This window comes from Budorcas taxicolor, chromosome 1 (genome assembly GCF_023091745.1).
Source record: "Budorcas taxicolor isolate Tak-1 chromosome 1, Takin1.1, whole genome shotgun sequence".
Taxonomy (NCBI): Eukaryota; Metazoa; Chordata; class Mammalia; order Artiodactyla; family Bovidae; genus Budorcas; species Budorcas taxicolor.
Genome location: NC_068910.1, coordinates 199,307,719 through 199,451,377, shown reverse-complemented (window position 1 = coordinate 199,451,377; position 143,659 = coordinate 199,307,719). Strand labels below are relative to the sequence as shown.

Sequence of the window (143,659 nt, the reverse complement as noted above, 5' to 3'; positions counted from 1 at the left end):
AAGGAGATGATAGAGGATGAGATGGTTGGATGGCATCACCGACTAGATGGACATGAGTTTGAGCAAGATTCAGGAGTTGGTGATGGACAGGGAATCCTGGCATGCTGCAGTGTGTGGGGTCGCAAAGATTCGGAAACAACTGAGCGACTGAACTAACTCCTGCCAAGAAGCAATCATCTTCTGATTTCATGGCTGCAGTCACCATCACAGTGATTTTAGAGCCCAAGAAGAGGAATCTGTGACTGCTTCCACCTTTCCCCCTTCTATTTGCCATGAAGTAATGGGGCTGGATGCAGTACCTGGGTACAAAAATGACAGAATGATCTATTTGTTTCCAAGGCAAGCCATTCAACATCATAGTAATTCAAGTCTATGCCTCTTCCACCAATCCCAAAGAAGCTGAAGTTGATCAGTTTTATGAAGACCTAGAAGACCTCCTAGAACTAACACCAAAAAAAGATATTCTATTTATCATTGAGGATTGGAATGCAAAAGTAGAAAGTCAAGAGATAATTGGGGTAACAGGCAAGTTTGGCCTTGGTATTCTGGTTCTCCAGTTTGTGGGTCACTCACCTGGAGGGTATGGGACTTGATTTTATCATGATTGTGCCCCTCTTGCCATCTTGCTGAGGCTTCTTCTGTGTCTTTGGACATGGGGTATCTTTTTTTTTTTGATAGGTTCCAGCATTCTCCTGTCAATGGTTATTCAACAGCTAGTTGTGATTTTGCTGCTCTTATAGGAGGAGATGAGTGCACATCCTTCTACTCAGCCAGAAGCCCTCACTGTGGTTTTAGTCTGCTTTTCCTTAATGGTTAGTAGTGTTGAACATCCTTTCATGTGCTTATTTGCCATCTCTGTATCTTCTGAAATAACTGTTCTTGTCTTTTTCCCATTTTTAAATTGGATTGTTTGTTTTTTACTGTTGCATTTTGAGAGTTCTCCATATATTCTGGATATTAGTCCTCTGTCAGATATATGATCTGCAAGTATTTTCTCCCAGCCTGAAGCTTGTCTTTTCATCCTCTTAACAGGATGTTTTGCAGAGTAAACGTTTTCAGTTTTGATGAAGCCCACCTTATTGGTTTTTTTCTTCCAAGAACTGTGCTCTAGCCATCGTGACTAAGAACTCTTCACTAAGCTCAGAGTCCCAAAGATTTTCTATGTTTTCTTCTACAAATTTAAAAATAGAGACTTCTCTGGTAGTTCAGTGGCTAAGACTCTGGGCTCCCAATGCAGGGGTTGAGATTCAATCCCTGGTCTGGGAACTAGATCCTACATGCCCCAGTGAAGAGTTCGATGCTGTAACTAAAGATCCCACATGCCACAGCTAACACCCAATGCAGTCAAATAAAATAAAATGAATTTAAAAAATTTTAAGTTTAAAAATAGGTTTATGTTTTACATTTCAGTCCATGATTCAGTTTGAGTTAAATTTGTGTAAACTCTGAAAAGGAAATGGCAACACACTCCAGTATTCTTGCCTGGGAGAATCCCATGGACAAAGTAGTCTCACAGGCTACAGTCCATGAGGTCGCAAAGAGTTGGTCACGACTGAATGCCTGAGCACATGAGACTTAGCTTGGGGGCTTATTTGGGGGATTTTTTAAATCTATGATGTCCAGCTGATTCAGCACCTTTGTAGTTCCTCTATTGAAATTTTTGTCCCTTTTTCAAAGATCGGACGTCAGTTGGTAAAAAAAAAAGTCCACCTGCAATGCAGGAGACCCCAGTTCGATTCCTGGGTCCGGAAGATCCTCTGGAGAAGGACAGGCTACCCACTCCAGTGTTCTTGGCCTTCCCTTGTGGCTCAGCTGGTAAAGAATCCACCAGCAATGTGGGAGACCTGGGTTCAATCCCTGGGTTGGGAAGATCCCCTGGAGAGGGGAAAGGCTATCTGCTCCAGTATTCTGGCGTGGAGAATTCTATGGACTGTATAGTCCATTGGGTCACAAAGAGTTGGTCATGACTGAGTGACTTTCACTTTCCCATTGTCAAAAATCAGTTGGGCTTTGTTACTGTTGGAGAAGGGGTGAACATCTGGACTCCCCACATGGTCTTCACTGAGATTTCAGGCAGGAGGTACTCCCCCCACCCCACCCCTAGTGGGGACAACTAGCCCAGCTCCCACCTTGGCCTTGAACACCTCAGTCTAGCTTAGCGATGATAGAAGTCTATACTCACCACTTGGACTTTGCTGGGGCTGGTAGCTGGAAGTCAGAGGACCTCACAGTTTTCTCTGCAGTGTTTAACTACCAGTTTTCTATATTACTAGGCTTCTCCTTTCCTACTTTATTGACGAGAGAGCTAACTTTGGTTGGGATTTTATTTTTGTCTGTGCTCAGCGGCATTTCTGAGTCACTAGTTTCTTCAGCTGCAAATTCAGGACATAGGCAATAACAAGAAAGCCCAGGGAACGCATCACTGTGTCTTCCTCAGGTTCCAAGGCCCAAAGCTTGCCTGCCTTCTTCTACCTTTTACAGTTTTCTTATGTTTGGGTGTTTTGTAATTATCTAGTGTATTCAATTGTAATTATCTAGTGTATTTAGCAGAAGGAATATGGAAAATTACATTTACTCCATCTTTCTACAAACACATTTTAATGTAAAGTTTTGTTGAAATATATCATGCATGCATCAGTTCAGTAAGGTCGCTCAGTCATGGCTGACTCTTTGCAGCCCCATGAATTGCAGCATGCCAGGCCTCCCTGTCCATCACCAACTCCTGGAGTTCACTCAGACTCACGTCCATCGAGTCAGTAATGCCATCGAGCCATCTCATCCTCTGTCATCCCCTTCTCCTCCTGCCCCCAATCCCTCCCAGCATCAGAGTCTTTTCCAATAAGTCAACTCTTTGCATGAGGTGGCCAAAGTACTGGAGTTTCAGGTTTAGCATCATTCTTTCCAAAGAAATCCCAGGGCTGATCTCCTTCAGAATAGACTGGTTGGATCTTCTTGCAGCATGATTACTCATTTTTAATCTTTTGTACTTTCATGACAGTATGCCATTCATTCATTCATGGCGTACTGGCTGCATGGTGGTGAATAATCTTCTAGGCTGGATAGCCTCTCAGTTCAGTTCAGTCACTCAGTCGGGTCCAACACTTTGTGACCCCATGACTTGCAGCACGCCAGGCCTCCCTGTCCATCACCAACTCCTGGAGTTCACTCAAACTCACGTCCATCGAGTCCGTGATGCCATCCAGCCATCTCATCCTCGGTCGTCCCCTTCTTCTCCTGCCCCCAGTCCCTCCCAGCATCAGAGTCTTTTCCAATGAGTCAACTCTTCACATGAGGTGGCCAAAGTACTGGAGCTTCAGCTTTAGCATCTTCCTTCCAAAGAAATCCCAGGGTTGATCTCCTTCAGAATGGACTGGTTGGATCTCCTTGCAGTCCAAGGGACTCTCAAGAGTCTTCTCCAACACCACAGTTCAAAAGCATCAATTCTTTGGCACTCAGCTTTCTTCACAGTCCAACTCTCACATCCATACATGACCATAGGAAAAACCATAGCCTTGACTAGGCAGACCTTAGTTGGCAAAGTAATGTCTCTGCTTTTGAATATGCTATCTAAGTTGGTCATAGCTTTTCTTCCAAGGAGTAAGCGTCTTTTAATTTCCTGGCTGCAATCACCATCTGCAGTGATTTTGGAGCCCCCCAAAATAAAGTCTGACACTGTTTCTATTGTTTCCCCACCTATTTCCCATGAAGTGATGGGACCGGATGCCATGATCTTCATTTTCTGAATGTTGAGCTTTAAGCCAACTTTTTCACTCTCCTCTTTCCCTTTCATCAAAAGGATTTTTACCTCCTCTTCACTTTCTGCCATAAGGGTGGTGTCATCTGCATATCTGAGGTTATTGATACTTCTCCCGGCAATCTTGATTCCAGCTTGTGCTTCTTCCAGTCCAGCGTTGCTTATGATGTACTCTGCATAGAAGTTAAATAAGCAGGGTGACAATATACAGCCTTGACGTACTCCTTTTCCTATTTGGAACCAGTCTGTTGTTCCATGTCCAGTTCTAACTGTTGCTTCCTGACCTGCATACAGATTTCTCAAGAGGCAGGTCAGGTGGTCTGGTATTCCCATCTCTTTCAGAATTTTCCACAGTTTATTGTGATCCACACAGTCAGAGGCTTTGGCATAGTTGATAAAGCAAACGTAGATGTTTTTCTGGAACTCTCTTACTTTTTCCATGATCCAGCAGATGTTGGCAATTTGACCTCTGGTTCCTCTGCCTTTTCTAAAACCAGCTTGAACATCAGGGAGTTCACGGTTCACATATTGCTGAAGCCTGGCTTGGAGAATTTTGAGCATGACTTTACTAGCATGTGAGATGAGTGCAATTGTGCAGTAGTTTGAGCATTCTTTGGCATTGCCTTTCTTTGGTATTGGAATGAAAACTGACCTTTTCCAGTCCTGTGGCCACTGCTGAGTTTTCCAAATTTGCTGGCATATTGAGTGCAACACTTTCACAGCACCATCTTTCAGGATTTGAAATAGCTCAACTGGAATTCCATCATCTCCACTAGCTTTGTTCATAGTGATGCTTTCTAAGGCCCACTTGACTTCACATTCCAGGATTTCTGGCTCTAGATTAGTGATCACATCATCATGATTATCTGGGTCGTGAAGATCTTTTTTGTACAGTTCTTCCGTGTATTCTTGCCACCTCTTCTGAATATCTTCTGCTTCTGTTAGGTCCATACCTTTTCTGTCCTTTATCGAGCCCATCTTTGCATGAAATGTTCCCTTGGTATCTCTAATTTTCTTGAAGAGATCTCTAGTCTTTCCCATTCTGTTGTTTTCCTCTATTTCTTTGCATTGATCACTGAAGAAGGCTTTCTTATCTCTTCTTGCTATTCTTTGGAACTCTGCATTCAGATACTTATATCTTTCCTTTTCTCCTTTGCTTTTTTGCCTCTCTTCTTTTCACAGCTATTTGTAAGGCCTCCCCAGACAGCCATTTTGCTTTTTTGCATTTCTTTTCCATGGGGATGATCTTGATCCCTGTCTCCTGTACAATGTCACGAACCTCATTCCATAGTTCATCAGGCACTCTATCTATCAGATCTAGGCCCTTAAATCTATTTCTCACTTCCACTGTATAATCATAAGGGATTTGATTTAAGTCATACCTAAATGGTCTAGCGGTTTTCCCTGTTTTCTTCAATTTGAGTCTGAATTTGGTAATAAGGAGTTCATGATCTGAGCCACAGTCAGCTCCCGGTCTTGTTTTTGTTGACTGTATAGAGCTTCTCCATCTTTGATTGATATAATCAATCTGATTTTGGTGTTGACCATCTGGTGATGTCCATGTGTAGAGTCTTCTTTTGTGTTGTTGGAAGAGGGTGTTTGCTATGACCAGTGCATTTTCTTGGCAAAACTCTATTAGTCTTTGCCCTGCTTCATTCCGCATTCCAAGGCCAAATTTGCCTGTTACTCCAGGTGTTTCTTGACTTCCTACATTTGCATTCCAGTCCCCTCTAATGAAAAGGACATCTTTTTTGGGTGTTAGTTCTAAAAGGTCTTGTAGGTCTTCATAAAACCATTCAACTTCAGTTTCTTCAGCATTACTGGTTGGGGCATAGACTTGGATAACTGTGATATTGAATGGTTTGCCTTGAAGATGAACAGAGATTATTCTGTCGTTTTTGAGATTGCATCCAAGTACTGCATTTCAGACTTTTTTGTTGACCATGATGGCTACTCCATTTCTTCTGAGCGATTCCTGCCCTCAGTAGTAGATATAATGGTCATCTGAGTTAAATTCACCCATTCCAGTCCATTTTAGTTTGCTGATTCCTAGAATGTCGACGTTCACCCTTGCCATCTCTTGTTTGACCACTTCCAATTTGCCTTGATTCATGGACCTGACATTCCAGGTTCCTTTGCAATATTGCTCTTCACAAGTGTACAGCTTAATGAATTTTTGAAGAGTGAACATACCTTCCAAACCACCACTCAGATGAAGAAAAGGAATATTACATATATATGTATGTATATGTAACTGAATCACTTTGCTGTACACTTAACCCAAAATTGTGAATTAACTATACTTCAATCAAAAAAAAAAATACAGAAAGGAATCTGAGAGATTTCTGTAATGCCCCTTCCAGGCATTATTCTGCTCCCACAAAGGAAAGAACTAATCAGATATCTCAGCAGAGATTGGTTTTGCCCCTATGTAAAGTTTGGAGAAGTGGGCCCCATATGTACTCTTGCATCTCTGGCTTCTTTCATTAGATGTTGGGCTTTGGAGAGTCACCCATGGTGCTGCATGTAGTAGCAGTTGTTTCGTTTTCTAGGTTGTATAGTGTTCCAGGTTGTGAATATATCAATTTATCTATCCATCTACTGTAAAGGGACATTTCCATTGTTTCCAATGTTTAGTTATTACATATATCAGTGTTATGAAAATTCTTAGATGTGTTTTTTGATGCATATATGTGCCAAATACACATGTATATTTCCTCTGACTTAAAACTCAACATTCAAAAAACTAAGATTATGCCATCTGGTCCCATCACCTCATGGCAAATAGATGGATAAACAATGGAAACAGTGAGAGACTTTATTTTCTTGGGCTCCAAAATCACTGCAGATGGTGAGTGCAGCCATGAAATTAAAAGATGCTTGCTCCTTGGAAGAAAAGCTATGACAAGCCTAAACAGCATATTAAAAAGCAAAGACATTACTCTGCCAACAAAGGTCCATTTAAGTCAAAGCTATGGTTTTCCAGTAGTCATATATGGATGTGAGAGTTGGACTATAAAGAAAGAGAGTTAGGCAGTGGGAGGATTCATGAAAGATTTGCCCACCACAAAAATATCAAGCCAATGTCAGAGGAAATCTAAAGCATTCCAAATATGGGCAAAATTTCTGCCTCATGCTCTGTGGCTGTAATCTTTGTGATGATTCACCAATAAAGAAGAGATCTGGTACTGTAAGTTTAGAAGGTTCAGTTATTGGGGAGATAGTTAACAGGGGACTCCATGCTTAGCAGGGTATATCTTAAGATCCACAGGAGCTATTGTAAGAATTTTCATATGGCTGAGAGACAGAGTATGAGCTCACTGACCTCTTTATTGCTCTCATGGAATGCTGTGGTCTTCTCTTGACAATGGGAAAACAGAATGAGATCACAAGAGAATTTTAGGATACTACTCCCTGTTCTGTGGAAGGTATGGGTTACAGAGCTATCTGTGACTGGATAAATTGACACCCTGGTTGGATGAGTATTTGAATTAATAAAAAGGATGAGCAGATCCATGAGAGGTAGAATGGACTGATTTTTGAATGAGTGGCTTTGTGGGTGAATAGATGAATGTCTGAAAGAGTAGATATAATTATGTATGAATCTATGTACTTGGATGGATGTTGGAGTAAATAAATGTAGATAAATGGATAGATAGATGAATGGAAGGATGGTGGGTAAACTGACAGAGAAAACAGAGGGTTAGATAAATGGCTACATATATATGCATGTAAGTTTGAATCGTATATGTTACATATATATGCATATAAGTTGTGTGTGAATGGAGTGATGAAGAAGTAGATAGATGGGTGTTTGATGGATGGATGGGAATAACAGAACAGAGCTACATAGCTGGGAATGATGATAATGAGCAAGTGTATAAGTGGATGAGGGCAGCGGATAATGGATACATGACAAAATGGTGAGGTTTAAAATTAGGCCTGTATTTGCATCTTGACTTTGCATTGTAGTTGTGTGACACTAGGTGAAAAGTTTGTGTAAGCCTTGGGAAATTTTTAAATATTCAAGAAAAAATAAATCACAAGTGAAAAATTTAAGGGGAAGTATTATTGAAAATAAAATACTTTTGAGAATAAAACCACTCAAGAAATAAATATCAGGGAGGGATTAAGGTCTTATTTGAAGTTAAATGTCTATAAATCAAAATGGTTTCATGAGTGAAGAAACTGTGCTAAGATTTGGAAACATTTAACTATGAAATAATAGTAGTATAAAACATTTTACAAATTATAGTTACAAACTAAAATATCCACTAGCACCACCTGGAAAACCCACAACTAAAATATAAATACTATTTATATAATCATATAATATTAATATTACAACATGGGGGAGAAAAGGCTCTGGATCAGATGACCTCGTCTTTCACATCAGAGAGTCCAATGATAATGCCTACATTGAAGTATGGATTGTAAAAATTACCCTCATATCAATATTTTTTTCCTCCAAAATCTATTTTTGTAATTACAGAAGCATCTTGTATTTTGCAAAACTCTTTTTATTTTTATTTATTTATTTAATTTTTTGGCTGCGTTGGTCTTCCTTGCAGTGCCTGGGCTTATCATTACAGTGGCTTCTCTTGTTGCAGAGCATGGGTCTAGGCACGTGGGCTTCAGCAGTTGAGGCATGCATTCTCAGTAGGTGCAGCTCACAGGCTGTGGAGCTCTGGCTGAGTGGGTGTGGCACCCAGCCTGTGGGATCCTCCCAGACTAGGATCAAACCTTGCATTGCCAGGTAGATTCTTAACCACTGGACCACCAGAGGAGTCCCTACAAAATTCTCTTGAAGTGAATAAACACTTATTTGGAATTTTATCATTCTTTCATGTTCATTTTGATTTATTTTCCAAGTTTTAACTACAAATGAATTCAAATGCAATAACATTACAAAAACCTATTTTAAAAATCACATGTTTATCAAAATACTTCAATATATCTACATTTGATCTTAGCCAAAAGGTTGAGAAACAATAAAATATTTCAGTATATCTATTTAGCTTTTCTTGAACATACATGGAATGATGTCTAGAATGATACCCTCCTAATGTAAATACTAATTATTTATGAGTAGTGGCATTTAATTTTTTTAACCTCTATGCAGTGATTGAATAATTTATAATATGCATTCTTTCTACAAAACTCATACTGGTTTTCCTTCATATAAAAGAGAAAATTTTTAAAAAATTAATTCTCTGCTTATTCAAATCGTTTCATCATTACCTTAAGTAGTTTATTTGTAGGCACACCCTGCAACCTTCTAACTCTAGGTTTACTGTTAATTCTCTTTGGAATGTAACCTTTAATCTCAGGATGCAGAAATGCTATGCTGACTTTACTTTATATGTTTGTTAGGGAAAAGTGTTATTAAAATATTATAAAAAATATTGCAAACTGTATTTGTGGTAGGAAAATAAATTTGCTCACAATCCTTGAAAAATAATCATTGACTGTGTCTCCTCTGACCCTGTCACAATTAACCTGAGAGTATATAAACTAAGTAGAGTCTATGGAGAATAAGAAATTTAATGGTAAGCTTTCTCTTCTAAAAATACATATGCATATTCACTTTTAAATAAAACATAGAATCTGTTTTAGACAATCACGGATTCATGGGGAGTGGGGGTAAATGGCGCCAGCTCCCCAGCCTGGGGCTCCATCAGGTCTGGGTGCACAGCAAACCCCCTAACCAGCTCAAGGCTAAGAGGTGGCTCATTATGTTTTATAACCACTACGTTGTATATAGAAAGGAAATGCCTGCCAGCTAAATGGGTTGAGAACCAACATTTTCGAAACTGTCAAGAGGAAGTTTTCTGTAAGAATTTAGGCTTCTGGCTGAGATGTGGTACACTCACTCTCTTTGGCTGCTATAACAAATGACACAACTTTGGTCAGAATTTTTATATAACCAACAAAGAGTAAGAGAAATTTATTCTGACAGTTCTAGAGGCCAGAACTGGGCTGAAACTAAGAACTGGGCTGGGGTAGCCCCGGTTGGGGTTTAAAGAGGGGGTTGCATGGGGCAGTGCTCCCAGAGGCTGAGGGGAGAATTCACTCCCTGCCTCTTCCAGCTGCTGCTGGCTGCCTGCATCCCCTGACTTGTGGCCTCTGCATCACCGTCTCTACCTCCATGTTCCACTGCCTTCTCCTTTTCTGTGTGTAATCTTCTCTTCCCCTCTCTTAAAAGGACACTTGTGATTGCATTAGGGTCCACCCAGGTAATCCAGGATAATCTCCCGGTGTTAAGATCCTTAATTACAGATGCAAAGACTTTGCCATATAAAGTAACCTTCACAGGCTCAGGGGATTAGGACGAGGATGTGTGGGTCCATTTAGCATTCCACACGGCCTAAGATGGAGAAACAGCTAGCAAAGTTTTTTCTCTTCTCACACTGTATAAATTAAGGTCTCCATCTGAAAGCTGTAATGTGTGAATTTACTCTGATCTGAATTGTGAAACCCCCACCTGGTAGGTTTCCATCTCCGCCCTGGACCAAGGCAGAGCCCTGGCTCTTCTCAGCGCTCCCCTGGCACCCACTGGCCTCTCTTCCCTGAAGTTTCTCTGTGCAAGAGGATAAACCCTCACTCAGAGAAGACGCCTATGCTGGTGGTCTGAGGGTTTGCTCTTCGGGACCCTGGGTGAGGACAGGAAGGTAGAAAGCGGTGTATTGATCCAGAAATGGCCACCCTAGGGCTTGTCTCCACAGGAGTCCGTTCTGACCACGTGGGTGTCTCTTTCCTTTCCCAAACTGCCCTGGGGTGTTCCGGGGCAGCATCATTCACACGGAAACAATGGGGCCCACAATGAAAAGGGGACGGTTGCTGTGTGTGTCTCAGGATGTGTAGCGTCTCTCTGGATGTGTGTCCTCTGCTTTGCACCCCACGAAATACCCAAACTTGACGAAGTCCTGGCAGCACCATGCTGATTGGGAGGGTCTCCTGGTGCTCTCTGCCTGCACCGCGGTTATAGCTCTGTTCCTTTTTTAGGTGTGAATTATTTGTGCCATGAACGTCCCAGCACAGGGAGGTGGGAGGAGAGAGGAAGGTGCGTCTCCATGGATCCTTGCTCAGCACATATCATCATGGTCCTATGAGCTTACCCAACCAAAGACATGGAATAGGCTTCAAGGGGTATTCAGACAGACAGTACCCTGATTGGTAGATTCCTGACTCGTTGCCTTAAGGATCAATGAAACTTTCTGTTCGGTCCCCCTGCCCTCCCCCTTGCTCTCCTTTGCAATTTCATGCAAAGGCCAGTGGAAGAGCGTGATTTTCAAATTCTAAACTGTGTTGAAGCATATTAAATGAGTTAAGAAAATTCATGGTTAGAGAACTGAACTTTATAAAATAAAAACTTTGTTCTTGAAAAAGGTAGATTTTGAGAATAAAATTAAACGATGTATTAACAATTAAGATCCCTTACTAACTTGTAAAATTAATTAAGCTATTAGTTAATTATTAACAATTTAAATTGTTAAACATTCTAACAAGTAAGTATTGTGCTCTGAAAGAGAGAACAAATGTATGCATATATTTTAGGGTAAAAAGCTATTAATTAATTAGAACATCATAACTGCCAGATGAAGTTTGAACAATAAAGATTAAAATTTATTATAATTCACGCTGAATGTTAAAACTGATAATTCAATTTGTTTCCCACCTAATTTGTTTTCTCCCCAGTCAGACAGTACAGACTGAGAAAGCAGGGAATAAAAAAGTCACTTATTTTCTTCATCTTTTTAAGTTACAAAAAATAGCAGACTTTTGGCTTGAAACCTTCTCTGTCTAAAATAAGTTACAGAGCAGTTGGTGCTGTGTAACATGATAATACTGGCCTTCATTTAAAAAAATCATAAATACAAAGGTAAATTGGTGAAACTTTTATGGTTGGAAATGCTTTCCATTTGAAGCACATCAATACAAAGACTATCCATTTAAAATGATAGTAACATGTTCAGTTCAGTTCAGTCGCTCAGTCATGTCCGACTCTTTGCAGTGCTGTGGACTGCAGCATACCAGGCCTCCCTGTCCATCACCAACTCCCAGAGTCTACTCGAACCCATGTCCGTTGAGTCGGTGATGCCATCCAACCATCTCATCCTTTGTCGTCCCCTTCTCCTCCCACCTTCAATCTTTCCCAGCATCAGGGTCTTTTCAAATAAGTCAGTTCTTCACATCAGGTGGCCAAAGTATTGGAGTTTCAGTAACACGTTACTGTATAATAAAACCATGAGTGTTGATTTTAATACAAAATTTACCAAAAGGCCATAATTAAATAAACCTTTGGAAAATAAAATCTTAGGTATGAGTTTTATCCCAAGGATGATTCTGTGTCTCATCTCTGGATCAGCAGTACAGTTATGATGGATCCCAACAGAGACGCATGCCTGCCATTTTGACACTTTATACTGTGAGTGATGATACACAGATGTGCAAGAAGCATAACTGTATGGCTCGAGAATTATCACAAAAGAATATACCCACCAGGCATTCAAGAAGTAGAACATTGCTACAATCATGGCAGTTTTCCTCACTCCTTTCCCAGTTACTAAGCCTTCCTTTCCTCCCAAACATAAATGCTTTTCTGACTTACAACAGGCACTTTCATTCGAGTAGTTCTGGAAGCCCTGTGTGTGAATTCTTCTGTGTCTCAGTTTTTCCACTCAGTTAAATGCTTGTAAATTCATCCATGAGCTCTATTAGTTGCTGTATGTGTTGTATAGGTATGTGCTCCTATATATATGGCGGGGTTATTATGGATGATTTTGTTATGAAACAGCTTGCCTGTGTCTTCTGCACAAAGGTGGTGCATTTCTGTGGGTATATACCTAGGAGTGGGGCTTCTGGGTCAGATGATATGCATGTGTTCAACCTCAGTGGAAAATGCCAAAATGCATTCAAAACGATCATACCAATTTACACCCCCAGCAGCAATATATGAGAATTCCTATTCTTATCAATCCCAAAGAAAGGCAATGCCAAAGAATGCTCAAACTACTGCACAATTGTACTCATCTCACATGCTAGTAAGGTAATGCTCAAAATTCTCCAAACCAGGCTTCAGCAATACATGAACTGTGAACTTCCAGATGTGCAAGCTGGTTTTAGAAAAGGCAGAGGAACCAGAGATCAAATTGCCAACATCCGCTGGATCATCGAAAAAGCAAGAGAACTCCAGAAAACATCTATTTCTGCTTTATTGACTATGCCAAAGCCTTTGACTGTGTGGATCACAATAAACTGTGGGAAATTCTGAAAGAGATGAGAATACCAGACCACCTGACCTGCCTCTTGAGAAACCTGTATGCAGGTCAGGAAGCAACAGTGAGAACTGGACATGGAACAACAGACTGGTTCCAAATAGGAAAAGGAGTCCATCAAGTCTGTATATTGTCACCCTGCTTATTTAACATATATGCAGAGTACATCATGAGAAATGCTGGACTGGAAGAAGCACAAGCTGGAATCAAGATTGCCGGGAGAAATATCAATAACCTCAGATATGCAGATGACACCACCCTTATGGCAGAAAGTGAAGAAAACTAAAGAGCCTCTTGATGAAAGTGAAAGAAGAGAGTGAAAAAATTGGCTCAAAGTTCAACATTGAGAAAACAGATCATGGCATCAGGTCCCATCACTTCATGGGAAATAGATGGGGAAACAGGGAAACAGTGGCTGACTTTATTTTTCTGGGCTCCATAATCACTGCAGATGGTGATTGCAGCCATGAAATTAAAAGACGCTTACTCCTTGGAAGGAAAGTTATGACCAACCTAGATAGCGTATTAAAAAGCAGAGACATTACTTTGCCAACAAAAGTCTGTCTAGTCAAGGCTATGGTTTTTTTTCCAGTAGTCATGTGTGGATGTGAGAGTTGGACTATAAAAAAGGCTGAGCACTTTAGAATTGATGCTTTTGAACTGTGGAAGGACTGATGTTGAAGCTGAAACTCCAATACTTTGGCCACCTGATGCGAAGAGCTGACTCGTTGGAAAAGACCCTGATGCTGGGAAGGATTGAAGGCAGGAGGAGAAGGGGACACTAGAGGATGAGATGGTTGGATGGCATCACAGACTCATTGGACATGGGTTTGGGTAGACTCCTGGAGTTGGAATGGATAGGGAAGCCTGGCGTGCTGAGGTTCATGGGGTCGTGAAGAGTCAGACATGATTGAGAGACTGAACTGAACTAACACTTAGTATCATCAGTCTTTTTGACTATAGCCATCCTGGTGGAGATGAAGTAAAATCATGTTGGAGTTTTACTTTTTATTTCCTGAAATGACTAATGATATTCAGCTGAGTTTAGCTGCTCAGTCATGTCTGACTCTTTGTAACCCCATGGACTGCAGCATGCCAGGCTTACTTGTCCATCACAAACACCTTGACCTTGCTCAAACTCATGTCCATCAAGTCAGCGATGCCATCCAACTATCTCATTCTCTGTCATCCCTTCTCCTCCTGCCTTCAATCTTCCCCAGCATCAGGGTCTTTTCCAATGGGTCAGTTCTTCCCATCAGGTGGCCAAAATATTGGAGTTTCATCTTCAGCATCAGACCTTCCAATGAATATTCAAGGACTGGTTTCCTTTAGGATTGACTGTTTGGATCTCCTTGCAGTCCAAGGGACTCTCAAGAGTCTTCTCCAACACCACAGTTCAAAAGCATCAATTCTTTGGCACTCAACCTTCTTTATGGTCCAACTCTCACATTTATACATGACTACTGGAAAAAACATAGCTTTGATTAGACAGACCTTTGTCAGCAAAGTAGTGTCTCTGCTTTTTAATATGCTGTCTAGGTTGGTCATAGCTTTTCTTCCAAGGAGCAAGCGCCTTTTAATTTCAAGCCTGCCGTCACCATCTGCAGTAATTTTGGAGCCCAAGAAAATTAAGTCTCTCATAGATGTTTCAAATAGATGTTTCCCCATCTATTTGCTAAGAAGTGATGGACCCGGATGCTGTGATCCAGTTGCTGTGATGTCCAGTTGTAACTGTTGGTTCTTGACCTACATTACAGATTTCTCAGGAGACAGGTAAGGTGGTCTGGTATTGGTATTCCCATCTCTGAAAAATTTTCCACAGTTTGTTGTGATCCACACAGTCAAAGGCTTTGGCATAGTCAATAAAGCAAAAGTAGATGTTTTTCTGGAACTCTCTTGCTTTTTCTATGATAAAATGGATGTTGGCAATTTGATCTCTGGTTTCTCTGCCTTTTCTAAAACCAGCTTGAACATCTGGAAATTCTCAGTTCATGTACTGTTGAAGCCTGACTTGGAGAATTTTGAGCATTACTTTGCTCACATGTGAGAGGAGTGCAATTGTGTGGTAGTTTGAACATTATTTGGCATTGCCTTTCTTTGGGATTGGGATGAAAACTGACCTTTTCCAGTCCTGTGGCCACTGCTGAGTTTTCCAAATTTACTGGCATATTGAGTGCAGCACTTTCACAGCATCATCTTTTAGTATTTGAAATAGCTCAGCTGGAATTCCATCCCCTCCACTAGCTTTGTTCATAGTGATGCTTTCTAAGGCCCACTTGACTTCACATTCCAGGATGTCTGGCTCTGGTTATCTGGGTCCTGAAGATCTTTTTGTACAGTTTTTCTGTATTTTCTTGCCACCTCTTCTTAATATCTTCTGCTTCTGTTAGGTCCATACCATTTCTGTCCTTTATTGTGACCATCTTTGCACGAAATATTCCCTTGGTATCTCTAATTTTCTTGAAGAGATCTCTAGTCTTTTCCATTCTATTGTTTTCCTCTATTTCTTTGTACTGATCGCTGAGGAAGGCTTTCTTATCTCTCCTTGCTCTTCTTTGGAACTCTGCATTCAAATGGGTATATCTTTCTTTTTTTCCTTTGCCTTTTGCTCTCTTCTTTTCTCAGCTCTTTCAAGGCATCCTCAGACATTTTTGCGTTTCTTTTTCTTGGGGATGGTCTTGATCATTGCTTCCTGTACAATGTGACAAGCCTCTGCCCATAGTTCTTCAGGCACTCTATCAGATCGAATCCCTTGAATCTATTTGTCATTTCCACTGTATAATCATAAGGGATTTGATTTAGGTCATACCTGAATGGTCTAGTGGTTTTCCCCACTTTCTCCAATTTAAGTCTGAATTTGGCAATAAGGAGTTCATGATCTGAGCCACAGTCAGCTCCCAGTCTTGTTTTTGCTGACTATATAGTTTCTCCATCTTCAACTGCAAAGAATATAATCAATCTAATTTCGGTGTTGACCATCTGGTGATGTCCATGTGCAGAGTCTTCTCTCGTGTTGTTGGAAAAGCGTGTTTTCTATGACCAGTGTGTTCTTTTGGCAAAACTCTGTTAGCCTTTGTGCTGCTTCTTTTTGTACTCCAAGACCAAACTTCCCTGTTACTCCAGGTATCTCTTGACTTCCTATTTTTGCATTCCAGTCCCCTATGATGAAAAGGACATCTTTTTTTTTGGTGTTAGTTCTAGAAGGTCTTGTAGGTCATCATAGAACTTCAGCTTCTTTGGCATTAGTGGTTGGGGCATAGACTTGGATTACTGTGATACTGAATGGTTTGCCTTGGAACCGAACAGAGATCATTCTGTCATTTTTGAGATTGCACCCAAGTACTGCATTTCAGACTTTTGTTGACTCTGAGGGCTACTCCATTTCGTTTAAGGGATTCTTAAACAGATTCTTAAGGGATTCCACAGGAGTATATATAATGGTCATCTGAATTAAATTCACCCGTTTCAGTCCACTTTAATTAACTGATTTCTAAAATGTCAATGTTCACTCTTGCTATCTCCTGTTTGACCATTTCCAATTTGCCTTGATTCATGGACCTGACATTCCAGCTTCCTATGCAATATTGCTCTTTACAGCATCGGATCTTGCTTCTATCACCAGTCACATCCACAACTGGGTGGTGTTTTTGCTTTGGCTCCATCTCTTCATTGTTTCTGGAGTTTTTTCTCTACTCTTCTCTGGTAGGATATTGGGCACCTACTGACCTGTGGAGTTCATCTTTCAGTGTCAAATATTTTTGCCTTTTCATGCTGTTCATGACTAATGATATTAAGTACATTTTAATGTATTTGTTGGCATTCGGATATTCTTTTTTGAGAAGTATGTGTACAAGTACTTTGCCCATTTCTCTGTTGGGTGTATCTTTTTCTTATTTTCTGTATAGAATCTGGATACAGTGTTTTATCTAAATTGGAAATCTCTTTTCTCTGTGGCTTGTTGTTTTACTCTTAATGGTGTTTTTGATAAAAGAAAGTATTGAATTTTCATGTAGTTCAATTTATCAATCTTCTTTTATGGTTAGTGATACTTGTATTCTATGTAAGAGATCATTACTGTGTTTTTCCGCTTCCATTTCAACTTTGGAAACAGGTATTAATAGTTTCTTATGAAGTTATGCATAAACATACCCTTTGATCTAGCAATATTTACTCCTCGGCTTTTTCCCCAAAAGAAATGAAAACATAGATCCATAAAAAGATGTGTGCACAAATATTCATAACACTTTTACTCATGTTATTCTTGTTGGGTCACTAAGTCATGTCCAACTCTTGGCCATTCCATGCACACCAGTGCACCAAGGCTTCCCTTGTCCTTCACTATCTCCTGGAGTTTGCTCAAACTCACATCCATTGAGTTGGTGATGCTGTCTAACCATCTCATCCTCTGCAGCCCCCTTTCTCCTTTTGCCTTCAATCTTTCCCAGCATCAAAGTCTTTTCCAATGAGTCAGCTTTTTGCATCAGGCATCAGAGTATTGGAGCTTCAGCTTCAGTATCAGTCCTTCCAATGAATATTCAGTGTTGATTTCCTTTAGGATTGACTGGTTTGATCTCCTTGCAGTCCTAGGGACTCTCAAAGATCTTCTCCAGCACCACAATTCAAAAGCATCAGTTCTTCAGTGCTCAGGTTTCTTTATAGTCCAACTCTCACATCAGTATGTGACTAATGGAGAAACCACAGCTTGACTCTATGCACCTTTGTCAGAAAAATAATGTCTCTGCTTTTTAATATGCTGTTTAAGTTTGTCATGGGCTTCCTTGATAGCTCAGTTGGTAAAGAATCCACCTGCAATGCAGGAGACCCCGGTTCATTTCCCGGGTTGGGAAGATCCACTGGAGAAGGGAAAATCTACCCCCTCCACTTTTCTACAGCTTCCCTTGTGGCTCAGTTGGTAAAGAATCCGCCTGCAAAGTGGGAGACTTAGATTCGATCTCTGGATTGGGAAGATCCCCTGAAGAAGGGAAAGGCTACCCACTCTAGTACTCTGGCCTGGAGAATTCCATAGACTGTATAGTCCGTGGGGTCGCAAAGAATCAGACACGACTGAACAACTTTCATTTCCTCCTCCTCCTAGGTTTGTCATAGCTTTCCTTCCAAGGAGCAAACATCTTTTAATTTCAAGGCTGCCATCACTGTCCACAGTGATTTTGGAGCCCAAGAAAATGAATCTGTCACTGCTTCCACTTTTCCCCATTCTTTTTGCCATGAACTGATGGGAGTAGATACCATGATCTTAATTTTTTTGAATGTTGAGTTTGAAGCTAGCTTTTTCACTCTCCTCTTTCACCCTCATCATGAGACTCTTTAGTTCCTCTTTTCTTGCTGCCATTAGAGTGGTATCATCTGTGTATCTGAGGTTGTTGATATTTCCCCTAGCAATCTTGATTCCTGCTTGTGATTCATCCAGCCTGGCATTTCGCATGATATACTCTGCATATAAGTTAAATAAGCATGGTGAGAATATACAGGCTTGGCCTACTCCTTTCCCGTTTTTGACCTAGTCCAGGCTTCCCAGGTGGCGCTAGTGGCAAAGAACCTGCCTGCCAATACAGAAGATAAGAGACATAAGTTGATCCCTGGCTCAGGAAGATCCCCTGGAGAAGGAAATGGCAACCCACTCCAGTACTCTCGCCTGGTGAATCCCACAGACAGAGGAGTCTAGCGGGCTATAGTCCCTGGGGTCACAAAGAGCTGGACACGACTGAAGAGACTTGGCACACATGCGCGTGGTTTCATGTCTCATTCTAACTGCTGCTTCTTCACATGCACACAGGCTTCTCAGGAGGCAGGTCAGGTGGTCAGGTATACCCGTCTCCTTAAGAATTTTCTAGTGTGTTGTGATCCACACAGTCAAAGGCTTTAGCAAAGTCAGTGAAGCAGAAGTTGTTTTTCTGGAATTCCCTTGTTTTAACTATGATCCAATTGAAAGCCTTTGACTGTGTGGATCACAATAAACTGTGGAAAATTCTTCAAGAGATGGGAATACCAGACCACCTGACCTGCCTCTTGACAAACCTATATGCAGCTCAGAAAGCAACAGTTAGAACTGGACCTGGAACAACAGACTGGTTCCAAATAGGAAAAGGAGTCCATCAAGGCTGTATATTGTCACCCTGCCTATTTAACTTCTATGCAGAGTACATCATGAGAAACGCTGGACTGGAAGAAGCACAAGCTGGAATCAAGATTGCCGGGAGAAATATCAATAACCTCAGATATGCAAATGACACTACCCTTACGGCAGAAAGTGAAGAGGAACTGAAGAGCCTCTTGATGAAAGTAAAAGAGGAGAGCGAAAATGTTGGCTTAAAGCTCAACATTCAGAAAACGAAGATCATGGCATCTGGTCTCATCACTTCATAGGAAATAGATGGGGAAACAGTGGAAACAGTGTCAGACTTTATTTTTTGGGGCTCCAAAATCACTGCAGATGGTGATTGCAGCCATGAAATTAAAAGATGCATACTCTTTGGGAGGAAAGTTATGACCAACCTAGACAGCATATTGAAAAGCAGAGATTACTTTGCCAACAAAGGTCTGTCTAGTCAAGGCTATGGTTTTTCCAGTGGTCATGTATGGATGTGAGAGTTGGACTGTGAAGAAGGCTGAGCACTGAAGAATTGGTGCTTTTGAACTGTGGCGTTGGAGAAGACTCTTGAGAGTCCCTTGTACTGCAAGGAGATCCAACCAGTCCATCCTAAAGAAGATCAGTCCTGGGTGTTCATTGGAAGGACTGTTGTTGAAGCTGAAACTCCAATACTTTGGCCACCTGATGTGAAGAGCTGACTCATTTGAAAAGACCCTGATGCTGGTAAAGATTGAGGGCAGGAGGAGAAGGGGATGACAGAGGATGCGATGGTTTGGTGGCATTACCAACTCGATGGACATGGATTTGGGTGGACTCCGGGAGTTGGTGATGGACAGGGAGGCCTGACGTGCTGCGGTTCATGGGGTCGTGAAGAGTCGGACACGACTGAACAACTGAACTGAACTGAGTGCCATTTAGTGAGATGGGAAAGTCAGTGAAAGGATGTCTGGGGAGAAATATGGGTGTTCTTCATTCTCCAGTGGGCCCAATCAGGCACCTGCAGTCACTTGTCCCTCACAGTTTCTTCCAAACAGTCATTTATCCAGCTATTATTTCTGAAACACAACCTTTTGCTTCTGGACTGGCCCTTTCCAGCATTCACCCCGATTTCTGTGGCTTAGCTTGACTCTTTAAGGGTGTGGGTATGTGTGGAAACTTGAATACCCAAAGAGGCTGAGCAGGTGATGTGAGGAGCCTCAGTAACTCTGAGAATACAAGGACCACCTCACAAGGTGGTCTCCAATCAGCTGCAGTGCCTTGTTGTAAGACTTGAGTGCTGGTCCAAGTTTTTTCAAAGAAAAAATCCCAAGATTCAAACTCTCTCAATGTTTGAGGATAATTTAAAAACATAAGCGTCAAGTGGGCCAATTAGACCCCACGTGTTGGACCCACAGTTCCCAACATCTGGTCTTTAACAAGGCACATTCTGGTGCAACAATCTACTCCAGCACATCTCACACTAACTCCCAGTACTCTGAGCAGCTCTGCCTGGCTCCAGGGAGGCGCCTGGGAGGCTCCTGCTGTTCACTCTTCCTGCCCTCTGCTCTGATCTGTTGGAGCCCCTTGGCTCAGATCTCCTCCTGTGCCTGAGCTCCCCAGCAGCCACAAAGATAAGAAGGAGGCCATCTTCCTAAGAACCTACCTGTGCCAGCCAGGCTCCCTTTCCCAAGTACGAAGCAGCCCTAGTGGCTTTTGAAACTCAGAAACCGGGTGGCATCTTGCCTCTTAAAAACCTGTTGGTGGCTCCCCATTATCCATAGCAGCATCCAGCCACTAAAGGAGGTGTATACACAGTAACCCTCCCTCTAGAGCTTGCCTCCCACTACACTCCACCTCCAGCCATTTGTAACCGTGCTTCCTCCCTGCTGCCCTCCCTTGAGGCAAACACACCTCAAGCATCTCACCTGAGTCTCCAAGCCTGAAGTTGCCTCTGCCCAGGACACCTTCATTCTAAGGCCCCTGCACCATAAACTTGCTGCCATCTTTCATGATGCAGCTGGAGTTCACCTCCCTACTCCTGATCCTTACTGCACTAGTGAACTGGCCTCTATCACCTTTGTGATATCGCCACACATACCTCTCCCCCTTGCGTTCTGATGCAGGCATCTGTCTGCCTCTCTCCTCCATGGCACTGTTGCTTCTGGAATTATTAGCCAATCTCAACCACACAATTGGCGTGCCTTCTTGGTTGTCTTGGTTATGCCTTCCTTCCCCAACTGTAAATTCCCCCAGGGAATGGGTTCTATTTGTCTTGTTCACTGCCTCCCGCCGCCCCCCCACCCCCACCCTCCCCAGCACCTGCCCGATGCTAGAGTCTGCGACAGGATGGGCAATCGGCACTCCTTGAGATGGACACGGCCTGGATCTGCACACAGGTTTCTCTCTGATGCCCGCTTCTGTTTCAGGGCCAGGTCTCACGAGGTGCTCCAGGAGCCAGCTGGAGGAAGGAGGGATGGGAGGATAACTGAGCGCCCTGCAGCCACAGAACGGTGGTTCCCAGGCGGCGGCTCCTCGGGAAGGCTCTGACACCCTCCACTCCCCCTCCCCCGCCCACGGCACTTTGGAGGGCGTCGGGAAGCCTTGTGCGCTCCCGGACCCTCTCGGGCTTCCTGGTACTTTTTTCTCTACCTTCCTCGTTCTTGAATGTGTTTATTACACTCTCGTACTAAAAATACAAATAGACCAAACGGTGCTTTATCGCGCGGCGGGGGTGGGACATCTTCTCAAGGACACGCAAGGCTGGCGCAGGCGGGCTCAGACTGCGGATCGGCGGATGCACGCTGGGGTGGGGGGTGAGCGAGTGGACGCCAGGGCGGGTACGCTGGGCTGCTGGAAGCGGGGCTAGGCGGCGGCGGGGTCGGGAAGCGGAGGCGCGGGGGCGCTGCGGACGCGCGCAGTGGGGATGCGAATCCGGTCTCCCTCGCGCCCCTTTGCAGGGCCCGGCGTGGCGGGTGGCGCCCCCTGGTGGCGCACACGAGGTGCAGCTCTGCAGACCCCAGTGCCTGCCCCTGCCGCCTTCGGAGGAAAGGAGAGACAGGAGGCTCTGACCACAGTCGTTCAGATACTCAGATGACCCCACCCTTATGGCAGAAAGTGAAAAAGAACCAAAGAGCCTCTTGATGAAAGTGAAAGAGGAGAGTGAAAAAGTTGGCTTAAAACTCGACATTCAGAATACGAAGATCATGGCATCCGGTCCCATCACTTCATGGCAAATAGATGGAGAAACAAGGGAAACAGTGAGAGACTTTATTTTCTTGGGCTCCAAAATCACTGCAGATGGTGGCTGCAGCCATGAAATTAAAAGACACTTGCTCCTTGGAAGAAAAGCTATGCCCAACCGAGCCATCGTATTAAAAAGCAGAGACATTACTTTACCAACAAAGGTCCGTCTAGTCAAAGCTATGCTTTTTCCACTGGTCATGTATGGATGTGAGAGTTGGACTGTGAAGAAGGCTGACCGCCGAAGAATTGATGCTTTTGAGCTGTGGTGTTGGAAAAGACTCTTGAGAGTCCCTTGAACTGCAAGGAGATCAAACCAGTCAATCCTAAAGGAGATCAGTCCTAAATATTCATGGGAAGGATTGATGCTGAAGCCAAAAAAACTCCAGTACTTTGGCTACCTGATGTGAAGGACTGACTCATTGGAAAAGCCCCTGATGCTGGGAAAGATTGAAGGCAGGAGGAGAAGGGGATGACAGAGGTTGAGATGGTTGCATGGCATCACCGACTCAATGGACATGAATTTGAGCAAGATTCGGGAGCTGGTGATGGACAGGGAAGCCTGGCTTGTTGCAGTCCATTGGGTTGCAAAGAGTCAGATACGACTGAGTGACTGAACTGAACTGACCACAGTTGGCTATGCCTCAGGTTCTTCATGGGAAATGGCATGATAATTGCATCTCTTTGGTGATGAATAAAGGTGCAAACTTATGTGAAGCTCTTAGGGCAGAGTCTGGGTGCTCAACACCCTGAACTGCTGAATGCGGGGCTGCAGGAGCCCTTCTGGAATCTCAGAGTGAATAGAGAGGAAGCTGAGGTCAAGGAGCCAGATGAGAAGACTGTGAAACCCACCTCAGACGTACCCAGTGGGGACCCAGGGGAGAGCTTCTGCCTCTTCTGGAGTCACTGCTCCCTCTTCTGTAAGCTAATGTCAGTTAAGTGTAATGAGGGCCAAGGTTTAAACAAATGTTGGGCCCTGTCTGGAATCTCTAAGGTCACATTATGGATCTGGTGTCTGTAGAAGGGGATTCTGGTCCTATCGCACACGCATGGGCCACAAAAAGGAGAAGCGGGTAGCAACACACTGGGGACCGGATGGATGTTCCTTTGTGACTCCCAGCTCCAAGCTTGAGCTTCCAGGGCTTGGGTGGGAAGAGAGAGGAGACAAGAGGGGACGAGAGGGCATAGAGAAGCTTCTACCCCACCCTGGGCTGGGGCAGCCTTGGAACTCTGGCCAAGAAGCGGACTGCAAATGGGCAGTTCCTCCAAGCTCTAGAGGCGGGGCTTCCTGGGAACTGGTTGGCAGGCAGGTGTGGATGGGGTGTCAAGAGGACCACTCCTGGAAAGATGGAAGGGCCCACTTAGGAGCCCCTTCCCAGTGTAGACAGAGTCCAGGAGGAGGCCTGAGTTAGGAGGACCTTCCTGGGTTGTGTTGGCTGAGGCTCAGAGGCCCTCTGTCAGGCCCAAGTGGGAAGAGGGGTCCTGGACACTGCCCCAGGAGCCAGAGGTGACCCCAACTCTCCTTCATGCACCCTATGTCCAGTGAGTTCTCAGAACTCCTGGAATGTCTTCTCTTGCACCTTGCGGTTTCTTGAAATCTAGTCCATCTTGTAAGGATGGATCAAGCCCCTTTTCTGATCTCTCTGTTGAATGCGCTCTCAGTCCTTGCACCTAATTCTTGCTTCTAATTTTGTGACCTTGGAGGTTAGGGACCATATGTGCATCATCTTTTGTCCTCATCTACATCAGGGACTAAGTGAATAAATAAAGGCACAAGTGACAGCTGGGAGGGGTCTTGTTTTCTCCATTTGTAGGACAGGACTAGTCATACTGGCCTTTCAGGGCTGGTGGAAGCTCTGGCTGAGATTCCTCCACTGAGGATCAACTCACCCTCTCTTCCTCCTTAGGGCCTTTGCCCGGCTCCTCAGCCTCCCTGAGCCTTTGACCCTTTGCCCCAGCAAGTCTCGCCCCAGGAGACCCCGCCCCCAGCCCCACATCTCCCTCCGCCATTACAGCATCTGCCTCCTCTGAGCCAGCCGCCCCCCTCATCTCCTCGTTTTTCTGCAAACTGCCTGGAGGTTCAGCCTTGCCTCAAAATCATCTCCTCGCCTTTGGGGACCCAATGTTCATGTCGCCGCCTTCAGAAAACTTTCTTCTGGCTGTGCCCCCTCCCCCAGCGCCTGGCAAACTTTGCTTACGTGTTGCAGTGCGCACCTGTCTCCATCTAGGTTTGCCCCGAGTGGTGGTGGAGCCTAGAGCTTGTCCATCATATCTGCTCTCTGTCTCTTCTGAGCTCACAGAAGGATTATCTTTCCCCATCTCTGTGGCGGTTAGGCAGCAACAGCGACTAGTTCTGGCCAAGGGGCTGGAAGCGGAGGTGAAGCGTGTAGCTCCTGGGCCAGAAGCTTGCTCAGCGGTGCAAGACCTTCCGAGACTCCCTGCCACTGCCTCATCCGTCGTGGCGGTGTGTTATGTAAAGGCGGTGCTGAGCCACCTCCCTGAGTCACCCAGACTGACGGGCGGGCTTTGGGTGAGCAAGACGCGAACTCCTGTCGCGTCACGTGACAGTTGCTGAGGTTTGTTTGTTTCCCAGCACAGCCAAGCCTATCCCGAGTTCCCAGTTAAAGGAGTTTGTTAAATGAGTGGATGGTGTTGTGAGCTGTAAAGACCTGTGTACATTTTCGTCACTGTCATCAAGCTGCAGCAGGTGGCTGCGGGGCAGGGACTTCATCAAACTGCGGTGACCCCCTGTGTGGTGCGGCAACAACACAGCAGGGTGGGGGCGGATCGCAGTGGCTGAGTGGGCAGGGTGTGTCTTGGGAGAAAAACTTTCTCTCACTTATAATTTGCCAAGGGCTTGCCCACACCTGTATACATATTTAATCTCTGATAAAAGGTTATAATGAATTCTGTGCTGTTGGCAGGAGATGGACATTTCTCCCAGGTATTTAGTTCTTATGGTTGTAAAAAGATATTGTTTCTCTGTTGGATTCACAGGGGGTTTTTTGTTTGTTTGTTTTCTTTCTCTTTTCTCTCTCTCTCTCACACACACAGAGCCCCTGTCAATCTCTGGGAATCTGTAATATAATATTGTAATAACAGTTTGATACTGACTGGATCCAGCCCCCAGATTAACTGTATCTCTCCATCTTTGAAAGCAGCTGGGGGAAATCACAATGTGGCTTTGTTTCCTAAGCAAAACCCTGCTGACTCGTCACCAAGTGGGGGTGTCTCCTTGGAGGTCTGTCTCCCTGTAGCTCTTCCAAGGCTTTTTCTCTTGAAAGCCTTTTCCTCTTTGTCCCTTTTCTCTGTGACTCTCTGTAAACTCGTGGTGCTGTAGGGCTGACGTGGTCGTGCTTAATGAACAGCTATAATGTTCTTGTTACTTGAATAGGTGGGTAAGTGAAATATTAGCTGTTCTCTCCACCTCCATTAACAACTTTACTTGGCCCTCAATAGATTCTCCCACCTCTGTCTTGTGGTCCAGTGGACCTCCATGGGAACTGACTCAGTAGGGGAGCTGGAGCAGAGAGGGCTGGACAGCCTGATTGGAGTCCAGGCCCAACCAGTTGTTATTTGCATAAAGTTGATCACATGGTTACTTCCTTAATTTCAGATTCCTCATCTTCAAATGGAGCCTTAAGACCAATCTGGCCTCCAACATGGGGCTATGGCAAAGATCACCCAAAAGGGCTTTGGACCAAAAGATAATTTATGGAGATCTGGCATTTAATTCTACTGCATTTTCCCTCTCCTGTGTCAAGAAGGCTCAAAGAAGGATGAGACGAAAAGGTTCCTGCAGACCCTTCCTTTTCTGGCTTTTTCATTCAGCCCCTGAAGGGCTGGCAGGGAAGTGCGTTTCCTAGACTGGATGGGGGTGGAGGGGCATCACTGGGGTACACAGGACCCTAGTCTTGGGATCCAACCTCTGCAGAGTTTCCAGGCTCAGGGGAGAAACCGGGCTGCTAGGGGCCTCAGACCAGGAAGGGACCAAAGACCCACAGTGGCAGGATCCAAGGACATGTGGATGGCTCTGAGAGCCAAACCAAGGCTGACTGATGTTGAATTTCCAGCCAGGCAGCACCACGAAGACCTGCAGTCAGACACAACCAATATAAGGAAATGACTGTGACGCATTTTGCACTTTCAGTCTTGTAGAAGGAGAATGCCACTCTCAGGACTGATAGGACCTAATATAAATGTGGGCTCTTGCATTGCTTTCCATGTCCACTAGCCCCTGATTGGAGCCACCCAGGAAATCAGAGTCACCTTGTCCTCCTCCACTCACCTTTGAGTGGACCAAAGGCCTATTGTCAGTTTCTCAGTGGTCCAAGCATAAGTGGGCATCCCTAAGGCTCTGATAACCCCCACCACCCGCATCGGCCTCACACAAAGGACCTGTTAAAAAGGCCACTCCTGGTTTCCCTTCAGCCTCATATAAATAGCCCCTGGGGCAGGGTGGAGAGGGTTGGGAATCTGCACTTTATTTCTTAAAAAATATTTATTTGACTGTGCTGGGTCTTAGTTGCGACACATGGGATCTAATTCTCTGACCAGGGATTGAACCCAAACCCCTGCATTGGGAGTGCAGGGTCTTAGCCATTGGACCACCAGGGAAGTCCCAGAGATCTGCATTTTAACAACACGCTCTATGAGAGTCCAACACTCAAGGAAGCTTGTTAAGCCTTGCACCTGAAGGGAAATGAAGGTGACATCATTACACGTCCTGCAGGCAGATTTGCTGTAGGGTAGTTGTGCTGGCTGTGACCAAGTGATCAGTGATGATTATATTAGTTCCACTTCATATCATGGAGTGTCCTACCCCACTTCTGCATATAAACTCAAGGGCAGGGATCAGAGATTCTGAGAGCCCAGCACTGTGGGGTCTTGACTGAAGGGACTTCACTGAAAGGACAAGAGGCATCTGCTGCTTCTCTGTACCAGCATGATAAGTTGGGAGTAGCATTACCTCCCATCCCCATGGCCTCAGGCCCCCAAGGATTGGGCAAGGGACAGTCTCTGGCCAGAACATATAGGTTATGTCTGCTCTCTAGCAAATATACATGACAGTAAAAATTTATGACCAAGTTACATTATATTAATAGAAATATCAAAATAGAAAAAAGGCTTGGAATAGCAACCATCTTCTAGAATCTGAAGGCTGGCATTCATTGTTCATGAGCTCGGCTAAAGGCAGTGCCTTCAGAATTTGGTTAAACTGCAGAGAGAAGAACCAGGGTTAGTTGCAGAGAATCATTTTCCAAGCATGACCACTGAAAGGGCTGAAACTGGCTTCTGAGGTTGCATGGAGCTTCCCTTCCTGAGTGAGATCTGTGGAAATAGAGCTGGTGGCTTTGGAATCAGGCTGTCTCTGTCACTGTGACAGTGGCTTTCACAAAGACTTCAGACAATAGCACTGTGGCCACTGGTGTTCCATCATATGAAGCCTTTCCGGAGGTGGCTTCTGGAAGGGTCTTCTAAGAGCAGTGGCACTCAAGAGATCTGCACGAGACCATGACTGATGTCCAGCAACTCCAGAGGACACAGTAAGTCAGCTCCCTATACGGTAAAGGCCAGGAGCAGACTCAGTATGCTGAGGCATGGACGGTCAAGGTTCTGTTGATTATCTCCAGGTTCTGCTCTGTGTCCCCCACCCTGCTCAGTGAGCCTGCTCTGGGAGGCGGCCTTAGTGTAGACAGAGGGCAGGGAAGCTCCAGGGAGAACCATGCCCCAGTGTTGCCTTGCACAAAGTTGGTCTCCAATAAACATTTGTGGATGAAAGGAGTCCTTTGTTGGCTTCTGACTCTGAACCTCCACCCAGGGCAGCAGCTCCTCTCAGCCCAAGCCCAGGGAAGGCACCCACCTCTCTGGAGGCAGTGAGAAGAGGCTGAGAAAATGCTAATAAGCACAAGCATGTTCAAAACCAGGAAACTCAACCTCTAGGGCCTCTACTCTGTGGGCTACAGGAGGCCAGACAGCTTGACGGCTTTTGACATTCGCTGGACTTCCTAACCTGATTGCTGACATCCCCGACAGCCTCTCTTTCCTCCACGACCCACAGGCTAAAGTCCAGATGGGGAAGCCCGTGTAAAGCCACCTCATCTGCACGCGAGTCAGCTTAGGGGAAGGTGGTCTTTCCATCACTCTGAGATGAGGAGTCCTGTCTCCCCACTGTGGGGTGGGGGCCAGGTGTCGTGGCTATCCACAGCCAGCTGCAGGTCTTCACCACCGTGTGGCTTTCTTAGTGTGAGATATACTCCTGGAAAGACGGAGATAAACCTGTACAGGGCCGGGTACAGAAGAGTCTACAGTTAACGTGAATACCATTTGGATGGCCGGTCTTCAGGTGTTAGTCCGAGCTCTGGTCCTGAGCATGGGTAACTGAGAGGATCAACTGGCCATACTTTGCAACATGAGAGCTTCCAAAGCAGCCTCTTGAGCAGGAAGCAAGGATCGGAGGGGAAGCAAGTTGGTCCTCCTAGGCTCTGTGCTGGTGTTGAACCCAGATACAAAAGGGACTGCAGCCAGCCTCCCCCTCCCCTAGCCTGGCTCTGGTCAGTAATAACCCAGCCCCCTCCCTCCTTCCTCTGGGCAGATACCCAGAGGTCTCCCTACAGAGAAAGCACAGAGCTGGTGAGGGACCGGCGGGGCTGCCTCAGTGAGCATGCCCATCGCGCAGGATGAGACTGGGCCTGTGGGGGCCTCGCCCAAGGGGCCAGGAGAGACCCAGCCCTCCAGCTCTGTGCCCACTGGGCCCCTGGGCACCCTGGGGGGGCTCTGGGAGGAGGGGACAGGGAAAGCAAATGGCGATGGGGTTTTCTTTCTCATTTACGAAACAGAAAGGGGGCGCCGTGTTAACGTTAGTAAATATGGGCAGGTGTGGGGGCAGGTCCGCTCTCAGGAGCAGGGCAGCAGCCGAGGCCGAGGGTCAGATGAGGCTGGCAGCCTTCTCCTGCACATTGTACTCCTTGTTCTTCTTCACCCGCCAGCTGATGAAGATAAGCAGCACCGCACCCAGAGCCTTGTAGGCCACCTGCAGGCCCAGGTACCTGTGGGGCGGGAGGCAGGACACGTGAGGGGTATGGAGGCTCTGTGGCCAGGGCCACTGAGCAGAGCAGAATCATTGTCACAGGGGCCCCGGGGTCATGTGTCATCACCACTCAGGTAAGGATCCGTCCCCACCTGAGTGGGAGCCACCTTCCTCATTCCTTTTGTCCACAAGCCTAGAGAGGCTTGTAGGATGTGGGAGCTACATGGGACTCCCAGTCCAGTGCTTCTTGTTGCCACCTTCCCTGGCGCCGCCCCCCTCCCCCCACCCAACACACAGGGCCGGTGGAGCAGTGCAGCACCAGCCATCTGGGAGGGTGCTGCGTCTCAGCACAGCCAGGAAGGGTGCCTTCTCCCTGCCCTCTTGGTCTGCCCTCCTCCTGGACTTCTATGCCCCTCCCACAGCATTTCCAGACCCTGTCCAGTCCCCGGAAGCCCACTCCCCCCACTTTGTTTGTGACGCAGCAGCAGGTGAGGTGGCTGAAGGGGTGCAGAGCTCAGTGGTGCTGCAGCTGGGCTTGGTCCCACCTGCCCTTGGCCTCTACCAGGAGCTATGGTGGGCCACCTCTTTCTGAGCAATAGGAGGCTGGCCTGGCATCATCGTTCCACAGCCGTGACCTCTTCCCATAACAACCCTCTTTGTGATGCTATCCCTCTCAAGGGCCAGCGGGGCCTGAAGACGGGGGCCAGGACACATCAGAGCAGCCTCCAGGTCTTGTTACTTGGATGGCTCTCTGTGAGCCTTGACTTGCTGGTCAGTGGTGGCCCCCACTCCTGCCCATGGCAAGTTCCCCTCCGGCTCTCCCTCGCAGGCCTGAGAGCCTCACAATTGCCACCGGAGTGATGACAGCCCTTTGCTCGGGCCTGGGGCCTGGCGCATCGTGCAGGCTCTCACCTGTTCCGGAGAGCGTTGTTGTCGTAGTAGGCACAGGCCCCTCTCCTCCCTGAGCACTTCGTGCTCCACAGGATACAGGAGTAGTCGATGGTGAGGCCATAGAGGGCTGGAGCCGGCAGCCAAGCTAGCATCAGCAGGAAGAGAGTGCAGAGAGCTCAGGTCACTGGGAGCTGTCAGCAGAGGTGCCAGGGCAGGGTGGGGAGCCAGGTGCCCGGGGTCCCTATACAGCTCACAGGCATGAGAACAGCTCTGCCCCACCCCTGGGAACCACAGTGACTTTGGAAAGCAGACTAGCTTTCCGTGAAGCCTGAATTGCTCTTTCACTGGAGGCTCAGAAGAGAAGAGGGACCTGAGCCATCCTTCCAGGACAGCGAGCTGCAGGCGTCCCCTTGTACCAGCTCAGACAGGTACCAGAGTTCCCACGCTTGGGATTGCTGGGCTCACTGGGTGGCGGGAGACTCTTGAGGACACCGACCCCTCAGGCCCTCAGGGCAGCCCGGAGGCAGGCAGGTGCCCTCATTTTAAAGGGGAGGAAGGTGGGCTCGGCTGGCTCACCTTTGCATAGCCAAGCACGGTCAGGGCTGGACTAGGAACTCTAGTTCTTGGAGGTTTGAATCCCACATTCTTCCACAATGGCAAGCTGCCGTTAGACAGCAAGCACCACCTCCAGGCCCCCAACACCCTGGCTGTTCAGAGCCTCTGTCCCAAAGCTGAGTGCTGAGAACTGGTGCAGGAAGGGCTGTGCCCTATGGCTGCTGAATATTCAGGTCAGTCCTGCATCCTTAGCTACAGGTCTAGACAGGGGCAGGCTTGGCCGGATCCACACCCGGGTCAGGCCATCCCATTCTCAGACCCCCTGAAAACAGCCTCCCGACTCTGTTTAGGGCCCTGTGAGAAGCTGCTTCTGGGGGAAAGAAACAGGCAATCTTCTGCTTGTGGCTCTGCTCTGAAGTGGGGACCTTTAAGAATCAGCCTCTGTATCAGACGTGCTTGCTCCCAAATCTCCAGGTGAATGCGGGATGGAAGTTGGCCACAAGGAATGACCTCCCTAAATGATGCTCCCAGAATAGAAATGAAGTCCAGAAAAATTTTCAACTAAGTTCCAGTGGGTAATTTGAAGCTGGCCAAGTCCTTTTCTCTACCCAGGGTGGAATTGCATTCTTGGGTGATGAATGGATCCCTCCAGCCTGCGATTTCTATCTGCGATCTCACATTGAGTTATCTGAGCTCAAATGAAAAAAACAAAGGCAGCAGGTGCTTTGAGCACAGGAGGGGCTGTTTTCACAGTGGTGGGAAGAAGCAGGGCAAGGTGCTGCAGAGCCTATCCTAGCTGCTGTTGAGCTGGGCGGAATGTAAGGTTTCCTTCCCAGTGGAGGTTTCAGAGCAAGTTATAAATGATAAGTTATAAATGGAAAGGCACTGTGGTGCCAACTGTGCCTCTGCCATCAGGACAGGATAGACCCTGGTGCTTTGTGTCCTCTGTGTAATATAGGCCAGAGGAGCAGAGTCTGAAGGGGGGGCTTTAGGAGCAAGTAGCCAGAGACCAAGAAATTCCACTGAAAAAACTGGTAGGAGAGGGTCCCCGCTGGTTAGGCCCAGGAGAGACATCACCCACACACCCCAGAGTGATTATGGAAGTTGCTACAGAATGAAGTGCAGCCAGACTCCCGAATAATAATGCACCACAGGCTCTGCAGGGATTTCGGCATTTAAGGTCAGAAAGTGCACTCTGATGCCAACTGAAGTCTCTCCACTGAAGTCAGCATATTCCCCACTGCAGTGGGCACCCCCGGGGTCCTTAATAAATCCCTCCTCAATCAGTCCCTTTGCTTCCTGTACCTGTCACTGCAAGAGTCTCCATATGAGTGCCTTGTGTTTAATCCAGTGCCTGGAGGCATCCAGAGGGGGCAGTCCAGCATGAGCAGTCTGGAAAAGGACCTGCAGTGTCCCCACACCTGGGGCGAGCTGGGTGTTTGCAGATGCCTGCAGGCAGCGCATTCACAGCCACAGCGAGTCCTGATCCCTGTGCACAGCGCCCTGCCTCCTCGGGCTCTGACTGCTTTGGCAGGGTTTGCCAGCAGAGGGCCCCCCTTTGCTGAAGAGAGGTAGGAGGAATGGATTTTGTAAAATGGAAGGGAAGCCAGGGCCGGGCTCTGCTGCTGTTCTGGCTGCGGCAGGAACGCGAGGTTTTGTTCCTACAGTGAATTCTTGGAGAGAGATGAAAAAATACCTACACTCAGCGTTCTGTTAGGCATTCGCAGCTGTGTCCACTTTTCCTTCTTACACAGTTTCGTTTGGAATTAATGCCATAGATGGAAACTTTCCTAACCTCAAGTGATGCGGAAACAGTCCATATGGGATTTGGCATTTGCTGTTGTGCTTATTATGTACAGCTTCTTATGGCAGAGATGAGATAGGGCTTTTCCCCTCCCCACCCCGCACCCCACAGCCTTCTGATTTCCCTTAATCTGGGGCCACCAGGAAGGGGGCGTCTCTGATACTTACCCAGCAGACGCATCAGCAAGAACTGTACTCCGATGGCGAAGGACTTTTCCTCCTGGTTCACCACACTGAAAAGGCAAACAGGAAATCAGCAAGGGGAGGACTCAGGGCTGAGCCTTCCCTCTGGTGGTGCAGTCAGCCTCGGGGTGCATCAGACCTGCCCTCGCGAGGCCCCCCTGGGTTCACCTGGGCCCTGTGCTCCTATTGTTCCTCTCAGTGGGCCTTACAGTGTGATCATTGCAGTATCATCAGCATCCCCTGGGAACTTGCTCGAAATGCAGATTCTCAGGCTGCACCTCGGATGAAGAAGCAGATGCCCTCTGTATTGTAAGAAGTCCTCCAGGAGATTCTGTGCACACTCAGGTTTGAGAACCACTGGTCTCTGTGATTTTTAGGGCTGCCCAGAGCTCCCTTCAAGAGGCAGAGGACAGAGCAGCTGGGAACCAGAGGATCCTGAAGGCTGTGTTTATGGCAACAGGTCTGAATAGCTCTGGTGGTGTTTTACAGCAATAGAAGACAGCCCTGATGCAAAGTGTAGCCAGAGCCCCTGGGCTGAGGGCTCCTTTGAGCAGCTAACAGAATCCTCTACTTTGGGCTGGTGTGGTGGGCATGTGACCTGTGTGGCCTTGCCGGGCTCCACTCTCAGAAAGGCCCCATGTTTGCTTTAATGCTCTGCTGTGGCTGGCTTGAAATTCTTGATAATTTTGGAACCAGGAGCCTTGCATTTCCATTTTGCACTGGGTCCTGCAAATTATGCAGCCAGTCCTGCCCCCACCCTTCTTCCCTCTAGAGGAGGAAAGCACTTGCCTGAGGAAGGAGACTGAGAGAGGAGAGGGAGGCTGTCTGGAGGAGGTATTGCTGGGCCCCTGCCATGCCAGCTAGGCATGGAGCTGAGAGGAAGGCCCCCATCCGCGACATGGGGAGTCAGGAGTGGGCCAGCCAGGGCACCAGGCTTCCCTGTGCCCTGCGCACACACTCCTGAGCGGCAGCTGGTTAGGGGAAAGCATTCAGAGCTGAAGGGAACTCAGATCTCCACATACATTTTGTTTTATTTCCACAGTTCTGCTAGCAAACTGGAAAGGGACTCTTTCAGCTTCTCAGAATCCCCGCCGGGGTGAAGCAGGGGAGAGGCACCCACTGGGAGACCCCAGTGGAAAGTGCTTCAAATCTCAATGTAATGGACACTCCCTTTATTGAAATAGGTCCCTTCAATGGGCCAATCCACAATAGATGGATTTGTTTTGGTCCTTTGCTTCCATGTTTTGGTCCTTATCTCTGGACAGACTCCCTTGGTTTCTCAACTAAATGGGACTTGGGAACCCCAAACTGGCTTTTAACAGAGAGTTTGAGTTCCTTGTGATCTCTGCCCCTTCAGCCCTGAATTAACACTGGCTCTCTGACCTCTGTCTTGTGATACATTATTGGCACATCTTCACTCCCAGCCTGTATTTCCATGCCTGGTTGAGGGCCATGAGTGATACAAATAAGGTCTGGGTCACCTACAACATTGGCTTTAAACCTCACCTTCTTTGCACGACTTAGCATCCATTCTTTCATCTTTCCCAGGGGAATTTATCTTTAAATTATTTGGGGATACTGGGGCCTCTTCTTCAATTTCACTCCAGCTCCTGACCAAACTTGGAAGGGAGAGATTTTCTTAAAAAGCCCACCCTGGGGTTCTGCCGGGAGCCAGCACGGGAGATGCCACCCATGACAAGGTCATGCGGAGAGGCCTGATGGGCAAGGCAAGTTAGGCTTCAGGGGTTCCCCTGGGTTTTCCTGAACATCTACCCCCAAAACCAGAGTCTGCCTGCTTTATTATACTGTGCTCTCCACTCTTCTGACATTCTGTGGAAAAAGTTAACTCAGGGCTTAACAGTCTCCTGCAAAAGTATAACTGGTCTGGTCTGCCCGGACTTCTACAACTTGTGAACTGTTTATAGCCCCCAACCGCGAGAGGCACGAAGCTTAAAGCATCTTAAAGATACAGAGCCTTTTCTAAAAAGCAAAAAATTATACTGGTGACAGGTTTCACTGTTGAGTCAATGACTGCTGCCAGGCCCCCATGTTCTTTATCTTTTAGGCACCTGGAGGATATTAATCAATGTAATTGGGATATAGAAAAGGGAATATAGTAGTTTTGATGTTAGCAACACTAGACTTTTGAGTCAACTACTTTTCTTTTTGTTATAAATCACTGTACTTCTTTCATTGTTATAAATTGCTATGTAAGAATGTAACTTTATTTAGTGCTTTCTGAGAGTGGCACCAGACTTTGGGAAGAACAACATTTTTAAGACAAGTAAGTCTTCTGGTTGACAAACCCTTATCAGAAAAGGGCTGTAAAATGTTAATTGGCCTTCTGGCCAGAAGATGATGTAAATCACCTAAGACTTGTGTATACAACTAGGTATGCAGAGAGAAAGCCTGGTCTCGGTAAGAGTCAGGGCTGCTGACGCTGCATAATTTTATATTATCCATTGATCTCTATGTACAAAAAAAGGTATAAAAAGCCTTTACAACAACAGAAGATGGGCCAGTCACTGGAAGGATTAGTTTCCCCCGTGTCTTTTCTTACTCTATTTTCTGGCTGAATTCCCACCTGGAGCGGGGAGGCTCACCACGTCTACTTACTTGCCCTGGCTTTTAAGTCCCATGAGAGAGGGAGCCCAAGGCGGGGCAGCCTCAGCTATTCAAACAAGCACCAGTGGCCTAACGTAGATGGTGCAAACTTCTTGTCCTGAAGTTTTATTGGCTTTCCCCGTAAACCAAGTTATTCAGCCTCTTTTCTCCACTAAATTTTCCTACTATACTATTTCTTCTTAATTTCTTTTATACTTCTAAATAAATAAGTTTTCCTCGCCTATGCCGTCTCCCCTTCGAATTCCCTGGATCCACCGGGGCAGGACCCCGGCAGGGTTCAAATGGTGCTTTCCCTCCACTACTTCCTCATCCCTGATGCTTGGCAGTCACCTGGGAGGCAATCTGACAGCAATGCCCTTCTCCAATGTTTGGGGGCTTCCCTGTGAAATTTCCTTATTCTATTCCCTCTCCTCATCATGGCCACCCACATACCTTTCTCAGGATTACTGGGTCCACTGTGGTCCATCTGACCCGGAGTGCAAGAAGGGAACCACACTCAGGGGCCTTGAGGGAAAGCATGGGTACTAGAATGCACAGATGCAGAATGGTAGAGGAGAGGGTGATGATGGTGTTGAGACGAGCAACCTGCTCTGAGCACCTCTACACATACTCGTGGAGTATGCTAAGAATGCAAGGGCCTGACTGTGTGCTTCCTGGGTCATTTCCCAAGGCTGTGGTTGCCGTGAACAGACCTAAGGCATGAGGTAAAATTTGCTAGACCAGCTGCAGGCTTGGTCTATAGAAGCAGTGGCTCTCCCAAGCTCAGTGCTCCTCAGCTGTGACCTACACCCACTGCAGGTGACACATACACCTGAAGCCCTCCACATCATCCAGTAGGACATGGGGTCACAAATAAATGATGCAACATGAGCTTCACATTGCTTGCTGTCCTGTGAGCAACAAAGTCCTTTCCCTTTGACCTAGGAGTCTTCCGACTTCTGCCAGCATCCTTGTGAAATAGTAACAGAAACAGGAGCTCAGTAGTTTGCACGCTAACTTGTAAATAGGATAAAATCCCAGACCCCTCAACTCCTAGTCTTCTGGGGAAACTAGCTGTTGATAAGAATAGTAATAATAATTTGGTGGTAATAATTTTTCTAGTAGTCACGTATGGATGTGTGAGTTGGACTATAAAGAAAGCTGAGTGCTGAAGAATTGATGCTTTTGAAATGTGATGTTGGAGAAGACAATTGAGGGTCCCTTGTGCAGCAAGGAGATCCAACCAGTCCATCCTAAAGGAAATCAGCCCTGAATATTCATTGGAAGGACTGATGCTGAAGCTGAAACTCCAATACTTTGGCCATATAACGTGAAGAACTGACTCACTGGAAAAACCCTGATGCTGGGAAAGACTGAAGGCAGGAGGAGAAGGGGATGACAGAGGATGAAACGGTTGGATGGCATCACTGACTCAATGGACATGAGTTTGAGTAAAATCTGGTAGTTGGTGATGGACAGGGAGGCCTGGTGTGCTACAGTCCATGGGAGTGCAAAGAGTCAAACACAACTGAGCAACTGAACTGAAGTGAATAATTTGGTAAATAGAGATAATGAACCATTATGCAGAGCAAAGCAAAGCAAAGCAATTTACCATATAATTCCCACATGAATCCTTTGAGGTCAATATCATTAATGCCCTTTCATTCATGAGGAAGGGCTTCTTAGGTGATACAGTGGTAAGGAATCTGCCTGCAAATGCAGGAGACACAGAGATGTGGGTTTGATCCTTGAGTGGGGAAGATCCCCTGGAGTAGGAAATGGCAACCCACTCCAGATTCTTGCCTGGAAAATTCCGTGGACAGAAGAACCTGGCAGGCTATGTCCATGGGGTCACAGAGCTGGACACGACTGAGTGACTAAGCACACGCATACATGAGGAAATTGAGACTTGGTGAACCTGGCAACACCAAACGACATTTAGCCAGTTTATGGTAGAGCTAGGCCTTTGACCCTGGACCGGGTCTTCCAAATCCTGTTTTTCCATCTCTGTTGCCAGACTGATAAGGACAGGAGGGAGGTAGGCAGGGGGTAAGTTATGCCAACTTGGTTGAAACCGTATTTTCTCCTTTCCAGAGGGTGAGGTGAATGGAGGGTCATTTGACGTCAACACCTCAGGGGCAGCTTGGTGTCACTGTAACAGGACACCTGCCTTGGCCTGCCGCCTGTCCTCCCTTCTGACCTGGCTCCTAGGACACGGGGGCTTTTCTTGTTGTCATCCTTTCCACAGTCCTTATTCTGTCTCTGGAACTTTCCTCGTTTTCCTTCTCTGATTTTATGCCTCCAACTGAATTCTCCTCCCTCCTGTTCTTTTGAGAGTTAAAGATAGGTGAATCTACAGGTGTGGAGTCAAGAGTGGAGCCTGGCAGACTGGAGGGGTCACGTGGCTCAGCCAGCAGGCTCCGCCTCCCCTCCAGGCTCCGCCTCCCCTCCAGGCTCCACCTCCCCTCCAGGCTCCACCCTCCTCATACAGGACGGAGAGGCGGGGACACCCACCAAGTGAGGCTGCAGCGTGGGACTCCGCAGAGGCTGGCACCAAAGCCCTGGCACTGGTGCACTAGTATTATCTCCCTGTACCACCTCAAGAACATCTCATGTCCGAGGACTCAGCAGACCAGGAGAGGCAGGAGAGCTATGTCTATGGGGTCACAGAGCTGGACACGACTGAGTGACTAAACACACGCATACATGAGGAAATTGAGACTTGGTGAACTTGGCAACACCAAAGGACATTTAGCCAGTTTATGGTAGAGATAGGCCTTTGACCCTAGACCGAGTCTTCCAAATCCTGTTTTTCCATCTCTGTTGCCAGACTGATAAGGACAGGAGGGAGGGAGGCAGGGGGTAAGTTGTGCCAACTTGGTTGAAACCGTATTTTCTCCTCACTTGGTGGGTGTCCCTGCCTCTCCATCCTGTATGAGGAGGGCGGAGCCTGGAGGGGAGGCGGAGCCTGGAGGGGAGGCGGAGCCTGGAGGGGAGGCGGAGCCTGGAGGGGAGGCGGAGCCTGCTAGCTGAGCCACGTGACCCCTCCAGTCTGCCAGGCTCCACGCTGACTCCACACCTGTAGATTCACCTATCTTTAACTCTCAAAAGAACAGAGAGGAGGGAGGAGAATTCAGTTGGAGGCATAAAATCAGAGAAGGAAAACGAGGAAAGTTCCAGAGACAGAATAAGGACTATGGAAAGGATGACAATGAGAAAAGCCCCCGTGTCCTAGGAGCCAGGTCAGAAGGGAGGACAGGCGGCAGGCCAAGGCAGGTGTCCTGTTACAGTGACACCAAGCTGCCCCCGAGTTGTTGACATGAAATGACCCTCCATTCACCTCACCCTCTGGAAGGGCGCAGCTGGCCCTTAAGTGAGGGGAGCGTTGGGAAGGAGAGGCGCACTCACCGCAGCACCATCATGTAGAGGGGATTGTGCGAGACGCAGGCTATGAGCGCCACGAAGGAGATGAGGAAGGTGGTCGGGAGCAGGAAGTGGGCGCAGGAGACGGGACACGGGCCTGTCTTCGCTGAAGGAGATCCGCCGCCGACGCAGCTGCAGTTCAAGTAGATCTTGGAAGGAGACGGAGGGGAACAGGGGAAACCTGCCGTTACTATTTCGACTCCACACACTTTAAATGCCTGCTCCAACAGTCACCCTTGTGCCCTTCCTGGGGACCTGGTAATGCTAGATGCAGAGGCTGGAGAGGAAACGAGGTGGGGATTTCAGGCGCCCCGGGGATCTCGCTTCTGATCACTGGGCAACAAACAGTGTTTGTTTCACCAAAACCAGTCGTCCAGTGTGCGCTGGATTCCTCCCGCAGCTACACCGCGAGGGGATCTGCAGGAATCCACTGCCAGGTACAGTCTACCAGTTGCGGACCTGGGTTTGGGAGGGTCTTCCTCTGGGCCAGGCCACCTGCTGCCCAGCAGTAGTGGTTTTCTGGGTTTTTGTTTTTGCTGTTTGTGTGTTTATTGCAGGGACATTAAAGGAAGAAAAAATAGAAGGAGATACCCCTGGAAATGGGCTTCCCAGGTAGCTCAGCTGGTAACGAATCTGCCTGCAGTTCGGGAGACCTAGGTTCAATCCCTAGGTTGGGAAGATCCCCTGGAGGAGGGCATGACAACTCACTCAGTATTCTTGCCTGGAGAATCCCCATGGACAGAGAAGCCTGCCAGGCTACAGCTCATGAGGTCGCACAGAGCCAGACACAACTGAGCGACTAAGCGCAGCCCAGCACAGCACCAGTGGAAACACAGTGAAATCCACTGAACTTTCTGCCTGAGATAAATTCCTCCTGCCTCTAAAGGTCTCTGTCTCAAGTCTATAAATCCATACAGCTCAACATTGTTGTACAGCTCACCTTAGTGGACCGTGTGTGTCTGGCTTCATCTTCCCTCTCACATCATCTGATGGACCAGCCTATGGTCCAACTGCTTTAAGTGTCAAAGCCATTAGAGGGCAGAGGTTGGAGCTAATAAACTGGTATGCTTCCTTCTACCAAGGATTGAACTATGGACCTTCTTTACTTGGGCTGCTGGGAAGCTCATAATTAAGTTGTATACAAGGTTGCTGCTACCTTCCTCAGTCTGGATTTTTTACACATATTTTCCCTTATAATTTGCTATATTTTTTTCTTGATATTATGCTAGTGGATCTTGGTCTTGATGTGCTTGTGCTGTTATTGGAAACTTGTCAAGATTATTTCTGGAGGTAGACGAGTCAGAGGTAAGTAAATAAAGATAAGAAAACCACAGAAGCCACCACAGGCTCCTCCAACAAGAAGGCAACTGAGAAAGCATCTTGCCCAAGCTCTTGGTCCTTGCACCTCCTGAGAACCATGCTCCTCTGCCAGCAGAAGTTGCCATGGAAGCAGCCTTGCCTGTCCTCTCAGGGAAGATGGCTAGCCTTGCCCATGCCCTCCACACAGGTTTAAAGGAACAGGCTGCATCCTCTCCTTAGGGAGCTGCATAGACTTCCCAGTGTTCTTGGGATAAAGAACGTCCAAGTCTGAAGCCAGAGCCCTGCCTGCTCCCAGGCCTAGCTGGGTATGACCCTCCTCCACACTCTGTGCCAGCCCTAGCCTTCTCACTCTTCCCATTTGCCAGATCATTCATGCCCTTGGGTCTTGCTCTTGCATTTGCTTCACTCCCAGGTCTTCATAGCGTTTTCTTCCTCTGGTGGTTCAGTTCTAATATCACCTCCTCTGGGAGGTCCCCAGATATTCTCTGTCTCATTAAGTCTCTTCGTGGCATGGGTTACCTTCTAAAAACACTCTTGTGCCTTTATTTGGTGAATACAAGTTCAAGGAGGCAGGGACATGGGCTGATGGGTTCCCCACTGAATCCTCAGCTCCCATGTATGTGTCTGGTGTTCACTGGGTGTTTGTTGAATAACCGCACAGACAACTAGAGTTGGTTTGCTGCTCTGATCTGGGGAGGCAGGGAGCACTCTGAGGGCTGGCCAGGACCTTGCCAAGTGAGCATCGTGAATGTGATCTGTGTGAGTGGGAGGCTGTGGCTGGGAAACACCTGATCTTGCACAGATGTGCCCTGGGCTGAGGCAGCACCCTGGGTTCTAGTCCCAGATCTGCCCCTGAATAGCTACAGCCTTCAAGCCAGTTGTGTGGCCACAGCTGAGAGTGCTCAGAAGGGTTGAACCAAAGGGCCTCTGTCACCACTTCCGGCTCTAACCTTCCAGGTCCACATCACAGAGGCCCTCTGCCCTCGATCTATGTGGGCCTGTCCATATGGCTTTGCAACACAACCAGGTTGCAGGACGCTGGTGTGCCCAATAAGGACCCATCAGGGTGAGACTGGCAGGCTTCAGCAGAAGGAGTGCTCTGGCTTGTTTCTGCTTTGAGCATTGTTAGGCTTCAGGAATGTGAATTCGTTGGACATTGGCCAGTCTTTAATTGACTTTGGGCTGTAAGCATCTGATCATGACCCCAGGGTACCGGAGGTGGAGAAAAGGTGGGTGTGGCCCAGAGGCCAGGATGCTGGGAATGAGTGGTGTGGAGCCCTGCCTCTCCCAAATGGAGGAGCAGGCTGTCAGACACACACTCAGCAGAGACCAGGGGCCCCTCCAGCCCTTACCGGTTTCTTGAGAGCTATAGAGCTGAAGTTGACTTCACTGCAGCCAGCGTGGCAAGGGGAGAGGTATTCCACCCCATTGTCTCCACAGACCGGGTGGAAGACAGAATCTGGGCACGAGCAGTCCCGGCGGCAGGCGGGAGGCTGTGGACGTATAGAACTTGATGTGCTGCCAGCAAAACAGGAAATGGGAATCAAACAAAGCAAGACCAAAGGAAAACCTCGCCACTCCAGCCCAGCGTGACTTCCCCGCCTGGTTAGCGTGCTTGTGCTTCTCTGTTTGTCTTGGGCCAGGGCCACCCAGAGATCTGAATCATGTCTACTGGAGCCAAGGGTCAACTTGGCCGGTGTTCATGGCACCTCTGCTTCTTCTGCTAGTAGGAGCCCAAACCTACCAACTAGTCATTGGGAATGCTTGGTTGGCAAATCCCCCACTGCAGAAGGGGTCGAGATGAACAACCTGCCAGGACTCTGATGAGAGAGAACGCAGATGCTATGGGAAAGTCACAGGTGATATTTCCTTTCCTTTCTCTTTCATCTGGGCTTGGGCTGAGGCTCCTTGAGGTCATCTAGGGTCTCAATGGCTCCTGTCTCTGGGTCTATGTAGCCATCGCCCAGGTTACTGCATCCCCCTGAGCTTAAACCCAGGGGTTTCACTGGCTGATCGCACCAATCTCTCCGCCCTCCATGTCCAATATTCATGATCTCCTCTGGGAAGGGTGGGGGTTAGGGGCTGATAAACCACAGTTCAGAACTTTGCTAAAATAATTATTCTAGTACTGGTTAACAGTAATGGGGCATCTCTCATGCTCCAGGCACTGTGCCTCGGGGCTTTTCATGCACTGACATCACAGTAAATGTTCGGATAATGATGCTCCCTTTGTGGATGAGAAACCTGAAGTAAATTTCCCCAACTAGGAAAGAGCAGTGCCAGACCTAGGACCTGGTCTGATGACAAAGCCCTGTGCTAAACACCCAGTGAAAGCATTCTTGGCCTCTGTCAACCACAGCCAGAAGACCAGTGCAGACTGGGAGTGGGCCAGAGTCGGGGGAGGGGCAGTTCCGTCCTGAATAACACGCCCCTCCTTCATACCCTCTGGAGACAGGAGAGGTCCTTGCACAGAGAAAGATAAAACACCAAAGCTGAAAAGTATGCTACCTTCCAGCACTGCAACCTCACTGGGCAAAATCTAAAAGAAGAGGTGTGGAAAGGTGGCTCTGAGGAAAAAAGCAAAAAAGCCCATCCCCTCCTTGGCTTCAAAGCCCTTCCTGAACATGAAGCCAAACTTAGAACTTAAAACCATGTCGCTTTATGCAAGCCGACAGGTATCCTTTACCTGCCCTCTTCCTCACCTGCCCTAATTTTTTAAGTCTGCCATCACTTTCATTGTTCTTCTCCAAACCTTTTCAAGTGTCCGTCTCTCATCTTTCCTCAGCAGCTCAATAAGACTCTGTAATTCTAGCTGGTAGAGAGCAGATGCTAAACATAGCTATTTCCTGGTTCCTGAGGCTCACAGCACTACAGATTCATCTTGAAACCGAACAAATTAGTTTCTGGTGCTCCTTAAAACACAGAACCCTAATCCTGATTGCTAGTGGCCCACTAGCACCCCCTGATTTCTTCTCATAATTGAGCACACTAAGACCTGGCTTTCTCAGTTGCCACATACGAGATCAGATGAACAAGGGAAAAGGAGAGAGGACAGCTGAAGCAGAAAGAAGATGTGGCAGCCACCTCCAGGTTCTGGACTCAGCAAAGAGTGTTCCTCACCCTCGCTCCCCTTACCTGGGGGGGTAGACCTCCGCCACGAGCGGGGTGGAGCAGCCCATGAAGAACAGAGGGGCACAGAGGACCATGGAGACGATGATGATGGTGGCGGCCACACGGGGAATGGTTTGCAGAGAGAAAACACAGCGCTTCATGAGGATCCCTCCAAGCAGCATCCCCAAGGCCGCAGCAGGGAGGTTCACAGCACCTACAGACAGAGAGAAGCTGGTCTGGGTACAAGGCCTTGGAGTGCTATGTGGACCACCGAGAAGGGGGCATGGCTTCCTGAAGGGACATTTGATATGTTTAATTGCAACAGTAATAGATGACATTAGTTGAGCATTTACTGTTTGCCAGGCATACTGACAGAGTTATCTTGACATGGAGGATTGCCCTGCCTGTGCAAACAATAAAGAAAGAAGTGGGACCCTTACAACCAGATAGATGTGGGTTGAATGTGCATTTATTAGAAAGTCAAAGTGTTAGTTCCTCAGTCGTGTCCAACTCTTTGTGACCCCATGGACAGTAGCCTACTAGGCTCCTCTGTCCATGGGATTCTCCAGGCAAGAATACTGGAGTGGGTAGCCATTCCCTTCTCCAGTGGATCTTCCTTACCCAGGGATAGAAGCCGGGTCTCCTGCATTGCAGGCATATTCTTTATAGTCTGAATCACCAGGGAAGCCCAAATAACTCTGTGCGTGCATGCTGCTGCTGCTGCTGCTAAGTCGCTTCAGTCGTGTCCGACTCTGTGCGACCCCATAGACAGCAGCCCACCAGGCTCCCCCGTCCCTAGGATTCTCCAGGCAAGAACACTGGAGTGGGTTGCCATTTCCTTCTCCAGTGCATGAAAGTGAAAAGTGAAAGTGAAGCTGCTTAGTCGTGCTGACTCTTAGCGACCCCATGGACTTCAGCCTACCAGGCTCCTCCGTCCATTGCATTTTCCAGGCAAGAGTACTGGAGTGGGTTGCCATTGCCTTCTCCTCTGTGCGTACATAGCTGCATCCAATTCTTTGTGATCCCGTGGACTGTAGGCAGGCTCCTCTGTCCATAGTATTCTCCAGGCAATAATACTGGAGTGGGTTGCCATGCCCTCCTCCAGGGGGTCTTCTGGACCCAGGAATTGAACCCAAGTCTCCTGTACCTCCTGCATTGCAGGCAGATTCTTTACCCACTGAGCCACCTGGGAAGTCCTTATTAAGCCTTTCATTACCTGGCCCTTTATTGCACTGTAACCACATGGGGTTAGCAAGGCACTGGTGGCGCTTCCTGTTTGATGTGCTAGTCAGAGGCCAAAGGCTAGAAGGGTGAAGTCACAGCCAAAAGCCACACAGGAGGTCAGGGGTCATGCCCTGACCACCCTGCCACATCCACATGGTCAAGTTCACCAGTGAATTGGCCCCTGTCATTCCCTTGGGTACTTGGTGGGACTGCATCAGTATTTTGAAACCTCAGCTGCCAAAAACACAGGTGCTGGATGCTGGCACTCCCTACCAAAGACTCTGCTTTAACTGCTCGAGGGTGGGGCCTGGACATCTGTATTTCTTAAAGCTCTCCTGGGGAGCCTAAAGTATAGGGGCTTGAGAATCACTGGGCCCCCCAGTCCTTATCCAGGTCAATGTCTTCAAGCCCTTGGAGAAGAAAAACACCCAGCAGCATCTTGCCTAGCCCCCAGCTCAATCCGTGCTCTTTCCTCTCTTGTCCCTGATGATGTCAGGGCCTTTGGGAGACGGTCAGGCTTTCAGCCCCTCTGACAGGCAGGAAGCAGCCCCCAACCTCCACCCACTCCTGCCCGGAATGATAGGGGCCCAAGATATCGGCCAAGAACATTCTGGACTGCCAACCAGGAAAAATGTCCTTAAAATCCTTTCTCCTAGGCAAGAACCCTCTGGCTCCTGCCCTTGTCTGGTCTGGCGGTGCACCTCCCTGGAGGAACAGGCGGAAGGCCCGGCTGCGGCAGCCCTGGGGACTCACCGATGAGGAAGTTGGCATAGGCTGCGGAGGCGCCGTACTGCTTCTCCAGGAACTTGTTGAGGAAGGTAGAGAGGCCAGCAATGACGGAGGAAAAGGTGCACTGGGCCAGGACCACCAGCATGAAGAGTGGGTTCATCAGGAGCCTCAGGAAGATGCGGGGGAACCCTGTGGACAGACTGCTGTCAGGGCTGCACCTCCAGGCAGTGGTCCCCGGGGTCTGCAAGCCTGACTGCTGCCCTGCCTGCCCGCCCCCCCAGCCCCCCCCCCCCCCCCCCGCGCCCCCAGCAGCTCCCCTCTCTTCCTCTGGACAGAAACCCAGGCCCCAAGCTGCTCAGAGGCCAGCTGGGGGCACACAGCCACTCAGGATCCACTCAACATGCTCACGGGCTAAATAAAATGAGGAGGGGCCTGGAAGAAAGCAGGTGGCGGGTGATTACACAGGACAGCCGCATCCACGTGAAGGGAAGAGAGAGGAGGGCGCGGGCCAGACCGTGAGGGTGGGGCTGCCTCTGCCTGACTCTGGGCCTCCTGATCTCTGCAAAGCAGCAGTCAGCAGGGCTGCTGGCAGAACCTCTCATGAAGGGATGGGCCAGCGTTGGTCTTGCTGCCCCTCACCACACCCAACCCCACATGGGCCAGGGGACTCTAGACCACCCCCACTCCAAGCCAGCCCACCCAGGACTGCCGGGTCACTCAGTTACTTTTAATGAAATCCACCAGGGATCTTCTTGACTTGGCCTCTTCCATCTTCCTTGCTTCATCCATCATGGGATGAGTCCTCTGAAGGCAGCAAAGGGAGTGAGTATTAACGGCTTCCTTGAATGTTAACAGGCTCCTTACAGTCATCTTTCCCAGGCCCTTGATCCTTCTGGTCTTAGTGGCTCACGGCAGGGTGGTGCTCAGCTACCCTGGAAGTGTGTGGAAGGGTGTCCAAAGCAGTCACCACATGCATGTCAGTGAGCCTGGTGCTTCGGCCACTGGCCAGAATGCATCCACGCTAGGGCCACCCAGATGTGATTTCATATCTGTGCATATTATTTTACATCTAAGTGTTGGCTGATGCCAAGAGGCATCTGAGTGAACATCAGCCTTTGTCTGTCTGTCACGGCTACACTTCTTCCTTGTCCTCAGGTTCCAGGAGCTATGGGCCACACTCTGGTCTATAATGACCTCGTGCCCAGCTCTCTCTTTCAGTCTCCTCTGTGGAGTCCCTTCTTTCTTCTGGGCCCAAAGTTGGATCCTGTCCAAGGCTCTGACCTGGCTCTTAGCCTGCACTTTCTGTGCAACCCCCCTCAGTGAACTCGCCTTCCACTTCTGAACTTGTCAGCTGCAGCCCGAGGCCCAGCTCTGAACCACTAAACAGATGCAAGACCCCCAAGCTCAGACACTGTTAGGAGCCCCCAGCAGACTCATTACCAGGAGCAGGCGCTCCCATTTATTTCATGCTTCCTCCATGGTGGGCCCCGTGCTCAGCATTCTGCATACATTGTCCCATTCCTCACAACCTCCTCCTGAGACAGGTGATCTTATCTCCGGTACTTTAATATTTACTTTTATTTACTTATTTGGCTGTGCCAGGTCTTAATTGCGGCATGTCGAATCTTAGTTCCTAGACCAGGAATCATTGAGAGCACATTCTTAGCCATGGGACCACCAGGGACGTCTCCATCTCCAGTACTTTAAAGTAGAGGAAACTTAAGAAAACTTGCCTAGATCTCTCAGCTAGTTTAGAAGTAGCAGAGCTAGATTCAGACTCGGGTTTGTCCGACTCCAGCATCACGATGGTGTGCTGCCACACTTTGAAATTCTTCTTCAAGACAAGTTGAGGCCGTCTATCCCTGGCCCTCCCCACTGGCCGGGCCTAGATTTCACCCAGTCTCACATACCTTATTGCAGAACGTCCAGCTCAGCCTCTGGCTCTAAGCCTTGGCACAAACTTTAGCCGCTCACGGCTAAGTCCGAGGACATCTATACTGCCCTGTCTCAGGTGCCCGGCCGCCATGGCCCTGGTCCTCAGCTGTATCATCTCTCCACTGGCCTCATCACATCTCCAGCCTTCATTCCTTCCTGACTCCCCAACCACAACCTCATGTAGTTGTCACTGAAGTGGGCGCCAGTCACTTAGAACTTCATGAGATCAGAACAAGTTTCAGATCTTTCAGGCTAACGTCAAGGCCCCCACTCAGACTTCTCCCCACTGTTTTCCAATCTCATCCTTCCCTGATTTCTTTCCCCAATAGATATGACTGGAAGATGCATGCAGGTCAGTCTGCTCAAAATATGCTCCACTCTCAGCCCAATCGCACACTCTTCAGCACTAGCAATGTCTTTTTTACTCAGTCCTTTAGGATTAGACATGACCAGCCCTACTACATGCAAAAGTCAACTGCTCCAGGTCACATATTCAGTTTTTATTGACTCCTAATTCTTTATCTCACTTTAGATAACTCAGAACTTTCCCCAGACTATATTCTCTCGAGCCCTCCTAATCCCTGAGATGCTACCATGGTGAGGGAACACTGATGAGATCACACCTTTCGGAAATTCACAAGCACGCTCACCTTTCAAAGCCTCTGAGAAGTCCTGCATCAAGAAACTTGATTAGATTTCACCCAGAATTAACTTGCTGAAACGTCTCAGCTTTATTATCTACCCCTCCATACCTCCTGGTGGCTCAGATGGTAAAGAATCTACCTGCAATGTGGGAGACCCAGGTTCAATCCCTTAGTCAGGAAGATCCCCTGGAGAAGGAAATAGCAAACCACTCTAGTATTCTTGCCTGGAAAATTCCATGGACAGAGGAGCCTGGCAGGCTGTAGTCCATGGGGTCGCAAAGAGTCAGACAGGACTAAATGACTGACACAGTACCTCCTTTTAGGAAACTCTTATAATAGGTGGAACTGTGGGTTCTCAGAAGCTTACCTCTATTCCTGTGGGTATTGCTCGAGGAAAGAAAAAGAAGGGGAAAGAGGTGACAACCAAGCAGGCAGAGGAAATGAGCAGGCCCAACCACCAGGCTCCTATCCATCGGGGGTCTCCAGGGCTCAAGTTAACAGAAGCTGAAGAGAAAGCACAGGACACAAGTATTTGTTGGATGAATGCATGATCTCACTTTACTCATCAAGGGAACTAGCACCTTGGTCAAGACAACATCCTCTCTCTCTTCCCAGAGAACAGAGGCCTGTGGGAGGATCAGCGAGGTTAACCTTGCCCTGCAAGCACCATTTCATTGGCCAGTTTCAAACCCATGTCTATTCGTGGTTTCCAAACTTGCACTCTTAATAACTGAGTGCTCTGCCTCCCACTTTCGTTAACCCCTAAAAAAAGGAAGCCTCGCAATTCTTAGAAACTCAAAAACCCACCATGAACAGAGTAGGGTCCTGGGTAAGCAGATGCTTTCTCCTGTGCAGCCTCCCATCCACGTCCAAGGGTCTGCTGTTGTGTTTCTCTTTGTAAGTAAAGAAGCTACATGGGCATGCAGGGAGGGAAAAGAGGGAGAACACTGTGCTGGGCACTGTCCCTGGTGGACTGGGAGCTCAGGTGCCAGTCTCTTTGGGTAATGAAGAGCTAGGACCCAGCTCAGGAAGTGCCAGTGAAGGGCAAGCATGGCTTGACCCTGAGCAGACAGCTCCTCCAGCTTTGCCCTTTGATTTAAGTACAGGTGGATGACACTGAGCGGATGACACTGTGGTCTGACAGTCCCAAGGTCAGCAGTCTGTGGTGTCTGGCAGCATGATTGCCCACATTCTTTGAGAGACAGGCAGGCTCTGATCTGAGTGCCGGGCACTGGGGTGGGGATGTTATTTCTGAGGATCTGGCAGACCTGCCTTCCAGCCACATCAGGCCTGCGGGAATTTACCTACCACCCACACACTCCCCATGCATTCCCCGTCTTGACTTTGTCCAGATAACTTCCTCCACCTGGGAAGGCCTCTGCCACCAGCCACCACCAACTGCGGAATTTCCACTCACACGGGATGCAGACATGCGTCATCTCCCTGGGAGGCCCTCCCTCATCACCTCACGCAGAAGCGCTTTGCTGGCCTTGGAACTGCCAAAGCACTTTGCCTGGCCCTGTTACTGTGCTGGCCCTCTCTGCCTTGCAGGAGGCTGGGGGGTGTCGGGCAGGCTTACAACAGCCACATGCCCTTGTAGGATTCATCCTGGGGTCGGCTCCCTGAATGGTTAACTCAGTATATGAGCTCTTGTCTGTGGATTGTATTTTCTCATCCTGAGATAGAAAGGCTTAATCCATGTCACATTGTTAATAGCTCACAGCAATTTTATTTCACTATCATTAGCCCCATTTTATAGATGAGGAACTGAGGCATAGGAAGATGAAGGTTTGTGCCCAAGATCAGTAGAGATGGTAGAATTCAGCTAGTAGAGGTGGAACCGGGATTAGACACAGGTTCCCTGCTATCCGTGTCCACATGGTTAAACTGTTACACTCTTCTGGGTGGGAGTCATAATCCATGTGTATGTTTCAGATACTGCTTCTTCCTTTCCCTTAAAGAAGTCTTCTCAAAAAATTTTAAACAATCAAAACCATCTTAGAATCAAAGAATTATAGAGTTATTTTTAACACCACGACCTCAAAAGGCAGCTGTGATGGCAACAGCTGAGGCCCTGCCCAGGTCTCAAGGTTTCCCACTGCAGAAAGTATGTTTTCTTAGGGAAGAAAGTGTGTTTTCTTCAGTGGCAACCCCTGCTCCATCATTTAGCCTGGCCCTGGAGAGGGGAGGTACATGCTATCTGCTCTCCACCATCTGAGGCTGGCTGACGACTACAGGTGGGAGGGAGGGAATGGGAGGTGAGGGAGCCATAAGCATTTAAAGTTCAGCTTCATCCTTGCCCTGACTGGCTGGGGGCTGCAGTCCTGGCACACACTCACCTGTGTCCACCCTGCCATAGTCTACAAAGATCTGCAGCATGACCGAGCCCAGCAGGTACCCGAAAGCTGGTCCAAACACGGCGATGGCAAACAGGATGGCTGGAGAGGGGAGAGAGAAAGGATGCTGAGGGGGCTCAGAGGACTGAGCGGGGCACCGGCTCTTTCCCTCACTGAGGGGTTCCCGGGACATTCCCCAGTCTGTCCCCTGCCTGACAAGTCCACACCTGTAGCATTTCCCACAGACAATGCCAGAGCCACTCGAGACCCTGGAATGTGCAGAACCCAAGCTGCTTCTCCTCTGGCTAGATTCCAGAGCGATCTGCTTGCTGGGACAGAAGCAGCCTCCTGGGCATTTACAGATGAAGACCCAGGCGTGGGCTGGGGGCAAGGCTCCTTGCAGGTATGATGTGTCAGCCGTGGTGGGAGCTTGTGGGCCACAGAGCCTCTGGATGCGGCCTGTCTGGTCTGGGCTCTGAGGATGCTTAGTGTGGCTTGTTCTAAGGGAAGAAGTTGGTCATCGGCTCTCTATTTTGGGCTTCCCTGGTGGCTCAGACGGTAAAGCATCTGTCTGCAACGTAGGAGACCCGGGTTCGATCCCTGGGTCGGGAAGATCCCCTGGAGAAGGAAATGGCAGCCCGCTCCAGTACTCTTGCCTGGAAAATCCCATGGATGGAGGAGCCTGGTGGGCTACAGTCCATGGGGTCGCAGAGTCGGACACGACTGAGCGATGTCACTTTCACTTTATCTATTTTGCATGTTTTTCTATGAGGCCAACTTGTCCTGTGGATGGCTCAGAAGACACGTGTGCTGGCCGGTGCCTGGTCTGGAAGGCAGCGGTACTGCTCTTGACCAGTACCTTGACCAGATACTTGACCACGTACTGCTGGTCAAGGAGCTGCCCCGTTCCTGGCCCGGGACCAAGGGGTCATGCAGATCCTCTCGGGGACTCCCACGGCCCCAGCGCACAGAGACCGTGAGCCCCGTCCTGCTGGTGAAAAGCTGGGGCCTGGGCTGGGACTCAAACAAGGTGCGTCAGGTCCCCAGACCTCTGTATGCCTTGGCTGTGCCACGTGAGGACCCGCCCCCACCCCAAGCCCTCTCCAAGCCTGACTCACAGATGTACAGGGGCGAGTTGTTGGGCTCCGAGAAGTCATCCACGTAGGAGATCCCAAATGGCTGGATGGGCACCGTGCCGATGCCTGCCAGTAGCTGGGCGATCACCATCAGGCCCCACATACTGCTGGTCTCCTTCCGAGAGTCCTGGGGGCTGCCGTGGCACTTGCTGGGGGGCAGGCCCTGCCAGGCTTTCTGACAGAGCTCGGTCTGGAGGTGGCTGCTGTTCCCTGCAACAAGAGAGCACACACTCATCATCGCCACCCTGGTGTCCTGCTGCAGCCTCTAAACCCGGCCTTTCTCCCAGGCCTTCTTGGAGTGGCTCTAGAAACAACAGTGAGAGGAGGGGAGAGGCGGGCTTCCTGCTCTAAGGGGACCTAGCCCTCATTGGGTGGGAGAGGCATCTTCCTCTTCTGGGGGACCATTCTTTCCCCTCTCTGGGTACTGGCAGGGGGGTGGTGTTAGTAACACGAAGCTTCTGCCCTGGAGGCAAGGCCATCCAGCGGGGAAATGGGGAGCCAAGATCAACATCCAGGCTTGTGGGCCTTCGGTGCCCCTGTGGGCAGCCTCAGGCTCAGGCCCCCAAGGTGTGTTTTCTCTTTAGCAGGACAGAGGTCATTCTATCCCACCAGAAGACAGTGTCACCTCCAGCCTGGAAGGCTCCCAGGGGTCATGACTCCCAGAATTCTCCCTCTTGGATAAGCCACACATTGGGTCACAGTAGGGAGCCCTATTGCCAGAGGCCTTGAACGTGCTATCCAGTCTGGCCAAGGATCAAGAATTTGGGATGCTAAAGGGACTTTGACACCCACTGGTTCAAACCTCCTGTTCCAGATAGGGGGTGAGGCTGCACCTACTATGAGGGCCCCAGAGGCCCCAGTGTGGCCTGCGGGCACCAGTGCCCATGGCTTTGGGGACGTGGCCAGGCTGGCCTGCCGTTCCCATGCTGCTGTTTCCAATTTGGCCCACACTAAACAGACAGCACTGCCAGCTCTCCAAGGCCTTGAGGGCTCCTTTCCATGAGATGCCTTCTTTCTCAGCCTTGAAGAGGCCAATGGAAACCACTAACATCCCTGATCCTGCTCCATGGGGTTCAGCTTCACTCTCATTTCTGGTCCTTTCAGAGAGAACAGAGCTCTGAGCTGGGTGGACCTCAGAGTCCTGTGGAGAGGAAACTTGAGGGTTGTGGACAAGATCTGTCCATCCTCCTCGACTCTGCCTGGTGCTGTTGAGCTCAGGGCTGCTCTGGGCTGTGGGGCTGGGGAGGGGTCTGCCCTCCTCATCTCATCTCCCCTCCTCCTCACCAGACACACATGCTTCATCCAGCCAGGCCTCCCCATCTCCCTTCCTCTTCACTGGAGTTTGTGTTGAACACGTGTGAAAACTGCTGGCTTGGGGGTCCCCTCATCAATCAGCGAGGCCTGCTCAGTAAAAGCGAAGGGGGCCAAGAAGTCGTCTGGTCAAGGTCATCCAGGCCTGACAGTAGCTGCGTGCAAGGAAGCTCTGTGCACCCAGGCCAGCGCCCAGCCCCTTTGGTTAGTGTCCCTCCATCCACCCATTATCCCGCCTTTCAGTGCAGGGTATGGGGTTTGGGTAGAGTGGTCCAACCACGAGGGTAAGTGGGAGACAGACTCTTAGAGGGATGTAGTTTTGCTAACATGGGAAGGAAGCTATAACATCTTGTAGATTCAAGAAATACCTAGTAGTTTGGAGAAGAATATGATCCCTAATTTATAAAACGTATGTGCTCTGATTGAATATGCACAGAAAAAACTGGAAGACCATGGCTGTCCCAGGGTGACGAGATTGTGGCATCTTTGCATGTGCGTGTGTTTGCCTCGGTGTACTTTCTAATTTTTCTATAAGGAACACATGATGCTTTTGGAATAAAGCAACAGTAAAAACTTCTCAATTAAAAATATTTTTCATAAAAAATATATAGCCAAAATTTAACAATTGTTCCCACTTCTTATTTCTTGGTTCCAGAGCTGTTGCCCTGGGCCTACAGAGGTATGCATCACACCATGGCCAAGTTTCTCTGACACCCATCTTCCCCGAGGCCTCTCCTTGGTGGAGCGCTGGGCTTTTCTCTGACTTACATGCTCTACTGTAGAGACCCAAATTCCAGCACCAGAGTTTTTAAACTTTCATTTACTGAACAAGCAGAGACTGCCAAGGCTGTGACGTACTTTGTGTCCTGCTTAGAGGTTACTGGCCCATCCAAGTGGCTGCTTTGGGGCAGAGCTGGCATCTGAACCCATGTGTGCCTGATTCAAAGTCCTTAATGAAATCAAGTCTGAAATGGCAGCTCTGAAAAGATCCAACACAGGTTTTGCAGGGATGGGGGAGGCAGGTCTGGGGTGATTCCTCTGCTCCTCCCTGGTTACATTCAAACACATGAGCCCTCTGATCTCTGTAGGTGGCTGGGAACCTCCTCCCAGAGAGAGGTATCCCGGGAAGGGCTGGCTGCTGGGAGTTCTGCTGAAATCCGAGACAAAGAGACAAAACAAGCAGAGTATAAGGAGTGAAGAAATTGGTTTTGGTGAAATTAGCCAAACACAGAAAGACAAATACTGTATGATCTCACTATACATGGAATCAAAACTAGTCAAATACATAGAAGCAGAGAGGAGAATCGTGGTTGCCAGGGACCAGGGGAAAGGGAAAGGGGAGGCGATGGTGAAGAGGAAGAAGTTTCAGTTCTGTCAGAGAAGTTCTAGAGATCTGCTAGATGGCATAGTGCCTATAGATAACAATACCACATTGCAGACTCAACATTTCCTTACAGGGTAGATCTTAAGTGTTCTTCACACACACACACAATAATAATTATTATTATTAAAGGAAACTTGGGGACATGATGGATATGCTTTGACGGTGATGACAATTTCATGGGTGTATGCTTTAACTCATTAAGTTTTATATATTAATATGTACAGCATTTTACGTGTCAATCACATCTCAATAAAGGCATTTTTTTAAAGAAAGAAAAATTGATTTTAGCCCTAGGTAGCTGTGTGATCTTAAGCAAGTTTCTGACCCTCTCTGAGCTTCAATTTCCCTCTAGGCAGAGACCATAATGTGACTAGATAGGGACAGCTCCTGTGGGTCACTAAAGGGCTAGAAGGCACTAGTTTCAGAAGGGAGCACACATGAAAAGTCAGACCCGCTGGTCAGCCAGCATGGCTGACGGCTGTGGCGGCCCCCTTGTAGGAAGGCTGGTATGACCCAGCGGTGCTACAAGGCCTGACTCTCACTTTAGTCTGGAAGCACAAAACTGTGAAATGCTCCTGCTGAGAAGGAGGAAAGCCCTTCACTGCACTCAGGAACCCTGTCACCAACACTGCCCCATGTCCAGCACTCAGAACCAGAGGTGCAGTGCTGGCAGACTCATGCCCATCCCCAGGAGGAGACCCAGCTGGCCATGGGCAGGCAAGACCCATAGATGTTGGAATGGCAGGATTGGGGGCCTGGGACCTAGGTCCTAGTCCTGAATCTGACTCCCTACATCTGTGACCTTGACTTTGAAAGACCTCAGAGGATTCCAGGGATGGGGCCACACACTGCAGAGCTCACAGCTCACTCTGGGCCCTCAATGTGGCAGCCACTGGGACACCCCAGCTGATGAGCATTTACACATGGTGGGCTGTGCTAGTCTTCAAAAAAAGACCCCACTACCCTTCTCAAGACCATCTGGACAGGTTCAGGAATGAGGCCAGAGCAGGCCGCCTGACCTGGGCCGCCTGCTAACCCAGCTGGCCAGGTGCAGCTCTGTGGCCACTCAGCCAGCACACACGCCCTGCTCACCGCCCTCTGCCAATTTTGAGCTGACGCATGTCTAAAGGACTGATAAATTAAAAAAGCTGCCGCCAAGTTCTCAAATGGGCATTTGTTCTCAGAAGATTCAAATGAATTTCAAGTAGATTTTGTATGAGGAAATGAGCGAAGTTTGGAGTTCCCTAAAACCATGCAAATATGCTTGCAAATATGCTTGGCTAAGCTGCCTGTCCCTGTCTAGGTGTGACAAAAGCTCCCTCTTGGTGTTGTCTCATCAGCTATGGGGTGGCAGGACCAGGCCTCCCTTTTGCGCTAGGTGGCAAATGACCACCTAGGGAAGCATGGCCCCTGTCCCCAATGCAGCCACTGAGGGACCACGCCCAGGCCTGTCAGCCTCAGTGGACGATGCCTGCCTCAGGCTTGGCTGTTCAGTTTCCTGGTCAGGAGAGACTGGGGGCAGGCCCTCTGCTGGTGTGACTGAGACAAGCCCAAGAGCTGCCATTCCGAAGCCTCTGACTGCTGACAGACACTCATCATCAAAGAAGCAACCACAATATCGTCAAAATATTGGTCAAATAAAAATCCCATTGAAATACCACTTGCCGCCCTTCGAAAAAACAGAAAACAAATGCTGGGCATTGCTGGTGAGAATATAAAATAGTGCAGTCACTGTGGCAAATAGTATAGTTCTTCAAAAAGTTAAAAATTGAACTACCATATTATCCAGCATTTACACTTTGGGTAAATACTATTTCACCAAAATACCACTCTGGGTATTTGCCGCAAAGAAATCAAAGCTGGGACTTGAACAGATATTTGCACACCAGTGTTCATAGCAAGATTATCCACAATAGCCAAAAGGGGGAAACGACGCAAATGTCCATCAACGGATGAATGGATAAACATAATGTAACACACACATACAATGGGATAATACTGAGCCTTATACACACGCTCCATTACAAAATGAATGACCCTTGAAGAAGCCTGACACAAAACTACAAATACTGCATAATTCCATTTACATGAGGACCCTAGAATAGATAAATTCATAGAGACAGAAAGCAGAATGGTGGCTGCCAGACAGGGGCTGGGAGGAGGAGGAAAAGGGAGTTAGTGTTTAAGGAGCACAGTTTCCATTGGGAAAGATGCAAACGTTCTGGAGTTGGATGGTAAGAATGGTTGTACAACTGCATGAAAGTGTTTAATGCCCCGAACTGGACACATTAAAATGGCAAATTTTATGTTATGTATGCTGCTGCTGCTGCTGCTGCTGCTAAGTCGTGTCAGCCGTGTCCGACACTGTGCGACCCCATAGATGGCAGCCCACCAGGCTCCTCCGTCCCTGGGATTCTCCAGGCAAGAGCACTGGAGTGGGTTGCCATTTCCTTCTCCAATGCATGAAAGTGAAGTCGCTCAGTCGTGTTCGACTCCTAGCAACCCCATGGACTGCAGCGCACCAGGCTCCTCCGTCCATGGGATTTTCCAGGCAAGAGTACTGGAGTGGGGTGCCATTGCCTTCTCCAATGTTATGTATAGTTAACCACAATAAAAAAATACAGCCTGGTATCCACTGAGTTGGGCTGCCAGGTAGCACTAACAGTAAAGAACCCATCTGCCAATGCAGGAGACGTAAGAGATGTGGGTAGGATCCCTGGGTCGGGAATATTCCCTGGAGGAGGGCACAGCAACCCACTCCAGTATTCTTGCCTGAAGAATCCCAGGGACAGAGGAGCCTGGCGGGCTACAGTCCATGGGGTCACAAAGAGTCGGACACAACTGAGGCAACTAGCATGCACACTCACACGCACTGAGTTAGAAAGGAAAGTGTACCAGCGAGCATGTGGGGGAGGCGCCAAACCCAGGCTCTCTGGGGAGAGGATTTGGGAAGGATTCCTGGAGGCCATGGGCTCTGCACTGAGAAGACTCAATAGGAACAGACAGAAGGGAAGAGCGCAGAGGTTTAGTGGAGTCAGTGTGCAAACACCACTACGGTGAGGCCTGGCCAGCCCTAGAGGGCTGCTGTGTCCCATGAAGGGGCCTGGATTACATCCTAATGAGAACCCAGAGGGTCTTGATCATGAAGGGGAGATTAACCAATGTTCAAGACTCATATGTAAATAGAGGAATCGACCCAGCCAAGAGCTACTTGAATGGTAAAACAGATGAGGCTGTGTGCTACGTGAGAGGCAGGCAGGGGTTGCTGGTCCAATCCACAGCTGTGAGCACAGGATTGCTCAGCCCAGGGCAGGTGTGCAGCAGATACACAAGGCCAGGCTGGCTGTATGGGAGCAGGAGCCTGAGAAACAAAGGCCAGAGAAAAAGTGCGTCTTTTGAGAGTTCTTGTTCTTAATTTTGCTGATTCTTATTATTTGACTAAAGTCACATTCATTAGAACATTGTTGCTGGAAGAATTATTTTTCTGTGAGCCATTTAACAGTGATCAAAGCTCAAAAAAATGTTGACTGGCTTATTAAGCCTTTACATAGCATGTTGCACGGTGCACCAAGGCCACAAAAATCCTCAGGAAATTTCACCTAATGAAGTGTCCAGGGGGCAAAATTCTCTGGGGATCTTTTAACTGTTTTACATTAATTTTTAGAATGTTAGATTATCTGTCAGAAACTGCCTTTATTAAACATGCTCATTTTCCAAAATAATCAATTGGCCCCAGTGAAATCCAACTCTATTGAGTTCCTCTTGGACTATTCTGCACTCCAAATTGATTCAAGGTCTCCCAACAAACTTTCTTTTCCTTATGCCAGCCCTAAATGGGGCCAACCCACCCTGACCAGGCTCTGACACAGGTGAAAGGGAACGAGAAGTTCCTCCACCTGGAAGCACCACCCTCAGGAAGGGAAGTGGCAGCTGTCTGTCCTGAGGGCAGGGTGCCCTGGACCCAGGTAGAGTAGGGTGTGGTGGTGGGTGAGACCACTGCTTCCTGACTTATTGTGGAGAAGGTATTTGCATCAAAGACAGAATGTGGGCCTTCCAAGAACCCATGTCTGGGCCTCCCTGCAGTGGGCAGCCATGGCCAGCTCACTCTGGTGAGGACAGTCTTCTAGAAGTTAAAACATTAGGCTCTTCTCTTAAAAACAAGACAGTGATGGAGTGAAAAGACATTGTACCAGGATCCTTTGGCAGAAATGGGGGCCTCAACTTTCTGCAGCCCATCCCCTCCTCCTCCCTGGAGCGAATTCAGGAGCTCAGCCCATGTGAAGAAGAAAGAGCAGCCTTTCTCTGTTTCTCGGGCATGCCAGCAAAGGCCAGGCACCCAGTCCTCTCCACTGACTTACAGAACCTCATTGCCCTCCTCCTCCTCAGACCTGCCTACCATCAGATCCTGTGATAAGGTCAGAGAAAAGCCCACCAATTCCAGCCACAGTCTCAGGGGCTGCCTGACTCTGCCTTGAGGGGCCTGGGAAAGGGAAGGAGGGAGGTGTGTTCATTAGCTGACTGTCAGTCTATTTCCCATCTTCCCTGAGGCCCACTTCTGGAAGGCTCAAGCTTATCAGAGCACATTCTTCTTCCCATAAAATACCAGAGATCTAGCTGTGCCAGTTATCACAGGGCTGCGAGATGCTAACTAGAAACAGGCTGGGACCTCTCCCCGCCTTCAGCCATCCCCGTACCAGCCCAGCTGCATGCCAGTCAATCCTCTGACTCATCCCACAATTTACATACATAGAATTTCAGCTCTAATTTCTGAACGGCTCCTCCAGTTTGGAAAGAAGGGACGCAGTAACAGGAAGGGCTGCCTTCCTAGAGCAGGACCCACAGAGATGGGCAGATCTGGGCAGACTAAGGTCTGGCCTCTTCACTGGTCAAGGACACACAGTCCAAGTGTGGCCAGGCTGAGGCAGTAGGCTACCAAGGGTCTAAATAAGGATCTCTGCACAAAAATCCAGCACTGGGGCTATGAGAGGATGCTAGAAGGTTTGAGCAACACAGGAAGGCCGTGGCAGCAGTGGGCTTTCCTTTGACTAATCTTTCTTGTCATTCTAGTAGAGAAAAGAGAGAATTCTTGCCAGGAAACAGGAGGGCAGCACCTTGAGAGCTACCCATTACCTCCCCATTCAGAAGGGGGCACTGCTGGTGGGTGAGTAGGGCCAAAGGAGGAGGAGGTTAGCAAGACCTCAGAAGCAGCCCATAAGAGTACAACAGAGAAAGGCAGTGGTGCTTCCGGAGAGTTTCCTGGAAGTACACCCAATGTGCCAAGCCTCGCTGGGCTATCAGCAAGCTCCTGGAACCTCATTCAGAATGTTCCACTCTGAAGGACCTATTTCCTCATCCTCCTAAATTCAGCTACTCAACAGTTCTTCTTGAAACTCTGGCAACACCCACCAGGAGGCCTGGAACAGGCTGTCCCAAACTCATGATGGAGATCTCCAAGTCATTTATAAAGTGACCTATTTGCAGAGCAGAAGTGGTTGGGTTCCTTGTCAATCCATCATGCCCCTGTGACAACACGTGTTCTTTTCCAACTAGACTAAGCCTCCCCTTTAGACAACAATTCCTATGGGCACCTGCCTTCTGACTTTCATTTTGGGAATCTAAGAGAACATGTTCTTCTGCACCAGCAGAAACAAACAGAGTTGGGGTTGACAGCCAGAGTCACATGCCTGAGCAGTGTAAGGAATCACATTTTGAAATCAGACAGACCAGGTTCAAATGGGAATTCTCAGAACCTTAGTCTCTTCATCTCTGAAACAGATATAGATACTAACATCAACTTTGTAATAGTCTTATTCAGATTAAAACTAACAACAGTAACAAAACCTGGGATACGGTGATTACACAATAACATCAATTTTCATTCAAAGTTTCAAGCCAGAAACTTTGAGAAATTCAGACAGATGAGAGAGATGTCAGGACTCTTGAGACAGGCATTGTTGCCTGGGGTTTTAAGACTTGGGAACTGGGTCCAGAAACTAGAAACAAGTAAGATCGGTGCTGGTTACTAAAAATGAATGGATATAATAAAGGAGTTGAGGGCAAGTGGGTTGCTTGCAAGGATTCACATCCATGCAGGACAAGAGTGAGCTTAGGGGAGTGGAAGAAGAGGGTTCCTTTGCTCTGTTCTCAAGACTGGGTTTCCAAGGCTGAGACGGAGGCTGGACACCCTTTCCCACATAGCTTTCCGGTACTAAAGGGGCCATGGGGGAAGGCCTGCTTGTGCTGAGAAGGTCATGTGACCAGCGAGGTCGGTGTGAGAGGGCCAGTCCACTAAGTACAGGGTAATGCTGCAGACAAAGGGCGTGCCTCCAGCCTGCCACCCCCGCCCCTGCACCCCCGCCCCTGCACCCCCGCCCCTGCACCCCCGCCCGTGCACCCCCGCCCCTGCACCCCCGCCCCTGCACCCCCACCCCTGCACCCCCGCCCCTGCACCCCCACCCCTGCAACCCCGCCCCTGCACCCCCGCCCCTGCACCCCCACCCCTGCACCCCCGCCCCTGCACCCCCGCCCCTGCACCCCCGCCTGCTCCTGAGGAACTGCCACCAGACCAAGGAAAGAGGAACTGCCTGGCTCATCTTGTCATCAAAACTGTTTCTTAGTGGATAGGAAGGAAAAAAGACACACCTGAAAGAACAGGAGGGAGGCCCAGAGCCATTTAATTTTAGTATTCAAAGAGAAGGCGTGCTTAATTTGCACACTCCCAATTGGGAGTGAAGCTGAATTATTGTTCACAGATTTATTAACAGGCTGATGAGGAGCAATTTGAAGGGGGAAAAAATGGGATTAGCTGAGCCAACATGAGTTAATCAAGAGCCAGTCATGCCAAACCAACCTCATTTCCTTTGTTAATGGGGCTCCCAGACCGGCAGGAAGCCGTAACAGTGTTACTTGACTGGAGGAAGCCTTTTGACCAAGCCAGTCATGATATCCTGACTGATATCCAGACCAGATGCAGACGCGTGGCTGAGCATCCTCTGGGGAGAACATCTCAAAGCGTGCTCCGCGCAGGTGCCGACGGGCCAGGGTGACCTGGAAGACGGTGGCTCTCAGGTCCATTGTGCAACTCAGCCCTGGGCACGGCTGAGAACAGCTGACATATTTGTGAACGATGTGAATGGCCTGAGGCTGGTATCATTGTTTAATAAGACAGTCCAAAGGCTGAACATTCCAAATTAAGACCAAGGTTATGAGGAGGGGCTCCAACCAAAGGGACTGAATCTAAGGGAGTCCATGGGGCTGCTATACCAAAGGGTCACATGGGCAGCTTACAAACAGCAGAATGGTTTCTCACAGTTCTGGATGCAGCAAGCCCCAAATCAGGGTGCCAGCATGCTGGGGTTCTGATGGGAGCTGGACTGCTGACTTCCTGTTGCATCCTCACCGGGCTGAAAGAGCCAGCCAGCTCTCTAGCCTCTTCCACAGAGGCATGGACCCCACCAGGGGGCTCCACCTCCATGAACTCCCTGCCTCCAAATACCTGACTGCCCTTGGCTGCTTCCCCCTTTGGATCTCTGAGCCTTACTTACATCCCCTGACGGAGGCCAATCCAAGCTCTGGGTCCTGCAGTCCTTTTGTTCCCTTAGAGAAAGAGCTCCTCCCTGTGTCCCCTGGGGGTCCTCAGAGGCGGCCTCGATGGTTTCTTCAAACCATAGTGCTTTGCAGGACAGAGCCTGGCACCCTGCTTCTGTGGGGCCATCCCCCTGACAGTTTTCCCGGGGTGACCACAGCCTCTGGAATAGTAACCAGTCTTCCTTTCCAGTCTGAGTGTGGACTCTCCTCAGGAAACCCACCTCCCTGCCTTGGGTGGGCCCAAGACAGTCCACAGCGGGTCCCCAAGAGGCCCTCTTCCCAGAGGAGCCAGGACGCAGGGTGCAGCCTGGCTCATAGGCGCCCCTCCCCTCCCCTCCAGACCCGAGCAGGCCTACACCCCCAGCCTCATTCCTAAGCAAGGAAAGTGATGAACAAACTTCCAGGGGAGGCAGAGTGACACTCAGGTCTCTCCTGGGGCCTGCACTGGAAACCCAGAGAACAAGGGTTGTGACTCTGCCACCCAGCAGAGGCGAGCACTCTCGGGCCAGCTGCCGGGGCTATGTCTCGGAGAGGCCCATTCTCTGCGGCCCCAGCCCTTTTCCTGGCCATCCCCTGACAGGCAACACAGCAGCCTGGTGTTTTCTGTCTTGTCTCCACACACATTTCTCGTCCTTCCTATACTGTGTATTGAAAATGTGTTCCACATCAAGTCTCATTAGCTTCGCTGTGCTCATCTGTTCAGGAATATTTTCCTCTCAGTTGACTTAATAACACTCATGTGTTTTGTGACTTCCCCCCTTTCCCCTCGTTGTTTTCTCTTCCTTTTCAGGGTAAATAGGTCCAAAGGGCCAGGCTGCGCGACCATACACCCACTCACCCCTGCATCACACACACTGACATTTCTATAAGCGTAGGACCCCAACTCCTGCCGGGCTGCTCCCCCACGTCCATCCCTGCCTGCACCTCCACACTCGCAAGAACCCCACCCTCTCCACACCTCTGGTACACACCCACACCGCCCCCCATCACATATACACTTCTTCCCTCATGCACCCACCTCCTCCACGTACAGCCACCTCACCACCACAGAGAACGGCCTCCCTCACACACACTCCCATACACCCCCCAAACACATTCCTTCCCCACTGTGTCCCTCTCACCCCGTGGCAGACGCTGCCCCTGCAGCAGCCCTGAGCTCAGGTCCCTGAGCAGTTCCCTCGGTGCAAGGACCCTGCATGGCTCTGGGGTTCAGTGCCACGGGATCTGCTCTGGGGCTGAGCATCCTCCAGTGAAGAAGGGGCTCAGTCACTCAGGGGCCTGAGGCTCCCGTCCCCAGGCCTTCCCACCACCCTCCTGCCACTTTTGATGAACAAGCGTGGGTGAAGGGCTGGCAAATTCACAAATAGAGGACTACAGAGCAACTCTTCCCTTTCTTTTCTTGACCGCTCCAAAAATACCATGGACTCCCCCGACCCCACTGTTCCCACAGGAAAGCCCCTCCCGTGTGCATCCATTGTCTGCGAGGAGCTGACTTCCCTCTGGCCTTGGCTCAGGACCTCTCCCAGGTTCCACCTACTCCTCCCAGACACTGGTTTCCGAAGACCCTTCTTCTGTCTCCCGGGGAAAATGGTCTCCTGTTGGCCTGTCTCCCACCTATCCCAACTTCTCCACGCATTCCAGAAGTGGTCTTAGAGGCTTTGGCTCGGTGGCTAGTCTTTTCTCTAAAGGCGCCAGGCATATTTCCGGACCCCACTGACATTTAGAAAATCTAAACACTCAAAAACGTCTGCATGGCCTTTTTAGAATTAGCAATTAGTTGTTAAAGGTCTCTGTGATTCCCACAATGGCTCCATCTCTAATTTGTTTTTCCCAAAACACTTTTCATTTCCCATGTCCATTTCTGGAGCAGCTCTGCTCCAAAGGGAAAGAATCAGCAGGCAACACATGATAACAGGTCCAGGGGTCACTGCTGATGAGTAAGAGATTTCAAATACCACATCAAGGGCAGGCAAAGAGAAATGTGCTGAACAGCTACTGTGGGCCAAGCACTTTACCTACACAATTTAATTTTACTTTTGCCCTTAGAACATGCTGAAAAGTGGAGAAATTATTGTTCCCACTTTACAGATTAAGAAACTGAGGCTCAGAAAGGTGAACAGCAGCTCGCTTGAGGAGACTTAGTACCCACATGGCTTAGCTGGGATTTGAAAGTCTCTGTTCTCTCTCCCCATTACCAGGTACCTCCAACTTAAGGGTCTAGGAACGAATCAGAACAGCAGCCTAAGCTTGAGTAAAGAGAAATCTTATGGCCTCACATGTGAAGGTGTGGCAAGGACTATGCCCAGGCAGGGCCGTGCTCCAGCTAGAGCAGAGGACAGATGGCATGGTGAGGACCAGGGAGAAGCAGCAGTCAGATATCGCAAGGACGCCCAGCCTGTTGGCTAGGAGCTGTCAGACACTCCATAGAAAGCAGGCGCTTCCTCATTTGGAACCCTAGTTTACCCAGCATAATACATGTGTTGTCCCCACCACCACTGGTTATAAACGCCACCACTGAATGGTTGCTGCACGTGCCAGCCACTGGGCTAAACTTAGAGCACACATCCTTCAGTCCTTGCAGCCGGGCGAGGGAGGCTCCATTTTATACAGGGAAGTAATGAGACTCAGCTGTGAAGGAAGTGGCCCACGGCCATGCTGTTAAGGGGTCTCAAAGCCCAGCTTCGGACACAGGATTGTCCAGATGCATGTCACCCTTCAGGGTGGTGCATTTAATGAAATTCATTTGTTGTTGATGACTCGCATAGTTCAAAACTGAAGTTCCCATAGGAATACATTTAAAGAATCATACTTCAAATTTTTCCCATGAAGTGAAACTTTATAAATATTTTTGTTTGCACATATTAGCAGAGTACATGCCCTCGCTGCACTGGCACCCACAGCCTCAGCTAGGTCCCACAGTGTGGCTCCTGGGCCAGAGTCCTCCTTAGCCCGAGCCTCTGGCAACATGAAGACGCCCTGAAGGTAGCCCAGCCCTGAGCACTTCCAGCTGCTGCTCTGATCCCAGCCAGCACCAGGGGGACTGTGTCCTATTGTTGCAAATAGAATCGACACAAACAAAAACACAAGGCCCTCACTCTCTTGGCCAGCAGTTCCTTTCTGCGGGCTGAAAGGCAAGTCTTGTTCTTTCCTCTCTCCCTGGAGGTGAGCTAAAAGCTGGAGTGTTTGCCTAGGAGCAGGGAGGATGGTGGTGGAAAGGACCCGAGCCACCCGACCATACCTAACAAGGGGCAGAGGGGCTGCTTTCAGAGCCCCGCCCGTCTCCACACACCCTTGCTGGTGGCTGTTCTGTGCAGAGCCAATGCCCTTGGTATGTGGCCCAGGCTAGGGGAGGCCAGGGGAGCCCGCCCTAGGCTAGGCAGGCCACCATGTGGCGCCTGGCAGGATGCCGTCCCCGCAGCCAGGCCCCAGTGCCTGGGGCTCCCCTGCTGATTTCATTACCCCACTCTTCTTGCTGATGGGGAAGGGCTGGGACCTTGCATTGGAGCGGGCATGGCACAAGGCTTTCCGAAGTGGCCAGCAAATCCTGATTCTCCTTCAGAGCTGGCCTCAGATCCTTTGTCTAGATCAAGGAGGGGGAAAGAGCTTAGACCCCTAGGCTTGGGTCGGTCTTCCTCTTGGGCCTACTTGAAGCAAGACTCAGGCTTAAATAGTCCAAACAGATCCAAGGCCACAATGAATGTATAAGAAACAATTAGTTCACTGGTGACTACCCTGGAGGTGGGGAAAAGAGTCCCACGGCCAGAACTCAACTAACATTTCATCATTAGACGTGGCTGCTCCTGTTTTACGTTTTTTCCATTCCAGCTCTCTGCCTCCCCACTGCAGGTCTCACAACCCACCTCCCCACTGCAGGTCTCACAACCCACCTCCCCACTGCAGGTCTCACAACCCACCTCCCCACTGCAGGTCTCACAACCCACCTCCCCACTGCAGGTCTCACAACCCACCTCCCCACTGCAGGTCTCACAACCCACCTCCCCACTGCAGGTCTCACAACCCACCTCCCCACTGCAGGTCTCACAACCCACCTCCCCACTGCAGGTCTCACAGTCGACCTCCCTACTGTAGGTCTCACAATCTACAAGGGATTCCCTCCTGGCATGCAGAGTGATTCATCTCTTGGACCCAATCTGCACATATGACTAACAATAAGCCTGGTATTTAAGCAAACAGCAATCAGTTATCCCTTCAGCGCACCCCTCGGTGGCCCATCTATCCTCAGACATGCTCAATTCCAATACAGTGGACCAAGGATGAGTACTTAGGGACTGGGCCTCTCACTGGCTGCTCCTCACAAAACCATTGCCACGTACCACATCCCTTAAAACAAGTGCAAATTTATCCCAAGCCAGTACATTATCACACAGTTAGCTCCAAAGCAGTGGCATTCCCAGGATACCAAGTAAATGCAAATATAAAGCCACTCTTGGGGCAATTTCCTACCTAGACCACAAAAAATGTCCACAGGGGGAAGAATTCCCACTATCAATGACCCCGCCATGAAACATTATGTAACAGAAAGAAAACACTCCACCATGAACAAGAACAAGCGGACACAGAATGTGGGAGGATTAGCATTCTAAAAATCTGTGCTAATAAAACAATCAGAAAGGGATTATAGAAATAAATACACTTAAAATAACTGATGAAACTAAAATGAAAATATAAATCATAAGGGATTATCAAGAAACCATGAAAACAGGGCAGGTAATTTGGAAAACTATTTGAAAGTTATACTAGAGAATGTACTTCAGGAAAAACGAAGTTAAATCCATAAGGGTGGGTGAAGTGCGAGAAGCAATGGTGAGCAAAGAAACCAGAAAGCTTGTGGGTAAATAGAAATAAGTACTGAATTATTCATAAACAACAACTATAGTAATAATGGCCACTGGGAGGGAGTTAAAGACAGGAAAACTAAAATCTTAGTCAACAATAACATGGAAGATGGCAGAGGATGGTGGGCATCCAAACATTACAGGACCCTTATTTTGTTCTGTTGGAGAATAGAGATATTCATCAGCTGTTTTTGTTGTTGTTCAGTTGCTAAGTCATGTCCAACTCTTTGTGACCCCATGGACTGTAGCCCATCAAGTTCCTCTGTCCATGGGATTTTCCAGGCAAGAACACTGGAGTGGGTTGCCATTTCCTTCTCCAGGAGATCTTCTTGACCCTGGGATCAAACTCATGTCTCCTGCCTTGGCAGGCAGATTCTTTACCACTGAGCCACCTGGAAAGCTCATTCATCAGCTGTAGAGTTTGCTAAATCATGGTTCATTGTTAAAATGTAAGGGTAACAGTGATGCACTCAATATGCCAGCAAATTTGGAAGACTCAGCAGTGGCCACAGGACTGGAAAAGGTCAGTTTTCGTTCCAATACCAAAGAAAGGCAATGCCAAAGAATGCTCAAACTACTGCCCAACTGCACTCATCTCACACGCTAGTAAAGTAATACTCAAAATTCTCCAAGCCAGGCTTCAGCAATACATGAACCATGAACTTCCAGATGTTCAAGCTGGTTTTAGAAAAGGCAGAGGAACCAGGGATCAAATTGTCATCATCCGCTGGATCATCGAAAAAGCAAGAGAGTTCCAGAAAAACATCTATTTCTGCTTTATTGACTATGCCAAAGCCTTTGACTGTGTGGATCACAATAAACTATGGAAAATTCTGAAAGAGATGGGGATATTAGACCACCTGACCTGCCCCTTGAGAAACCTATATGCAGGTCAGGAAGCAACAGTGAGAACTGGACATGGAACAACAGATTAGTTCCAAATAGGAAAAGGAGTACGTCAAGGCTATATATTGTCACCCTGCTTATTTAACTTCTATGCAGAGTACATCATGAGAAATGCTGGGCTGGAGGAAGCACAAGCTGGAATCAAGATTGCCGGGAGAAATATCAATAACCTCAGATATGCAGATGACACCACCCTTATGGCACAAAGTGAAGAGGAACTAAAAAGCCTCTTGATAAGTGAAAGAGGAGAGTGAAAAAGTTGGCTTAAAGCTCAACATTCAGAAAACGAAGATCATGGCATCAGGTCCCATCACTTCATGGCAAATAAGATGGGGAAACAGTGGAAACAATGTCAGACTTTATTTTGGGGGGCTCCAAAATCACTGCAGATGGTGATTGCAGCCAGGAAATTAAAAGACGCTTACTCCTTGGAAAGAAAGTTATGACCAACCTAGATAGCATATTCAAAAGCAGAGACATTACTTTGCCAACAAAGGTCTGTCTAGTCAAGGCTATGGTTTTTCCAGTAGTCATGTATGGATGTGAATGTTGGACTGTGAAGAAAGCTGAGTGCCGAAGAATTGATGCTTTTGAACTGTGGTGTTGGAGAAGACTCTTGAGAGTCCCTTGGACTGCAAGGAGATCCAACCAGTCCATTCTAAAGGAGATCAGTCCTGGGTGTTCTTTGGAAGGACTGATGCTAAAGCTGAAACTCCAATACTTTGGCCACCTCATGCGAAGAGTTGATGCATTGGAAAAGACCCTGATGCTGGGAGGGATTGGGGGCAGGAGGAAAAGGGGACAACAGAGGATGAGATGGCTGGATGGCATCACCGACTCAATGGACATGAGTTTGGGTGAACTCCGGGAGTTGGTAATGGACAGGGAGGCTTGGCATGCTGCAATTCATGGGGTCACAGAGAGTCAGACATGACTGAGCAACTGAACTGAACTGAATTGAACAGCAATGCATACTGCGTTCATAGACTGACAGACTCAATGTCAACTATCCCCAAAGTGACCTACGAATTTAATACAAGTCTAATCAAACTTCCAGAAGGTTTTTTTTTTAAACATATAGGCAAGCTGCTTATAAAATTTACATGGAATGACAAATGAATAAGAACAGATGAAGCAACTCTGAAAAAGAAGAATAGTGTTGGGGGAATCACACTACCCAACTTTCAGACTTCTTTGTAAAACTACAGTAATCCAGAGCATGGCAGTGACAAAGGAACAGACACACAGACTAGCAGAAGAGAAGACAAAGTCTGGAAATAGACCCTTACAAATATGTCCAACTGAGGGCTTCCCTGGTGTCTCAGTGGTAAAGAATCTGCCTGCCAGCGCAGGAGACAAGAGTCTGAACCCTAGTCCGGGAAGATCCCGCACGCCATGGAACAACTAAGCCGACGCGCCACAACTATTACACCTGCGCTCTAGAGCTTGGAAGCCACGGCTGCTGAGCCTCCATGCCACAGCTGCTGAAGCCTGCACACCCCAAAGCCCATGCTCTGCAACAAGAAAAGCTACTGCAATGAGAAGCCTGCACACCGCAACTAGAGAGTGCCCCCGCTGCTCACTGCAACTAGAGAAAGCCCATGCAAAAAGGAAGACCCGGCTCAGTGAAAAATAAATTAAAAATGTGTCACTTATTTTATTTAAAAAAAAAGTCCAACTGATTTTTTATAATGATGCAAAAAAATAATGGAATAAAGAGAGTCTTTTTGACAAACGATGCTTAAAGGATTTAACATCCATATGCAAAAAGACGAAAAAGAATCTTATAAAAAACTAACTCAAAATGTAAATGTGAAACTACGAAACTTATAAAAACACATGGTAGAAGTTTTTCCTGACTGGAATGTAGCAAAAAATGCTTAAATGTGCACCAGAAGCACAGGAGGATTGAGGGGGTGTCTCACAAAGTTGGCAGGGGGGCTTCTGGATACCTGAACTCTGCCGTCCTATCCCACCAGAAAGTTTCCTTGGCTTTTCTCCCCAGAGTGTATCTGACAGTCAAAACATACAGAATTATGTACCCTCATCCCCTTGGAGCAGTAATGGGAGGCCACTTACCCATGATGGTCTTGGTGTATTGGTAAGGCTCTGAGAGGAAGTGTGGGAGGGTGAGGACAAAGGCCCCCAAAGCTAGCAGAAGACCCCCAATGCCAATCAGCCTTGGACGGTGCACCCGGCTGCCAAAGTAGCTGACGAAGATGATGAGGATGGCGTTGCTAATCTGCAGAGAGAGCAGAGGAGCCAAGTGAAACCACAGGCTATGTCCTCACCCAGCCATAGTGGACCTGACCATCAAAAAAGAGAGGCAAGACGCTGCCTGCTGTGACCTAAGGGCTCAAGCAGAGCTGTGGTGCCAACTCTGCCCAGAGATTCTTACAGGGGGCCAAGCATGCAGTTTCAGCTTTCCCCTGTTGTCAGAAACCCTTCCCAGCCTCAGCCTTCTAGGCCAGACCAAAGGAAGTATCTAGAGACTATGGGAAGTTCAACCATCTTAGGGCCAAACCTTTTGGGGCCAAATTCAACAAAGCCTCCTATTCTGGCTGGCTCCTAGAAACGTGCATTTTCTCTAACTGAAGTCCCTATAGACTCTGATTTCATAGTCAGAATAACCACCAAGCAACATGCACTATCTCATTTCAGCACGCAGCAAGACATTTTGCAGGTTGCACAATTGGGACTCAGTATATTAAGTAACTTGCTGTGCCCATGAGGTCAGGAGGTAGCTCAAACCAGGACAACCTGAGTTTAAAGTGCCCTGTCTTAAGTGTGCTGGTCTACTGCCCCTTGCAGAAGTGGGTTTCTGCCTCAGAAGCTCTCCTCCTAATCAGCCCTGGCTCTCCCTGGTTTGGTTTCCACTTCTGTGAATGAGGGATGAGGATTCAGTCAGTTCAGTTCAGTCGCTCAGTCGTGTCTGACTCTTTGCGACCCCATGAATTGCAGCACGCCAGGCCTCCCTGTCCATCACCAACTCCTGGAGTTCACTCAGACTCACGTCCATCGAGTCCGTGATGCCATCCAGCCATCTCATCCTCGGTCGTTCCCTTCTCCTCCTGCCCCCAATCCCTCCTAGCGTCAGGGTCTTTTCCAATGAGTCAACTCTTCGCATGAGGTGGCCAAAGTATTAGAGCTTCAGCTTTAGCATCATTCCTTCCAAAGAAATCCCAGGGCTGATCTCCTTCAGAATGGACTGGTTGGATCTCCTTGCAGTCCAAGGGACTCTCAACAGTCTTCTCCAACACCACAGTTCAAAAGCATCAATTCTTTGGCGCTCAGCCTTCTTCACAGTCCAACTCTCACATCCACACATGACCACAGGAAAAACCATAGCCTTGACTAGACAGACCTTAGTCGACAAAGTAATGTCTCTGCTTTTGAACATGCTCTCTAGGTTGGTCATAACTTTCTTTCCAAGGAGCAAGCGTCTTTTAATTTCATGGCTGCAGTGATTTTGGAGCCCAGAAAAATAAAGTCTGACACTGTTTCTGTTTCCCCATCTTATTTGCCATGAAGTGATGGGACCAGATGCCATGATCTTCATTTTCTGAATGTTGAGCTTTAAGTCAACTCTTTCACTTTCATCAAGAGGCTTTTTAGCTCCTCTTCCCTTTCTGCCATAAGGGTGGTGTCATCTGCATATCTGAGGTTATTGATATTTCTCCCGGCAATCTTGATTCCAGCTTGTGCCTCTTCCAGCCCAGCGTTTCTCATGATGTACTCTGCATATAAGTTAAATAAGCAGGGTGACAACATATAGCCTTGACGTACTCCTTTTCCTATTTGGAACCAGTCTGTTGTTCCATGTCCAGTTCTAACTCTTGCTTTCTGACCTGCACATAGGTTTCTCAAGAGGCAGGTTAGGTGGTCTGGTATTCCCATCTCTTTCAGAATTTTCCACAGTTTATTGTGATCCACACAGTCAAAGGTTTTGGCATAGTCAATAAAGCAGAAATAGATGTTTTTCTGGAACTCTCTTGCTTTTTCCATCATCCAGCAGATGTTGGTGATTTGATCTCTGGTTCCTCTGCTTTTTCTAAAACCAGCTTGAACATCAGGGAGTTCACGGTTCACGTATTGCTGAAGCCTGGCTTGGAGAATTTTGAGCATTACTAGTGTGTGAGATGAGTGCAATTGTGCAGTAGTTTGAGCATTCTTTGGCATTGCCTTTCTTTGGGATTGGAATGAAAACTGACCTTTTCCAGTCCTGTGGCCACTGCTGAGTTTTCCAAATTTGTTGGCATATTGAGTGCAGCACTTTGACAACATCATCTTTCAGGATTTGAAATAGCTCAACTGGAATTCCATCACCTCCACTAGCTTTGTTTGCAGTGATGCTTTCTAAGGCCCACTTGACCTCACATTCCAAGATGTCTGGCTCTAGATTAGTAATCACATCATCATGATTATCTGGGTCATGAAGATCTTTTTTGTACAGTTCTTCCGTGTATTCTTGCCACCTCTTCTTAATATCTTCTGCTTCTGTTAGGTCCATACCATCTCTGTCCTTTATCGAGCCCATCTTTGCATGAAATGATGAGGGATGAGGATTAAAGCACCCCAAGTCCCTTCCCAACTGGAAACACCAGTAACTCAAGCTCCTGGTGCTCCCTGGAAGGCCTGCTCTCTGAGCCCCACCAAAGAGGGGAATCAAAGGCCCCAGCTTAGGGAGCAGGCTCTTCAGTGATAAAAGAGGGGCTGGTAGATCTTCTGACCTTGACTCCAAGATGGTCATCTACCCCAGGAAGTAAGTTCACCCGAGCCAGAGGAGCCCTGGATGTTAGCACGCATAGCCCTGCCCTGACCAAGCCACAGTCTCCTTCTGGCTATTAAGGCAGGTTCCCCTGTCTCAGGAAATAGGGACCAGAAGCTTGGTATGTGGCTCTTCTCATGATCATCAGTGACCTCCTCATTGCCAAGCCCACTGGCTAATCCTCTTCTTCTCACTTGATCTCTCAGCACCTTTTGATTCAGTTGACCACTGCTCTCTTCCTAAAACCCTCCTTTCACTGAGTTTCCATGACACCACCATCTCCTAGTTTGCTGCCCCTGGCTGCCCCTTCTCAGTCTCCTTGGCTGGTTCCTTCTTGCCTCCCTGATCTCTCAGCTCTCAGAGCTCAGGCTCTGCACCTCAGCTCTTGTCTTGGGAGCTCAGCCAGTCCACGGCTTTCCTTGTTCTGTATGTGCTTCTAATCCCCTCATGGGGGGTTAGAAGCACATTTCTATAAGTAAATGTCATACTTATCTTTAGAATGATATGTGAGCAGAGATTTTTTTTTCTGTTCATTCCTGTCTCCCCAGACCCTAGAATGGTGTTTGACACACAGTTGGTGCTCATGAAATGTTTGTTGAATAAATGAATGGATGAAGGAGTAAACGGTAGGCTTTTTCAAGAAGAGGAAGGATTACCCAGGAGACCCCTCCTGTGTGGCCAAGAAAAAGAATGGTTTATGACACACAGAGAAAGGGAATATGAAGGTGGGTGAGGATGCCTAGCCTGACTGAGAAGTTGTGCCAGTTCCTGGCCAGATGTGGTTCTAGGACATTCTGTAACCAGTACCTGGAAACAAAGCTTTGTTATGCTTCTTAGATTTTATTCCCTTCTTGTTTCCCTATCATTTTTCAGGAAGTAATTGTAAATGTCAGACCATATCAGCTAAGCTAACTGAGGCTGACTTGCAAGGTTTTGGAGAGGAATGGGGGAGGGCCCCAAAGGGAGGCTCAGGAAGGACTTGGGGGCGCCCAGCCCCAAGTACTGGGAGCACACTGGGCTGGGTTATTGGAGGGGACTGGGCCCCTATGGCTCTTATGCCTGGCTTAAGCCCTTGGTTCCCAATCTTTCCTTCAGCAGTGGAGCTCCTTTGAAAAAAATTATTTTCCTTAATAGCAGCAGCAGCTATTCTAGCTGAGGAGAGGAGGGGCTCTGCAGCCCAGGCCACATCCCCTCAGCCCTGACCTGGCCCCAAAAAGCTCTGTGGACTTCGTGTCAGAGCATTTGTAACACATCCCTGCCCATTAATGTCTCAAAACAAAGGGACCCAGGGCAAACCACAGCGGGCATTAAGGGCTACTGTAGGTGAAGCTGGTGCTTCACTGGCAGATGCTGACATCTTCCCTGCCAGCCAAGCCCCTCCTCCTGCTGCCGGCCTGATCCGACCAACCCTGTCTCCTCTTCCCCTCACCGCTGGGCCCCACTGGCTTGGAGACTGGCCTGCAGCGTGCAGGCTCCCATCTCTGGCTGGCTGCACACTCCAGGTGATCAGATGGGTTTGCCTTCCCCTCCACCAGGCCTGTTCTTTCTCACACCCCTCATGCTTCTGATAGGCAGCTGCCTTTTGGTCTGTGGTGCTTCCAATCCCCTTGTGGCTCAGCTGGAAAAGAATCTGCCTGCAATGTGGGAGACCTGGGTTCAATCCCTGGGTTGGGAAGATCCCCTGGAGAAGGGAAAGGCTACCCGCTCCAGTGTTCTGGCCTGGAGAATTCCATGGACTGGGCAGTCCATGATGTTGCAAAGAGTCGGACACAGCTCAGCAACTTTCGCTTCACTTAGCCTTCAGTCCTGGCTCAAGCAGCCACCAAATCCTGTCTTTCCTTCCTTTGCAGGATCACCAGGACCCTCTTCTCCCCCAGCTGCTCAAGCCAGGCTTAGTGAAGGCCTCCTAGCCATCTGACTTCAGGACGCACCGTCCCCTACCTCAGGTGTCTCCCAGGCTCCTCTCCAGAGGGCTCATCTTCATTGACTATACACCCAGCCCTGACTCTGTTCAAGAAGCCAGGCCAGTTCCTTACTGCCCACCCTAAAAGCTGGGAGCCTCGAGCTTGACCATGAAGCTCCCTCTTATTTGGCTGCTCTCTGCTTTCCCAGTAAGACCCCTACTTTCCTAGTCTGTTTTTAAATGCTGGGGTCAGAATCAATAGGATTGGGACCTCCCTGGTGGTCCAGTGGCTAAGACTCCATATACTCCCAATGCAAGGGGCCCAAGTTTGATCACTGATCAGGGAACTAGAATCCGCATGCCACAACTAAAGATCCCTCATGCGGCAATGAAGATCAAAGATTCCACATGCCACAACCAAGATAGGGTGCAGCCAAATAAATAAATAATAAAATTTTCAAAAATTTTTTAAAAAAGAATCAGTGGGATTGTACTCCACACATTCACCCATTCACTTCCCTTCAACACACACAGATACACATCCAGACACACACAGATACACAAATATACACAGACAGATACACAAATAGACACACAGATCACAGACACATGCAGTCATACACACAGACACACACACAGACTCACACAGAGGTAGAAACAGATATACACCCAGAGAGATGCACATTTTCTTACAAAGCACACACACAGGATTGTTAGGTTCGAGGAATTAACTTTCTTATATTTGCCTCAGACTATGCCTATAGGGACGGAGAAGGCAATGGCACCCGACTCCAGTACTCTTGCCTGGAAAATCCCATGGATGGAGGAGCCTGGTAGGCTGCAGTCCATGGGGTCGCGAAGAGTCGGACACGACTGAGCGACTTCACTTTCACTTTTCACTTTCATGCACTGGAGAAGGAAATGGCAACCCACTCCAGTGTTCTTGCCTGGAGAATCCCAGGGACGAGGGAGCCTGGTGGGCTGCTGTCTACGGGATTGCACAGAGTCAGACATGACTGAAGCGACTTAGCAGCAGCAGCAGCAGCATGCCCATAGGGATGTCTAAAACCTGATTGTTGAAAAACTCATCTGAGTTTGGGAAAGAGAAATCAGACATCCAGAAAACAGTGAAAATATCACGTGGGCCTGGGAGCTCAGAGGAGGGTCTGAGGCCCATGAGGCCAGCAGGCATGACTGATGGGTCCTAGGGCTGCACGTGTGCAAGGGTGTGTCCATCACAGTGGAGGAAGTCCATGGAGGTGGAGCGCGTGTCAAGAGAGGCAGCAGTAGAAATTCCAGCAGTGTGTCCGGGGACTAGCTTTTGGGCAGAGCAGGGCTGGTGGACAAAGAGCAGGGCGGGGGTTGTAGAAGAGGGGCTTTGTGGTGGTGGCCGTCAGACAGACCTGGGCTCTGATCTGGTGTGGCCACCAGGATCAGGTAGGCTTTCTGCCTAAAAGACATGACTGCTGTGAAAACAGTCCTCCTGCGAGGACTGCAGGGGGATCTGCCCTGGCGTGGTGGGGCGGGTTCCTGAGGGGCACTCCTGTGTGGGCCTGAGGGGACACAGGACTGAAGGGTAAAGGGGCCTTTCCAGCGGGGAGCTGGCTGGGGGATGAGCTGGCTGGAAGGTGGTGGTTGGGGGCCGCTGGGAGACCTCCCGTCTTCTTTTCCTCTCACCTCAGAAGCTGCCCATGAGAGGCCCTGCGTTGGCCTGAATTTAAATCAACAGAAGATCTAACTGCACCTGGGCTCCTGTGAGGGGGAGGCTATGGCCTCCACCCCAGAACAGTGGGCCTCATGGAAAGAAAAGACAGGAAGTCATAGACCTGTGACCTTGTCTGGGAGTCAAGGCCACTGAGTTGGCCTCCGGGAGCTGCTCCCCTACCTGCGTGCCTGCGGCTCGTCTTCCTTTGGATGGGGATGGACGGAGGGCACATAAACTGGTAGGTGGTCACAGAACTCAACCAGAGGCACGGAGTTTGAAGTCAGCAGGCCTGCACACCTCGGGCAAGCTGCTGACCTTGTTGAACCCCGGTGCCCTCACCTGTTGGAGGAAGTGCAGCACCCGCTCGCAGGGGAGTGGTGAGGAGGTCAGGAAACTCTGGAGGCTCTCAGCTCAGTGCCTGGTGCCAGAGGAAGTGTATCTGGCTGTCTCCATCCCCCATGAGCCCCCTGCCCTGATCTGCTCCTCCAGAGCCCCCTCCTGGATCCCGTGAGCACGGTGATGCTCGGGTGGGTTCCAATGGACTAGAGCATCTTGCTTACCTCATTCAAGCTGGAGATGAAACCTGAGGAAGAACTGGAGAGGCCAAATCGCTTCTCGATGGTGGTGAGGCTGCTCTTGAAGTAGGCACTATACAGGAGCTGGCAGAGCTGCAGGAGGCCATGGCACAGCACGAACACCTGGGAGGAGACTGGGCAGTGAGGTTGCTGGACAGGGAGCCCTGCTGCCCACTTCTGCCCTCCACTCTGGGGCACAGAGGCCCAGCAGCCTGGCCCATTCCCTCCCTTGTTCGTTGGGAACACGTTCCCCATCAGGTGGTCCCAGGGTGAAATGCCATCATCCTCAGACCCGTTTCACCCCGACCTTGGTCAAGGCATGGCAGCCATTCCCATCATTTCAGCCATTCTTGTCACATGGCAGGAAAACCGCAGGGTTGGAGAAGCATCCTTAAAGGTCTGACTCATCAGATTGTTCTCTGATAGCTCTGCCCTCCCTCCTGGGTCCCATGAAGGTTGAGGGTCCCCTTCCCAGCCCATTCATGTCACAAACAAGCAGGGGTGTCACACTGCTCCACACCTCTTGATCGGGCCTCCATTCCCCTTCCCCATCGACACCCATCCCCCTAGACTCCCTTCTCATATCCCAGTGAGGCTGCAGGATGGGCTCTCACCCAGGCCGTTTCAGTGAACACACCGGCCCAGCTTGTTACCACCTCTTCTTATATGAGGTGTTTGTGCCGATGCTGGCTCCTCCTCTGGATGAAGATAAAGGCCTCGGAAAGGCATCCCACCCTGTCCCATAGGCCTTGTCCTGTGGGTGTGAGTAAACATGACGAGCAAATCTGCTTTCCGTGGTTGACCAGGACAGATACACAGCGGCACGGGTGGAGAGGTGTCGTGGCATCTGGAGTTGGCTGCACGCTCAGTGCTCCTGGGCTCTTGGCTGTTGGGCTGAGAGCAGGCTTGGAGCCCCAAACCCCCTGGAAGTGCCCCTTCTGAGGACAGCACTTCTCCTTCAGGGAAGGGCGGGGTGCCAGTCCATCTCCTAGTCTGCCAAAGCTCTTCCCTCACTTGAAGGGCTGGCATCTCAGGAAAGCAACAGGGATCCACCCTCATTTCTATTTCCTTGTTAAGCCAAGCCAGCCGTCCACAGGGGCCCCGCTCTAGGCTTTGGGGTCAGAACTGACGTCTTCCAACCTGCCAGTGTAAAGCCTCTGGAAGCCCAGGGTGCAGCCCAAGCTGCCTGCTCATACATCCAAATCAAGGTGGCCAACACACACAAAAGCAGACACTTGTCCAAGCACTGCCACTCCCCTCCTGAGCCTGCCTTCTTTTCAACCCATCTCAGAAGCTGCCTGTGAGGGCCTCTGTGTCAGCCTGCATTTCACTAAGTCAAGGGAAGATCTAACTGCCTCTGGGCTCCCGGGAAGGGGAGGCTGTGGCCTCCACCCCAGAACAGTGGGCCTGGTGGAATTTACACTGTCCCTCAGTGATGCAAATCAAAGTTAGAGGGAAGAAGGATGGGCTGAAAGGTCAGAAGCCAGGATCAGCTAGGAGACACTGTAAGCCAGGGACAGAGGGCAGAAGCAGTGTTGGTGGCTCAGCCGGTAAAGAATCTGCCTGCAATGCGGAAGAACTGGGTTCAGTCCCTGGGTTAGGAAGATCCCCTGGAGGAGGGCATAGCAACCCACTCCAGTATTCTTGCCTAGCGAACACCCATGGACAGAGGAGCCTGGTGGGCTACAGTCCATGGGGTCGCAGAGTCGGACCTGACTGAGGGACGAAGCTCACACAGTCTCTGCTTGGTTCCCTAGCAGTCTGAGGAGCGAAAGGTGAGGATGGTGGGGAAAAAAATCTGTCTCAGATCTTTTCCTGAAAGATGTCTTTGATCTTTCCAGTAAATACAAAAATCCCTGCAGACACGATGTGGAAGACTCCAGCTAGAGCTAGGGGGCGCCTTTCTCACCTCACATCCCAGCAAAGCCTACTGCACTGCCAGCTTTCAGCCACTGCAGCCCTGTCAGGTTGGGGTCCCTTACAGGCGCCCCAGCGGAAGTGCTGGTGTGTATATGAGACCCCAGGTTCCAGTGGACTCAGCAGATGAAGAGGAATGAGATCTGTGGCTTCAGGGGAAGGAAAGATGGGCAGAAGATGCCGGGTAAAGAGACTGAAGTGGATAGAAGGTTTCAGTGGATTTCTGTGTAGAGCTGCTCAAGGTCACAGCCATCTGCCTCATGGGTGGCAGGAGGAAGCCTGTTCACTCGCCACCCCTGCCTCCCCAGGGAGGCTCAGCTCTGCTGCTTCTCGTGTACTGGAATTCTCACCATTTTGTGATAAAGGTAGTCTAGAAAATGATCCAGTCTCTCTTACAAATGGTGAAACAGAAGTCCAGAGAGGGAGAGACGGGGTGGATCCTAGCGCCTCAGAGCTGGGGAGACCAAGGGCTCACAAGGGCAGGAACCTGCCATGGCCACTCCATTGTGTGAGAAGCAGGCCCTAAACTGGGCATGCCAGGCACCTGTAGAGCCAAGCACCTGCTAAGCCCACAGCACATGCTACGTCCAGGATACAGGCAATTTAGTCTTGGACGCCTTACCAGATTATCTTCTCCTGATCACCCCCGAAGGTTAATGCCCCCCAACCTGCCCCACTCAAATTGTCTGTAGTCACCATCCCTGGACACGGTGCCCTTTCTGAGCATGTGCACTGGAAACCCCGTTTGTGGTGCCCACATCTCAGACTATGCTCCAGAATGTCCCCCAGGGTTTTTACACTCAAGGGCATCACACGTTGTGCAGGACATGTCATTACGGACATTCTCAGACCCCTCTCCCAGACTACTCGCTTCCTAAATAGGGCCCAGTGTCCTCCCCCCACAAACCTCTCCGGTTTTTCCTTCATTCCTGATCATGTTCGCTCAGTGCCCTAAGCCAGAAACCGGAAATCCTCCTGGATGCATGGTCCTCACCTCTGACATTTGGTGCCACTGTGATTTCATCTGGCGCCTCTTGCATTTGACCTGCCTTCACCTCCAGATTATGTCTGGCTTCAGGCCCTCCCTCTCTTATCTCCGCCAGATTCCTTCAACAGCCTCTCACAGATCTCCTGTCTGCCGCCTTCCAGTCTTCCATCTCGTCACTCCAGGAAGAGCTTTATCAAACATCAATGTGAGCCAGTTACACCCAGATTAATACCTCTCACTGGCTCCCCACTTTTCAGAAGATGAAAACCAATGCCTTTTGGAGGGTCATCCCCAACGCTACAGGTCCTGGACTCTGCCTGCCTCTTTTCCATAGTCTTCTAGGTGGATCATGTTTTACAAAGACGGCTACACCAATGTCTCCTGTCCCACATACACCCCTTACAATGTGACATGACATTCATCCATCAAGAAGTGGGATCTGCGTTCTCTTCCTTTCATTATGGGTCAGTCTTACCTATTTGCTTCTAAAAAAGAGAAGGAAGCAGAAGTGATGCTCTGTGACCTCTGTGGCTAAGTCTTGAAAGTTAATAGTCAATCCCCCAGCTCTTTCATGGGAACTTAGACCCCAGACATCACATTGTAAGGAAGCCCCTCTTCCCTACTCGTGGGGGATCCACATGGTGATGTTCCAGCCGATAAATCCAGTTAAAGTTTCAGCCTGTAGCCAGCTTAGGATTCCAGCCTTCAATGAAAGGTGAGCTATGCCCACCAAGCCTTCCACAGACAGCGGATCCATGCGCAATCTAAATGTTGCCATTGTTTTAAGCACGAAGTTTAAGGCTGCTTTGTTATGTAGAACTGGAGCTAGAACCTCTTGTCTTTCAAACTTCATCAAGGTCACACACTACCCCACAGCGCACACTCACTATCTGCGTCTTTGCTCAGTCTTCACGAAATCATCTTTCCCATCTCTGTCTGGATAACCCTTCAGTGGTTCCCTTGCCCAGCACAGGGCTCAGCTATGTGTCCAATTCAAAGTAGCTTCCTAAAGTCCTGGCACCTGATGCTGACTTCTGCGCAGAGGCCTCCGGATGGCTTGGCATGTGACTGGCATTCAGGGTGGCATCCAGCAGAGGGCTGAGGGGTGTCAGAGCAGCCTGGGAGGGACAGAGGGCTGGGCCAATGTCCAAGGCAGTGGGGAGGCAGGGAGTGGCAGCTTAGAGGCTCCTGCAGAGGTTAAGTTGATAAGGCTCTTGTCCTTGATTTGAGGTGGAAGAAAAGGGGCAGAGTTTCCAGCCTGAAGGCCAGGAAGGGGTCAAGGCTGTATGTCAGATGGAGGCCCAGGAGGAAGAGTCCAGATGGAGAGAGAGGACAGGAGTTCAGGTTTGGAACACCCAAGTTACTGCATATAAAGTTCAAAAATACCAGTCTCCCTCTAACCAAATCAGTAATGAATCAACAGGAGTGATTGATCTCTACTTGAGCAGCTGGTTGGTGGCTCAGATGGTAAAGAATCTGCCTGCAATGCAGAAGAACTGGGTTCAGTCCCTGGGTTAGGAAGATCCCCTGGAAGAGGGCATGGCAACCCACTCCAGTATTCTTGCCTGGCAAACCCCCATGGACAGAGGAGCCTGGTGGGCTACAGTCCATGGGGTCGCAGAGTCGGACCTGACTGAGGGACTAAGCTCACACAGTCTCTACTTGGTTCCCTAGCAGTCTGAGGAGCGAAAGGTGAGGATGGTGGGGAAAAAAATCTGTCTCAGATCTTTTCCTGAAAGATGTCTTTGATCTTTCCAGTAAATACAAAAATCCCTGCAGACACGATGTGGAAGACTCCAGCTAGAGCTAGGGGGCGCCTTTCTCACCTCACATCCCAGCAAAGCCTACTGCACTGCCAGCTTTCAGCCACTGCAGCCCTGTCAGGTTGGGGTCCCTTACAGGCGCCCCAGCAGAAGTGCTGGTGTGTATATGAGACCCTAGGTTCCAGTGGACTCAGCAGATGAAGAGGAATGAGATCTGTGGCTTCAGGGGAAGGAAAGGTGAGGAGAAGATGCTGGGTAAAGAGGTAGAAGTGGATAGAAGATTCCAGTAGATTTCTGTGTAGAGCTGCTCAAGGTCACAGCCATCTGGTTTCACTACTGAGCTTACATGGACAGGACTCAGGCTACTGGAAGTTATCAAGTACCTGTTCCATGGCCAGTGTGACATGGAGCAGCAAACACTTGACCCCATGCAGGGCAGATGGAAATCCATCCCTTGTGAGACTGTGGAGCTTATGAGCATAAGGAGATGGACTGGTGGGAGAAGGAAAGGTTTGCTTATTGGGTTGCAACCCATCCTCCCCACCATTTAGACAACATGGTGTTGTGGGATTTGATAGTTGGGGTTTGGGACTCAAACAAGCCGAAGCTCCCATCCTGACTTTATAATGAATGGTGTGACCTCTGACTACGTATTTGATCCTCTGACAGCAGTTTCCCCACTAGCAAACAGGAGCTTTGACAATACCTGTTCCCGCTGCCTTGGTAGGCTTGCATAAAAGGGTCTGTGTTTAAAGCCCTAGAGACCTGCTTGACCCACAGCATGTGCTCCACATTCTGGAGAGATAGCTAATAAGCCCAGGCTCCCACCTCTCCTCCTCCTGCCCCAATAATTGAAACTCTCTGTTGCTTTCCCATCTCCTGTGGCATGAAAACTCTAGGACAGAATTTCCCACAGTGTGTTAGGCAGGTCATCACTTGTTTGAGATGCTCCGAGTTGAGAGAATTCCCAGGAGAAAAAAGTTTGGAAAACTTTGCATGCTACCATCCTTCCTTGTGAATATTTACAGTTCGTATTAGAATATTAAAGTCTCTAAGAAAACCTTCAGTAAAGACTGGCTTTTAGCTTTGTTTTACCCAACTTTCTCCATGGCTTCTTTAGCCATATGACCCCCTGTATATAAATGAAATGTCTATAGACTCTAGCATTCTGCAGAATATAGTTTATGGAAGGATTCCATGTCCCTTTTAAAAGTAGCTTATAGTAGAATCTGGGTCTTGAGATTTCTTCACAAAAGGAAAAGAAAATAAAGATATATTACATGGCTGTATTATCTTTTTAAAAATAGCCCACCACCATGTTCTGTCTCCTCACTCAACTTTTTTCCTTTTCATAGCAGTTATTGCTTCCTAGGAGAGTGAAAAAGCTGGTTTAAAACTCAACATTCAAAAACTAAGATCATGCCATCTAGCCCCATAGCAAATAGATGGGGAAACAATAGAAACAGTGACAGGCTTTATTTTCTTGGGCTCCTAAATCAATGCAGAGGGTGACTGCAGCCATGAAATTGAAAGACACTTGCTCCTTGGAAGAAAAGCTATGATAAACCTTGATAGCATATTAAAAAGCAGAGACATTACTTTGCCAACAAAAATCTGTCTAGTCAAAGCTATGGTTTTTCCAGTAGCCATGTATAAATGTGAGCTGGACCATAAAGAAGGCTGACTGCTGAAGAATTGATGCTTTTGAACTTTGGTGTTGGAGAAGACTCTTGAGAGTCCCTTGGACGGCAAGGAGATCAAACCAATCAACCCTAAAGGAAATCAACCCTGAATGTTCATTGGAAGGACTGATGCTGAAGCTGAAGTTCCAATACTTCTGGCCACCTGATGTGAAGAACTGGCTCATTAGAAAAGACCCTGATGCTGGAAAATATTGAAAGCAGGAAAAAAAGGGAACAATAAAGGATGGAACAATAGAGGAACAATAGAGATGGTTGGATGGCATCACTGACTCAATGGACATGAGCTTGAGCAAGCTCCGGGAGTTGATGATGGACAGGTAACCCTGGTGTGCTGCAGTCCATGAGGTCACAAAGTGTCAGACATGTCTGAGCAACTGAAGTGAACTGAATTGCTTCCTAAAATTACATCACACATTTATCACTTATGGTCATCACCCCCACCAAAATCCAGAATTCACAGAGGAAAAATGATGTGTGTTTTTTAAGATGCCATGTCCTCTTGTCTGGAACAATGCCTAGTCCTTAATTGGGGCTCATTCATTGTCAAGTGAATGAATAGGTCTTTAAATAGTCTAACTGATGAACTCTCTTCCAGAACATATGTCCATCAGAGGAGCCATTTGGGAAGCTGCAGGTTTGTTCCAAGGGTCTGTCCTCAATCATTATAAATTTCCCCTTCAGCATTGCTTTTAATCAGTCTACAAGCAACTCATCAATCATTTAAAATCTGTGCACTTTATTATATGTAAAGTGAAATGAAGTGTTAGTTGCTCAGTTGTGTGTGACTCTTTGTGACCTCATGGATCGTAGCCCACCAGGTTCTTCTGTCCATGGAATTCTCCAGGCAGTAATACTGGAGTGGGTTGCCATTCCCTTCTCCAGGGGATCTTCTCAATCCAGGGATCAAACCCAGGTCTCCTGCACTGCAGGCAGATTCTTCACCATCTGAGCCACCAAGGAAGCCATATAATACGTAAACTATACCTCAATAAAGTTGATTTAAGGAAAATTTGACTTCAAAATGATTTGCAACCACCAAGGTATTCAAAATAATCTTCTGAGGCTTTGAAGGGAATTCCACAAACAGATTTTTTTTTTAAACTATGAGCGTTGGCGGTGTCATTGGAATAAATCTGTTAAAGAGTTCACTTTGAAACCATCAAAATCCAAGTAGATATTTAAGTGTGTGTGTTAATGTAAACATCTAGCTTTTCGTGTGTGTGTGTGTTAAAACTATACAAGTCTTCAGGCACATCTTGTAGAAGGAAGTGCGAAGGGAAAGTTAATGCGAGGGAACAACATTCTTGCAGGGTGTGGTGGACGGGAAGCTCTAAAACATCTAACTGTTCACGTTCACAGCTCTATTCTTTTTCCAATCTTAACAAACATGGAGAGGAAATTCAGACAGGAAGGAAGCAGAGATTGGAGTGGTCATGAAGATCTTTCTTCTAATAGAGATGACTCTTTTCACCACCTTTGCCAAAGAGCTAAGAACGGCTGAAAGATGCTGAGACACCAAGTGAAGGTTCAGAGTGGAACCCCAGGCCCCAGCCAAACTTCAGAGCTCTATGTAAGTAAATAATCAGACTATTAGGGTAAACCGTTAGGACAAAGAGTGAAACCCTTATGCTCAGGATGAACAAGAAAGGGCCAAAGTCCAGCCCAGCCATAGTTTCTTCTGCTATGCAGGTTCATGGCCTTCTTTTCTGAACTAAACAGAGAACTATGATCTGAAGCACCTAATTAGAATTATAGGGACGCTAGAAGAATCTCTGAAATGTGGTCCTCACAGGATTACTACCCATCTAATCACTGACTCTGCTGTCAGCCAACTCTGATTTTGTCCACACGCATCCCGATGAAGGCAAAACTCTAGAAAATTCAGCCGATGCCTTAGGCTCACCAGGATGTGATGTCTCTGAGATGGTTTAACACACTTATGGGAACCAGGAGTGGGAAGAAAGCCATTCAGGAGCAGGAGGTGGGGCGGGACTGGGACACTGGCTGTGACCTCCCAGTTTAGATCAATGTTCCCATCCTTAAACAGCAGATGTCAGTAGTCTAAATGGAGCTATCTGGAAGGAAGGAAAGAAGGAAGGAGGAAGAGTGAAGAGTCAAGAAGAGCTCAGGGAAACCTTAATCTTGCCCTGCCCAGCAGAGCAGCAGTTCTAAGTGAGAGAGGAGTCTCAGAGGTGCCACTTGCTTTCGTCCCTCCAACCTGTGTGGATCAAGATCTGGCCCCAGAATCCTTGTTGTTCCTCCTCACCAGGCTGAAGTGGACTGGGGCAGGGAGGCAGGAAGAGCCGGAGGCTCGCACGTCTCTTGGGCAGCACCAGAGCTGCCCAGCCACGGTGACAACCCAGCTGGGTTTGTGCCACACTGCCATTCAGAAGCCCCTTTTCATGGTCAGCTGGGATCCCTCCTACTTAACCACAAATCCACTTCCATTTATGTTCACTTTTTTCTTTTATTTTGAATTCAATGTATCACATGCACATGTTTTTTTAAAAAATTGTCATATGGAAGGACTAAGAATGACAAGGCCAGCCCTATGCTCAACTGTAGCCTACCTCAAGTACTACAGTCCAGGGACATACTCTTTTTAGTGTTTCTGTCGATTACATCCACATATCTCAACATAATATTCTTGTTTTGCAATTTCTTGATTTATCACTCTTGACTGTGTGCCACGATAGAAGAGGATTTAGCTCACTTATTCAGGTCCCCTCTCTCTCCCTCTTCTCCCCAACTTTTAATAATTCTATCAGTATTTGTATCCTCATTGGATCACTTCACTTTGTGGCAGCAAGCCTGGAGCCAGCAGTGGGGCTTACCCCCTGGGTGCCCACCCACACCAGCTGACGGTCCCTCGAGGCATGGAGAGAAGCCCAAGGTAGCGGGCCGAGCTGTGTTAACCTCTCAGGTCCAGCTCCACTTGTCTGTCACCTCTGCCTTCTTCCATCCCCACGCACTCTGAACCTGCAGCTCTCCATGACTGTGCCAAGTTCCAAGCCCAGGGGCTCCCCTACCGTCAGCCCTATACATGCACTTCAGAGTCCACTCTCTTCCACTTTGCCTCATCTATCGACACTTTCCAACCACCCTCCATCTTGCTGAAATTTTGGGGATATTTCAACCACTCATAATTCCTGTACTTTTCTTTTTTCTGTTATTAGTTTTCATATTTTTTTAATTCATTGCTCTTACCCTAACGAGGGTATTAGAGATGAAGGGAGACAAACACATGCTGAGCCTGCCATCTTGAATTATGAACCGAATCCACCTCCTGATGCTAAATCCAATAAAAAAATTGATAATTCTGTCCCCACTTTTTCAAAGGAAAAAAAACAAAGGTGTATGTACTTGTCAGGGGCCTAAGTAGTCGAGCGAAGAAGTGTACCCAGGCTCTTCTCCACAACCTTCCCTCCCTCACCCCCTAGGACACTCATGCATCCTGACACCTCATTCAGTTGACTAGGATTTTCCAAAGTGGTCAGTCTATCTCCAACAGAAGTCACATGGCTGGAGAGTGGTGCTGGCTTAGGGTGTCTCTCCATCTCCACTTAAATATTTCTATTTTTTTAGTGTCTTTACTCTCATAGCCCATTCTCAGTCCTGGTTGGAAGTTCACCCAAATGGGTAAGATCTGGGAGGTGAGACTCCAGGCTCAAGAGGTCCTAATGCAACAGGGACAAAGAAGGAAACTCAGAAAAGGTGATTTCCGGCTGTTTCCCAATGACCTCAAAGAGGCAGCATCTGAAAGGAAAGGAGGTCTGTGTGTTGGATCCTCTGAGCTTGAGGGGAGAGGGGAATCTTGCCCCTGTCCTGCCAAGAGAGGAAGCAAAGCAAAGATGTGTCCTGGAGTGAAGGCCTCCTTCAGCCCCATTGGCCTGCTTACCCTCCTGTACCTTCAGCAGGGTGTAACTTTGGATCCAAACCACGGTTCAGTGGCCCCAAAGGGGAATATGTCTTTTAAGAAGTGATTCAGGAAATCAGGTACATTCCCACGTGGGAAGAAAGCCTGAACAAGATAAAGCTCAGAGATTCAAAATAGCCAGCCCAGGGTCCAAGTGGGTGGTAGTCACAGAAGGTACTTGTAGTAGTGTCTTTCGTATTTTCATAAACTAGACAAAGCGTTTGCTAAGACACGGTCCTGGGTGCCCTGGGAAGTATGAAAATCAGAACAATCTAAACAGAACAACACAGATTCCCCTCACAGCTTCCTTGTTCCCTAAGAGGGCAGTGGCCAGTCTGGAGAGCTGGGACTCTGATTCTGCCCACTGGGGAGGCCCCTATGTGTCTCTGCCCGGCATCCTCTCACTAGCTTTTGCTCTCCACACCGTGACCTTACTGTCTGGCATGTCATCGGAGGTCTGTGGGAGCGGCTCCACGGAGGACTGGAGCCTCAGTGGAGGCCGGGAGTCCACCAGAAGCCACAGCAAGCCCAGAGGGCCACAGCACTTTAGCGGTTTCCCCCACGGGTCACACTGCTTGGTGGGGGTGGGGGGTGGGCCAAGGACCTCTCCAATCCAGGTCTCCAAGGAATTGGGTCAGACCTGGATTTTCCAGCCAATTTTTAGTTTAGCCCACTCGCTTAGAAAAAAAAAATCTCACCTAAAGGCCTCTAGGTAAGAGAAAATTGAACAGGACACTGCAAGCCCCAAGCCACATAATTCTGTAGTTTTTGTTGTTACTGTGACTAGGAGAGGCCTTTGATAAGACTGAGTCCTGAGGGCCCTTGGATGTGTAAAAATCAGCACTATCTGTAAAGAAACATGTGGATTTCCGTGGCAGCGGAAGGGCCACTGCAGTGATACCAGAAATCTTCAAACGCTTTTGGCTGCCGTTGTTTTCCTTTGGCTTTTCCCTGCTGGTAACTGTCTGAAGCTCAGCCCCAGCCATGAGGAAGTCAGATGTCTAGACTCTCCTGGTAGCATTTGTGAAGGAGGATGAAAGAGCAAAGGGTGAGAGATGGCCCAAGGTGACCAGGACATGTGGCGTGGGCTTTAGGAATTGCAGATTTAAAAAAATTCTGGAAGAGATGAAACATGAGCACACAGACCAAATGAATTTATCAGATTAGCTAGAAGCATGGTGCTCAAGGGTTCCCAGAAAAATAAAAACTTTGAAACAAAATTATCATTGACATTTATGTAAGTATGTGTCCAAATTCTTTAGAAATTTCCAAAGTCACTTTTATTTTTTAAGTCAGAAAAGCTTTCCTTCTCGGAAAACAAGTACCATTTGTCTTTTTTTTTTTTTTGGAAGTTGGCACAAGAGTGATTTGTTAGGTGAAATAAGGCGCCATTCGGGAAACTTTGACTCCATTTGTGGCAGGGAAACACCACTCATACTGTATTAATATAGAAACTTCACCTATTTTATATTCTTCCTATTCTTTGTAAAACAAGATGGGATGTTAATATTTTCCCTCACCTCCCTGAAGGGTTTGCAGATTAAGCCCTTCCCTTCCTGCTATCAAGGAAGGGGAAGTGAGTTTTCGGAGAGAAAGCAGGGTGTGGAAGCATGTATTGGAAGAGCCCGGGATCCTGGGAAGCTGGCCAGGAAGGAGGGACCCCTGTGCCCCAGAAAGCTGGTTCACGGCCACAGGGAAGCACTGAAGGGCAGTGTCCTCACATCGCCTTGTCTGTGTGATGATTAGCTTGTCTGCTTGTCTTCCAGTCTTCATCTTCTGCATCTGGCTGAGAATCTGGCACACGCTGCTGCTGCTGCTGCTGCTAAGTCGCTTCAGTCGTGTCCGACTCTGTGCGACCCCATCGGCGGCAGCCCACCAGGCTCCCCGGTCCCTGGGATTCTCCAGGCAAGAACACTGGAGTGGGTTGCCATGTCCTTCTCCAATGCATGAAAGTGAGAAGCGAAGGTGAAGTCGCTCAGTTGTGTCCGACTCTTCGCGACCCCATGGACTGCAGCCCACCAGGCTCCTCCATCCATGGGATTTTCCAGACAAGAGTGCTGGAGTGGGGTGCCATTGCCTTCTCCATCTGGCACATAATAGATGCTTAATAAATACCTGTTGTATACAGTGAATCCTCATACCCCTGAGAGGCAAATATGATTCTGCTAGTTTAAGGACAAGGGAACTGAGGTTCAGTTAAGCTTACAAAATTCTTTTATCATACAGTCGGTAAATGGTAGCACCCAAGGTACGCCAAGAGACACCATCATTCTGCTCCACCCGGCACCCTGATCGCATGAGAGTTTGGGCAAAGAAGACACCACTGAAGCTGTCTTCACTAAGATAGCTGGTTACCTAACTGCCAAACCCAGTGCCAAATCCAATGACAGGTTTACCTAAGTCCTGCAGCACCTGACACTCTTGTTCCCCTCGCCATCTCTGATGCCATCGCTTCCCAAGCTCGTGCAGTCTCTGTAAGTGTTCCTCCTTAGAAATTCCTGTGGGAGCTCCTTCTGTTCCATCCTCAGCCCCCTTGTCTGTCTCTCTGCGCAGACACACCCCATTGGCATCCTGCTCATCCACCACAGAGCTCACCCTCGTGGCACGCCAAAGCCTCTAGTCCATGCTAGACTGCAGACCTCCCACCTCCACCCCCTACTTCCCACACAGCTCGACTTTACTCCCAGCAACCAGTATCTGAAATTCATACCTCAAACAACCACGGCAGCTGACCCTACGTTGCCTCCTTTGGATTCCAGTTCTCTCCCCGTACTTTCACCTCCAAACCAGGGCTCTAAGCCACACTGTGTCTCCGCCTCCACAGCCGCCTTCCATCCAGAGGCTGGCAGGCCCGCCTGGCCACTGCGGGTCAGGTGTGTCTATCCTTTCCTGAAGCCCACTCCTTCCTCCTTCCAATCTATTCTCTAGCCAGCAGCCAGAGTGATCTTTGAAGAATGGATAACATTCACCACAAAAAGACACAAGTCAGCTTGATAAAGTGCCAGAGGGACAGCACGCAGAGCGAGAAACCGAACATTTCTAGCTTCCCAGGCAGCCTCGGGCGCCCTCTCAGTCACCCTCCCCTCCAAGGTAGTGATCTCCTGTCCTCTAGCAGCTCACAAAGTTCGCCGGTTTTGGACTTTACAGAAATACAATCACATGGTGTGTCGGCGTGATCTTCTGAAGATGGAGATCAGAGCCTCTCATGACCCATGAAAAATCCCTCCAGTGGAATTCCACCAGCTCAGATCAAGATCAAGCAGAGCACCCCAGCCTGCAGGGCCTCCCTGTTCCAGCTCGTGTCCACCTCTGGCCTTGCTGAGCTTCCCGCCACCACGGCCTCTGCTTGGGTACTACCCTAGCTACGGTCTGGGATAACAGGCAGTAAAATTTGTAGCTGGCTGGAAAACTCATCACCTGTGTGAGATGACGTATTACCTTAGAGCTTCTGGGGGTGGGGCCCATTCTGTCTACCAGGGTCTGGGGCGGGGGGCTCTTCATTCCCACCCCCTCCCTTGTTTAGCTTCTACTCACGTATCTATATGATGGTGAAGAATGTCCCTCCTGTCACACATTCTCCATTGTTCCTTCATGGCCCTGAGCCCAGACTGCAATTACAACTACCTTGAGTGTTTGGGGCCCTACGGCAATCCTGGCATCCAGCACAGAGCCGTCGCCAGCCAGCGGGCGGAGGAGGGAAATTACCGCAAAGAACGGTTGGCTACTACTTTATGAGGAAGAGGTGATCTGCTCAGCAAATATCTGACGATAAATCAAAGGGAAAGAATGAAATTCAGGGAATGTAACCACTGGTTACATCAGCACCTGTAAGCCACGAGTAGGAAGATGTAAAATTATTAAAGCAGATTGTGAATTCCTTGAAGATATAGGGGTTTTTCCCTTTTTTCCTTCTATTGTGCCCATTTATCTCCCAAGGAGATAAATCAATTACTTAGCAAATCCTTGTTAATTCTTTTCAGCAGGGTGACACCCAGGGCCAGCTGCACATCAGAGCTCCCAAACATCTCCATTTGGAAAAATGAAATCCTGGACTCATGTTCACCTCTTGGCCCTGCCAGGCTTTTTAACAGAAAGACTAGAGTCACACTGAGCAGTGAAGGGGGGCAGGTCTGGGTGTCCCCCCAAGGCTGCCCCATGTAGAGTTTGAGGTTCTATAGGGAACGGTAGGTGCCCCAGCAGGACGAGGAAGTAACCCTCGCCCAGGGAAGCTCTGCCTGGAAGCCTGTGCTCACCCTCTCAGAGGCCGCTGAGTTCCTGATAAACCACAGCACACCCAGCCCAATCAAAGTCCCTGGAAATCTGAAAACCAAGCTTGAAGAACCTGTAATAGAGTCAAAGACAGCAGACACGCCTGAGACAAGGGTGGGCCGGCTGCCCACCAGGACAGGCCAGGACATGGGCGTGCACGGACGCCAAGACTCCGGGTCTGCTCATTGTCACTGTCCACCTCACTGGCCGACCTGATGTCAGAGCGCCTCCTGAGGCTGTAGTGTTCCAGAGCTGTGCACAAGCAGCAGAAAGGCGTGCTCCCCTGCGACAGGCCGCCCCTGGCAGCAACATTCTCCTGCACAGAGGCATCTTCACGCCCCATCCTGCTCACTCCAGCATTCCCCTGCCCATTCCCAACCACAGTGATCCTCAGGCATGCCTGCTTCCTTCCAAGACCCCATCAATCTGAAAGTGACAGCAGCTCCCTGGAAACTCCAGCCGGCCCCTGCCAGCGGACAAGATATTCAGGGCAGATGCCCCAACACAGCACAATTGCCACACTTTGTGGCGTGACTTCCTTCTGCTTTCCTGGCCGCTAGTAGGAGCACGGCAGGAGGAAAGGCTGTGTCAGATGCATGAGGAGGATGACGTGTCCTTTCTAAGTGCTGAGTCCCACCCTTGACCTCCTGGAGATCCCCAGAGGGACGTGGAAGCTGGTGGTCTCCATTCCCTACTGATTGATGACAGTCAAAATATCAAGGATATGAACCCAAAGGAACCACGCTACCTGCAGATAACTCTGGCGGGGAACCCAGAATATCTGTCGCCATCATGCCCCATGGGCCCCCACTTCCCATCCCCACGAGCCCCTCTCCCCTCCAGAACCCCAGGTGGTCCCCCAGCATCTTTGTTATGACCCTCATGACTGATCTTACCTCTGTCTCCACCCTCTGCCTCTGCTAGGGACACTTTCTATGACCTGTGCTGTCCCCAGCCTCTTTGCTGGATATTATGGGCTGAATTGTGTCTCCAAAGAGATATGTCAAAGGCCTAACCCCTGGTGCTTGTGAATGTGACATTATTGGAAATAGGGTCTTTGCAAATATAATCAAGTTATGGTGAGGTCATCCTGGGGTAGGGTGAGCCTTAATCCAAGGACAGGCGCCTGTACAAGAGCAAATTTGGATACAGAGACACAGGACACTGGAGGCAGAAGACACTGGAGTGATGTGGCTACAAGCCAAGGATTTCTGGCAATCACAGGAAGCATGCCTGCAACTCCCTTGGTCCTCTTCATTCTGTTCAATGACAGAATCCTGTCCCTCTGGCCCAGATGTCCTCAGCTGACCCTGCTAGAAACCATCTTTACCTCTCCCGGGCCCACTACATTTCCTCCTCCAGCTTCAGAGAGTCTGCACTCACCCCCTCTTCAGGCGACTGAGAAAGCTGGTTGCTTTCTTAGCTGTTCATGTCCCTCCCAATCCACCCAGCTGTTTTCCTAATTCTTCTATTGCTCATGGTTGTCCTCTGTGGACAAACACCAGGACAGCCAAGGCCTCCTATGCCTCTGCCCCTCCCACCCTTGATTTGATTGCCTCTGGGCTCCCCTGACCTGGGTGTCTCCTTCTTCTCCCCAGGCTCTCCCACATTCTCTCCATTCCTGGAGGGACCTGACTCACGTTCCATGAGAATTTTCCCTAAACGTGTGGACCTCTCCTCTGTGGGAGCCAAGTAGTTACAGGAAGCCCATGTGGAATGGAGGGGCCTTCCTTGTCTCCACAAAGTGAAACCGCCTCCCCTCCTGCCTTTCGAAGCTATCCTGTAGGGTGCTCTGCCGTCTTAGCAGAGGGCAAATTCTCACAGGTAGCAGGGTCAGTCTCCAGGCATTTCTCCACAGGCCAGAAACGTCTCCCCACCAATCTGTCTGGACCTTATGAAAGACTGAACTCCAGACTGATTGGCTTTTCTTTTTTTAATTTATTTATCTCTTTATTTATTTATTCGACTGCACTGGGTGTTGGTTGCAGCATGTGGTTTCTAGTTCCCCAACCAGGGATTGAACCCAGGCTCCCTGCCTTGTGAGCATGGACCCCCAGGGAAGTCCCCTGATTGGCTTTTCTAGACTTGCTCTAAACCAAAGCCTGCAGCCTGCAAACCTTTAAGAGGTCTCCTGGCTCAGCAACCCCAACACACTGAACTTGTGTCTACTCTTTAAATGTGGCCTTTTTCATCCAGGTTCAGAGTCCTTGTGTATGCTTCCCTATGCCTAGAACATTCTCCCACCCCTTCCCTTGCCTCCTTGCTGGCCTGATTTCCTTTGTCAAGCTCTGTTTGAACATCGCTTCCCTTATTTAGGCTACTCCCCTGCTGACACATCCCCTTAGGAACCTGTGGACCTCTCTCTCTGACACCATCACAATTGGGATCCCAGGGCCATCATGGTTATCCAGCGGATCAGAAAGACCTTACTTAGTTCAAAAAACACACAAGTCAAGACTTAACATTCACAGGATGCTGTGTCTCCTTATGAAGACTGAAATGGTGCCTCCCTCTGGCAAAGGTGCAGACACAGTCGACAATTCCCTTGGTCTATTTGCTTTAACAAATCTTAGGGGGGGCTAGAGGGGGCAGGGGATACAGGGGTACATCATTGCTAATTTCTCCTAGAAGGAACACTTGAAGTAATGTGATAAGCAAATGTTTATTGAATATCATTATGGGTTAAGCAGGGCTCAACCCCTCTGGAGCAGTTTGTAAATATGATGAAGTATGTGTACACACATATACCACCACACACACAACACCTTACATGTTTCCTGAGAAATCTGTAGGTATGTCAAGAAGCAAAAGTTAGTATCAGACATGGAACAACTGACAGGTTTAAAATTGGGAAAGGAGTGTGACAAGGCTGTATACTGTCACCCTGCTTATTTAACTTATATGCAGAGTACATTATGCAAAATGCTGGGCTGGATGAATCACAAGCTGGAATCAAGATTGCCAGGAAAACTATCAACAAACTGAGATGCGTAGATGATATTACTCTAATGGCAGAAAATGAGGAGGAACTAAAGAGCCTCTTGAAGAGGGTGAAAGAGGAGAGTGAAAAACCTGGCTTGAAACTCAACATTGAAAAAAAAAAAAACTAAGATCATGGCATCTGGTCCCATCACTTCATGGCAAATAGAAAGGGGAAAAGTAGAAGCAGTGACAGATTTTATTTTCTTGGGCTCCAACATCATTGTGGATGGTGATGGCAGCCATGAAATTAAAAGATGCTTCCTCCTTGGAAGTAAAGCTGCTGACAAAAGTCCATATAGTCAAAGCTATGGTTTTTCCAGTAGTCATATACAAATGTGAGAGTTGGACCATATAGAAGGCTGAGCACTGAAGAACTGATGCTTTCAAACTGTGGTTTTGCAGAAGACTCTTGAGAATCCCTTGGACAGCAAGAAGATCAAACCAGTCAATCCTAAAGGAAATCAACCCTGAATATTCATTGAAAGTACTGATGCTGAAGCTCCAATACTTTGGCCACCTGATGCAAAGAGCCGACTCACTGGAAAAACCCTTTTGCTGGGAAAGACTGAAGGCAGGAGGAGAAGGGGGCAGCAGAGGATGAGATGGTTGGATGGCAACATCGACTCAATGGATATGAGTTTGAGCAAACTCTAGGAGATGGTGAAGGACAGGGAAGCCTGGTGTGCTGCAGCTCATGGAGTCACAAAAAGTCAGACATCACTGAGCGACTGGAAAACAACAACCTGTAGCAGAGTAGAGGCAGGGAGGCCAATGGAGGATTTGGGGACAAGACTGAAGAAGCCTCCAGGAGAGGTGGGGGTGGTGAGCATCTGAAGACCAAGGAAAGGGAAGCAGGAGGCTCCAAAGACAATGGGGAGCAGGGTAAGTGGTGGGAGGCAGAAGTGGGCTGCGGGGCAGGGAAAGACCCAAGGGGACATTAATGGAGCCATCCCTGGTTTCAGGCGAGCTGGCAGGTGCCCCTAGGGAAAAAGAGCCTCACTTCTGACAGCTATTTAACCCCACACCCAGGAAGAAAGAAGATCCCTTCAGGACCATATAGAATCCAGGGACTAATCACTAAATTAAAATGGTGACTCAGTAATCACTATTTGGGGTCTTGAAATCAATCCCCTTAGGGCTTTATGTTGACAATCTTTGAGCAAGAAGGCAGCTGTGGGAAGATGTCTTGTCTGATTATCTCTGTTACCTTTTGTTCCACGAGGGCAGAACCTCATGCCTTGTTAGACGTCACACAGATGCACGACACCATATATGGATGGAAGGTTTGCCTGCAGTGGAGCCCCAGGGATCTCTCCTAACAGAACGTCACTAGCTAAATTTTCAGAAGGATCTGGAGGAAAAACCGGCCTTTGATGAGGCTCTCTGGGACATGGGAATTCTGACTTGAAAGATAAAGGATCTGGTGCCTGACAGAGGTGATCTGATTTCTAACAATATATATGATTTGGTCCAAGTCCAGTCTTGTGTCTAGTCTTTAAATGGGTAAGAGTCTGTTCATCTGGCCCCCTGCTCCAGGGGTGGGCAGCTCTGTCACCGAAGGCTACATCCAAATGCGGTGGTCAGCACATCTGCTTGGTCTTCTTTGCTCACCCCTGGCCAGCACAGTGGCCCAGGATATCTCTGCCCCAAAAGGAGCCTCTATTCCAGTTCCCCTCTCTCCACCACTTCCATTTATCTCTGGCCCTTTCTGGACTGAGGGCCACCCCTTCCACAGCCTCACCTCTTGGACTCCTATGTGCCTCCCCTTGACCTCCGCTTTGTCTGCCTTCCTCCCCACTCCACTCTTCAGGTCAGCAAAGAGCAGGGGAAAGGCAGAAACACTTGCAGGGTCTGGAAAGGGCAAGGTAGAAGACACTGGGTGGGATCCAGCCTTCGGCTGATAGGAGAGGACCATCAGCACTGCAGAAAATGCTCAAAACCTTTCTTGGAAAATTCCCTCGGGTGTTAAGTTGAACTGAGAGAGGAAAGGAAACTCTTACGGGAAAGGTCAAGGCAGGAGGCCGAGCCAGGCATGCTAGCCTCCTTCCCATCAAAAAGTACATTAGATAAAAGCAATCAAACATCCTTCCCTGGTACCCGCACCCTTGGCCGCTTCCTCCCACCTCTGCCACCCAGGGCCCCAGGGAGTGCCCAGGGGAGTGGGCCACAGGGACCTCCACTGTTGCCCTGTGACCCGGAGGGGTCGTCCAGGGTATCAAGGTCTTTTCTATGACGTGAAATGTCCAGTCTAAACACAGGAAATGAGGGCAGAAGCGAGAGCAAGGGGGAAAGCAAGCCAATTTCTCAAATTCCCTGTTCACCTACAGTAAACTTTAAGCTATAAATATCACTAGTTAGAATACCCCTGATCTTGACCTCTGAGAAAATTTGCCATTTCCAAACCACCTGTGGGAAAAAAGAGGTTAAAATGGAACTCAGCCTCGCACAGCACGCCTGTGTGCCCAAGCTCCCCTGGAGATTCTCCCAATTTCAACACGTGGCCACCATGTTCGTCAAGCCCAAGAAGGCTCTGTCCACCCCCTCCCCTCCCCAACCTCCTTTCTCCACGGTGTGCCCTGGGAGGCCTCCACTGGCCTGCCTGGAATGCTTCCCAACATTCTTCCCATCAATTACGACTCCACATTAGATACTCACATTCCCTGGCAAACATTTCCGTTTAATACGGTTACTTCACATCAGTCACTTTAACAAATACTGTGGGGACAAGACTATCATAGCCGCCTCAGTGACCTCTGCTTAGGAATCAGTGCTCTGATGTGTGCTTTGCCTCGGAGCAGAAGTTCTTGAACTTCAGGGCACAGTAGAGTGGCCTAGCGGGTTTGTTAAAGTGGTGTGCCCCACCACCAGCTTTGGATTCAGTAGATCTGCAATAGGGCACAAGAACTCGCATTTCTAACCAGCTCCCATGTGATGCCAATGCTGCTGGTACAGGGGCCACACTTCGGGAACCATCGCCTCAGATTCAAGTAAGGCCCCCTGAACTCTAACCCAAATCCTTCTTTCCAGCCTTTCCTTCCTGGAGACAGGGCCTAACCGCTGTAAACCCATTACAAAGGAATGAGGGTAAAACTGAGAGGCAAACCCTTGATTCCTCTGCCCTCCCCTTGGCCATCTGCCCCTCTGGGTGTGGGGTCTGTTTGCACGCTAAGGCTCTATCAGCGCTGTCATGGGAGCAGCCAGGAGCACCCCACAGCTAGCTCTGACTGTGCACCTCCATTGGCCTCTCAGCTCCTTGGAACATCCCCGCTGCCTTGCCTGGAGCGCTTAACGGCAAGTGCAAGGCAATGTGGTTTCATCATCCACACCTGGTCTGTTTGGCTGTGCTCTCTCCCAGCAGGTTTCAAGACTCCTGAATGAAATCATCAAGAAGTGTCTGTAGATGGGGAAAGATTAGCTAAGTGAATACTTTACACCTACAAGCCGCAGCCTTGGGGGCGGCAGACGTGAGCTCACCCCCTTTCCAGTATCATGACCAACTCATGTCTGCAGCCCAGGGGGCTATGACCACAGCAGCAGGTCAGAGACGAACACCAGTGGGCAGAGTAGATGTTGGTGATACACTGGGGGTCTGCTCTGTGGAGGGGAGAGAAGCACAGACTGATGACGGGATTTTCACTGTGGGAAGAAGATGCCATGCCCCATTTCAGGCTCCCTTGCAGAAGCTCACCCCTATGTACCCATTCCTCCCATCAGTGATGTCAGCAAAGCCCCTCTGCAAATCTCTCCTTTTGCAGGCCTATTGCCCAGGGGTGCTCACCTCTCCTCCCTGCTGCCACATTCTGTTCCATACCACCTCTCCTCCCTGCTGCCACATTCTGTTCCATACTTGTCCTGAATGTCACTGCCCTTTGACCCTGTGACAGCACTTTTGATGTGTCCATTTGGCTACACTACAGTCTCCAGTTATTCAATCAAACATTAATCTAGGTGTTGGCTGTGAAGCAAGTTTGCAGCTGTAATTAAAATATATAATGAGTTGACTTTCAGGAAGATTATCTTAGATAACCTGGGTGGGCCTGGTTTAAATAATCAGAAGACATTAAAAGCACAGTGGAAAAAGAGAGAGATTGACTCCCCTCAACAGGAGCTTTGGCCCAATGCCTGCGATCATCCTTTCCTGACTGCTTGCCCTGTGAATTCTGGGTTTGCTTATTCAGCCCCCACAACTGTATAGGCCAATTCCTTGAAATAAATCTCTTAATGCATATATCAATACATACATATGTGTGTTTGTATCTATTGGCTCTGGTGTGATTAAACCCTGCAGTAGGCAAAATAATGGCCTCCCAACCCCTATATACTGACACTGTGCTTAGTTTTTCAGTCATGTCTGACTCTTTGCAACCCCATGGACCGTAACCCACCAGGCTCCTCTGTCCATGGGATTCTCAAGGCAAGAATACTGGAGTGGGTAGCCATTCCTTTCTCCAGGGGGGAAATTATAACTGTAGATCAGAGAACTGATGATGCTGGAGAAAAGAGCCCAGAAGTGAGCTACTTTCCTTTTCTTGAGTCTGGGTAGGAGACAGAAGTAAGGGACCCAAGTCAAATCAGCCTGTTGGTTGCTCTGTTGCGTCTGACACTTTGAGACCTCATGGACTAGGGCCCTCCAGGTTCTTCTGTCCATGGAATTCTCCAGGCAAGAATACTGGTGTAGGTAGCCATTCCCTTTTCCAGGGGATCTTCCCAAATAAGGGATCACGCTAGGGTCTCCTGCATTGCAGGTGGACTCTTCACCACTGAACCACCAGGGAAGCTGGTGCAGGAAAGTATACATGATATGTATAGGGATACTTTCTTTTTGTAAATTCCTGTTAGACATTACTATGCTTTTTTTTTTTTTAATGTTGAGGTACTATGCTGCTACTGCTAAGTCACTTCAGTCGTGTCCGACTTTGTGCGACCCCATAGACAGCAGCCCACCAGGCTCCCCCGTCCCTGGGATTCTCCAGGCAAGAACACTGGAGTGGGTTGCCATTTCCTTCTCCAGTGGATGAAAGTGAAAAGTGAAAGTGAAGTCACTCAGTCGTGTTCGACTCTGTGCGACCCCATGGACTGTAGCCCACCAGGCTCCTCCATCCATGGGATTTTCCAGGCAAGAGTATTGGAGTGGGGTGCCATTGCCTTCTCCATTGAGGTACTATATGTCTTATTAATTCTGGAGATTTTTTTGTCATGTTTTCAATACTATTTCACCTATTCATTCTGTTCTCTTCTTTGGGACTCTTTTCAGACTTATATTGGACTCTATTTTTACTGTTTCCATGTCTCTTAAACTGCCTTTTATAGTTTCCACTTCTTTTTTCTTTTAACTCATGAAACTATACTTTATTCAGATCTCATTGGGTTTTCTCATGTCCTTTTCCTGTCCCAGAATCCCAGCCAGGACATCACACCACATTTGGCTGTCTGGTCTCCTTAGGCTCCTCTTGACTATGACAAGACATTCAGACATTCCTAGTTTGGAGGAGTATTGATCAGATATTTTGTAAAATGCTCTTCAGATTGGGTTTGTTGATGATTTTCTCGAGGTTAGACAGGGGTTATATATTTCAGGGAGGAAGACCACAGAGGTGAAATGCTCTTCTCACCCTATTAGTTAAAGGGTATATATTTTCAAGATAACTTATCACTGGTGATGCTAAACTTGGTCACGTGGCCAAGGCTGTGCTTGCCAGGTTTCTCCTCTGGAAGTGTCACAGTTTCCACTTCTTTATTCCTCTACCCTGTGTTCAGGTGACTCTTCAACCCTATCTTCCACTTACTATCATTTAGTGCAGATGTCATTAAGTTAAGGACTTCAAATTGGGAACTTATCTAATCTGTTAATTAACCAGTCATTGCATCTAACCTACTACCTAACCATTCACTTTTTACCTTCTATAGCTATGGAATTTCTATGTGTTTCTCAAATCTGCGTGTTCCTTTGTTCTCCCCTGGTGTTACGTGTCAGTATATATTTATATTTATTTACTGGCTTCACCGGTCTTCGCTGCTGCACGTGGGCTTTCTCTAGCTGCCAGGAGTGGGGCTACTTCTAGGCGCGGTGTTCGGGCCTCTCTTCGTGGTGGCTTCTCTTGTGGAGTGTGGGCTCCAGGGCACATGGGCTTCCGTGGTCGCTGCCCACTGCTCAGTAACTGTGGCTCCCGGCCCTTAGAGCTCAGGCTCAGTTGTCATGTTGCATGGGCTTCGTTGCCCTTCAGCATGTGGAATCTTCTCAGACCAGGGATCAGACCAGTGTCCCCTGCATTGCATGGTGGATTCTTAACCACAGGACCACCAGGGAAGCCCTCAATACAATTTTATAGTCTCTCTCAAAGTGTACCATTATCTCAAAATCTTGAGGTGCTAGTCTTCCTCAATGATATATGTGCTGTCTGTGGCTTATGGGGGGTCGTTTCCTGTGTGACTGTTTAGTGGAAGCTCCTCTTCCATGAGCACAGCCTTCTCTTGGGATACTTTTGGCCTGGATTACAGAAGTATCCCTCCGGAGTGGTTTTCCTCTGTGTCTACCAGAGAGCAAAGAGTTAGCACCAGTCCGGAAGCAATTTCTTCTGCTAATTTATTTGATTAGAGATCCCCATACTGTGCGGATAGTATACATTCTGCTTCCAAGTTCACGTGGCTCAGACATGAGGTTTTGATTTCTCAGAATTATTTCACCTAATCCAGTTAGAGATATGCCTCTTACCTCTAACCAGGTGGTGGGCAGAGTTTTTCTGGTTATTTTCTCACCAAGGACCCAATTTCATGCATGAGTCTGTGTGCCAACACCCTATGTCATATTTGGTGCCTGTGAGATTACTAATACCCAATCTCCATCACGAGTTTCTTGAGAGTCTCTATACACAGTTTCCCCTCAATCCTTGCTACAGAGTCAGCAGATACACTGTTCATCACTTCCTGCCCCTGAAGATTTCACTTCCTTTCTTACAAGTTCAGCTCTGTCTTCAAATATTTGATGGTATTCAATTTTATCCAAAAACTCTAAGTATTTGTAATAGGAGGGTCCCATGTTATGTAAACCTGTCATATTGATGAAAACCACAATTCACTATAGTTCCCTCATCTTACTGCAACTAACAAGAGCCTTTAGAAAGGGGTTGTTTTATGTACCTGTAAACAGAAAAAAAAATTTTTTTAAAGCGTTTGGAAGACAGGCACCTTCAGATTCACAGTTGTGTTCCCCATGCAGAGGTTAAATAGCAGAAGCATGAAGGTGGCATGTTAGAGTTCAGAGTACATGACCCCAGATGTATTGAGCAGAATCCAGCTCTGTTTCTACCTCCTCCGCCCTCACAAAACCCAAGTCTTTCCCCTCTTATTTGACACACAACTTTGCATCTATCTGTGCATCTGCCCGCTGTTTATGCCGCTCAGGAGGGCTTGGTCCACTCTGTTTTGTTCATCATTGTGAGACTAGGTGATCAATAATTACGTATTGCATGAAGCAGAGACATCACTTTGCTGAAAAAGGTCCATCTAGTCAAAGCTATGGTTTTTCCAGTAGTCACATATGGATGTGAGAGTTGGATCATAAAGAAGGCTGAGTGCCAAAGAATTGATGCTTTCAAACTGTGGTGCTGGAGAAGACTCTTGAGACTCCCTTGGACAGCAAGGATATCAAAACAGTAAATCCTAAAGGAAATCAACCCTGAATATTCATTGGAAGGGCTGATGCTGAAGCTGAAGCTCCAATACTTTGGCCACCTGGTGTGAAGAGCTGATTCATTGGAAAAGCCCCTGATGCTGGGACAGATTGAGGGCAGGAGGAGAAGGGGACAACAGAGGATGAGATGGTTGGGTGGCATCACTGACTCAATGGACATGAGTTTGAGTAAACTCTGGGAGACAGTGAAGGGCAAGGAAGCCTGGCATGCTGCAGTCCATAGCGTCTCAAAGAGTCAGACATGACTGAATTACTGAACAATAATGAATAAATGAATGAATGACTGCATTTCAGGCAGCCATCCTGACACCATTCCTGGCCTCAGAGTTCTGAAACCCCTGCTGTTTATGACATTAGCAGAGTGCCAACTTGCAAACAGTGGTCACCAAATGACTCACGGCTGACCAAAGCGATTGCATGAAAGCCCACCCAGGGATGTTGCCACATTCTACCAGGTATAAACTCCAGACTCAGCACTGGATCCCAGGCACCCCTGAGCAGATGCTGTCCTTCCTGGCCTCTGTCCTCACCACTCAGGCCCACTCTTCCTAAATGGCACAGAGCCCATCAGGTACACTCACTTCCCTAAGATGTTTGGCCAACCCTTAGGACTGGATTCCCAAGCTCTAAGCCAGCCTTTGGGAGTGGGCACCAGAACAGGAGAGAGGCCTCCTGGACAGAAACACTTCTCAATCTTCCCAGAAAAGAAAATGTTCCATAGGTTTGCCTCTCTTTAAGAACTAAGGTATTATTATCTTACTTCATCTCCATCACTGAGCAGCCATAAAACTAAAAAAAAAAAAAAAATGCAGTGGGAGGACTTCCCTGGTGGTCTAGTGGTTAAGAATCCATCTGCCGATGAAGGGGACACAGGTTCCACCCCTGGTCTGGGTAGATTCCACATGCCAGGGGGCAACTCAGCCCATGCGCCACAGCTACTGAGCCTGAAAGCCACAGCCACGGAAGCCCACGCGCCTAGAGCCTGTGCTCTGCAACAAGAGAAGTCACGACAATGAGAAGCCCGTGCACTGAAACCAGAGAAAGTCTGCATGCAACAACGAAGACCCAGTGCAACCAAAAAAAAAAAAAAAAGCAGCAGGAACAGTGACCGGCATAGGAATGGTCCTTGCAGACAATCCCAGCCCCTGGCTGCCCTCCTGGCCGCATCCTTGGTCCATCCTTGGGGACCTGGAGACCAGCCTCCTCCCACCTCACATCTCATTTCACAGACCACAATGACAGACCTCGCTGCACCAGGCAAAGGTGTGTGTGTGGGGGTATCATCACAAACTTCAGGGCTTTTAATTGGTAGTTTCTTCTAATTATAAATGTGGGACACGTTGATTATAAAAACATGAAAAACACAGAATGTCACAAAGAGGAAGAACCAAACCGTTTATAGGCTTCCCACTCAGAGAACGACCTCTGTTCAGGCATATCCTCTTCAAGTCTTGTGGATCCGGATCATGTCTTCACACGGATGTCCATCCTGCCACCTCTACTTAAATTTATGGAAAGAACTCTTCCCTCAAGTCAAAACTGTTCACAATAAATCTTTAAAACCTGACTTGTAAATATTTCATAGGCGGATGTCCCAAGATTTATTTACTGTCTTGCCAAATGCTAGATACACAAGTCGTTTCCTTACTGTACGTTTCTGAACAGATGAATTACATGATTAAGCATTGTTCAGTGGACTGGGTTTCCATTTATTCATTCAGGAAGGGTTTCTAAGCCTCTTGATTGCTGCCCCCACCCCATGCCAGGGCCTGTTGTCAATGCGTATTTGCTGTGGGTGAGGGAAGGTGCAGCAAGGGAGGAAAACTGAGGAACAAGGAATTTGGGGGCCACCAGTATCAAGTTTGGCTTGGGAAAATAAAGCAATAAATATAAGTAAGCAGCCTGCTGTGTCTGTCGGTCTGGAGACTGAAGTAGCAAAGGCCTGGCTTGGCTGGTCGGGGTTTGGGGTGGGACACAAACTGGCTCTTAAGACAGTGTCCCTGAACCCCAGCTCTGTCACTGTGTGATGCGGCAGTTCCCTCGAACTGCCCATCAATTTTCTCCACTCTACAACGTGGACATCATGCGCCCCACAGCACAGAGAGCATTGCTGAAAAGACCTGACCTTGTTTTGTCCCTAAATTTGGCACATACAGGTGCCCCACAATGCGCTGGCATTCACAACTATATACCCATATGCCCCATGTTTTATCACACAGATGTGTCCTAATAAAATTCATTGCATTTTGTGATGATAGCTCAGAAAGTCATAATTGCTCCTAAAAATGTGTTGGTGCTGAGGGTGGGAATTCTAAATACTTGTGACTTTAAGGTAAACCAAATCAGGCCTGACTAACACTTGTCCCCACTCCTTGTGAACTATATGTACATGTTTGTGTATTAAACTTACAAGTTGATTCACGGGACCCAAGCTTTCCCGGGACAGGGAGGCTGGAGCAGCAGTCAGCCCAGCAGGGCAGCGTCCCAAGAGCAGCAGCAGTCTGAAAGGGAAGAGGCAGCCACGGCCCGGAGGCTCACTTGTCCAAGTCAGTGACAGGGTCCAGGGCTGCAGATGGCCCACTGGCAAGGCCAGTTCTACATCACTTTGGCTTGGCCATGGGTGGGTGGGATGTGGGGGGTGCGGTCTAGGGTACAGGCAGGGATCCACAGAAGTGTCCCCATTGGCATTAGGGCAGATGCCCTCCGTAAGGGTCTCTGTTCCACTCCCTGGTGATAAAGTCAGGGAGTGTGGTCCCAGCAAGCCCCATGTCTGCTTGCTCCAGAGAGATGTTGCCCAGCTGGAGCCTGGAGAATGGACCCAACAACCTATCCAGGGCTCTTCCACGCTTGGCAAGGATTCTCATTAAGAGCTCCCAAGTCAGGGAGAAGTGAGAGAAGACGGTGGAGAGAAGGCAGCGTTTGAGTAGGCCTTGGGCTCCTAAGGGCATAACAAACTGGCAGGGCCTGATGGGGTGAGGATGCCCATCATAGGAAGATTTTTGCTGGTTCCAGGAAATCTCAGGCCCACCAGCCTCCACAGGGCCTGAGACCCCCTTGTGAGTGGGTCTGTGACCTGGGACAAGAGCAGTTGGGGGCCACATCTGCCCCTCAGCAAGACCTACCTTCAGGGCCAAACAGGCTTTTAAAGAGGGTAGCCCAGGCCCCTGGGGCTTTCTGTGTCAACCCAGTTAGAGGGACCTGTGGGAGAAGGAAGACTGCCCTTCTATCAGACATAGTGAGGAAAGTGACCAGGAAGAGGGGCTCTGCTGGATCGGCTCCAGAGGATAGACACAGAAGGGCAGACAGGACCCCACATGGGAGAGAGCTGCCTACTGCCTGTGGGGCCACAGCTGTCGGGCCTGCCTGGTGATGTGGTGAGGTCCCCATCACTGCTGTGCAAGGACACTGCCAAGAAGATTCCAGCCTCTTTGAATACATGAGCTTTCGCATCACTGAATTTCAGTTAATTCAGTAATTCTGAAAAGTGTAAAGGGCACTGTGTTTCTTTTATATAACTTTTAACATTTAATAGAAACTATATATAATATTTTTTATTGGATCTTACATAAGATAGCCACTACAGAAACTTAACAGTTTAGAAGCAAGATGGATGGTTAAGAAGGGCCCAGTCCTGCGGGCTATTTTCTCAGAGGCTATAGGTCAGAGACCACTGAGGAGAGGAGCTTCAGATGACTCAATTAGGGAAGAGGTGAGGAAAGGCTAAAATATAGGCTGCTGGACAGAGATAATGAGCCACTGGGATTATCGCTATCCCAAGGCTTGGGAAAGAGCATTACAAAAATCTCTCTCCCCTTAGGCACAGCCCCAATCTCAGCAGCTATGACGGGAATCACCTACTCTCTTCTTTGCCTAGAGTGGGAAAACATCACAATTTAAAACAAAAACAAAAACATTACAATTTAAAGACACTATTGGTCCCTGCCCCCAACATTTGATTAGACTATATAGCATTCAATAATCCAGAAGAAAAACAAGGTAGCCCGGGTTGTCCTTTAGTGAGAGACAGTCAGAAATACTTCCTTAGAGAATGGGAAATACAAATCCCCCAAGGTCAACTGGTTTCCAAAACAACGATCAGCTGACATGGGCGGGTTCTGGCTTCCCGTGTGCAGCAGCCACTCCACTCTGAGGCAATGGTTTGCAGAGGCTTTCTCAGAATTTTGAGATCCCTGTGATCGGCACCCAGCTCCAGCAATCTGCGTGTGGTCCAAAACGTCCACTGGATCTTCAGCGATTTCTTTGACCAGATGATCTTCAAGGGTTAGTGAAGGGTCAAAAAGCAAGGGTGAAGGAGGGCACTGCATACCATCACCCACAGCTCGGGCTTCTACGTCTGAGGCAACTTGAAATGCAGTGGGCAGCAGAAAGGAGCTTCAGAATGGCTGACAGGAACTGGTTTGTTGCAGGGCGCCTGTTCACGCCCCTGGCAGCACTGAAGACAGCCCGATCTGTGTCCTCACAAACAGGAGTCTGGTCACTGGAATCGACAAAGACCAAGCACCTCTGAGTGAAAAGAGTGGTGCGAGACAGTTAGGCAGTACCGTGTGTGGCCGGCTTCCTGCGCTCCTACAGCTTGCCTGTGTAGTAAGGCTTCCACTCCATAGTGCTGACGATACCACTGAAGACATTTTAGATGCTGTAATTTCTCTCGTTCTTTGGCCAGAGGTCTCTCCGGGCCACTCAGGAGATTACCACCTAGAGCTTCATGTTCCGCTTTGTAACTATGTAAGCAACATTGCTTCTTCTCTTTGAGCAGATGCTGAAGTCATTTAAACTGGTCAGTGCACAAAAACTTCAAACGAATAAGCTTCTCATGCATAATCAAGGCCACTTCTTCAGCTATGTAGATGCCAGCATGTTCGAAATTTGGCTGGCTTCACTGCGGCTACATTTTGGAGTCTAAGACCCAGCTCTGTCCCACCATGTGAGCTCAGCTGGCACAAGAATGCTTCACCCAAAAGCCCTGGACTGGTCTCCTTCGCTTGAGCATGAAGTACCAGGGCATTCCCACGGGCATGTTCAGCACAGAAGGGCACCCCATCTTTCTTCTCAGGCTTTGGGGCAGCACTGGGACATCTTTTTCCATTTTTCGCCTCTTGCAAGGCACATTCTTGTCTTCGAGGATATGCTGAGCACAACTCCTGCCCCACCAGACAAGGTTGCGAGCATGGGCGATGAATGAGTGAACAGCACAGGGCCTCTTGAGACCTGGGCACTGGGGTGATCCTCACTCGATCGGTTAGCAAGATGTGGACCCGCATCCTGGTCATACTGAAACCTCTGCCGCTGCGCCGCTCCACTCCAGCGCTGTTTCTATAGCTCAGTTTTATCATTACTTGTGTGGATTCTACACAGTAGGTTAAAAATGTTGTACAAGTCATAATGGGCAATGAAGGCAGGGCCAGACGGGAGGACTTTCACATACAAACAAGAGGGAGAAGTGGGCCCTGCCACCCGTCTTCTCCTGGAAGCCTCCAATTCCTTCCTGCCATGAGGTTTATTTCCATCCTGGGTACCGTCCTTGACCTGCCATAGTCTCCTCTCCCACCCTATAGTCAGGGGCTGGAAGTCCATTCTTATAAAATGTCACAGCAAGGGAGGCAGTGGGGTGACCAACTTATCCCCATCTGCCCAGAACATCTTCAGTTTTAAAACTGAACGATGGGGAACACGTGTACACCCATGGCGGATTCATATTGATGTATGGCAAAACCAATACAATATTGTAAAGTAATTAGGCTCCAATTAAAATAAATAAATTTATATCAAAAAAAACCACCCTGAAAGTCTACATCCTGGGAATCCCCTCGGTCCTACATATACCGAGGCCGTGGGTCACGCTGAGAGGCAGGGCGCTACAGATCCTTGTCTCTTGGAAACATGGGGGCCTCTTTGGGAGCTGAGTGCAACCAGTGACAACTGGGGAAGTGCCTCCACAGTAGACATGCAGTACAGGCTTGTGAGCGAAAGATGCTTAGCTCCCCCCACTTCCCTCAAATGCACTGTGAATAAAAGGCAAAGCAGGACAATCTCATCAGGGCCTGGACACGGCAGGAAGGACTCCTAAAACCAGTTTAATCCATCCTGCAGTCTCTCAGGCAGCCAGTAGGGCAGGACCAGTGTGGCCCTTGCTGCCTGCTGTCTGCCCCCAACCAGGCACCCCCTCTCCCCAAGCCCACAGGGGCCTCACTGCATCCTCTAGCCAGCTCGTCTCCTGGGGTGTCCCAGGGGCTCAGCCCAGGCATGGCCTGCACCCACATCCCATACCTATCCCACTGACATTTCCTAGGTATCGTTCCCTCCATGCCCAACAAGCTGGCTGGGTGAGTTAATCACATAAACTAGTTCTAACTTGAGGCCTGTGGTATCATTTCCCAAACTCTACCTGGGGTCACACCTGGAAGACCTGAGCCAAACATGGTGTGGCTTCTTGGAGCATCAGTGTTACTACAACATTTGGGGGTAGACACAACATATTATTTGGAAGCACACAGATATATTGTGGGAGAAAAATATAAAATTCACTTGATTCTAGGATAAAATGTCAACTACCACAGAAACGCAATAATCACTGTTAATTAAACCACATCTCCAGAGCCCACCTTCATCCCCTTGTCCTCCTCCAGTGTGGACATCTGGTCACTCCTTTAGAATTCAGGGCCAGTCACTAGCTTACTGAAGCTTACTGGTGCCACCTGCATTTTAACTGAGGCCTTCTGTGCTCCAGGGCACATCTCCCAAGGGCGTTGGATGGGACAGACTTCAGAACATATATAGTTAAGGCTGATGTTTGGGTAAACAAAACTCATCACTGGGACTCTCGGGGTCCTAAAGGACTTGCTGCTGCTGCTGCTGCTAAGTCGCTTCAGTCGTGTCCAACTCTGTGCGACCCCAGAGACAGCAGCCCACCAGGCTCCCCCGTCCCCGGGATTCTCCAGGCAAGAACACTGGAGTGGGTTGCCATTTCCTTCTCCAATGCATGAAAGTGAAAAGTGAAAGTGAAGTCGCTCAGTCATGTCTGACTCTTCGCGACCCTATGGACTGCAGCCCACCAGGCTCCTCTGTCCATGGGATTTTCCAGGCAACAGTACTGGAATGGGTACACACTAAATCTTAAAGAAAGGGTTAGTGTTCCCACATTTCTAGAGGCAGAAGTCAACCCTGTAGGGGTCAGTGCCGATGCTGACCAGACTGAGTGTCCCACAGGTCACAAGTCCTGGGGTTACTGCCCCAGCTGGGGCTCTCTGCTCAACCCACAGCCTCTGTGACATTTCCACCCAACAAGGTGACGAGGCTGGGGAGATGGTGAGAGGGCTGATCACTGCACAGCATCATCCCAGCCATTCAGCCTGCAGTGTAGTCTGAGTCTCTGGGCCTTGGTTTCATCCATCGCTTCTGATCAAATTTAATCCATTCCAGGGAATCAAGGTCCTCTAAATAAACAGAGCTGAGATTAATTGCAGACAACCCAGCCAGCCCATACCCTCCTCTTTTGCCAGGTTTCAGAGCAAGGTGGCGGCCGAGAAGAGCAACCACACATCCAAGGAGCAGTGGCTGCACGGGCGCAGGAGGGCCGAGAGGAGCTACTCCACGTTCAAGGTCAGGAGGGGCAGCGGTGAGGAGATACCCCTCATCCAAGGTAAGGAGCCGTGGCTGCGCTTTGCGGGAGCAGCCGTGAAGAAATACCCCACGTCCAAAGCAAGAGAAACCCAAGTAAGATGGTAGGTGCTGCGAGAGGGCATCAGAGGGCAGACACACTGAAACCATACTCACAGGAAACTAGTCAATCTAATCACATGGACAACAGCCTTGTCTAACTCAATGAAACTAAGCCATGCCGTGTGGGACCACCCAAGATGGGTGGGTCATGGTGGAGAGGTCTGACAGAATGTGGTCACTGGAGAAGGGAATGGCAAGCCACTTCAGTATTCTTGCCTTGAGAACCCCATGAACAGTATGAAAAGGCAAAATGATAGGACACTGAAAGAGGAACTCCCCAGGTCATTAGGTGCCCAATATGCTACTGGAGATCAGTGGAGAAATAACTCCAGAAAGAATGAAGGGATGGAGCCAAAGCAAAAACAATACCCAGTTGTGGATGTGACTGGTGATAGAAGCAAGATCCAATGCTGTATAGGAACCTGGAATGTTAGGTCCATGAATCAAGGCAAATTGGAAGTGGTCAAACAGGACATGGCAAGAGTGAATGTTGACATTCTAGGAATCAGCAAGCTAAAATGGACTGGAATGGGTGAATTTAACTCAGATGACCATTATATCTACTACTGCGGGCAGGAATCCCTCAGAAGAAATGGAGTAGCCATCATGGTCAACAAAAGAGTCCAGAATGCAGTACTTGGATGCAACCTCAAAAATGACAGAAAGATATCCGTTCGTTTCCAAGGCAAACCATTCACTATCACAGTGATCCAAGCTTATGCCCCAACCAGTAACGCTAAAGAAGCTGAAGTTGAACAGTTCTATGAAGACCTACAAGATCTTTTAGAACTAACACCCAAAAAAGATGTCCTTTTCATTATAGGGGACTGGAATGCAAACATAGGAAGTCAAGAAACACCTGGAGTAACAGGCAAATTTGGCCTTGGAATACAGAATGAAGCAGGGCAAAGGCTAATAGAGTTTTGCCAAGAGAACGCACTGGTCATAGCAAACACCCTCTTCCAACAACACAAGAGAAGACTCTACACATGGACATCACCAGATGGTCAACACCGAAATCAGATTGATTATATTCTTTGCAGCCAAACATGGAGAAGCTTTATACAGTCAGCAAAAACCAGACCGGGAGCTGACTGTGGCTCAGATCATGAACTCCTTATTGCCAAATTCAGACTTAAATTGAAGAAAGTAGGGAAAAGCACTAGCCCATTCAGGTATGACCTAAATAAAATCCCTTATGATCATACAGTGGAAGTGAGAAATAGATTTAAGGGACTAGATCTGATAAGAGTACCTGATGAACTATGGAATGAGGTTCATGACATTGTACAGGAGACAGGGAGCAAGACCATCCCCATGGAAAAGAAATGCAAAAAAGCAAAATGGCTGTCTGGGGAGGCCTTACAAATAGCTGTGAAAAGAAGAGAAGTGAAAAGCAAAGGAGAAAAGGAAAGATATAAGCATCTGAATGCAGAGTTCCAGAGAATAGCAAGAAGAGATAAGAAAGGCTTCCTCAGCAATCAATGCAAAGAAATGGAGGAAAAGAACAGAATGGGAAAGACTAGAGATCTCGTCAAGAAAATTAGAGATACCAAGGGAACATTTCATGCAAAGATGGGCTCAATAAAGGACAGAAATGGTATGGGCCTAACAGAAGCAGAAGATATTAAGAAGAGGGGGCAAGAATACACAGAAGAACTGTACAAAAAAGATCTTTACGACTAAGATAATCACAATGGTGTGATCACTCACCTAGAGCCAGACATCCTGGATTGTGAAGTCAAGTGGGCCTTAGAAAGCATCACTACGAACAAAGCTAGTGGAGGTGATGGAATTCCAGTTGAGCTATTTCAAATCCTGAAAGATGATGCTGTGAAAGTGCTGCACTCAATATGCCAGCAAGTTTGGAAAACTCAGCAGTGGCCACAGGACTGGAAAAGGTCTGTTTTTATTCCAATTCCAAAGAAAGGCAATGCCAAAGAATCCTCAAACTACCACACAATTGCACTCATCTCACATGGTAGTAAAGTAATGCTCAAAATTCTCCAAGCTGGCTTCAGCAGTACGTGAACCATGAACTTCCAGATGTTCAAGCTGCTTTTAGAAAAGGCAGAGGAACCAGAGATCAAATTGCCAACGTCCGCTGGATCATGGAAAAAGCAAAAGAGTTCCAGAAAAACATCTATTTCTGCTTTATTGACTATGCCAAAGCCTTTGACTGTGTGGATCACAATAAACTGTGGAAAATTCTGAAGGAAATGGAAATACGAGACCACCTGACCTGCCTCTTGAGAAACTTATGTGCTAGTCAGGAAGCAAGAGTTAGAACTGGACATGGAACAACAGACTGGTTCCAAATAGGAAAAGGAGTACGTCAAGGCTGTATATTGTCACCCTGCTTATTTAACTTATATGCAGAGTATATCATGAGAAACGCTGGGCTGGAAGAAGCACAAGCTGGAATCAAGATTGCAGGGAGAAATATCAATAACCTCAGATATGCCGATGACACCACCCTTATGGCAGAAGGTGAAGAGGAACTAAAAAGCCTCTTGATAAGTGAAAGAGGAGAGTGAAAAAGTTGGCTTAAAGCTCAACATTCAGAAAACGAAGATCATGGCATCCGGTCCCATCACTGCATGAGAAATAGATGGGGAAACAGTGGAAACAGTGTCAGACTTTATTTTTTGGGGCTCCAAAATCACTGCAGATGGTGACTGCAGCCATGAAATTAAAAGACGCTTACTCCTTGGAAGGAAAGTTATGACCAACCTAGATAGCATATTCGAAAGCAGAGACGTTACTTTGCAAACAAAGGTCCGTCTAGTCAAGGCTATGGTTTTTCCAGTGGTCATGTATGGATGTGAGAGTTGGACTGTGAAGAAAGCTGAGTGCCAAAGAATTGATGCTTTTGAACTGTGGTGTTGGAGAAGACTCTTGAGAGTCCCTTGGACTGCAAGGAGATCCAACCAGTCGATTCTAAAGGAGATCAGCCCTGGGTGTTCTTTGCAAGAACTGATTCTAAAGCTGAAACTCCAATACTTCGGCCACCTCATGTGAAGCGGTGACTCACTGGAAAAGACTCTGATGGTGGGAGGAATTGGGGGCAGGAGGAGAATGGGACGACAGAGGATGAGATGGCTGGATGGCATCACCGACTCGATGGACATGAGTTTGAGTGTACTCCAGGAGTTGGTGATGGACAGGGAGGCCTGGCGTGCTGCGATTCATGGGGTCGCAAAGAGTTGGACACAACTGAGCAACTGAACTGAACTGACCTCAGAGCAGGTCTCCCAGCAAAGCTCAGATCCAACTGGCCCTACTCCTGGTCTCATCTCAATCAGCAACTTGTTAGCATGAGATGGGAATCTGAGAACCTAAAAGGACCTCAGAGATCACTAAGCTCAGACCCAAATGTTCATGGACAAGAGAATCTGGAACTGAGAGGCATTCTGTGGCCATGGGAAGGAGGGGGTTGGGAGTGAGCTGACACCTGCGGGAATTCCTGCTTTGCCACTGACTGGATCTGTGGCCTTGGATGAACCTAGATTTCCAGTATGAAATGGAAATGCTTATACCTCCTTTGCAGGGCTGTTATTATGAATAGAAAAAGTTTAGAAACGTATACTGAAAAGTCAAATTCAAGGGAAAAGACAACCATTTAGCTCAAGCCAGAAGAAAAGCTGGAGCATGTAAATACATAAAATTCCATCCAGTTACTAAAAGCAAGCTTTAAATCTGCTCTTAACTCTTCCTAAAAGGCAAAGGAGAAGGGAAACGGAGTGGGTGATAAGATTTGGTAATCATACCATTGCAGGATGAAAGTCAAATTTTACCTGATAGCGAGACTTGCTGTTTAGCTACAGTAATCAACACATGGGGGCAGAGAGATAAACACATATCAATGAAGCATGATAGAAAACCCTGAATGGACCCACACAAGTATGGCCGACTGATCTTCGACAAAGACCCAGAGGCAGTCTAATAGAGTACGGACAGTCTTGTCAACAAACGGTGCAGGAACCATTTATTTGTCCCTAACCGCAGGCAAAACAATGAAACCTTGACTTAAACCTCACACTTGTACAAAAAATTAACTCAAAATGAGTCACAGATTGAAATGTAAAAAAAAAATACATAAAACTTTTAGAAGAAACACAGGATTTCTCTTTTATGAGTTAGGATTTGGTGAAGAGTTTTTAGACAACAATAAAAGCAGGATCCATAAGTTTAAAAATGGATAAATTAGACTTTAAGTTAAGTGTTAAGTGAAGTGAAGTCGCTCAGTCGTGTCCGACTCTTTGTGACCCCATGGACTGTAGCCTACCAGGCTCCTCCCTCCATGGGATTCTCCAAGCAAGAGAACTGGAGTGGGTTGCCATTTCCTTCTCCAGGGGATATTCCTGACCCAGGGATCGAATCCGGGTCTCCCGCATTCCAGGCAGACACTTTAACCTCTGAGCCATAGACTTTATTGGAATCAAAACCTTTTTCTCTGTGAAAGATTCTGCTGAGAGGATGAAAAGCTACAGACTGGGAGAAAATGTTTGCAAACAGTATGCCCAATGAAGGACTTGTATCTCATATACGCAAAAGAAAAAAATCTCAAAACAATAATTCAAAAATACAATAAGAAAAGGGACAAAATACATGAACACATATTTCAGTGAAGACGGTATTGCTGCTGTTGCTGGTTAGTCACTCAGTCGTGTCTGACTCCTTGCAACCCCGTGGAGTGTGGCCTGCCAGGCTCCTCTGTCTACTATGGAATTCTCCAGGCATGAATAGTGGAGTGGGTTGCAATTTTCTTCTCCACGGGATCTTCCTAACCCAGGGATCGAACCTCAGGCTCCTGCATTGCGGGCGGGTTCTTTACCAACTGAGCCAGCAGGGAAGCCTGAAGAGGGTATACACCTGGCAAATGAGCACATGAAGAGATGTTTAATAGCGACAGCCAATTGGGAAATGCAAATCAAGACCACACTGAGATCTCACTACACACCAATCCAAACAACTAAAATACTCCTAGTTCCCTGAGACCTTGCAGGGGTCACCACCCCTCTTTGGGTCCATTTTTCATTTGGAGGAGGTTCTGGCCAGTTTTGACATTCTATTGTTGTATAAAAATGGGGTCTTCCAGTTTATTTTCACCAGTGGCAGTGCCCTTCTGTAGGAGAGGAATTCTTTCAAAAAAAAAAGGATAGCTAAAATAAAAGACAGTAACAACATCAGTTCAGTAGAGGAACTGAATTTCTCAAACCTTGCTAGTGCAAATGTAAGATGTTATACCCACTCTGGAAAATAGTTTGGCAGTTTCTTTAAGAAAAAAAAAATCAACAGGAAACCACCATGCGACCCAGAAAATGCACTCCTGGGCTTTTCATTTCAGTTCAGTTGACCAGTCGTGTCCGACTCCACGGCCCCAGAGACTGCAGCACGCCAAGTTTCCCTGTCCATCTCCAACTCCCGGAGCTGGCTCAAACTCATGTCCATCGAGTCAGTGATGCCATCCAACCATTTCATCCTCTTTCATCCCCTTTACCTCCTACCTTCAATCTTTCCCAGAATTAGGGTTTTTACCCCAGCAAAATGAGAATTTATGCCCACACAAAAACCTATACATGATTGTTCATAGCAGCTTTATCTGTAATAGCCCCAAACTGGAACAACCCACACATCCTTCAGAAGGTGAATGGCTGGACAAATCATGATAACATCCATGCCATGGAACAGTATTCAGCAATAAAGAGGAACAAACTATTGATACATGGAACAACTTGGAATGATCTCAAGGGCATTATGCTGAATGAAAAAAGCAATCTCAAAAGGTCACACATATATTTCATGATTTCATTTATATCATGTTCTCAAAATGACTAAGTTACAGTGCTAGAGAACATATTAGCGTCGTCAGAAGGAGATCTCGGTGGCAATGGGATAGTCTTAAAGCAGAGGGATGGCAGTTCCCTGAATCTGTACACGTGATCGAATGGCCTAGAACTATACTCACACATTACTGCAATGTCATTCCCCTGTTTTTGGTCTTACATTGCAGCTATGTAAGGTGAAACCCTTGGAAGGAACAAGGTAAAAAGTACATAGGTCCTCTCAGCACCATTTTTCCTATGAATCTGTAATTATTTCAAAATAAATCCTTCTTCCACTTGCCTTCCTGATAGCTCAGTTGGTAAAGAATCTGCCTGCAATGCAGGAGACCCCGGGTTGATTCCTAGATCAGGAAGATCTGCTGGAGAAGGGATAGGCTACCCACTCCAGTATTCTTGGGCTTCCCTTGTGGCTCAGCTGGTAAAGAATCTGCCTGCAATGTGGGAGACCTGGGTTCGATCCCTGGGTTGGGAGGATCCGCTGGAGAAGGGAAAGGCTGTCCACTCCAGTATTCTGGCCTGGACAATTCCATGGACTGTATACTCTATGGGGTCGCAAAGAGTTGGACACGACTGAGTGGCTTTTACTTTCACTTTCCACTTGTTAAATTCATCACCAGGAGACAAAATGAAAACCAGGAAAGGGCTTGAGGCACAGTCACAGGAGGAAAGGATGTGAATAACCTTTGACCTCCACCCCACCCAGTCCCATAATTCTCCCTCCTTGACCCCCAACACCCATAAGCAGAGCAGGGTGGGCCTCTCAGGGGACAGACACCCTGGAGAGCATAACATATGCTGTCCCTTGTGTCAGAGAAACAGCCCAGGAAGGAAAGAGCATGTCAGCCCATAGGCGGATGAGGGCATTCTCTGACCCAGGGGATTCTCTTCAGTGTCTCCCGAGGCATGGATTGCAGGTTGTGGGGATGTAGCACTTTCCTCTGGAAACTGAGAAGTTAAGCCCAAGCTGCTGCCCCACGGCTGGGGGTCAGAAGCCTCTGGACATTATGGACACAGGCCAGAACAAAGCACCCCTCCCTCACTTGGGGGGTCACCAGAGTCACTCAGGCCCAGCTGTGAGATCTCCTTCTTCCCACTGCTCTTCCCCCGCCTTCCACCCCCACTGACAGGACAGCCATTATTTCGCTAGGCTGGGACCCTGGGTGTGAAAGTTCCCAAAACGTGGGCAGCAATTACCAATCAACCACTCCTTCTATAAGATAACCCCAGTTTGGCTCCAAAAGTTTCATTTTAAGAAGAAACAGATCTCTTTGAGGTTGCTAGGATATGTTAGCCACCAAGGTTTCGCCCTCACCTCTCTGACTCGTGCCCCAAAAACATTGAATGAACCTGTTCTTAATTTGGAGCTTAGGAGTTCTGAATGCTGAACTGCTCCCCCTGACAACAGCTGGTGAGCGAGTATTCTGCTGCTGCTGCTAAGTCGCTTCAGTCGTGTCCAACTCTGTGCGACCCCATAGATGGCAGCCCACCAGGCTCCCCCGTCCCTGGGATTCTCCAGGCAAGAACACTGGAGTGGGTTGCCATTTCCGTCTCCAAGGCATGAAAGTGAAAAGTGAAAGTGAAGTCGCTCAGTCGTGTCCGACTCTTCACAACCCCATGGACTGCAGCCCACCAGACTCCTCCGTCCATGGGATTTTCCAGGCAAGAGTACTGGAGTGGGGTGCCATTGCCTTCTCCAGAGCAGGTCCTCTACTTCTTAATTTAAAAATTATTTAATAAGAAAAGGAGTTAAAAAAATACAATACACACAGCAATTATTTCTAAGAACTTGTGTTTATAATTTGTATTCAATAACATTCTAACTAGTCTTATGTTACTAAAAAGCATTACATGTTAAAAAAAAAAAAAGAATGCTGTAAGCAAGGTGGCTCAGTGCTAAAGCATCTGTCTGCCAGTGCAGGAGACGTGGGTTCGATCCCTGGGTTGGGAAGATCCCCTGGAGGAGGGAAAGGCAACACACTCCAGTATTCTTGCCTGGAGAATTCCACGGACAGAGGAGCCTGGTATTGCAGTGAAAAGGAAAAATGAGGAATGAGTTTTTCTTTCCCTTTCCTGAGAACAAAGAAGATAAAGAGAACAGTGAACAGTCCCGAACTTTCCTAGTTTTTACTTTTAACTGTTCCTAATCTGGACTGCAGCCATGAAATCAAAAGACGCTTACTCCTTGGAAGAAAAGTTATGATCAACTTAGACAGCATATTCAAAAGCAGAGACATTACTTTGCCAACTAAGGTCCGTCTAGTCAAGGCTATGGTTTTTCCAGTAGTCATGTATGGATGTGAGAGTTGGACTGTGAAGAAGGCTGAGCGCCAAAGAATTGATGCTTTTGAACTGTGGTGTTGGAGAAGACTCTTGAGAGTCCCTTGGACTGCAAGGAGATACAACCAGTCCATTCTGAAGGAGATCAGCCCTGGGATTTCTTTGGAAGGAATGATGCTAAAGACAAAACTCCAGTACTTTGGCCACCTCATGGGAAGAGTTGACTCATTGGAAAAGACTCTGATGCTGGGAGGGATTGGTGGCAGGAGGAGAAGGGGACGACAGAGGATGAGATGGCTGGATGGCATCACTGACTCGATGGACGTTGAGCCTGAGTGAACTCCGGGAGTTGGTGATGGACAGGGAGGCCTGGCATGCTGCGATTCATGAGGTCGCAAAGGGTCGGACACGACTGAGCGACTGAACTGAACTGAACTGAACTGAATCTGTACTCTGTAACTAAGCTTGCTTTTTTGCCCCCTAACTCTGCATGTCCGTAAGTAAGTTTGATTTTCTGCCCCCTAATTCTGCATAAGCTACATTTTGCACCTATTATCTTCTGGTTCTATGCCAATTACATCCTGTATTTGGTGTTCACCTTTATAGCACTCTCTTGGCAGATCAACCCGCAGAAGTTTTTCTGTATCAGAAAGAAGGCCCAAGTGAAAATACACAATGGACCCAACTACTGGGCCACCAGACTGCCAGAGGCTACCTGAAGCCAGCCTGTGGCTATTTTTGAAACAATGCAGGAGGAAGAAGACCAGGTCCTAACACCTTTGCTCCTCATCACTGACCCTTAACCGCAAGCGCTCATCCTATATAAACCCCTAGGCCCCTCCTCAGGAGGGGCGGCACAGTTCTTGAGGCATGAGCCTACTATGTTGCCCTCTCCGCCAGCTAAGGATTAAAGCCACCTTTTTATATCCTCCAGACTCTGTCTCTGTAATTTTTATCCGGCTTCAGTGGGCAGAGAAAGCCAAGATTTTGTTCCCCAACACTGTGGGCTGCGGTCCACGGGGTCACAAAAGAGTCGGACACAACTGAGCAATTATGCAGGCGTGCACACAAGTCAGAAGCAATAGTGACTCTCCAGAGTAAATAACAATTGTACTGACTCCTGCAGAAGGAGGTACCAATGCCTGAGAGTCACCCCATGCCTGAGAGTCACCAGGCTCTTGAAATGAGACCAGGAAGAAAAAAAGATCTGAACCTGTTAGTGCCTATACACATCTGAGCTGCAGCCACTGGTCACAACTGGGGTGTGTCACCAGAGTCTGGAGAAACCCCTGACTGCTCGGAATAAGTACACCCAAGGTATCTCCACGTGCTTATACAGAGCTATCCAGCACTGTGCAATAGACAGGGCCAGGCACACAGGGGTTAGGGTTTGGGGCTCTGACTTCAGAGGCTCACATTCCTGGTTCCTCTACACACCACCCTTTCTATGTATCCACACCCAAGAGACCAGCCTCGCAAAGCCTTGTTTTCCTCATCATTAATGGGAACAGTAACAGTGTAAAGTTGATAGAGCTGTAATGAGGATTGCATATGGGTAAACTATGTCCATAGTTCAAGTACATTCAGACAGATCCATTGCTGTTAGTTACTATTGTTATTTTTGAGATATTATTATTATAAACTGCAGTTTCTCTTAACTATTAACTGTGTCTCACAGAATGAGGTATAATTGGTGGAATAATAGATTCGAAATGACGTTTGTATGCTAAGTCTTGTTTGCTGAGGCAAGAACTGACCTCACAATGATGCCAATACCAGAAAGCCCAGCATGATTTACAAAGCTATTTCCTCTGCCTCTTTCCACATAATCCTTAGGAAGCCCTCCCCCACCAGCCCTGTGGGGGGGCGGGGCGGGTTAGGCATTGTTCATATTACCCAGTTTTTTTCACTTAAGGACTCTGAGGCTCAGGAATGCTTTCCTGTATCACCTAGTTAAGTAAGGGGATGGCATGAGGCTTGAGTCTTAGTCCCCTTATTTCATGCCTTTTCCCAAACCATATGGTATGTGGGGTATTGCAAGAATGTCATAAAGCTTATTGAGCTTCCCATGTGGTTCAGTGGTAAGGAATCTGTCTGCCAGTGCAGGAGGATTTGATCCCTGGGTCAGGAAGTTCCCCTGAAGGAGGAAATAGCAACCCATGCCAGCATTCTTGCCTGGAAATCCCATGGACAGAAGAGCCTGGCAGGCTAGAGTCTATGGGGTTGCAAGAGTTGGACATGACTGAGCGACTGTAAAGCCTATTGGTCAATCTGTCCCAACAAGGAGGAACCTGGAAAAACGATGGGCCCTCAGGCTGGGTGTCCCTTGTTCCTCCCTTATCACACATGTCACAAAACATGTGCAGTCCACACCTCCTGGGAAGGTGCAGGGCAGCCACCAACCTTCTTATTGGGAGGAGGAAATCTCTCATCAAATAGCAAAGCCCCCAAATGTCAGCAATGTCCCCTGGAAGAAAAGGCTTCAGGGAGTTTAACTCATGGAATTCTAGCCCCCAGATTTGCCTTGAGATATCAGATTTCCTACCTGTTTTCAAGCTGGTAAGTGAAGCTAAGTGAAAGTTGCTCCTAACTCTGGCCTTAGAATTATTATGGATTAAGGGAAGAAATGATTGAAAAAATTCTGGTTTTCAGAGTGCAGAAAAACTTTTAACTGGTATGAGTCTTAAGGAGGCCAATTGGCCTGGGCCCAAGCCTCAGGCACGTGTGACTAAATCATCAGCATGTGATAAATTATCTTATATTTATAGATCTTCAAAGAAACTGCTGCCGTAAACTCATTTATTTTAGAGACTCAGGGCGGGTCTAAACAGATCAATCTCATTTGGGGTTACCCTGGCTATGAGCTGTCCCTCCTGCTCCCAACACTAAGAGTGGTGAAAATAGAGGACTTAGCCTCAGTCTGGCTCCCTCCTGGGCCTCTTTCTTTTCAGACCACCTGATGATTACTCTGGCCCTTTCCTCCCAATTGCTAATTTATAAACACCAAATTTTCCACAATTCTCTGCTGAAACCTTCCTAAACTTTCTTAAAATGATGGGACCAAAACCACAGTGTTCTCATCAGGGTCTGGCCAAAGGTGAAGAGATTGGAGGATTATTTTAAACTCTCTCAAAATTTCTGTCTTACTTACATCCAACCATGGAATCAATTCAGCCTAGTGTGGTATGGGGAAAGAACAGAAGCAGGAGTGGGGAGCCCAGCTCTATTGCTAACAATATGTGTAAGTACACAGATGGGTTCCACTGTGACCTCCAGATCCCTTTCTTTTGGACACAAAACCAGCCCAGGGAGACCTTTATCCTTCCTTCGTGTCTTTTGGGTTCCCCTTAATTGTACCACTGGAGGCTTTACCGCCCCAAATCTGACTGCGTGACTGCCATAAACAGCCTGTCTGCACCATCTGCCCTGACTCCAAGGAAACCTGACCTGGGCTCCACCACCTCCCGCATCCTCACCACAGGAGGTGCATTTTGCCCTCCCAGAAGAGGCAAAAAAGCCTGAGTGTGCATTCCACCCTTCCAGTCCTCTTGGACCTGTGAGTGGAGGAAAGCAACCTCACCACACAACTGCCTACACCCAGCTTTTCTTCACCCACTCCCCATAACTTGCCAGGCACCTGCCTAGACTTTATTGCATAGACCAAAAGCCGCTGCTTTCCGGGGGCTAGTTCCGGACCTGGAAAGCTGGTCCAAGAGCTGCAGTGTAGGTTGCCAGCCTCGGGGGAATTCTTAACATTGCAGGCAGCAGCCCCATCAGGTAGCAGAGCCCACGCGCTGGCTGCCGCCCTCAGGGACGAGGAAAGCATAGTGGAGAACGGCTCTTAGGCCACCCACTCAAGCTGAGACGGGCTCTGATCTTCATCTCAGAGGGACCACAGCCTGTCCCCTACAAGGCGCCAGACCAGGCACTTCCAAGCCCACGCCCTTAACAAAGTAACTCCCACAGGAGCCCAAAACCGTGTCCCGGAGATGTTCTTGTTCAAAGAACTGGGCAATTCCCTTCCCTAGTGCCAAGACTACCTGAATAGAGTTGGCCCAATAAGCAGGTAACTTTCATCGCTGTTTCCTACCCCGAGGAGGGCGTGTGAGTAAGCGCACGCACACACATACACACGCACACCCACGCCTGCACACACACATGCACACACACGCGCACACGCACACACGACCAGCACCGGCTTGCCTGGCAGGGCGCCCCATTGCCCGCGGTGCGGGGTCCGCGGAGATGCGCTGGGGAGCGCAGCACCGACCGAGGGACTGCGAGGGTGGGCGCCCGCACCCTCAGCGGCTCCCAGGCGCCTGCAGCACCGACGCCGGGACCGCGCCGACGGTGCGCCCTGTGCGGCTCGGGCTCGACGGCCCCGCTTCTCCGCTCACCTTAATGTTGCTGAAGATAGAGCGGGGATTGCAGCCGGCTCGGCCCGCAGAGGCGGCGCTACCCTGGCGCGCGCCGGGCTTGGACAGGAGCCCCATGGAGGCGGCAGCACGGGGCGGGAGGCCGGGCGAGCGGGGCCGGGGCGCCTGGGCTGCGGCGGGCGGCCAGCGGGTGGCGGGCGCCGTGTCGCTGGCCGGAGGAGAGTGAGCGCGAGGGTGCGCGCCTAGAAGTTTTATAAGTGGCCGCCGCCGCCGATGATGAAACGCGCGCTCCCTCCTCCCTCTTTCCCTTCGGTGTCAAAGGCGCTGCGAGCCCCCGCCCCGCCGCCGCCGCCCCCTCAGACAGGTGTGACGCGGCGGCCGGCGGCGCTTGACCTCTCTCCGGCCGAAGTTGTCTCCGCGTCCGCAGCTGGGCTGGGACCCGCAAGGCTCGACCGCCGCGGGAGAAGGGCCCGCCCGCCGGAGGGTGGGGGCGGGGGGTGGCGGGCCGGGGAGACGGAGGTCTGCAGGGGGAGCGGCCGGCTGCAGAGCGTGGGGGCACCCGCGGCGCTGGCGTGGCAGGGTGGGCGCCGCGGGCGCGCAGACTCGAGGGGGCCAGAGAAGGGATCGGCAGGGCCACGGAGGTGCAAGACAGGAGGCGGGGGCGAGGGGAGCTGAGGGAACCAACGGGAGCCAGGGTGGCTGGAGGGGAGCCGACGTGCGTGAAGGGAGGGGGAGCTTCCGCGCCCCTCCCGATGCGATCTGGGAGATTTACAGAGCCGGTCTCTGCTTGTTTGCACTCGCCGAAAACCTGGGCTCTCAGTTCCGGTGATGGCTCTGAGACTCGCTGAGGCTCTGTTTGTGTCGAGGACTGATTTATATTTAAACTGCTCTTTGCACTAGAGAGGGGCCTGGTAACAAAGGTGGAGAAGTGGGGGCCGCCCCGGGCTGGACCCGAGCCAAGGTAAACTGGAGGTGCTGTCGAGTGTCAGCATGGCTCGCTCTGGCCTGGAGTGTTGCCAGGAGGGTGGGAGTGGGGAGGAGCGGTGAGAGTGGGGCCGTGGACCGACGGGGTACACCCACTGATCTCCTTTTCAGGGCTGGAATAGAACAGACCCTTAGTTTTTTTTCCCCAAGATTTTTCCACCAAGATACATAGTGCTGGAAAGAGAAAGAAGGGGAGACTTCCAAGGGAAGGATAAGAAGGTTCTACCCATAGCAGCTGCACCGAGAAATCTAGTTCTGGAGGTGTTTTTCCAGTTCCCTAATTCCCGTCATTCTTGAAGAGCCAACGTTTTCAAGCCACCATCCCCCGCCCCCCCCCCCCCCCCCACACACACACATCCCCGCTCCCAACTATTCCCAGGAAAAGATGCTCCTCAATTACCAGGAAGATTTGGCTAAGACAGGAGCCACAGGACAGATGGACCACGTAGGTCTCCTATTTCTACCCAAGGCTTGATTGATGCCTTCCTGGGCCTGGTCTGGGCTGTCTGTGTCCAGGGGCTTCTCCTTTCCACCTGCGGCCCCAGGACCCTGGGCACAACAAGCACATAGTGCTGGAGGAAAAGCCACTGGACTGTAGGCGGCTTTAGGCCAGTTGGCTCACCCACAGATCAAGGGTCAACTAGAGAGGCTTTCAGGAGCCCTGCAGCAGGCCCAGATCCAGAGGAAGCATGGAACCGGTTTGGTTAGTAAGCCAGCTTGGAGAATTTGAAACACAAAAATGGCCCCCTACAGAGCACTCAGCATGTGCTGGGCACTGGGCTTTAGCAGCCATGGTGGACTCCACATGGCATTCTGCTAGCACTCCCAGATGCGATGCCACAGAACCCCAGCATTAGCCCAACAGTTATTAGCACTGTTATAATCTGGATTTTACAGATGATGATGAGGTCAACCAAAAAGAGTGCCTGGAAGTCATATAGCTAGTAAGCCATGAAGATGGACCTAGCTTTCCTGACTCCAAAGCCCAGACTTATAGCACTATACCTTTGAAAAGTTATCTATTCTAACAGCCTCATTTCACAAGTGAGACCAAGCAGTTAGCAGAGAAGGCCCAGGTCAAGGTTATGGTCATGTTAGGGCCGCATCACTAGAGCGTCTTCCTCACACACTGAGTGAGGCCTTGCTGTGGTCCTCTGATAGAATCCCAGGCAGGGTCAGCCTCTCCAGCCCCACCTTGTCCTCCTCCATTAATCTTGCCTTTGCCCATTCTCAGGACTAGCATCATCTTTAAAGGAAAGGTTTATTCAGATGTCCACAGATGGTTAGCTGCCATCATCTGCCTTTCCTAGGGGGAGTTCACCTAAATGGAGTGGAGACCCAACAGTTGTGCTAACTGAAGTTGGGACTTCAATGAGTTTTATTGGTCTTTCGTAACAAAAAGGCACTAGTAGGTAGTCCAGACTCACGACCTAGGTCCCTTCAAGATTCTTATGTGTGTGCGCGTCCCTGGGTGCTCAGATGGCAAAGGATCCGCCTGCAGTGCAGGAGACTTGGGTTTGATCCCTCCGTTGGGAAGATCCCCTGGAGAAGGGAATGTCAACCCACTCCAGTATTCTTGCCTGGAAAACCCCATGGCCAGAGGAGCCTAGAGAGCTACAGTGCATGGGGTCACAAAGGGTCAGACTCAGCTGAGCAACTAACACTTTCACTTTCTTGTCCTCATGGCTGGCTCCTCTACCGGCTTCCTCTCCTAATTCCAGGGAGAAGATGGAAAATAGGAAGGGGCTGTGATCACCTCAGGGAAGCAGATCTCTCCTGTGCATGCTCCGCTGCTTTTCCTTAAATCTTGTTGGCCCAAACTGGGTCACACGGTCACCCATTAGAAGGAGGCTAAGAATTGTAGTTAATATCTGACTGCTTCCTTTCAGTGTCTACAGCAACCCATTTCCCCTAAAAGAACACCCTCAGCGTCTGTTTCTAAGATTCTTCTCAGATCCTGTGATTTCAGCAAATACTTCTCAGCACTATAAAAATAAAGCACAAGGACAGTTCCTGACTTCAAAGATTCCAGGATCTCAGGGTGGGGAGCAAGAAGAGAAAGCATCAGAGTGAGGTAGCAAAGAGCTGTTGTACATTGGCTGCGGGAACACAAAAGAAGGGCAACTGGAAAGCTGCCTGGAGGAGGTGACTTTCAAGCTGAGCCCTAGGGACTGTAAGGCCTGGGAGGATTAGAGTGAAAGAAGGTAAATCTACTCCATGATTTCAGTTTGGCTGGAACTGAGACCAGAAGACAGTGAGAAGGTGTGCAGTGAAGATGTTGGAGCACCGAGTGGCATGCAATGAAGTGCAGGTCTTATTTCCAACATGCTGCTGCTGCTAAGTCGCTTCAGTCGTGTCCGACTCTGTGCGACCCCATAGACGGCAGCCCACCAGGCTCCCCCGTCCCTGGGATTCTCCAGGCAAGAACACTGGAGTGGGTTGCCATTTCCTTCTCCAATGCATGAAAGTGAAAAGTGAAAGTGAAGTTGCTCAGTCGTGTCCAACTCTTCACAACCCCATGGACTGCAGCCTTCCAGGCTCCTCCACCCATGGGGTTTTCCAGGCAAGAGTACTGGAGTGGGGTGCCATTGCCTTCTCTGACCAACATAATGGAGAGCCTTTAAAGGCTTCTGAAGTGACCATGCTGGTTTGCATTTTACAAGGGCCTATGGGGCAGCTGGGTCAGTGTGCAGTGGGGCAGTCTGGAAGACATCTCAGGAGCTCTGCAGCAATGGGGATGATTCTGGGGAAGAAGGAAAGGCACAAAAGATGTTGGGCATCCACGTGTCAATGAGGGAGATGTTAGGGATGACTCCCAGAGTCTGACTTGGGCAACCTGCTTTGGTGATGCTGAGTGCTGAAGAAGGACCCAGAAGGAGCAGCAGCAACTGGGGGAATGTGGTGAGTCCCTGAGGCTCATTAGAGTTCAGATTGCCTGGAGTATGTGCAGGAAAGAGATCCAACAGGCAGATTGGCACAGCAGTCCCGTGCTCAGAGGATATGCTGGGCTAGAGGTCGGGGGCTGGGTATCCACATGGAGGCAGTGGGTAAGCCTCGAGAACAGATGTGTCTCCTGGTGAACAAGTGTTGGAGAACCAGGTCCAGAAGCAGCCACAGCAACACCCAGTTGGCACAGGGGGTGGAGCCAGCAAAAGAGACAGAGGGGAAGAGTCCAGCATGGAGAGGAGCAAACCCCAGAACACACGTCCGCATGTTGATAGAGCCCCGGGGCAGTGTTCTGGGGAGGAGGTCAGGAGCATGCCTGGAATGCTGAGAAGGGACCATAAGATCCAAGGATGGCCATTGGACCAGCAATAGGACCTTGGCAGGCGTGTTTGTGCTGGGTGATATGAGCAGAGGCCAGACTATGTGGCCTGAGGAAGACCTGAGAGGGAGAAAGTGCAAACAGGGGCCAGTAGAACTTGCTCCAGGGGTGCAGAGCCGAGGAGAAAAACAAAGGAGCCAAGCAGCTTCTCATCTTAGCCCTGAAACTTCCTCTCTGCCTGAAACTGGAGCAGTCACGTTCCTCTCGGGCTTTGGCTCATGCTCCTCCCCCTGCCTTGAAGCGCTTGGTTTCTGCCCTTCAAGGGTGGCTCCTGTTACTATCTGTTCTGGGCTCCCATAACAACAATAGAACTAAAGGAAACTAAAGGTCATTGTGCCCATTTCACAGATGAATAAACCGAGGCTTGGAGCTCTTCCCTAACACACACCGTGTGTTCCTCCTGCCTTCATTATCACAGGTAGCAGTGGAGACGATACGTGTGTTGCTGAGGGCACAGACCCCCGAGTCACACATAAACGCCACTGCCCCTCCTCACAAGCTGTGCTACTTTAATAAAGAGGCCTGCATCACCTCTCAGTGCCTCTGTGCCCCTTCCCGGCTGTCATAAGTGTGCATGAGGCCGTGCTAAGTCCCCAGTGCTCATGAGGGAGTTGCTGGTGCCCAGTGGGCGCCTGGTGGTTGGCAGGATTGAGCTTGGTCTCTTCCTCTAAGTCAGTTGTGAGCCCTTTGGGACAAAGCTTCTGTGTTCATTCTCTTCGCCAAGCATATCCTGTAGCTTTAAGATGTTTATTAAGTGGAATCAAGCTGAAATGAATCCCAGAAAGACCCAGTGACTGGGGAAGGCCTCATTGCTCCAGAGGCCTCCAAGCCCCTCTTGCTGCATACCAGGCTCCCCCCTCCCACTGCCCTCCCTTCCACTCCGCTGCCTCCACCCCCTACCCTAGGCCTCCCTAGTCAGCCTTGTTGTCACTGTTGACTGGCCAGGGGCCCCTTGGTGTGTTTATCGGTCCCCGGGCCACACCCACCACTCCTGCAGCCGCAGATGGAGGTCTATGACAGTTTGGACTTAGCTATGATTTGGGGCTAACTCTGCCTGGGTTGGGAAGATCCCCTGGAGAAGGGAATGGCTCCCCACTCCAGTGTTCTAGCCTGGAGAATTCCATGGACTGTGTAGTCCATGGGGCTGCAGAGAGCTGGACACAACTAAGCGACTTTCACTTCACTTCACTTCATTGCCCACCTAGCTCCTTGTGTGCCAAGGTGATGGGCGTGGGGTGGGGTGGGGTTGGGATGGGGCAGGGGTCCCCCAATGACTACACCCCCAACTAGGTGCAGGGTATCTCTGCATCCAGATGACACTGGTGTGGCAGCCTTGTCCCCAGTGAGCGGCTCTGGCCACTAGTTCATATTTTTATTGAACAAACGCTCAGTGTTGACAGTCCTTGCCTCGCACTGGCACAAAGCTGATTCACTTAATCCTCAAAACTACCCAATAAGAGGAGTTACTTCTATTAGTGCCATTTTATATTTGGAGAAACTGAGGATTAGAGAGGTTAAAATAACTTGCTCAGGGCCACACAGCTAGTAGGTGGCAGAGCCAAGATTCAAACCCTGGCCACTCAGAGCAGAGTCTCGGCTCCTAAGTGCATCCTCTGCTCCCCACTCCCCCACCGGAGGGCTCTTCAGGGCTCTGAAGTCCACCTTGGGCCTCACCCATCCCTGCCGCTGAGGACCTCCGCTGCCAGCAGCACACCAGCCTGAGTTGGGGTTTGGGCACAGCCTGGGGCCACTGGGATCCTTCTCAGTCCAGCTCTGAGGGCCCTTCACGCCTTTCTTCTCTACCCGCACCTTCCCTCCTGCGGCACCTTCAGCAGGCCACCTGAGCCTCACTCAGGGGCTGACCTTGCTCCCCTCTTGCCACGGGAAAATGCAGCGAAGAGAGGGAGGGGCAGGGTATCCCACTCCTGGGACCCCAGCTGCATTGCATGTTACCTATGGGCCACCAGTGTTTGCTCAGGGTGGGCACACTGATGGCATGTCCGCTTTCCTCCTAGAAGAGCTTCTCACGGCCTGATGTCTTGTTCCAGCTCTGGGTCTCACCCGCTGCAGGTCGCTTGCTGCTTTGAGAGGAGGTATGGCGGGAGATTCAGCAGAGGCAGGAAGAAGAGAGACCCCCACAGCCCTGACTCTGCACCCCTCCCCCTGGGCAAGGAGCCCCAGCTGGCCCCCATCCTCTGTGCTCCGTCCATCCAGGTTCAGGTTGTCCCCAAGCCGAGTTATCACAGCCAGTCCTCCTGTGTGATCACCGGCCAGCCTCCCTGCAGCGCACCGACTTCACTGCAACCTCCTGATCCTGCCATGTGAGGGCCCCGGGCACATGGATCCTGTCCTATGGGTGTTGCCAAGTAACCAGAAAACTAGTGCTTTGCCTCTTTGCCATGGCGTTTGTTTTTGAACTGTTTGTTAATCTTTAGGTTATAGTCTTTCAAAAATAATTTAACTGTGTTTGAACTCTACTCCACCCATCATTTGGCACCGCTATTAAACCTTTACTGACTTTTCTATTTTTCCTGTTTCTTTCCAATAAGCATGTTTTTTCCTAGAAAAATCACAGTGTACTGTTTGGCTCCTACTTTTTACAATAAGCATTTTTCCATGCTGAGAGGGGCTTGTCACCATTCTTTGAATGGCTGTGTGGACAACCAGGAGTTATGTAAGCTTCCGCTGCTGATGAATGTTGGGGGTGTCTCTAACTTTTGTCTTTTGTACGAAGGGACTTGATGGATAACTTTTTGCAAAAAAGCTCTTTGCCTTAGGACTGATGGCCAGCAGTGTCATTTGAACACCGCTAGATATTTTTCTCTGTGATATTCAAAATTATGCCTCCTGCTGTATTTCTACCACTTAGGTCTCTTCTCCTTACCAATGACAACCCTCCTGGCCCCTGTAGAGGGTGGCCAGTTCAAAATTATGCCTCCTGCTATATTTCTACCACTTAGGTCTCTTCTCCTTACCAATGACAACCCTCCTGGCCCCTGTAGAGGGTGGCCAGCCCCCAGGGGAAATGGCCTGACTTGCTGTAAAGTCCACCCAGGTCCTGGGGTCCTCCTAAGGTCTTTCTTATTTCCAGTGGCTCAAACAGAGCCCCAGAACTCAGAGAGACACCTTCAGGCTGACCCACGGGTGCCAGGTGATGTGACTGCCTTGATCTGCAGCTCTTTCCCCCTCCCCCAGCTCTGGAGAAAGAACTGTAGGTCAGAGGTCTTGGGTAGGCCCCTTCCCAAAAAGAGCTGATCCGCACCTGTATGGTCCAGAGAGGCACCCCTTTTTCTCTCTGCCCTGTCAGTTTACTGGCTGTGTCACGTAAGGCAAGTCGCTCAACCTCTTGGTGCAGCATCGGCCTCTCGGAGCTGCATGAGGAGTGAGCGGGACTCACAAGCCCTCGATATGATTACCACTGTTAGCATGGTTGCTTGCTCCCGGCTCAGCAGTACTCCCGGCTCAGCAGTACTCCCGGCTCAGCAGTGCTCCCGGCTCAGCAGTGCTCCCGGCTCAGCAGTGCTCCCTCCTAGGCCCTGTTCCATCCTCAGCTGTTCCCTGCTTTTCTCCTTAGGAGGCCTCCTTTCTTCAGAAATGTCTTCCCAGAGGGAGCCTGGCAGACCTTAATCCAGCCCCTGCTGTGGAAGCTGCGTGCGGGGTCTGGGGGGTCACCTGTCACCCAGGCCTGAGGTGGCTGAAGGCATGAAAGGCCCAACCTGCCTGTCCCTAAGGAGCTTAACTGGAGCCCCATCCTCTCCTGATGCTGGGGATGAAGTTGGGGGGGTGGTCCAGGAGGGGCACTGCAGAGTGAGGCACCCTCCTAGGTCCCCTCTCCACTCTCCCCACTGAAGCATCCCCTCGTTCCCTCCACGTGCTCTAGGAGAAGCTGGGCGTCCCAGTCCCCACCCTGGAATTCTACCCCCACCACCCCCTGCCTGGGAGCCAGAGGCCTGGGCTGCAGCACAAACACATAGACAGTTCCTCGCCCCGCCCTCTCCTTGAATCTTCACACTTGTCCACAGCAGGGTCAATCCACGGGAGCCCCGACGGAGGCTGTGTTAAGCACTTTTCGAATTTCTGAAAGTTCCCACCCAGCCTGGACAATTTTGATTGTCCCCCGGGGCACCGGATCCTGCTCTGTTCCTGTCAGGCTGTGGGTCAAGGTATGGCTTCATGCTCTCACCTGGCTTCTGAAGGCAGTCGGCTCTTTTGTCAGCCTTGCTTCTAGACCCAAATCTCCTCCTCCTGTATTTGTCCAGGTCTGGGGCCTCTTCACTGGAAAGGCCTCTGGCTCCCTCTTTCCTTCCCTCCTACCCGCCATAGCTCCCAAGTATTCTCTGAGGCCTGCTTCTGTCTCCTCCTCTGAGAGGGAATGGGTCCCACCTGGCTGGAACACACCCTCTGTGCTGTTTGGATGGACCCCATATCAGGTGGATTGTGAGCTTTCGGGGCAGGGACCAAGGACAAACACACGGCGATAGCAGGATGCCCGGGAGACAGAACAGGAGTCCCCCACCACACCTGGGATCCCCATTGCACTGATCACACAGACCTTACCTCCCAGATAAACAGACCTGGGCCTTCTGGGGCACCTGACCTGATGCAGCCAACCCTTCCTCTGACAGTTCCCCATTCTGTCCTCTGCTGCCCCTGCCCTTCCAGGAAGAAACAGCTCTGCTTTCTCAGCGGTAACTTTGGGGCCTCTAGAGCTCTGTGGGGCCCTTCAACTGGGACGGGGTCCCTAACACACCCTGGCCCGTGTTCCTCAGGTGCTGAGTCACCTGGTGAGGTCACTTTCCAGTGATCTCTCCGTGAGGCCTCCTCCCTGGTCATGGGTCACCAGGCGGGAGCGCTGGGGGGTGTGGCCCCATTGCTGGGAATTCGGGAAGAGAATGTTGATTGCTTCCGTGTGAGGCCAATGGGGGAGGAGGAGGAGGGCCACCCGGAGTGTTGGAACCCAAGACCCGGGAGTCCACAGCTCCCTCACACTAAGGTGCTCTGAGAACCTCGCTCTGGCCACAGTGGCAGGAACGATGGCCAGCAAAGTGGACATCTCCTGCCGGCCCTTCCCCACATCACCTGGTTCCCCCCTTCCCACTCTCAGGTTACGAGCTGAGGTGGGTGGGCCCCACTGGGGCAGAGGGCATGGGGCCTGGGCCTCTGCTGGAGCAGTCGGGAGAGCATGCTTTCTTCGGGGGCTGCCAGCAGTGGGGACGCCTTCCTGGAGGCGGGGGTGGGGGTGGGGCGCAGATTCTGGGTGAATCTGTCCCAGGATGTGACCACTGAAGGAGCAGGAATGTGGGACAAAGTTCACTGAGGCTTGTGACTGTGTCCCTCAGGCTCTGGGTCCCACTGGACCTCAGCATCTGGACTTTGCAGTTCTGTGAGGCAGTGAGTTGATCTTGGCTTCCTGTTGCTCACAGGTAAAGTACGCTGATGAATCCAATAAACCAAGGTTTGGACAACACCAGGCAATTCAGAGAGCGGCCTCAGAGCCAGAATCTCACATAACCTCGAAGCTGCCTTGCTGGGCATGTCTCGCTGTTACTACTCAGAAGAGTAGAGGAGTAAAGGTCAGAGGTGAGTGTGGTTTGGCACCTGCGTCTTCTAAACACAGACCTCATCCTTCTGCTGGGTCTCATGTGCCACGGAGCTCTAATACCGTGCTGGAGTCAGGCCCTGCCCGTTGAAGACACAAGGATGGGGGCTGGACTGCCCACCACCGGAGGAGATAGCCGAGCTGCAGAGGCTCCAGAAACATGTGGGGAAACAGCTCCGGGGGCGGACATGGTCACTAAAATTCATGCTCAGAAAGAATCTGTAATAATGAGGAAAACACTATGTCATAACGTCAAATAAAAAATAGGACAAACTTATAGATTACACACACATATATATATTTATATAATACTCACAATTATGTTTTTCAAAAGGCATAGAATTTTTTTAAGACTAAAAATATAGCAAAATGTTAAAAAGATGATCTTTCCATGGTGGAAATGTGAGTTTTTTCATCTCATTTTTTCTACATCTTTCTCATTTCTTTGATAAATTTGCTTTATAATGAAGCAAATATAATAAGCTTTATTTAAAGAAAAAAAACAGAAAATCACTTGGTCACATAGCAGTTTTCCATAAGTACCATTTTCAGTATTGAAAACAAACCAATCCTTTGCCTGAAACGACATCAGGGAAACTACTCTTGGTCCAGTCCTGCCTTGACCATTCTCCCCTGGCGTTCAAGTTCCAGTCACTGACTTTGGCCGAAATTCACACCCATCCTGTGCCTTCCTATGAGAGCTTGGCTATTCAGGGGGCTCATGTCACACCGCTGCTTGGCAGTAGCCCCTCTCATAGTGAGCTCTAGCCCACAGCAGCTTACAGGGAACTCTGAGCATTGTGCCCCTTTCGCTGGGGAGAAAATCAAGGTCCAGGGGACCTAAGAATTTGCCCTCAGTGTCAGGGCTGGAACCTGAACTGCAATCCATCTGATTCCAAAGTCCACACCTCTGGCCATGATGTGACGCAGCCTCTATTCTAAAACCTTCCTGGGTCACTTGTTTCTTTGACCCTTTCACAAATATTTACTGACCACCTACTATGCCCATGACACAATTATTATTTACAAAGGAGACGTGGAGAAAATCTGAGATATCAGCACACCCCAGCAGCTCACACTGCAGCCCTATTGTCTCAAAGCGGGATGTGTGCAGCCTGGGGGTGCCAGGTCATCTTTTAAGCAGCAGGCAGAATACATCACAACTTCTATTTGTAGCTGTTTTCTAATATTTTTTCATTTCTATTTTTAAGCATTTATAATACACGTGATATACTGCATACTGCATGTCTGCTCAGCGGCTCAGTTGTGTTCAACTCTTTGCGACCCTTCGGACTGTGGCTCCTCTGTCCATGGGATTCTCCAGGTAAGAGTACTGGAGTGGGTTGTCATGCCCTCCTTCAAGGGATCTTCCTCACCCAGGGATCAAACCCGCGTCTCTTGCCGTGCAGATGGAGTCTTTACCACTGAGCCACCAGGGAAGCCCATACCCTATAGTGACATCCTTATAAAACATAGGTGATAACTCTTTGATTGGCATATGATCTTGTTTACACATCCATGTACATGAAGCTGTACATCACGGTGATCAGGGAAGGCTTGTGGAGAAGGTGCGAGCTGCACTGGGATGGGTTAATCTGGGCAGAGGGAGAGAAGAGGCCATCAAAGGCGATATCACAGCCCGGGGGGAACTCAGGGAATGGGATGTCAGCCCCCTCGTCCCTGCCCCCTCCTTCAGGCTCAGAGCCTGCAGAGCATCGGCTGGCCCTGGCGACCTCTGGGCCCCTGAGGTTCAGCCTGTGCCCACTTAGTCTAGCAGTTAGGCTCCCACCCTTTCCTAGGACATGGCCCCAAACTCAGGGTCTTTGGAGTCAGATCCTCCTCCTCCTCTCTTCCAAGAGCCCTCCATGTTTCCTCCTAGACCCAACTGCTCCCTCCATCCCACCCCTTTCAGCCCAGCCTAGCCCACCTTGAACCCTGGGTCTGTGGTCCCCCCTCTCCACCTCCTCAGCCTCTGCCCTTCTGCTCCTTCTGCCTGCATCTTGTGGGACTGACTGCCCTCAGGACCCACTGCCTGAGAAAAGCTGCTCATTCTCCAAAATCCAAGGCCAGGCGGTGGCCATGGGGCCAGCTGGAGGTTTTCTCTTGGGTCCCTGAGGCCACTTCCAAGCCTTTGCTCCTTGAGCCCTGCCTGCTGTAAGCTCAGACATCCAGCCCAGGCCCCCTCAGCCCCTTCCTTGCCTCCCTCCACTGGGCGCTGCTGTACCCCTCGAACACTCTATGCTGGCACATCCCACTGCAGCTGACCTCACACTTCGCCATCACACAGCGCCTTAACACCTTCAATTCTCCCATTTATCTGTCCCCACCTGCTTCTATTTCCTTCTAGCTTAGAACCCAAAGAATTTCCAGCAAGGGCTATCCATCTCCTCGACCAGGAGTGACCAACCCTCAGGCTGTGCCCTGAGTCCATCCCCTTCTGCTCCCTTGGGCAGTAATCTGCTCCTTCAGATTTGCTCCCCTCCTTCCTGCAGCCTCAACTCTCTCTTTTGAACCTCTTCCTTCAGCAAATTTGCTTATGTTTCCGTGTTTCCAATATTAATAACAGAACAATCACCCACCTCTTGGCTTCCTCTTGCCCCTGCTCTATCTTTTGTCCTTTTTTATGGTCAAGCTTCCTGAGATTGTCTCTATTTTTCTCTCAATCCATTGCACACTGGCCTGGGTATTACACCATCACAATGGATTGCTCTTGACAAGAGCACCAGGGACCTTGTTAAGTTATTCCCTGGATGCCTGATCCTGGCAGGCTCTCCACAGCCTCAAACATATACTCATGGGAATTTGCTCTCAGTTTAGTTTACATACCACCCCTTCCTGCTTCCCTTGTCCCCACCTCAACTGCTTCTCAGGCTCCCTCCTGGCATCTTCATGGTAAATACTCCTCAAACACCCAGGGGAAATTCTGATGCAGCTGGTCTGAGAAGGGCCAAGAATTTGCATCCCTTACAAGTTCCTGAGTGATGCTGCTGCTGCTGGTCCACAGACCACGCTTCAGAACCACCACTTTATAGAGGAAAGTTAGCCTTGGCCTGAGCCCTTCAGTGAATATAGCAGGCTCGTCGCAAAGTGGGCCCCTGCCACCCAAGCTAGGGAAGGTTCTGGCTCCACTTGGGCTCAGCTCACAGCAGTGAGGACTTTGACAGTGGCTTGCACTGACTCTTGGCTCATTTTCCAACTTACTCCTAGTCATTGTTGCTGTGGCTAAAGAACAGAACATAGGCACTGAGTGTCATTATTGGTGCTCAAAGCGGAGATAAGTGGCAGGGATGCCCATCAAAGGGTGTTCTGCCTGCTCCCAGGTCAGACTCAGGCCTTCCTTTTCTCTGCTGCATTTTCTCTTTGCCCCATCTTTCGTGTGTTAAGAGCACACCAAGCCATACTTCTGCAGAGACCTAAAAAATGTTATCTAGTAATTGCATTTAGAATTCTCCCTCAGTTTCCTCTGACTCCCTGAGCTCCATCCGCAGCACCCACTTCTGGGCTGAAAGTCAGAGGACTCTCCACACAGGGCAGATGTCCCCCAAAGAGGAAACAGAATGCACGTGTTCCTGCTATAGGAACATAAGGACAGCCTAATACCGAGGCCAGGGTCATTCCGCAGGGCTGAGCCTCAGAGCTGCTAGGCTCCTTCCTCTTTGCCCTGCGTCTGCCTGAGGGGCTAAATAAATGAACTTCACCTTGGGCCCTTGCCAAGGGTCTGCCTGTTTCCCACAGCAGCCTGAGCTGATCATATCTGCATAGGAAGGAGGGCTGGCGTGCTTGTGCTCACGAATGTATGAAGTCTCTGAGGCAGGGGTTGACCCATATCTGACTCAATCACTCAAAACAGCCACAGTTTACTAGAGCCTGTGGAACAGTGCCTGGATCCTTGCCTAGTACTCAAAAGATGCTCAATAAATATTTGTTGAGTGAATGAATGCGTTCACTCCAGGATAATCTGCTCATTCCAAGAAATCTGACGCGATCCTGGCTGCTCTCATCTAAACCGAGTTTTTCCTATTTCTTTTAATCTTTCCCTTTTTAAAGTTCTCAGATGGGGCATAAAACAAATCCTCTTTCATCCTGCCAGGGAACATGGACCATGGAACCAACACACGCATGAACATCCCTGACAATGGGCTCCCTGTGCACTCAGCCGACCCAGCCATCCCTGCAGCGGCCACGCCACAGAGGGAGCCCATGGCAGCCCCCCAGATGAACATAAGGCTGTCTCTCCTTCTCTAGAGATCTACAGCTCCTGGAATCTGCCAGGGCAGGTGACTCCTGGCAGCTGTGCTGGTGTCCCTCCCCGTGTACACTCCTCGTGACATGCGCCCTGCATTCTCAGGCCTCAGGGGATCTGGGGCCTCAAACAAGGACTAAGAACAAAGAAGGGTCAGGGATGTGAGCCAGGTGTCAATAAAAGGCAGATGAAAGATGTTTTTAATGAATTGATTTGATCGCCAACTTGTAAAATAAACCTGCTTTTTGGAGCTAAGAGTTGGGAAGATCTCGCCCAACTCTGCTTCTTTCATGCCTGGTTCCCCTTATGGATCAAGCTGTCACCACACAGCCCTCCCCGTAAGGAGGTCACAGTGTTGCTGGGCAGACAAAGCTGTCTTCATCACATAGCCACACAACGTGACAACATGGCAGAGGTTAAAGGAGTCATTCTACAGCCTGTCACAGTATCATAAATGATTACTGGTGAGTTTGGTGTTACATTTTTCTAGCTTTGAATGCATTCGAAAAAAAATGTATAACCCTTTACAAAAATGCTAAAGTTCATGTGGCTAAACTCGTGCCAAGTACCCCCTGCCGAATGTGCTCCTTTCCTTGGACAGTGTGACTTCCAGCCCCTGGCCTAAGAAGACTCCCCATGTGCGGCTCTCGCAGATAACTATTGCCCCCGAGGCCAGCCAGGCAGACATGGAGCATGCTGGATGGGGCTGGATTGTGCTGCCCTACTGGGCCGTATGGCCCAAAATCAGAGCCCAGGTTTTCCTCTCTGGGCTCAGATACCTAAGTGACTTGTTGGAGCAGAGCCCCTGGAGCACAGCAAGCAGGAAGTCCGTTCACCACGCAGCCAAGGCCGGGGTCTACCACCCTCCCATCCTGGCCCTTTGCCTCCACAAATAAAAGGCAGTGTAGCTCCACTCTCTCCCATTCCTTCTGTCAACATCCAATGCAATTCATGCCCTGGCATCTTCAGGGAACTCATGACAAAAAGAAATAGGAGTCAACCTGCCAGCAATTTTAGCCCAGACTGATGTCGAGGGAAATGTGATCGCTGCCCCTCGAAGCTGGGGAGGGGCAGGAACCCAGTCCTCCACCCGTCCCAGGGCTGACTGGGGTGTGGACACTTCCCCAGAAACCCATGCAAGGTCATGGGGCAGACCTTGCTGCAGACATTGTCTTTTGGAGAAATCATCCCAAAGTATTTCACAAGTGTATGAGTAAACACCAGCCTAAAGTGTGACTCTTCAGAGGAAAAGTGGATAATTAATCTGTTTCAAATAGTGAATATTTTTCAATAAATGTTGATTCTATTTGTATATCTCCAATCCACAAGTATTATTAAGAAGGTTTGGAAATGCTATTGAAGATAAAGAATAGAGAAAACATGTTTATCTCACTTACAGATATGTTCAGCAGTGTTGTTAACCCGGACAATGTCCAGCTCTGAGCTCACATGGGAATCAGTCACAGAGATGCTGTCCATGTCTATTATGCTTATGATGTTGAGCTGAGGGCTTTTGTCATGCTGCCTTCTTCCTTTCTAAAAATGTGTTCAGAAAGAAAAGAAAAGGATGTTTAGGTTGCAATACGGAGAAGGCAATGGCACCCCACTCCAGTACTCTTGCCTGGAAAATCCCATGGACAGAGGAGCCTGGTGGGCTGCAGTCCATGGGGTCGCGAAGAGTCGGACAAGACTGAGCAACTTCACTTTCACTTTTCACTTTCATGCATTGGAGAAGGAAATGGCAACCCACTCCAGTGTTCTTGCCTGGAGAATCCCAGGGACGGGGGAGCCTGGTGGGCTGCCGTCTATGGGGTCGCACAGAGTCGGATACATCTGAAGCAACTTAGCAGCAGCAGCAGCAGCAGGTTGCGATAACAAAATACCATAGCCCCAGGCTAATAAGCAACAGAAATTTGCTTCTCATTCTTCTGGAGTCTGGAAGTCCAAGATCAAAGCGTTGGCAGATTCCTGGTTCGTGGACAGTGTCTTCTCACTGTGTCCTCACAAGGGGAAAGGAGGCTCTCTAGGGTCCTTCATATAAGGGCCCTAATCCCATTCCTGAGGGCTCCACGTTCATGACCTCATTGCCTGCTAAAAGCCCCACCTCCAAATATCATCACTGTCAGGGTCAGGTGTCAATATATGAATTTGAGGGGCACAGCATTCAACCTATGCATGCACACATGCTAAGTCACTTCAGTCGTGTCTGACTCTGTGCAACCCTACAGACAGCAGCCCACCAGGCTCCTCTGTCCACAGGATTTTCTAGGCAAGAATACTGGAGTGGGTTGCCATTTCCTTCTTCAATTCAATCTATAGCAATGCACAAAGAAGAGAAAGAAAAGCAAGAAAGATGATGGAAGCATACACCCAGAGCACTACGTGTTTGGTCACCACTGCATAAACTGATGTGCTGGAGTGACCTCTGGGCGTGTTGAGGATCTGGGCATCCATAAGATTGGCTAGAGGCTGTATGCACTTTCTAGAACCCCAGAGAGGGGCATTATGCCAGGAAAGGCCTCCACTTGCCCACACACATAGATCATTGACCAAGCTCAGTTCTGACTGCCAGTTACAAGCTACTTGCAGAGTCTCTGACACTGGATGGCACACACCATAGATGTAAGTGCCAGGTTAGGGTCCTCCGATAAAATGCCAGATGCCCAGTTCAATTTGAATTTCCAACAAACAACAGTTTTTGTTTTTTTTTTTAAGCATAAGTATGTCCTAAATATCTCATGGGACATGCTTATACTAAAAAATTATTCATTGTTAACTGGACATTCACATTGAACTGTGTGCTCTTTATTTTTACTCATTAAATCTAGCAGCTTGCTATACTAGGTGTCTGAGGGCCTTTCTGGACCAAGTCAGGGTGCTGGGGACAGGCATCCACCTGGCCAGGCCTCCCCAGACACTCAGATCAGGCGTACCCCTGGTCAGGTGACCGCAGAGCTGCTCTTGAATGACTTCTGAGAGAAGGGCCCACTGAATCCATTCCACCAGTGCGGGGAGGGTCCCCATGCCACCATTTCACTTCTGACATATGTCAGTGGGGTAAAAATGAACAGTAGCAAATTTAATGTGAAGATTAAGGGTGAAAAACTGATGCTAGAATCTAGATGCTTTATATCAAATGTGTTATTCTTTTTTTTTTTTTTTGAGGTCACAGATGTCAAAAGCTTAATGGCAGCAGGACTTAATGGAGAGTTCTCTTTATGAACTTTTTCTGTTAATTAGAGAAAGACTACCATTATTTTATTTGACATGGAGAACATGCATACTCCAGCCTGAGGACTGTCAAGGAACCATCAGGACACTGCTTGTTAATAGATTCCCAACCCATTTGGAGACCCCGGAGCTGATAGGAGAGGAAGCCAGGAAAGCAAGCCTCAGGCAGAGCTGGACTGGTTCACAAGGGCCAGAAGAGGGGCAAGCAGCCTGCAGTCAAGCAGTGTTTTGGGAGAGAGGGTGTTCCCTAAGGATGCATAGTATCTGTGGGAGTGCACAGCCACCTGGGGGCCATGTATGTATGTGTGGCATTGTTGTTGTTGGGGGACACTCTGGGGAGTGCAGAGCCCAGATGACAGTCCACCAGAGCCCAAGGCCCTGGAGGGCAGTGAGCAAGGGCAAGTCAGGCAGACCCCAAGTGATGCTGAAAGCTCAGCTTCTCTGTGTACCAGTGCTGAATTGGATCTTGGAGACAGAGTTTTGGGTGAAGTAGAAAAGAATAGCTTTCTTACTTTGCCAGGCAAAGGGGGCCTCAGCAAGCCAATGCCCTCAAAACCATCTGTCCCAACTTGGGAGATAATAGAAGTTTTACAGTAATTGTTCAAAGAGGACATAGTCAGCTTGTGGACATTCTTCTGGTTGGTTGGTGTGAAGGTGAGTGGGAGTCAGCATCATCAACTTTCTGGTTCCAACTGGTCTGGGATCTACATGTTTGTGGGCAGCATACCATTGTTAACTCTTGACTTCTCCCACCCAGAGGGTGTTTCAGTATCTGCAAAATAGCTCAAAGATATTGTGGTGCATCCACTGATGGGGAAACATGACCTTGCCCCAAGGCTGCTCTTAACTGCTTCTCACTGGTCTCATGTACTCTCCCTTCCCTAATTCGTAACTGCTTGAAACCTGTGCATTGGAACCCGGGAAGGTCCTGGAGGCTGAATGAAGGCTGCTTCCTATAACCAAGGAAATAGTGGGCACAGAAAGGCTTTGTGCCCAGGAGCTCCACAGGGCTCTGCTCGGTATCATGAGTGGAAGGTGGCATGGGAGCTGGAGGTTAGCCACCCAGAGAGAAGTCCAGGTTTGCTCTTGGCCTGCCACACAGAAGGGACCCTCTTGAGAGTGGCAGGGGGAATCTGTCTGATGGGTTGGAGACTAGAGCTGAGAAGCCCAGGTTTATTATCCTGGCAGAAGTCTTGAGGGGACCTCACAGGGTGTTGGGCGAGTGTGGCCCAAGTGGGAGTGACTGGGGCCTGCCTGGCACATCAGCAGGAGGGGTCAATGAGGATGGTGACAAAGCGAACACAGAGAGCAGTCCCACATAGCCGGAGTGGACAGGGGTGGAAGGAGCCACATACACTGTCTGATTTAGACCATTAGGACATGGGCCAGGGGTTTAGCTCCTGCCTTTACCTGCTGTTGGCCAATCGGCCAGGTGTCTTCCACCATGGCCTGACAGCCGGTCTGGTCCCAGTTCTGGCGCCGTCTCTGTGTTTTTTAGAGAAACCTTGTCTCCTCTCGGGAGCTATTTTCACAGCAACACGGGAGACCCCCTTCATGTGCTCTGGGAAGTCACAGCTTCATGTCGGGCCAGCCAGGCTGGCCCAGTACAGCCACTGGTGTGGACCAAGCATGTGGCCTCCATGCAGGATGGCCAGCCTTGGCACCTGAGCCGGGCACACACCACCACAGCTGCCCCACCATCGCGCCCCGGTGTTTCATCAAGGGAGTCTGAAAGTGAAAACAACGGGAAGAAAAGTGAAACCTCCCGAAGGGGAGGGCAAGGCAACAGCGGCCCAAGTAGCACAGGCAAAGGTCACTCCGTGTCCCTTGAAATGAGACCCAGGGAACCTTTGTGACTTCCGCATTCCTGTCTTCCGTCGCAGTTCCTGCGTGGCTCTGGTTCCTGGCACACACAGCCCTGTAGAGGCTGTCATCACAGCCCTGTCAGCCAGGTGGCTGCTCCACCCACCCCTGTGCTGACAAAGGGTCATCTCCCCACACGCCAGCCACACACAGAACCGAGCATGTGGTTCTGCATGTGGTTCACACAGAACTCACACCTGCGCACAGGACCCGTCCTTAGATACCCCCGCAGCTCTCCCCAAACACAAACCTACACACACCCCTCCCCCAGCTCACCCCTAACACACCCATCCTGGCAGAAGCACACTCACGAGCACAGACACGGAACACCCTGTGCATGCTAAGTCACTTTAGTCACATCCAACTGTTTGTGACCCTATGGGCAGTAGCCCACCAGGGTCCTCTGTCCATGGGATTCTCCAGGCAAGAATACTGGAGTGGGGTGCCATGCCTTCCTCCAGGGGATCTTCCCCACCCAGGGATTGAATCTGCATCTCTTACGTCTCCTGCGTTGGCAGGCGGGCTCTTTACCACTAGCGCCATCTGCATTCTTGCACATCCAGTCTCCCTACGTGTGCTCATGCCCAGTACACAGACAGGTGCACGGGCCTCTCTGCTGATGGCTATCAAGCCCTGGGGTGGCTATTCCTCTGTGCACAGGGCAGGGACACCAGCCCCTCCCTCCACTGCCATCTAGGAACGGTCTCCACCACCTTCCTGAGCTCAGCCAACTGGGCAGGGCCCCATAACTGCATCTGGTTCTGTTTGCACTGACTCAAAGGGCACTCCCTTTGAGACCCTGCCCTTCGAAGGCCAAGCCAACACCTGCCAGCTGTTTTTCCCACACATTGAACATGGAGTGCTGGAGGAACTGGCATGCTGGCTACCTGGACTCTGGAACAAATCAATACGGTTCCTCTTATCTCTATGTTAGAGAGGCTATTCCAAGCTGTCAGAAACACAGAAACATAGACACTCAGGTTATTTGGAATGGTGGCTGTTCATTGGAAGGAAGAAAAAAGGGACAGAGAGAGATGCATGGGCAGGACCGCAGCAGTGTCTTGCAGTTGGGACTTGAGTTTGGGTTTAACCCTAAGAAGAGTGTCTGGCCTACCTGGGTTCTGGGTACAGCACCAGACACCTAGTGTGTGTTATCAAGGGGCGCTCACAGCAGCCTTCTGGAGGAGTTCCCATCACTGTCCATTCAAAGAGGATGGTGAGGATGAGATAGTTTGTGGCTTGCCTGAAGTCCTGCAGCTAGTGAGTGCAGGGCTGGGACGTGAGCCCCGCTGTCAGGGGCCCATCCACGTACCCAGGAGGCCCCGCATCCTGCCGCTCGCAGAAGCTGGTGTCTGTGGCTCTCGACCTGGGTGGATCTGCCTTTCTCTTGAGATGACTTCCCCCCGTCTCTGGATGTTTGTCTGTCTGTCTCTGCTTCCTACTCTGTGTGTCCCTATCTAAAAGTCCCAAGAGGGGACCCTTAGCATCAGTCGGATTCTAGCCAGTGTGGAACCACTCTGAAAGTAAAACGAGCAAAGTTTCAGCCTTTGGGTGGCTATTCCTCCGTGCACAGGCAGGAACACCAGCCCCTCCCTCCACTGCCATCTAGGAACAGTCTCCACCACCTTCCTGAGCTCAGTCACCCAAAGCTCCCTTCCTTCCCACAGTGAGCAGATGCCTTGGGGCGAGGCGCTCAGCTGTGGTCAGGACAGCTAGTCACTCTCAGATGCCCTGGGGATGGGGCAAGACACTCTACCAACCCCAGGTGGTCCAGTGTGGCTTCAAATACTGTTACTGGAAATCTCTTCTGAACATATTTCCCATTTTCCTGACTTGGTGAGATTCATCTAGTAAGAATAATTGAATATCTACAAAAGCTAGTCAGGATTTTATGATTCCTGGGGCATCCTTCTGCATTCCAAGTGCATCAAGCAGCCAAAGCAGGAGGAACGGAGAGCTGATGGTGGTGACAACCAGGAAACTCCCTAAACATCTTTTTAAACATTCCTGATGAGGTTTTTGCCTTAACATTAATTTAGAGGCAACAAAGAGGAAATTCCCTGGCAGCAGGTTCAGTGAGCTCAGGCATCGTGGCTGCAGATGTAGGCAGGGTTCCTGGGTGAGGTAGCTTCCTTCCCCTGGGACCTTTCAGCCTTGGCTGCAGAAGGCCGCCCACACCAAGGGGCCTCTGGAGACACCTAGGTGTGGAGGATCCCGGGCCAGCTCCTCAGTCATCTGCATTCCCAGGAGCCTTCTCCACTGATAGAGGACCGAGGTGGGCATCTCGGGTCACTCAGCCCATAACACCCGCAAGCACAGGCCGCTAAGCCACCCTCCCTTGGGACTGTCAGGAGCAGCCCATTGCAATTTGATCCTTTGCATAAATACATTAGAGACTGCAGACTCCATGTCAGCGTGTGGTCCAGATCCTGTTACAAAATATCCGCATTTATAGAGAAACTTAAAGGAAGGAGCAAAAGTCCCAAATCCTTCACTGAAAATGACTGAGTGGGAGGGAATATTCACACCCAAAGCTACAATCTGGATTCTGGACTCTGCCTAACGTCAAACACTATTCCCTGTGGATCTGAAACCCCACATACTAGCAGCTACTGCGGAAGCAGGGCTTTTCCAGGACAGTCATCTCCTTGGGAGCTGTGCCCTG

General features: G+C 49.1%; 1 protein-coding gene and 1 pseudogene across 1 annotated transcript; both read right to left on the bottom strand.

Moving 5' to 3' along the window:
- Positions 1-26,933: 26,933 nt before the first annotated feature.
- Positions 26,934-121,866, bottom strand: SLCO2A1 (solute carrier organic anion transporter family member 2A1). The gene is made up of 14 exons (XM_052636455.1): positions 121,771-121,866; positions 76,265-76,402; positions 69,408-69,570; positions 51,267-51,494; positions 50,152-50,250; positions 48,180-48,316; positions 45,959-46,037; positions 45,258-45,422; positions 43,305-43,494; positions 41,522-41,687; positions 38,835-38,998; positions 32,808-32,872; positions 30,303-30,426; positions 26,934-29,409 (listed from the first exon to the last, which is right to left on the bottom strand). Exons 1-14 carry the CDS (start codon positions 121,864-121,866, stop codon positions 29,289-29,291), a joined length of 1,935 nt encoding a protein of 644 aa, XP_052492415.1. The 3' UTR covers positions 26,934-29,288.
- LOC128044191 (KAT8 regulatory NSL complex subunit 2-like) lies at positions 105,603-106,819 on the bottom strand (annotated as a pseudogene).
- Positions 121,867-143,659: the final 21,793 nt, after the last annotated feature.

Bases quoted from the DNA above. Each gene is read 5' to 3' on its own strand.
- SLCO2A1 (XM_052636455.1), bottom strand. From the start codon at position 121,866: ATGGGGCTCCTGTCCAAGCCCGGCGCGCGCCAGGGTAGCGCCGCCTCT. The intron at 76,403-121,770 runs GTGAGCGGAGAA...GTCTCCTCCCAG, and splicing joins CTATCTTCAGCAACATTAAG to GTGTTCGTGCTGTGCCATGG. The intron at 32,873-38,834 runs GTGAGTGCGCCT...TTGCCTTTTCAG, and splicing joins CTCTACATGATGGTGCTGCG to TGTGGTGAACCAGGAGGAAA.